The sequence below is a fragment of the Salvelinus sp. IW2-2015 genome, linkage group LG17 (assembly GCF_002910315.2).
Source record: "Salvelinus sp. IW2-2015 linkage group LG17, ASM291031v2, whole genome shotgun sequence".
NCBI lineage: Eukaryota > Metazoa > Chordata > Actinopteri > Salmoniformes > Salmonidae > Salvelinus > Salvelinus sp. IW2-2015.
In genome coordinates, this window is record NC_036857.1 from 32,612,110 (window position 1) to 32,713,958 (window position 101,849).

The 101,849-nt window shown below is 42.6% G+C and overlaps 1 protein-coding gene across 3 annotated transcripts; it reads right to left on the minus strand.

Moving 5' to 3' along the window:
• Nucleotides 1-1,930: 1,930 nt before the first annotated feature.
• On the minus strand, nucleotides 1,931-90,379 carry LOC111976803 (forkhead box protein J3). 3 transcript variants are annotated; one of them, XM_024005945.2, is made up of 13 exons: nucleotides 90,097-90,378; nucleotides 58,998-59,101; nucleotides 55,319-55,758; nucleotides 38,225-38,299; nucleotides 25,991-26,074; nucleotides 20,466-20,558; nucleotides 20,201-20,320; nucleotides 14,390-14,585; nucleotides 10,754-11,056; nucleotides 8,546-8,647; nucleotides 5,497-5,685; nucleotides 5,132-5,233; nucleotides 1,931-5,062 (listed from the first exon to the last, which is right to left on the minus strand). In XM_024005945.2, the coding sequence occupies exons 3-13, from the start codon at nucleotides 55,652-55,654 to the stop codon at nucleotides 4,953-4,955; spliced, it is 1,710 nt and encodes a 569-aa protein (XP_023861713.1). In that variant the 5' UTR covers nucleotides 55,655-55,758; nucleotides 58,998-59,101; nucleotides 90,097-90,378; the 3' UTR covers nucleotides 1,931-4,952. The 3 variants fall into 3 exon arrangements, with proteins under 3 accessions (XP_023861713.1, XP_070304205.1, XP_070304207.1); XM_070448104.1 differs by having other exon boundaries at nucleotides 1,931-5,233; nucleotides 90,097-90,379; XM_070448106.1 differs by lacking the exon at nucleotides 90,097-90,378 and adding an exon at nucleotides 59,202-59,348 and having other exon boundaries at nucleotides 1,931-5,233.
• Between the last annotated feature and the right edge of the window lie 11,470 nt (nucleotides 90,380-101,849).

Genomic DNA, 101,849 nt, shown 5'->3' on the forward strand with positions numbered 1-101,849 from the left:
CTGGCCTCCACAATCACCCGACCTCAACTAAATTGAGATGTTTGGGATTAGTCGGACCGCAGAATGAAAAAAAGCAGCGAACAAGTGCTCAGCATGTGGGAAATCCTTCAAGACTTTTTAAAAATAATTCCAGGTGAAGCTGGTTGAGAGAATGCCAAGAGTGTGCAAAGCTGTCACCAAGGCAAAGGGTGGGTATTTGAAGAATCTCAAATATGAAATATATTTTGATTTGTTTAACACTTCACACAGTTGTCCAGAACAGCTGGCGCTCTCATGCATGCGTCAGTGTTGCTTGCCTCGAAGCGCGCATAGAAGTGGTTTAGCTCATCTGGTAGGCTTGTGACACTGGGCAGCTCGGCTTCCCTTTGTAGTCTGTAATAGTTTGCAAGCCCTGCCACATCCAACGAGCGTCAGAGCTGGTGTAGTAGGATTCAATCTTAGCCCTGTATTTATGATTTGCCTGTTTGATGGTTTGTCCGAGGGCATAGTGCGATTTCTTATAAGCGTCCGGGTTAGAGTCCTGCTCCTTGAAAGCAGCAGCTCTACCCTTTAGCTCAGTGCAGATGTTTTCTCTAATCCATTGCTTTTGGTTGGGGTACGTACGGTCACTGTGTGGACAACGTCATCGATGCACTTATTGATGAAGCCGGTGACTGATGTGATATACTCAATGCCATTGGATGCGTCCCAGAACATATTCCAGTCTGTGCTAAGACATACAGTACCAGTCAAAAGTTGACACACCTACTCATTCCAGAGTTTCTTTATTTTTATTATATTCTACATTGTAGAATAATGGTGAAGATATCACAACTATGAAATAACACATATGGAATCATGTAGTAACCAAAAAAGTGTTAAATCAAAATATATTTTATATTTGAGGTTCTTCAACATAGCCACCCTTTGCCTTGATGACAGCTTTGCACATTCAGGCCAAAGAGTAAATCTTGGTTTCATCAGACCAGAGAATCTTGTTTTTATGAGAGTTTTTATGTGCCTTTCGGCAAACTCCAAGCGGGCGGTCATGTGCCTTTTTTACTGAGGAGTGGCTTCCGTCTGGCCACTAACATAAAGGCCTGATTGGTGGAGTGCTGCAGAGATGGTTGTCCTTCTGGAAGGTTCTCCCATGGAGCTCTGTCAGAGTGACCATCAGGATCTTGGTCACCTTCCTGACCAAGGCCTTTCTCCCCCGATTGCTCAGTTTGGCCAGGCGGCCAGCTGTAGGAAGAGTCTTGGTGGTTCCAAACTTCTTCCATTTAAGAATGATGGACACCACTGTGTTCTTGGGGACCTTCAATCCTGCAGGTACCCTTCTCCAGATCTGTGCCTCGACACAATCCTGTCTCTGAGCTCTACGGGGAATTCCTTCGACCTCATTATGGGGTATTGTGTGTAGATTGATTAAATACAAATTGTAGAATAAGGCTGTAATGTGGAAAAAGTCAAAAGGGTCTGAATACTTTACGAATGGACTGTATTGGAGAATTTCTTGTGAGCAAGAATCATTCCTATGCCTCCTGAGTGGCGCAGTGGTGTAAGGCACTGCATCACAGTGCTGGCTGTGCCACTAGAGATCCTGGTTCAAATCCAGGCTCTGTCGCAGCCGGCCGTGACCGGGAGACCCATGGGGCGGCGCACAATTGGCCCAGCGTTGTCCAGGTTAGGGGAGGGTTTGGCCGGGCGCAGTTCACGCTGACACGGTCGCCAGGTGTACGGTGTTTCCTCCTCCGCTTCCGGGTTAAGCAGCGTTGTATCAAGGAGTAGTGCGGCTTGGCTGGGTTTCGGAGGACGCACAGCTCTCGATCTTCGCCTCTCGCGAGTCCATACGGGGGTTGCAGCGATGGGACAAGACTAACTACCAACTGGATACCACGGAATTGGGGAGAAAAAGGGGTGGGAATTGACCCAAAAAGACAACAAAATGAAGTAAAATTGATCAATACCATTTTAATAAACATTGAAACATTTAACTATAAGACTGCAGTACAAGGAAGAGTGTCACACAAAAAGCCAATGCATTTGATCACATTTATATATACACACATACGGTTTCTCTCTTGAAAGAGGAAGAACAAAATACTACCCCTCCCTCCATTTGTTTAATTCATGAGTCCCTTCACTGATGATTGCAATGACATACAGTTAGCACAATAACACACTGACATACAATATATTGTTTCTGGTCGTCATCAAAAACCAGCACGACAGAAATCAGGAATCTTGACCATAGATGCGGTAAAGAGGTCAATGGAAATGCCATGGAAACATATGGGGAACGTTCCCGAATCTCATCATTACCCCCCCAGCAAAATGATCCTACACTTAGTGTGAAGTACACATGTAAACAATAGCCTATGTTGAGGTAAAAATTGGAGTACAATGCTTGTATGGATGTCACATGTTCATTCATCGTCACCAATCAACTGCATTATGCATTACAGTTAAAAACAACTAACACCACCGATTTCGCTCATAAACGTGAGCTAGCATTTAGCAGTCACTTCTTCTAAACCTGAATAGGGACTACTTCTAAATGTTATGTAGCAAAAACATCCAAATATATCTAAATCTGACTTTAGTAACCCCATTGTGGGCCCGTTACAATAAATCCATCATTACGGATTTGACGAATATCCACTTTGTTAGAACAGATTTGTTGAACGTGAGGCCATCCGGCATCTGTTCCATTGACCTCATTACCGCATTTAGAACTCGTTTGAGTTCTTTAAAAGACACGAGCACTTTGGGTCCCGTTTTAATAATCATCCCTGTATATATTCAGTTAAATACTGATTTACATCGTTCAATGGATATGATTTCAATTGTTGAACTGTAGGTATACTAAAGGGATACAGAGAGAACAAGACACTGAACAATGTAAGTATCACAGTTCAAATGCAGCTCATTTGATCATTTTGTCTGTTTATTTATTGTTTCTACTGCATTGTCCACCACGCTCTTTCCCTCACTGAGCTCTTTTTATGATTTTTCCCCCAGAAGATAGGGGACAGGTTAGGGCCATCAGTCCAACCATTTTCTCTACTTGATGCTACCGTACCCAGCATTGTGCAAAAACGGCTTACCCTCTCCCATCCTATGACTAGGCACCTTGGAATCATCGGTGTCCCCGTCCATTCCGATTCTTTACCCTCCGCATTTCAAATAACCGGATTGGTGCAAGTTAATTCCTTTTAAATCTATGAGGGGCAATTCAAGGATACGATTACACACTTCGGGAGAATCGGAATGTAGCCAATCTGTAACCATGTGATCATTTTGAACAGGAGGATTACATGTTATTTAGTGTCAGTCCAAATTAATATAATCCTTGACTAAAGTCACGTTATAGTAGTCTCGTTCACCAGTTCACCTGGCACGCGAGTCTACTATATACTAAGTCCTAAATCCACATTTCACTTAATTTAGCTTATAACGTAGTACATTGGGTGTACCTTTCCACCACAGTGGTCGAAACACCTGCCAACAGGTACATTAAACTACACACATACCCATTTGACCTTTGACGTTTTGGTAATGCTAAAAAAGGAAGTGGGGGTTATGCATTATTCTGAAATAACAGGAAACAGGGACCCTGAGGGCTTCGTACCATGGAGTTACTAACAGGACATTCCTTATGAACGCTAACACATACTTGCACACTCTCACACAGGCACAGGCGCATGCACTCACACGCACACAGACACCGAGATAGATACAACTGTAGACACCATAACACCACCAGTAAGGGATTGACAGGTGATACATACATAGCATTGGCCCAGCGTCACAATTTTTTCCCATGAGCACAGAGTTAAGTGGTGACATACAAAGCACAAAATAACTGCTACAGTGGAAGATTTTTGTTCATCAAACCATTGAAAGTTAAAGCAAGTTACATAGACATTAAGGATTTTAAATAAAAAAATGTAAGGGTGCAATTCAGACCTGGGTTCAAATTCTATATAAAACTTCAGCTGTGCTTGATTGAGCATGCCTTTTGCGATGGAACCAATAGAACCGTCCTTAAAGTGCAAGCCTCACCCATCTGACACTCAAGGCGGGCTGAAACAAATGCTAAAAGAATTTGAATGATTTCAAAAAGTATTTGAACCGAGGTCTGGTGATTGTGATTTCTCCTCTGACCAAATACGGTCAATTTCCTCTGCAATATAAGCCTGCAACCACAAGATGGTGCTCAATTCCATACAATTGGCATTGTTTGAGTCAGTCAAAGACATCAGACACTTGTTAGAACGAGCATCCTTATCTGGTCTTCCCTTATCAAATGTTGAACTAACTTTATTTCTTGGAAGTGGCGAAAGTATCATTCCATGGATCACTCCTGTCAGATAGGTGAGGGCTGCTACATTGAGGTACAAGGAGTTGCCAGTTAGTCCGGACAGTATTGCAAGATGCCAGATGTTTGTGTAGCGATGGAACAAAAATTAATCACTTTGAGGCAAGTCTTGTTCATATGTATAACGGCATATGTATAATTTTCATCCACGCCCATTCCTTTCAGTTCAGTGGCAGGCGGACGTTCCTTAAAAAAAAGTTATTGTGAATCACAAACCCTAGCTTCCACTTTCAGTCTCCAGTGGAAAGAAACGAGAATAGAAGCATGAATAAAAAAATATATACTTCACCGACACTTGTAAAACTGTTTGCACTCGGAACATTGAGACGAGACAATGCAAACCATTCCAAAAGTGTTTTTTTCTCTCAAATGTGACCATCCAACTTGTCTACTGGCAAACGTTGACTAGTCTCCCTCTGTGTATGATTGTCTTCAAAGTCACTCTCTATACTCTCGTATAAAAAGACCAAGATCATGGGATTGATATTCCTCTTCTGGAATGTCTTTTTTTTTTTTTCAGGGCAGGTGGTCGTTTCCACTCTCCTCACGCCCTCTCCCTATCCCTCCTTTTCTTCCTCGCTTCAGGGTGATTCTAAACGATGGCGTCCCAGTCAAAGTCGTCCTGGATGTCGTTGGTGGGCAGCCTCATCTGGTAGTGCCCGGGTGGCATCATGTGCTGCTGGTTCATCTGGCCATGGTGCCCTGAGGAGGTAGACATGTAAGGCAGCTGCAAACACACTATAAGAGGGTCTGAGTAGTTAGCAGTAGTACCTGTCACCGTGGAGCCTGCATTGCTCATGGGGGGCATGTGGGGGTAACCCGGGGGTCCCATCATTGAAGACATGTTCTGTCTGGAGTCCATGTACAGATTACCTACAGGAGATGAAGACATCCAACAGGAAGCAACAGTCATTCAGTTCTTACCTCACAACTCCACTGATCTATAGACTGTGATGAGACTTCGTTTTAAGTAATCCAACCCTTTCAGATCTACGGGACGCACGTTAGAGGTTGCCCTTAGGCATAGACCTAGGATCAGCTACCGTCCTCAACCCTAACAGTTACTATAGGGGAAAACGCAAAACTGAACTTAGATCAGTGTCTAGTGAGGCAACGCCATCCTAATGGCCACTGACCCGTGTTGATGTGCTGGCTGGGCTTGCTGGTGTGCATGGGGCTGTGGCAGGCGGGCAGGGGTGGCCCCTGTGGTGGGATGATACCGGTGCGTGTGAAGAACTGGTTGATGGAGGAGCATAGGTCTGCTATCTGGGCCAGGTCCAGGGACCAGTTGTTCAGCTCCGCCTGCCTCATGTTCTCCTTCAGTCCTGTCATAGACACACACAGTCGTTCTCATTTCACTAGTCCTTAGTGGTTTCCTCTTCTCCTAGTCTCCTTTCCCTCACCTGCACATGACAATCATACCCATAGCATGATGCTGCCACCACAATACTTGAAAATACAAGTGTTTCACTCTGTGTTGTATTTGATCCAAACCTGTAGTTTTTAATTTAGCCCATTCACATCCTTGTACTTTATTTAGTACAATAGCAAAATGCATTTAGACAATTCACATTGGAGTTAAGACTGTCATTATCTATCATACTTTCAGTGTCAAAGTTGCGATTGAGAAAATTGAAAAAAAAATGTTACCTGAACAAAAACGTAAAGTCTCATGAGCTGAAATAAAATATCCCAGACATTTTTTTTGTATGCACAAAAAGCTTATTCCTCAACTTTTGTACACACATTTGTTTACATCCATGTTAGTGAGCATTTCTCATTTGCCAAGATAATCCACCTGACAGGTGTGGCATGTCAAAAAGCATGATCATTACACAGCTGCACCTTGTGATGGGGACAATAAAAGGGCACTCTAAAATGTGCAGTTTTGTCACAAGATGATGCCACAGATGATCAAGTTGAGGGAGCATGCAATTGGCATGCTGACTACAGGAATCTCCAGCTCCACCAGAGCTGTTGCCAGATAATTTAATGTTAATTTCTCTATTATAAGCCACCTCCAACGTAGTTTTAGAGAATTTGAATGTACGTCCAACCGGCCTCACAACCGCAGACCATGTGTAACCATGCCAGCCCAGGACCTCCACATCCGACTTGAGACCAGCCACCCGGACAGCTGATGAAACGGTTGGTTCGCACAAGTGAAGAATTTCTGCACAAACCATCAGAAACCATCTAAGGGAAGCTCATCTGAGTGCTTGTCATCCTCACCAGGGTCTTGACCTCACTGCAGTTCGGCATCGTAATAGACTTCAGTGGGCAAACGCTCACCTTTGATGGCCACTGGCACGCTTGTGAAGTGTGCTCTTCACGGATGAATCCCGGTTTCAACTGTACCGGGCAGATGGCAGACAGCGTGTATGGTGTTGTGTGGGCGAGCGGTTAGCTGATGTCAACATTGTGAACCTCTCCAAGGTGTTGGAAAAAGTGGTTGCCGTACAGCTCCAGGATCATCCCAATCGAAACAACCTGTTTGAGAAAGTCCAGTCTGAGTGCAGCGTTCAATACCGCTATCCTCCTCGAACGCCTCCGGACACCATCGGACCAGCCCTGAGTTGGTTCTGCTCATACCTCTCCGTCAGAACGGAATATGCCTCGCTAGGTGGGTCCAGGTCCCAGACCCACCCTGTCAACTGCGGTGTCCCACAAGGATCCATTTTTGGACCCATCCTGTTCATTCTGTATTAGCTACCCCTTGGCCGTGTCATAAGCCGGCATGGAATTTCATTCCACTGCTATGCTGATGACACTCAGCTGAATGTAAAAACTGCCCCAAGTCCCTCTGCTGCGTGTGCCTGTCTGAACACCTGCCTTGAGTAGATGGCAATTTGAAATATTTCACTATTCAAATATAATACAACATTTTCGGATACCCGGTTACTCAAATCGATGTAAAGAAGCTAGCTAAGATAGCTCGCCAGCTACATAGCTAGGCTAGTTGAGGCTATTTGGCTGCACTCCCCATCCTTGTCTACAGCGACTCCATTCAGATTAAACAGCCTACCTTTCGGTTGCTCATTGTAGCGTACTCCTTCCATTTAGCTAACTTCATGCCATAATTTTAACTATGTTGCATTGATTAGAGATCTCCCACTTCACGTTGCTACACAAGGAGCCTCTGACTAGTGCCACCAATAAGCTACTGTACATGCGGTCCAGCACTCACCCATAACCCACCGCACCATTCTAGGCCAGAACATTGATCTCCTCAGTCTAAAATCTGGGTGTTAAGCTCGACTCCTCTCTGACCTTCGACGAGCACATAAAACATCTGTGCAAAGCATCATTCTTTCACCTTAACATTGCCAAACTCCGTCGCACCCTCACTCCGTCTGATGCTGAGAAGATCATCCATGTCTTTAGATGCCAGGATGGGGGCGAAGTGTTAGTGTTCATGCACTCATCAGGATCCTGGCAGCACTGTTCTGAATATACTGGAGCTTTTGGAGACTCCTGCCAGTGTTCCCGATGAAGAGTGTGTTACAGTAGTTCAGCCTTGAGGAGACAAAGCATCTCTGGACTGGCTCCCCGTCTCAATCAGAATCAAATTCAAAACCCTCCTGCTGACATTGCATCAAATTCTTTTTTTAACCTTTATTTAACTGGGCAAGTCAGTTAAGAACAAATTCTTATTTACAATGACGTCCTACCCATGGCAATGCCCCTCCATTGCTCAAAGAATTGCTCGTATCCCATAACCCCACCTGTATTCTCAGAGAGCGATAGCCCGCTCCTCTACCTTCAAGCTTTGCTCCACGGGGGGGAAATCGGCTTTCTGCTCGACCGCCCCCCGCCTCTGGAATGCACTCTCGGACCACCTGAAGGCATCAGACTCCGTTTAAAAACCCTCCTCGTTATGAAGGCCTTCCATTAGATATTGCTGTGTTCCTTGTTGTCCTTGCCCCTTGTACCGTCAGCTATGTTCTTTGTGTAAGATGCCCTGCCTAGTTGTGTCCTTTGTCTACGTCTTGTTTTTATTTATTGTAATGCATTCACTGTATGACTTTGAAAAACTACCAATGAAAAGTGAGTTATAAATTCAATGCATTATTATTAGTATTACTATGAGTGTGACAGAAGACGTTATAAGAGCATTATACACATGGTGGTCCAAAGAAAGTGTTACCACAGTTTCTTCACTTTAGGATAATGCAAGTCTGTTACCTTGGAATGGAGAGAGGTCCACGTCAGCCCAATTGTAGCTGCTGGCAATGCGACAGCTCTCCTTCAGCCACTCCAGGTTGGGGTACCAGTTGGCGGACAGACCTGCGCAGGCAGGCAGACACACAGACACACACACCCTGCAGTGATTCCTGACGATTTTATGAAATTATTTCAGGTAGGGGGAGTGGGTAATAGAGCTAAACAGGCTAGGCAGGAAGAAGCAACTAAGTAACGGTAGGAGAAATGTTAGTCTTGTCCACCAGCCAGCTCTCTATAACATTGTAGCAATTACCCTGGAAACGAGGTTAGGGAAATGTTGACAAGAGCACGGTGCTGTAATCAACAGAGTGACAGTCAAGGACCAACAGAAGTAATGTCATGTTTGAGTCCGATGCAGTGATGCTTTTGACCACAAGATGTTGTTTTTTCACGTCACAGACATTAGTGAAGAGGAATGATTTTCTGCCTTTCATCACAAACCCAAATGGCAACACATTTGAAGCTGTGGATCAAAGACGGGGATTGCTTTTATTCATCCCAGCCACTGTGGAGGGAGAACTAACCCAGATAATGGAGCGTATATTTGTATAGGGCTTCTCTCTGAGCCGAAAGCACAGTGCAGAGACACAGGAAAAACAAAGTCTAGGCAAATGAAAGACGTCGGCGAGTTTCAGAAACGCCTGTCTCTGAGTTTGTCAGCTTCAAACAGCGTTTGAGGAGTAGCAGAAAAACAAACGACACAGCTACAGTGCCTTGCAAAAGTATTCATCCCCCTTGGTGTTTTTCCAATTTTTTTGCAGGACAATGGCCCTAGGCTTTCTGCTAAAGCAACACTAGAGCGGTTTAAGGGGAAACATTTAACTGTCTTGGAAAGGCATAGTCAAAGCACAGACCTCAATCCAATTGATAATCTGTGGTATGACTTAAAATTGCTGTACACCAGCGGAACCCATCCAATGTGAAGGAGCTGGAGCAGTTTTGCCTTGAAGAATGAGCAAAAATCCCAGTGGCTAGATGTGCCAAGCTTATAGAGACATACCCCAAGAGACTTGCAGCTGTACTTGCTGCAAAAGGTGGCTCTACAAAGTATTAACTTTGGGGAGGTGAATAGTTATGCACGCTCAAGTTTCCTGTTTTGTCTTATTTCTTGTCTGTTTCACAAAAAAATTGTAGTCATGTTGTGTAAATCAAATGATACAAACCACCCCAAAAAAGTCATTTTAATTCCAGGTTGTAAGGCAACAAAATAGGAAAAATGCCAAGCGGGGTGAATACTTTCACATGCCACTGTAATATAATCAGTGTTGGAGAGTATGGAACTACATTTCGTTCAACTTGTAATTAAACTACATTGTGCAGTAGCTTGATGGTAGTTCAACTAAATTCAAATCTAGGTCCTGTTTTCAGTAGTGACTTTTTTTCTTTTTTTTACCATGTAGCGGTGTAGCTAACTACTGGAACTACACAGTACTGTTTTACCATGTAGCAGTGTAGATAACTACTAGAACTACACAGTACTGTTTTTGCACAAAAAAATGAAAATCTGGGCAATGTAGAATTTCCTTTTTCTGTATCAGACCGGCTTAATTCTCACTTTAAACAGTTTTTGTGTTTAATAGGCTAAATTACACATTCTGTTAACATATGATCCCAAAGTGATCTGTTCTTGCAATTTATAGTCTGACATTTCAGATTTTGATATGACCATTTTTCACAAAGTAGTTTGGATGTAGTGAATTACTTTTGAAAAGTAAACTATATTTTTCTTAGGGGTAGCTTTAGTGTAGTTTAACTTCTTCCAGTGTGAAGTAATTGGTAGCTTAATAAACTATTTTCAGAGTAGCTTCCCCAACACTGAATATAATGGAATCCATGCAGAGCATGTAGATATCAATGCTATATATAGTAAGGGACTAGCATTTAAGGATAGTCACTGTTCCTGAGGCCTGCCTGTAATTCCAGACACACGCAACGATGAACAGCTAAAAGCTGAGTGTGACCGTCCTATCGATTGCTGTCGCCACGGTATGTTATAGCGACAAGTGGTGGTTGTTTGCGCTGATGATTCAACATATAGAATCGGCGGGAAATTAACAGAAAACTATGGCCAATAGTCTAGTCAGAGGCACTCTGCTGTCCATCGTTTGGGCGTGTTTGCTCTCTGACAGTACAGTAGTGTGTAGTGTGCACTGTACTCTCGTGTCTTACAAGTGTTAGTGCAGGTCATCTGTGGTGGCTGGCCAGTATGGTGCTGGGACTGCTGCCCACTGTTGGGGTGCTGGCTGTGTTGAGGGTGCTGCCCATGTTGAGTGTTCGGATGAGGTTGATGTTGGTTGTGCGCCACGTGGGGAGAGAGGTGCTGCGAGAGAGGCGGGTGGTGGTGGTTATGAACGTGACCGTGGTTGTGTTGGTGGCTGTGGGCACTGCCGCTGCTGCCCACACAGGGGGAGTGCTGATAGGAGCACGACGTCCGCGGTTGCTGGCTCAATTCACTGGGCATACCCGTGATACCTGCAGGGCCAACCACACACAAGGACAGACAGACAATTAACTAACCATTCTGCCTACCTGTAAATCATTTTGCTTATGCATTTTCCTTGACTGTCGTTTTTTTCTCTCTCTTCAGTGTTTGTTGTTTGCAGTAACGTCTTTGTTGTAAAATCGCAAACAAACATGGCAGTTTCACCATTAGGGATTCCAGCTTTAAAACTATGTTCATATTTATATATATTTTCTTGTTTGCCACAACAAAATAAATGCTACTATGCTACTACAGTGCAGTATGTGACTGACAGCTGCAGAGATGTCGTCTCTAATATATAATACTGAAACAAACCAGAGGGATTTCATTCGGATGGTTTAAGGGAATTTACTCTTAAAATAGAATGGAACAGAGCGACCTTTTCTTCACACAAAAGTGCACAGATCGGTGCAAAAAAATACCATAAACCTAATTTTAATCTGGCAGCGTGATTTAATTTGTAACATTTAAATATATCTAACATTAATGAGGCGATATATTTAACCCGACTAAAGTTCACCAAACCCGGCATAAATAGTTGCCTCCTTAAATGAATGCACTTTAACGCTAGGGGTATAACGGTACACATTTGTACCGTACCGGGGACCTCGGTTTGGTCAGCACTGTGAAACCGAATAAGCACATAAAAAATGTATTTACAAAATTAAAACACTAGGCCTATAGGCTATGCTTGCGTTGTGTTGTAGATCTATGCCGCTTGAGTAAATCTGAGCTGAAAAAAAACAAAAACATTTCAGGCGCACTTCAAACTGTCCTTTTTTGAGGCGCAGCCGGGAACTAGTTCTGTACGATGACGAGTGGTGGGGTCAATAAACCAAAATTGGAGGATGCTCCATCATCCTTTTAATCCCCACATTTTGGTTTCCCATTAGATTACAACGTTGTGGATAAAACGTTAACAGTATGTCGGCACGCTCAATGAGAAATAGCCAATGCAGCTGTTAACACATTTACACCGACATTACGCCGGAGCAAGACGGAAACGTAAAGCAACACAACAGTCTCCCATCTTCATTCAAGCAGCCCTTGGCAGCTGATTCTGACCGAGCCAAATAAATCACAAGAGCGGTAGGTAGGCTATGTTTACATCTTATGGCCTTTGGTTTGTAGCTGCGGATATGCGCCCATTCCCGGTGGTTGAGAATAGGGTGTTTCAGCATCTCGTGAAAGTGCTCAAGACACGTTACGAACTTCCTTCGTGCACTCACTTCAGAAAACAGGTAGTATCGCTCTATATAAGCAAGCCAAAGCTGAAGTTTTCAATGAATTGGCCAATGCACCCTGTGAAACACAATCAAAACAAACTGCAAATGCATCCAACAAGTGTGTAGTCACCAGCTTGATGTACAGTAGTCATTGCGTGCTAGGAATATTGGACCAAATACTAAAAACGTTGACTACTTTAATACACATAAGTGGATTTGTCCAAATACTTTGTTCCCTAAAAATGGGGGGACTATGTACAAAAAAAGTGCTGTAATTTATAAACGAGTCACCTGATATGGATAAAAAATACCCTCAAATAAAGGCTGAAAGTCTGCACTTTAAAAGTTCCAATGCAGACGTTTCTATCTCAATATCAAATCATTTCTGGGTAACTATTAAGTACCTTACTGTGATTTGTTTTAAATCAAAATGGTCAACCAAAAAATTATTGCTTCTTAGCGACGATCAATTTCTCAAGCTAAATTTTTGCTAGTACTCTCGGAGTGGGTTTGAGTGGGGATGGAAAACTAGCTGTTATTGGCAGAGAGGTTTGGAACTCTCTTATTGGTTTTTTAACTAATTTACCACCTGGTTATGTCACCAGGCAGGCCAAAACTCCATCCCACCACAACAGGCTTAAATTGCAGGTGGTCTTTTCAAACAGCTCTTACACTAAAAGGGCATTTTCAAAATTTCACAGTATTATTCCAACCTCAGTGTGGAAGTATATAAAACACAGAATAATAGTTTTTTACTGAACTGGGCCTTTAACCTCAGTCATTGTATCATCTAAAATCCAAAGTGCTGGAGTACTTACCTGACAACTCAAACTGAATTTATCCTCTGCTCTATCATTCGCTACATACTTCAGTCTGAGACTGCCATAATTGAAGTTGTTTGGTTGTCAAAATGAGGGGTGTTGTACAAAAAAAATAAGTAATCAGCGATTGGATGATCTCTAACCAATCAGAGTATCAAAGCCAATGATGAACGTTCAAAATGCTGCTTCAGCCACGTGTGTTATGGCCCTGGCCCAACCCATCAGTTTCTGGGACCAATCAGATCTAGAAAGGATTACCATTCTAGAAATCGCCTGGGAGGCAGACTCATTGCGGAGGAGAAACTAATATCCATGGGCGTAGTGTAGCGTTTGGCCCGAGCAAGGAGTTTGGGCACCCAAGCAACTGGAGTACAGAGCCAAAACAACCACAAAATGTGTCAACTACTTTTGGACCTCACTGTATGTGTTCTTTGCATGATAAATTTGCCCATATTGTATGGTGGGAGTACAGCAAACTGCCAATTTATAAAAAAGGGGCTTGGACCTTATACACTGCAGGATGGAGCGCTGCCATTCCAGCCATTGGGTTTCAATGCTCCCTAGAATGTGTCAGTGTTATTTATTCTCGCAGTGATGTATATTTGTTAAGTTTTGATTTTCATAATTGTATTGCTGTACACAATTCAGCTCGTTGCTGCGACTTAAAATATTTTTAAAAGGTTGATTTCAGGCAACAGTGAGACGATCGACAGAGCGTGTTCATGTCTGGGGTTAAAAAGGTGGATCGTAATAGAAGCAGGAGGAAGGCTGTTGACCAAATAGGAAGCAATTACAGAGAAGCTTCACAATCTAATTAGCAAGTTTCAAAGCTACTCCCACAGCACTTTTCTCCACTCAAGTGTCAATACAATGTTTTGTTTTTCTCCAAATTCGCCTCGCTCGTTTGACTGAGCAACGCAACGATTGTAGATATGTGGCACAATTTATTATTTGTATATGCAAGTACAAAAGAGGAATACACACAAATGCTTTTATTACTGTTTAACATAAGTGTCCAATCTGTGGTGTAGGAGATTATTTTATAGGTTAGCTAAAAGCACAAGGTAATCATCCCCACTAGTGTTAGCCATACTGTTTTCTCATCAACCGGGTAAGACGTTAGCTGTGAACGTGCTCGTTTTCTTTCAAATACTTTGAAGACGTTTGATAGAGCTTGCTTGGTTGCAAAATGCACCCATCTGTCACACCAAGCAGGCTCATCTAAAACACTATTTCAAACCCGGTCTGCTTCAGAGTACTGTTTCCCATGACCCACCTTGCTGGCTGAAGGACTGCTGAAAGACAGACTTATAGAGGTTTTGGAACGAGACACTGAGGTCCTCGAAATCAGAGAAGAGGAGCTGCTTGTCCTGCTCGGCCACACTGTACTGGGGTTGGGAAGGAGGAGAGGGAGGGGGGGGAAGAGGCTGCTGTAGACTCAGAGACTGGGAGGGCTCCAAGTTACTACTGACCTACAGAGAGATAGAAAGAGAGACAGTCACTTATTTTCATTACTTTAAGTCCAATCACTAAAAAGGCTGAATTCTAACTTGAGATATCCACACTGTCTGTTTTGGGCATGGCAATGGTAAACGCGTGTTCAGTATCCCTGTCTCCTGCTGGTCATTCACCCTTCTAACCCGAGGGCCCAGGCCGATTGTACCTACTGTATAGTCATGGGCGCCTGACTTTGTCTTAAAGTGGTGGTACAAATATATATACACACACACACACACACACATATATATATATATATATACACACACATACACACAGTGGGGAGAACAAGTATTTGATACACTGTATTTGAAGACACCGGTCCACACACTCAATCAAACAGACTCCAACCTCTCCACAATGGCCAAGACCAGAGAGCTGTGTAAGGACATCAGGGAAAAATTGTAGACCTGCACAAGGCTGGGATGGGCTACAGGACAATAGGCAAGCAGCTTGGTGAGAAGGCAACAACTGTTGGCGCAATTATTAGAAAATAGAAGAAGTTCAAGATGACGGTCTATCACCCTCGGTCATCAATGATTATGAGGAAGGTGAGGGATCAGCCCAGAACTACACGGCAGGACCTGGTCAATGACTTGAAGAGAGCTGGGACCACAGTCTCAAAGAAAACCATTAGTAACACACACTATACACATGCCCCATGAGGTGAGATCTTGCATGGAGCCCCAGACCGAGGGTGATTGACCGTCATCTTGAACTTCTTCCATTTTCTAATAATTGCGCCAAGAGTTGTTGCCTTCTCACCAAGCTGTCTTGGCCATTGTGGAGAGGTTGGAGTCTGTTTGAGTGTGTGGACAGGTGTCTTTTATACAGGTAACGAGTTCAAACAGGTGCAGTTAATACAGGTAATGAGTGGAGAACAGGAGGGCTTCTTAAAGAAAAACGAACAGGTCTGTGGGAGCCGGAATTCTTACTGGTTGGTAGGTGATCAAATACTTATGTCATGCAATAAAATGAAAATTAATTACTTAAAAATCATACAATGTGATTTTCTGGATTTTTTTTTTTACAGACCTCTACATGCTTTGTAAGTAGGAAAACCTGCAAAATCGGCAGTGTATCAAATACTTGTTCTCCCCACTGTATATGTATATATAATGTGTGTGTGTGTATGTATGTATATATATATATACACATATACATATATACATATATATACACACACACATATAATCATACACAATAAAAACACCACACATAATATATATATATAATTTATATATATATATATTATATATATATATATATAGAATATATATATATATTTAAAAACCCCCATTTTTACAATAAAACCCATTATTTAAAAAAAATTGTTAATTGGGTTTTGTTGGTATATTATATATATATAATATGTGTGTGTGTGTGTTATATATATATATATATATACACAAGAAATGTAAGAAGAAATGTAAGATAATGTCTAGATCAGGGCTGCCCAACCCTCTTCCTGGATATCTACTTTCCTGTAGGTTTTACCCTGATCTAGACATTCTTACATTTCTTTTAGCCAGAGATTTGTATAAACCTTTCTGTCTGTCTCTCCAACGTTTGCAAGATTGTTTAAATATTCAAATTCTATCTCCAGCTGTCCAATAGTAATGAATATGCCGGGAGTCAGGATGAGACAGGCAGGCAGCTATCCTCAGCCCTTTCGAAATCATGAATCAGCTGGCATCATTTTTAATGGGTATACACAAAAAAATATATATTCAAAAAAGGTAAAGCGAAACGCAGCTAATTTGCAGTCTTTCCAGCGTCGGTTTGAAGTTATTGTGTTACTGTAGCTGTGTTGTTGGCTAGCTCCTCTCAACAACAGTGACCTGACAAGCGAGCACATTTTCTATGCCAGGTTAAATTGCACCTCATTAGCTAGAAAACAGCTTAAACAAATGCAAATGCAGCTACTTTGCTGTTATTCTGGCTGCACCTTTTGACGTGACTGCGTTAACCCTTTTTTGCTAGCTAGCCAACTATGGCTAAGAATGTTAACAGCCAGTATGGCAATGGAACATTTAGAATGAACGACTGGGTTGCTTCCATACATACAGAACAAAAAGACTGAATGACTGGGTCGTGTCTCTAGCTGGATACCGCCCAACCGTAGCTGGCAACTCCAATGGCCTCTCTTTTCCATCGTCTCCCCATTCCTCTTATAACTCTTGAATCAGTAGCCTAGCACAAAGCACGTCCCAGTAGTAGCAATATAGTTTGGACACTTATTTTGAACAATTCAAAATATATATATATTCAAGGAAAGAAACACCTTGCTCTTGCTTGCTGGATATAAAATAGGCTACAGTGTTCACAATGAACTGACGGGGAAGTTTGAATGGCGAGAGCTTCTCTGGTGTGCTGTGATCACATTGCCTTGTGGTAAAAATGCAATAAACAGGAATACTCTGTTCTCCCCACAACCAATGTTAAAATGTTTCCAATCAAATGTATGAATTAAGTTAGCACGTATTCTTATCAGTCTAATTTGCATAAACATTGATTGGATGATGTGAGGGTTATCGAATCAGGATCAAATCCTTTGATCTCCRCGAGCTCATCAATGATAGAATGTTCAGACTTTAACATTGCCGAAAGGCAAATGGCAAGGAGCGGAATATAATAGCTGAACAGAAACGGCAACCAGGCTAAGGAGGGTGGGGGGGGGGGGGGGCAGTGATTGGTAAACAAAAAGGTGCGCAGCTACCTCGCCCACTCAAAAAATGTCAATTTCAACAGTTTCTTCCAATGATCCTAAGCAAAGAATTCCGTCACGTCCACATTGTCTACTCAGTCACACATACCAAATGACCTTTTCTGAAAAAAGAAGAAGATTGGTTTCCACACTGGCAAAATTAGTCCCTTAGTCTATTATGTACTAAGTCTTTGGGGTTATTTTCTTTGGCTGACACTACAGGCAACGAGACAGTCACAGTAGACAAACACCACAATGCCACAGGAGTGCCTTAGTATAAACTGCCTGTGGCAATCCTGAGGGCACCGCAAGAGTAGAGGTGTTGGAAGGTATCTGTAGAGTGGGAGGGGAAAGAGGAGACGAGCAACGGCATAAAGTAGTGTCTTAAACACGTTCAAGAATACAAAATACTGGGGCAGGTATTAGGGGATGGTTTCGGGGAAACCGGCCCTACTGTAAGTGCTCCGTGCCAGTAAAGCAGAAGAAGAACATTAGGCCTACTGGGGATTCAAGTTTCCACCGGGAACACACCAGGTGCCCGGTGTAGAATAAAACACAGGCTCTCAAGAGCATTTTTTCTACCCCTTAATTCCCCAAATAAATGGTATTTGCCTCAGTAGGTATTACCACACGGTGTGTGCGACCTGGAATAGATCAGGGGTTGTGTGTAGTGACTGTGTCACAATGCCGTGGCCTCAGACACAAACAATAACACAGCCTCAGACAAGCAGCATTGCCGCAATTACCACTGAGGTAGTTAGTCAGCAAACACTGATCCAAGACGAAGGTCAAGTACAGCAGTAAAGGTCCACAAATATAGTACCACATTATGAATCATAATACCCATAAAACCTAGCATTCAAACAAGGAAATGGTTCCAATCGTTTTTCCATCATTCTTTTGTCCCATAGGGGATTTAAGAAACACTTAAAATAAGGGCTGTGTTTCGTGACGTTTTGATAAGTGCAAATCTATCTAGGACAAGGTGACTTCAATATATTATCCTGTATTTACCTCCCAAAAATGAAATGCTAATTAGCTGCTAATGTGGCATCATAAAGAACTAAAAATGCCATGATGATCTGGACGAGATTGCCGAATCAAGGCAAAGGTAAGAATCTCTGGATTAACTAACTAATATTAGCTACATTTTGTAATGAATAAACTGGCAACATTTATTTAAATAACCAATTGTGTGAACTGTCTTGTGCAAGCTAGAGATGACGTGCAGGAGCTTGTAGGGAATTGTAGTCTTGCTTTGATACTAATTAGCATTTTTGAATCAGAGAGTAAATAGAGCCGACTATATTGATTAAAGTCTCCTTGTCCGAGAGAGATTTACATAACTTCATGCCATGGTAAGCCTACATGAAACACAGCCCATATTTTAAGTGTTTCTAAAACTCCCTATGGGAAAAATGAATGGTGAAAAAACGATTGGAACCATTTCCCTGTTTGACCGCTAGATTTTATGGGACACAACCACTGTTGGGCTCTATAGCAACAATGGATAAATAAAATAAAATGAGCAGGGGGCTCTCAAAGCTACAATGAACAAAAATATAAACGCAACATGTAAAGTGTTGCTCATGTTTCATGAGCTGAAATAAAAGACCACTAAATGTTCCATACGCACAAAAAGCTTAATTTAAAAAAAGGTACACAAATTAGTTTACTTCCATGCTAGTGAGCATTTCTCCTTGGCCAAGATAATCCATCCACCTGAGAGTTGTGGCATATCAAGATGCTAATCGAACAGCATGATCATTGTGCTGGGGAAAATAAAAGGCCACTCTGAAATGTGCAGTTTTGTCACACAACACAATGCCACATATGTCTCAAGTTTTGAGGGAACGTGTAATTGGCATGCTGACTGCAGGAATGTCCACCAGAGCTGTTTCCAGAGAATTGAATGTTCATTTGGCAGTGCGTCCAACCGGCCTCAACCACAGACCACGTGCATGGCGTAGTGTGGTTGAGCTGTTTGCGGATGTGAATGTTGTGAACAGAGTGCCCCATGGTGGCGGTGGGATTATGGTATGGGCAGGCATAAGCTACGGACAATGAACACAATTACATTTTATTGATGGCAATTTTAATGCACAGATAGCGTGACGAAATCCTGAGGCCCATTATCGTACAATTCATCTGCCGCGATCACCTAATTTTTCAGCCCCATGTCGCAAGGACCTGTACACAATTCCTGGAAGTGGAAAATGTCCCAGTTCTTCCATGGCCTGCACTCACCAGACGTGTCAACCATTGAGCATGTTTGGGATGCTCTGGACCGACGTGTACGACAGTGTGTTCCAGTTCCCGACAATATCCAGCACCTTCCCACAGCCATTGAAAAGGAGTGGGGAAACATTCCATAAGCCACAATCCACAGCCTGATCAACTCTATGCGAAGGAGATGTGTCGCGCTGCATGAGGCAAATGGTGGTCACACCAGATACTGACTGGTTTTCTGATACACACGCCTACTTTTTTTTAAAGGTATCTGTGACCAACAGATGCATATCTGTATTCCCAGTCATGTGAAATGAATAGATTAGGGCCTAATGAATTTAATTCAATTGACTGATTTCCTTATATGATCTGTAACTCCTTCAAATCTTTGAAATTGCTGCATTTTGCATTTATATTTTTGTTCAGTTTATATAGGCAGTTTGGGTTACATGTTCCCTACCTCTACAAGTTGACACAACACTTAATGTGTGTCCCAAATGGTACTCTATTCCTTAGATGGGCCCTGGTCAAAAGTAGTGCACTATGAAGGGAATATAGTGCCATCTTAGTATATCTACCTCCTCCTCAAAACGTTGTACATGAAACATCCTGTTGTGGCAGTGTTAGTGGTGACTGAATGGAGGCGTGACGTACCGGTGTGTAGCGGTGCACGCTGTTGAGGTTGACGGCGGCAAGGCTCTGGTCTGAGAGGCTGTTGTTGAGGCTGCGCCGGGGGCTATCGCTGCCCTTATTCTCTGTTTTATACAACGCTACCTGGAACAAAGATGGTCGACGTTAATACATCACTTGCTGGAACACAGATGGACAATGTGTTAAGTCACTTGCTGGTACAATGGCCAGCGTTAACATATTGACAAAGAGGGCAAAGGGTTTGCATGTCATTATGACAGACGATTACCTTGTTAGTTACTGTGTTGACTGCCAGAGTGGGCGAGGCATCTCCGTACATTATACAGTCCATTCGCAGGGTCTCCGATTCTAGGCTGGAAGCCTGGAGAGAAGAGGAGAGAGAGATATGAGAGAGCGCGGGAGAGAGAGAGCTCTGCAGAACATTGATGGAATGGGATAGCAAGTAATCTGGAGCAGGTACCACCCTCTGAGGCTGTGTTACACAGTAAACCATCACATATTAATATACAGTACATTTAGATACATTTGTGCCTAAGGGAAAACATCTGACGGACCGACAGTCAGTTGGTCTCCCAAAACTGCTAACTGAAAGAAGATTGCATTGTTGCAAACCAATCTTTATGATAAACTCTAAAAGAGAGGAGCGTGTTGCAGGTTCCCTGACAGGTGCGTATATAGAATTAAGGGAACGGCTTGATTCAAGAGTTGTATGAACATAAGAGCAATGCAGGAGGAAAGGAGGAAGGAGACGGTGAGAATTAGTGCTACTGTACATTTACAAGAGAGGATGGCAGTTGGTTTTAACTCAAAATGACAACGACAAGGTTCCAGTTTAACAACGTTTACTCCACCGTATTAGCACAATACATGGTTGCCATTGCACTCATCTACAACGAGACTCCTGCGCAGGCGCACTAATAACAGAGTGATAGCCCCGTAATAACAGAAATATAGGGATACGTGAACTTAAATCTCCCACTTTTCTTTAAAGACAAATAAAACAATTAAAATGTCCCAAGAATTATTTAAGTTACCCATTACAAATGGGTTGTGCGACAAAGTTTGTGTTACTCAAGCTGCTACTTTCCATTACTGAATGCCTTTAGGAGCACAAGCCCAGGTGCTCCGTTTTTAGTCAGACAGTCAGCAAACTGTTCCCTTGTGGCCGACCACTGAATCCGCTGGTTTCTCTGTGCTTGAATAAATTCCTTGATGCTGCTAATCTCAAGACAAAGTCTTTTCTCTGTGACAGACTTGGTTGACTTCACAGCATCAACTAAGGAGTAGTTGTCAGTGACACAAACTACAGGTAGAACGTGCCGTTTTGTCTCACCAGTGGTAAGCTCAGAACAGAGTTGCAAGAAAGATAGCAATGTCAATTCCATCCGCAAGAGCAAGGGTTTCTCCAGCAAGTGTGCTTCGGACAACCCTTCTGATCCTTTTGACTGCCAACTGATAGGTGAGAATCTATTAACACGATTAGATGTCCACCTTGTGTGCCTCCATCTGTAAGGTTCCCTAGGGAAGCATCACTGAAGGCAACTAATTTCAGAGAGTCACCTTTCCCAACATGCTGAAACTTTAGTCACTTGTTGTGATTTCAGTTGACGAACAACTTTGTTTTCCTCATGAATGGTTTGTACAGTGGCGTGTTTTGTGTTGGATGCCAAGTTGCAGACATCAAACATTCTTATTTAATTTTGTTACTTATACCCCTTTTTCTCCACAATTTCGTGGTATCCAATTGGTAGTTACAGTCTTGTCTCGTTGCTGCAACTCCCGTACGGACTCGGGAGAGGTTGAGAGCCATGCGTCCTCCGAAACACAACCCAACTGCACTGCTTCTTGACACAATGCCCACTTAACCCGGAAGCCAGCCGCACGAACAAGTCAGAGGAAACACCGTGCACCTGGCGATCATGTCAGCATGCACTGTGCCCGGCCCACCACAGGAGTCGCTAGTGCGCGATGGGACAAGGACATCCCTGCTGGCCAAAACCTCGCCTAACCCGGACGACGCTGGACCAATTGTGCGCCGCTCCATGGGTCTCCCGGTCGCGGCCGGGTGCGACAGAGCCTGGACTCGAACCCAGAATCTCTAGTGGCACAACTAGCACTGCTCCACTTGTGAGAGCCATCAAACATTACATCAGGTCTACTCTGTCTAACAACCCATAGAATTTGACCTCAATTGATCAGCTTAAATTCCAGAGAGGGGAATTCCTTTGTACGGGTCTTGAAGAATCCATATGGATAGGTTGAAGATTCTTTATATAGCTCTCCTGTTGCATCAGTATTGTTCCATCAACTGTAATAAATTCTATGCCAACATTACAAAAGTCATCATGCTCCTCACGGCCGACCTGGAAAACAGCTTTTCACAGTTGTAGCAAAGGTCTGTGAGCTACCCCAGATAAAGTCATCAATATGACAGGCAAGTACTCCAGTCCCATTGCAGTCTTGATCAAGCCAATAGAAGACTACAGGATCCACTTGAGACATTTTTCCAACTGTACTCAGCATTGTTGCCTTGGCTTTGTTGTACCAGTAGAGTGATGCATCTCCCAGGCCATACACACACTTTTTTAGTTTCCACAGTGTTCCTTCGCTCTTCGCTTCAGGCGAAAATCTGATGTGAATGTCACTTGACAGCTCTGTTCCCTGCAAAAATGCAGATTTGATGTCTATGGAATGAAGGTTCCATTTTTTCTGGTAGATCACTGTCAGCGGCAATCTGAGTGACTGAGGCGCATGTCGGTGAATCTTTTGGGAGTTCTTTAGCAGCCAGCTCCTCAAAACCTCTAGATGTGCTTTTGGCACCATTCCAGTTAAGGATTCTTTAAGGGTGCAAACCCATTGAGACAGAGTTTTGGCCAATGTCTTTGACTTCCTCAAACACTCAAATTTTCCTCCAATTACTGAGCTCATCTAGCTTAGCTGAGTCAAATGACACATCCTTTATTTCAAGTACATCATAATTTTGAATGTCATTCTGTTTTTCTCAATTTTCCATTGGTTCAATTCTGAGATGATCTACAGGTCAGCTGAACCTGTTGTACCAGAAAGTGTAGCTTGTTCAGAGTACCAGTTCTGGTGTTTTCCTTTGGCTTTTCCAGCTCGTCCAATGACGGTTGCTGTACAGTCCTGGCCAAAAGTTTTGAGAATGACACAAATATAAATTTTACATTTACATTTAAGTCATTTAGCAGACGCTCTTATCCAGAGCGACTTACAAATTGGTGCATTCACCTTATGATATCCAGTGGAACAACCACTTTACAATAGTGCATCTAACTCTTTTAAGGGGGGGGGGGGTTAGAAGGATTACTTTATCCTATCCTAGGTATTCCTTAAAGAGGTGGGGTTTCAGGTGTCTCCGGAAGGTGGTGATTGACTCCGCTGACCTGGCGTCGTGAGGGAGTTTGTTCCACCATTGGGGTGCCAGAGCAGCGAACAGTTTTGACTGGGCTGAGCGGGAACTGTACTTCCTCAGAGGTAGGGAGGCGAGCAGGCCAGAGGTGGATGAACGCAGTGCCCTTGTTTGGGTGTAGGGCCTGATCAGAGCCTGAAGGTACGGAGGTGCCGTTCCCCTCACCAGAGGGTGGTGGCACCAGAGTGTTTCTGCTGAAAGGCTGCAGGCTTCTCCTGCTCGGTATGGGCACTGGCTGCTCTGCAGCCGCTCTGGCACTCTGCTTCCATTTTCACAAAGTTTGCTGCTTAAGTGTCTTTAGATATTTTTGTCAGATGTTACTATGGAATACTGAAGTATAATTACAAGCATTTCATAAGTGTCAAAAAGGCTTTTATTGACAATTACATGAAGTTGATTACAAAGAGTCAATATTTGCAGTGTTGCCCGATCTTTTTCAAGACCTCTGCAATCCACCCTGGCATGCTGTCAATTAACTTCTGGGCCACATCCTGACTGATGGCAGCCCATTCTTGCATAATCAATGCTTGGAGTTTGTCAGAATTTGTGGGGTTTTGTTTGACCACCTGCCTTTTGAGGAATGACCACAAGTTCTCAATGGGATTAAGATCTGGGGAGTTTCCTGGCCATAGACCCAAAATATCGAGGTTTTGTTCCGAGTCACTTAGTTGCCTTATGGCAAGGTGCTCCATCCTGCTGGAAAAGGCATCGCTCATCACCAAACTGTTCCTGGATGGTTGGGAGAAGTTGCTCTCGGAGGATGTGTTGGTACCATTCTTTATTCATGGCTGTGTTCTTAGGAAAAATTGTGAGTGAGCCCACTCCCTTGGCTGAGAAGCAACCCCACACATGAATGGTAATACGGTGGAGTCTGTTCTTTTGCCCATCTTAATCTTTTCTTTTTATTGGCCAGTCTGACATATGTATTTTTCTTTGCAACTCTGCCTATAAGGTCAGCATCCCGGAGTCGCCTCTTCACTGTTGACATTGAGACTGGTGTTTTGCGGGTACCATTTAATGAAGCTGCGAGTTGAGGACTTGTGAGGCGTCGGTTTCTCAAACTAAACACTAATGTACTTGTACTCTTGCTCAGTTGTGCACCAGCGCCTCCCACTCCTCTTTCTATTCTGGTTAGATCCAGTTTGTGCTGTTCTGTGAAGGGAGTAGTACACAGCTTTGTACGAGATCTTCAGTTTCTTGGCAATTTCTCGCATTGGAATAGCCTTCATTTCTCAGAACAAGAATAGACTGACGAGTTTCAGAAGAAAGGTCTTTGTTTCTGGCTATTTTGAACCTGTAATTGTACCCACAAATGCTGACGCTCCAGATACTCAACTAGTCTAAAGAAGGCCAGTTTTATTGCTTATTTAAATAAGCAGAACAGTTTATCTGTGCTAACGTAATTGCAAAAGGGTTTTCTAATGATCAATTAACCTTTTAAAATTCTAAACTTGGATTAGCTAACACAACGTGCCATTGGAACACAGGGGTGAGTAAAGCAAAGTACTCTTCCTGTGAGACAATGTAACAAGCAAGTCTGCCCAGAATTGCAACCGAAGCGTAATAAAAGCGTTGAAGGGCTTGCATGTAAAAAAAAAAATGACAAGGCTCTGAATTAATTAATGTTTGTGATAAAAAAAAAAAATCCAGAAGAAAATACTGTGTGTCTAAATGGCAGCCTAGGGGCTTTTGTAGGGTAATTAACTAGAACAGAAGCCTAGAATACTCTCCCCCCCTTTCCTTTTCTCTTGCCCTCTTCTGCTAGCTCTCCCTTCCCTTCTCTCTTCCTCCCTTCCCTATACCTGCCCACCCCTCTTCCTCTTTTCGTTGGACTGCGATGATTGTGCACTTTGCCGCTCCATGCATCCTTTGTTTCCATGGTGATGGGTAGGGCAGAGGCAGTGGTAGATGCGTAGGGGGAGAATGGGTCTGCTGCTACTCGGTGCTCAGTGAGCTGCAGAACGGTGTTCAGTCAGGCGCTCAGATCACTGAACACCAGTGGTGTAGTGCTAATTCTTTAGGGGCAGGAGAGACGTGATTTTTCATGGCATGACGTCACCATCTCAAAGAAGATAGGGGATGACTGTAGGCCGAAATGAGACAGCATCACGAGTCGTTCAAAATTAAGCCAATAATGCAATGCCCAATGACATAGTTCAGAGCAGTCTGGCTGTGATGTGATGCTTTATTTTAGCTGACTCCCCGGTCAATCTGGGATATTTTGTTGCCCAACCTGCTATCCCGCTACATTTGTGCACGCCGTGGGTGACCATTAAATCGGAACAGTGTAAATTGTATGTCGGCCCATGCTGGGAAAGGTCGGCGGTGTCGAAAGCAAGGTTTGACACCAGTCCAGTACTCACCCTTTCTCCAGAGTGTGGCCTCTTCTTTGGCCTGGTGGGAAGTGTGTCCTCTTTACGGTTGGTGTCTATAGCCCAGTAGGAACCCTGGAGACGACGACAACAAACCAGATATTAACACTAGGGCCAAACAAATGCTATTAGTGGTTTAACAGATTCCCTGCTTGACAATCCACCCACTTGATGTTAAATATTAAGCACTAATAAAAATAATGTTGAAATGAAGTCATCCCACACAAAAAATCACTCTGCTACATATAGCAATAATACATCACTGATTTTCTACACTAACCCAACACAGCAGCATCCCACAGCAACAAGCAACAAGACATAAGTGGAGTAAATCAATTACCGGCTGCATCCCAAATGGCACTTTATTCCCCATATAGTGCACTACTTTTGACCATCGTCCATAGGGCCCAAAAGTAATGCACTATATAGAGCATAGCGTGCCCCGATATCTTTCCCTCTGTTCTCCCTTGTTCTCTCCCTAGGAGGCCCACTGCGCCTGACAGAATGAAGTTCATATAGGAACACAAACATGGATCATCTGCTCTCATCTCTTTGCGAATCTCCTAACTCTTTTTCCCCCCTCGGTATCACAACCCAGGGAGGTGGGCTACAGAACACGTTGATAACGTGAGTACATGATGTAGCTATCGTTATATCTCGGAGGTTCTCCACAGTGTATAAAAAGGATAAATGTATGGCTACCCTCATGTTGCGCATTGGGTCTCCCCTGCAGTTTTATTGATTGGTTCGACCTGTTGTGCGAGTTAAGGCTCTGGTCAGGTCCACGTAGAGCTAATCAGGTGAGAACCTCCGTGTCAAACTACAGGCCTCGGCTGCGGATTCCAGCTGAATTATTGAGTTGATTTCCTCTCAATTCATTTTTCAACGGTTCACATCCCTATGGCCATGAGAAACACTCTTTGGTGAAAACAAAATTGGTAAAACCTATAAAGAATGCTAGCCTGGAATTCAGACTCAAAGCGCAGCACTCGGCAGATCACAGTAAGGACTAGAGAAAACTCTTCTACCAAACACACTTTTCCTGGCACAGCAATTTCACTTTACCTTTCCAACCACTTCATAATTCATGGTGAAAGGAAGTGCCGGTTTAAACTAGAGACAATGACGCAGCAGAAGACATACTCAAGTCACTAATTTATTGCCACAAACACACACAACATTCATAGAAGTACTAGTGGTAGTAGTTTAAGTACTTTTTTTTGCATTGACTAGCACCATACCATGTTAGGAAAAGTTTGCAGTCCAGTATGCACTACTCAGTTAAAATTGGAATACACGTCTCTGTTGGAAGAACTCTGCACTAAAGACCGTCTCTGTTGGTAGAACTCTGCACTAAAGACAGGTTAGGGTGGAACCTCCCTGCCCATTGGCCTGGGGCCAGGTCAAAGGTGGTGATGGACAGGTCAAGAGGTCCAATGAAAGATCACTGGGGAGACATGCCCTAACATGTTATTAGACCAGAGGGCAGCTTATCCCCACTCTAGCAGGCCTTGCACCTCAAAAGAATAAACAAGTCCTGAATAGAAGGACGATTTTCTACAGCCAGGTGGTAGTTCCTGTGGAAGAGGCTCTGTTGCCCCATAGTACATGGTGGCACCAGAGTGTTTCTGCTGAAAGGCTGCAGGCTTCTCCTGCTCGGTATGGGCACTGGCTGCTCTGCAGCCGCTCTGGCACTCTGCTTCCATCTTCAGCCATTGTGCTAGGTACAGAAGGGTGTGGGGGAGCTTGTGGTTATGTGGTGTAAATATGGCTTTTGAATTTGGCATTGTTCTCTGAGGGGAGCCGAGACCCTCAACGTGGGAGCCGCAGAAAAGCTTGGTTACGGGGGGGAACACTGGCTGTTGAAGTGAGTATGTGTAGGCGGCGGCACTGGATAAAGCTGCTGGCCTCGGGTGCTGCCAGTCTCTGCCGGGGCTGCTGCTGGCAGCTTATGGGGAGAAGTGAAGGCCACAGCGGCTGCATCCGGATGGTAAGAGTACACCCATGGGTCCGGGGAGAAGCTTCCCCTGGAAGGGGAACCGTGTCCAGGTGTGGGCATAGAGGTCTGTGGCATCTGGAGGGGTTGCTCGTACCAGGTAGCTAGGCAGAGCTTTCCGTCCTGTATGCTGGGCCCTTGTGAGCTGCAAGCAATTGCCTATTGTCCATAATGCTCAGCATATCTAGAAGATCTGGATGTTCGACTGAAGCCTGAGACTTGGGCTGTGAGCCTTCTGAGGATTGGGGGCTGAACACCTTCCATCCTCCTCTTCTCGCCGGTGTGTGCTTGCCTAACTCTGATCAGGACTACCCTGGTCCAAGACCAGGAGTTGATTTAGTTGACTTTATTAGGATCCCATTAGCTACTGCACATGCAGCAGCTACTCTCCCTGGGGTCTACATAAAATGTACAAATACAAGACAAAGTACAGAACAGTTATAGACAAGAACATTAGACATACATAAAAAAAAAAAAGAGTTATACATTGGAAAGATAACTAAAATATTAGTCATATACCATTCCTACAGTATATACATATTCTTATATACAGGACAGTTAAAACAAATCTTTAGAAAGAGGTGAGGTCCTGAGATAAAATATGATTTATCCGTTTTTGCTTTTTGCCTGAATAACCTCTGTTGGCAGAGCATTCACGATGACATGGAAAGGGAATACCTAGCCAGTTACYCAACTGAATGCATTCAACCAAAATGTTCTCTCCCACATTTAACCCAACCCCTTTGAATCAGAGAGGTGCGGGGGCTGCCTTAATCGACGTCCACGTAGTCGGCGCCTGGAGCCCAGAGAGCAGTTGTTGGGGGGTTAACTGCCTTGCTCAAGGGCAGAACGGCAGATTTTTCTACCATGAAGGCTCGGGGTTTCGAACGAGCGACCTTTTGGTTACTGGCCAACGTTTTTCTACACATAACTGATAGCGACGCAATAAATCTGTTTTTGGTTTGGGTACTGTGAAGAAACTCATAGTGGCATGTCTGTTGGGGTATGGACAGTGCCTTCAGAAAGTATTCATACACTGACTTATTTCATATTTTGTTGTGTTACAGCCTGAATTCAAAATTGATTAAATTAATGACAAAGTGAAAACATATTTTTTGAAATCTTTGCAAATGAAATACAGAAATACACTACATATACAAAAGTATGTGGACACCCCTTCAATTTAGTGGATTTGGCTAGTTCAACCACACCGTTGCATAACATCGAGCACACAGCCATGAAATCTCCATAGATAAACATTGGCAGTAGAATGGACTTACTGAAGAGCTCAGTGACTTTCAACGTGGCACCGTCATAGGATGCCACCTTTCCAAAACAAGTCAGTGTCAAATTTCTGCAACGCTAGGTCAACTGTAAGTGCTGTTATTGTGAAGTGGAAACGTCTAGGAGCAACAACAGCTCAGCAGTGAAGTAGTAGGCCACACTAGCTCACAGAACAGGAGCACGTAGTGTCCTCGGTTGCAACACTCACTACCGAGTTCCAAACTACCTTTGGAAGCAATGTCAGCACAAAAACTGTTCATCGGGAGCTTCATGAAATAGATTTCCATGGCCGAACAGCCGCACACAAGCCTAAGATCACCATGCGCAGTGCCAGGCGTCGGCTGGAGTGGTGTAATTCTCGCCACCATTGGACTCTGGAGCAGTGGAAACACGTTCTCTGGAGTGATGAATCGTACTTCACCATCTGGCAGATGGACGAATCTGAGTCTGGGGCTGTTTTTCATGGTTCAGGCTAGGCCCCTTAGTTCCATTGAAGGGATATCTTAACGCTACAGCATACAAAATGACATTATAGACAATTCTGTGCTTCCAACTTTGTGGCGACAGTTTGGGGATGGCCCTTCCCTGTTTCAGCATGACAATGGCCCAGTGCACAAAGCATGGTCCATACCGAAATGGTTTCTCAAGATTGGTGTGGAAGAACTTAACTGACCCCTCAACCCCATAGAACGCCTTTGGGATGAAATGGGACGCGACTGCGTGCCAGGCCTCACTAATGCTCGTGGCTGAAAGGAAGCAAGTCCCCGCAGCAATGTTCCAACATCTAGTGGAAAGCCTTCCCAGAAGAGTGGAGGCTGTTATAGCAGCAAAGGTGGTACCAACTCCATATTAATGCCCATGATTTTGGAATGAGACGTTAGACAAGTAGGTGTTCACATACTTTTTGTCATGTAGTGTATCGCATTTACATAAGTATTCACAGCCCTGAGTCAATACATGTTAAAAATCACCTTTGGCACCGAATACAGCTGTGAGTCTTTCTGGGTAAGTCTCTAAGAGCTTTGCCCACCTGGATTGTACAATAATCTTGATCATTGCTAGACAGCCGATTTAAGTCAAAACTGAAACGAGGCAACTCAGGAACATTCAATGTCGTGTTGGTATGCAACTCCACTGTACACCGACTGTATAAAACATTAGGAACACCTGCTCTTTCCATGACATACACTGACCAGGTGAATGCTATGATCCCTTATTGATGTCACTTGTTAAATCCACTTCAAATCAGTGTATCTGAAGGGGAGGAGACAGGTTATAGAATGATTTTTAAGCCTTGAGACATGGATTGCGTATGTGTGCCATTCAGAGGGTGAGACAAAAGATTGAAGTGCCTTTGAACGGGGTATGGTAGTAGGGGCCAGGCGCACTGGTGTGAGTTTGTCAATAACTGCAATGCTGATGGGGTTTTCACACTCACATTTCACACTCACTCGCTCTTCTTTTCAGTTCGCTGCAGCTAGCGACTGGAACGAGCACTCAAACACTCAAATTGGACAGTTTTATGGGGTGTTGTGTTGTCTCTTGTTGTGATGTGTGTTTTGTCCTATTTATATTGTATTTATTTTAATCCTAGGCCCCCCGTCCCCACAGGCCTTTTGCCTTTTGATAGACCGTCATTGTAAATAAGAATTTGTTATTAACTGACTTGCCTAGTGTGGAAGGACCACCAGAGGGCAGGCTGGGCTCACGGATAGTAGCCCAACAAGGCATGTGAGACAAGGTAACCAACCAGAGGCAATTAAGCACAGCTGATGGTACTAATGACATATTCTCTTTCCCCTATAAGAGAGAGGAGGGAACCAGCAGGAAGGAAGAAGAAACTATCTCTGTAGAATGGCTACCAAGAGAGGGGAGCTATCCAAGAAGATCCATTAAGACAAATCTGTGATTGTTGTTATAGTTTAACTTCATTGGGATAGGGGGCAGCATTGGGAAGTTTGGATGAAAAGCGTGCCCAGAGTAAACTGCCTGTTTCTCAGGCCCCGAAGCTAGAATATGCATATAATTAGTAGATTTGGATAGAACACACTCTAAAGTTCCCAAAACTGTTAAAATAATGTCTGTGAGTATAACAGAACTCATATGGCAGGCAAAAACATGTGGGAAATCTGAGGTTTGTAGTTTAACTTCTCTAGGATAGGGGGCAGCATTTTCACGTTTGGATGAAAAGCATACCAATATTCAACTGCCAGCTACTCATCCCCAGAAGATAAGATATGCATATTATCAGTAGATTTGGATAGAAAACACTCTAAAGTTTCTATAACTGTTTAAATCATGTCTGTGAGTACCCCGATGACAAACCACTCAGATTTTTCAATGGGATTTCATTGGGAATCCAGATTTCTAAGGGGCCTTCTTGCAGTTCCTACCGCTTCCACTGGATGTCAACAGTCTTTAGAAATTGGTTGATGTTTTTCCTTTGAGAAATGAAGAAGTACGGACATCCAGAACGAGGGTAACTTGAAGTGTACTGTTAGATAGAGGCGCTTGACCAGAAAGCATGCTACACATTGTTTTCCTCCGGTATTGAACACAGATCATCCCGTCTTCAATTTTATCGATTATTTACTTGAAAAAATACCTAACGTTGTATTACAAAAGTAGTTTGAAAAGTTTGGACAAAGCTTACAGGTAACTTTTGAGATATTTTGTAGTCACGTTGTGCAAGTTGGAATCGGTGTTTTTCTGGATCACACGCGCCAAATAAATGGACATTTTGGATATATATCGACGGAATTAATCGAACAAAAGGACCATTTGTGATGTTTATGGGACATATTGGAGTGCCAACAAAAGAAGCTCGTCAAAGGCATGAATTATATTTTTATTTCTGCGTTTTGTGTCGCACCTGCAGGGTTGAAATATGCTTTTCTCTCTTTGTTTACTGGGCTGCTATCCTCAGATAATAGCATTGTTTGCTTTTGCCGAAAAGCCTTTTTGAAATCTGACATGTTGGCTGGATTCACAACAAGTGTAGCTTTAATTTGGTATTTTGCATGTGTGATTTCATGAAAGTTAGATTTTTATAGTAATTTATTTGAACTTGGCGCTCTGCATTTTCACTGGCTTTTGGCCAGGTGGGACGGTAGCGTCCCACCTATCCCAGAGAGGTTAAGTGATTGCCTATCCAATATACTGTGTCTATGGGGTCAGATTGCACTTCCTAAGGCTTCCACTAGATGTCAACAGTCTTTAGAAAGTTGTTTCAGGCTTCTATTGTGAAAGGGGAGCGAATAAGACCACTCACAGTAGGTGGCTCAGCTGAAAGCCTTTAGTCGTTTATCTTGCACGAGCTCCGTTCCCTTTCTAATGACAAAGGAATTGTCCGGTTGGAATATTATTGAAGATTTATGATAGAAACATCCTAAAGATTGATTATATACATCGTTTGACATGTTTCTACGAACTGTAATGGAACTTTGACTTTGTCTGGACTTTGTGCTCGCACTTTGTGCATTTAGATTACTGGACTAAACGCACAAATAAAAAAGGGGGTATTTGGACATAGATAAACTTTATCGAACAAAACAAACACTTGTCTAACATGGAGACCTGGGAGTGCCATTAGATGAAGATCAAAGGTAAGTGATTAATTTTAACACTATTTCTGACTTTTGTGACACCTCTCCTTGGTTGGAAAATGGCTGTATGGTTTTCTGTGGCTAGGCGCTGACCTAACAATCGCATGGTGTGCTTTCGCCGTAAAGCTTTTTTGAAAATCGGACACAGCGGCTGGATTAACAAGAAGTCTATCTTTAATCGTATGTATAACACTTGTATCTTTCATCAATGTTTATGATGAGTATTTCTGTAATTTGATGTGGCTCTCTACATTTTCACCGGATGTTTTGTTTGAGACAATGCATTTCTGAACATAAAGCGCCAATTTCAAATGAGGTTTTTGGACATAAAGATTAACTTTATCGAACTAAACAGACATTTATTGTCTAACATGGAGTCCTGGGAGTGCCATCCGGTGAAGATCAAAGGTTAGTGATTAACTTTAACGTTATTTCTCACTTTTGTGACACCTCTCCTTTGGAAAATGGCTGTATGGTTTTCTGTGGCTAGGCGCTGACCTAGCATAAATCGCATGGTGTGCTTTCGCCGTAAAGCCTTTTTGAAATCAGACACTGTGGCTGGATTAACAAGAATTCTATCWTTAAAATGGTGTATAATACTTGTATGTTTTAGGAATTTCAATTGAGATTTCTGTTATTTGAATTTGGCGCCCTGCAAGTTCACTGGCTGTTGGTGAGGTGGGACGCTAGCGTCCCGAACGATCCCAGAGAGGATACCCAGAGAGGATAAAGATAATCGTCTTGTCGGTTTTGAGCCAGCTTACAGCTTTGCTAGGTCTTTCTTTGCTGCACCTGACCATATCACCGGTCAGTAATCAAGATGGGATAAGATCAGAGACTGAACAAGTAGTACAGCTGATCTGTATGTCAAAAACGCTTAACATATTTTTTATAACATCTCTCTCCCAATCTTCACAACAACTTTGTCAATATGACTTGACCATCCAATGTTACTCCTAAGAGTTGTTCAACTTGTTCAATTGTACACCCTTTATGCACAACTCCAGTTGAGGTTTAGGTCGCAGAGAATGCTTTGAACCAAATACAATGCTTTTGGTTTTAGATATATTTAAGACTAGTTTATTGTTAATTATCCATTCTGACACCGACTGTAACTCCTTGCTAAAGCCTATGATACACAAAGCATTCTGAATGCAATTTATGTTGCATGCATCAAAGTTCCATCTGGGTTCCTCTGTGTGTCACCCCCCAAAAATTGTGCATAAACGATGTCGTCCCCACATTGACTACAAGAACGTATTCCAACCAAAAACCATGGGTTACAGGCAACATTCTGAGCTGGGCTGAAGGCTAGAGCTTACAATGGGACCCGGACGCTTACAAGAAATTCCCCTACGACCTACGAGACATCAAACATGCAAAAAGACAATATAGGAGGAAGGTGGTATCCTATTACACAGGCTACGATGCTCGTCGTATGTGTCAGGGCTTACAGCCAATAACGAATTACAAAGGGAAAGCCAGCCATGAGCTTTTAAAGAGGTTAACAATCACAGATGAAATAACAGGGCGCGTTCTCAAAGCATGCGCAGACCAGCTGGCAGGTTTCTTCACAGATATTTTCAATCTCTCCTTGTCCCAGTCTGTAATCCCAACATGTTTTAAGCGGACCACCATTGTCCCTGTTCCCAAGAGCTCTAAGGTAACCTGCCTAAATGGCTATCACCCTGTAGAACTCACATCTGTAATTATGGAGTGCTTTGAAAGGCTGGTCATGACACATCAACACCATCCTCCTAGACACCCTAGACCCACTCCAATTCGCATACCGCCCCAACAGTTCCACAGATGACGTGATCTCAATTGCACTTCACACTGTACTCTCCCACTTGGACAAAAGGGGAAATAACTATGTGAGAATACTGTTCATAGACTACAGCTCAGCGTTCAACACCATTGTCCCCTCCAAGCTCAGGTTTGGCCCCAGGTGGTGAGGAAAGGCAACAACTCCGCCACACTGACCCTCAACACGGGGCCCCCTCAGGGGTGTGTGCTTAGTCCCCTCCTGTATTCCCTGTTGACCCACGACTGCGTGGCCGCGGACAACTCTGTCATGACTCTCTCTCTCTTGGGTGAGGACCACAAGCGTCAGATCAGCTCGGCAAAGGGCTGACAGATAACCAGACCCCCCCCCCCTCGCCAAAGTTTTATGACTTAACCAGATCGTAAATACCTGTCAGAAACTCTCCCTTCTGCTATGCATTATTGAGTTTAAAAAGTTAAAAACAAAAAGATTGGACATTGGAACATTCGTTTTGGAATCCAAACGTTGGGAAATGGTTGGTGGGGATCCAAACAATAATCATGTCATTTGTTGTTTTGTGATGTCATTAAGAATGGTATAACAAGATAACTAACTCTGTAAGTGTACACGTCCTAGTTATCGGATTTACATCTAAATGTTGGAAAGCTTATGATTAAATATGAAACAATTTGTGAAAAGATAGCAATGTGATTTTAGCCTTCAGTAACCATGCTCACGTGAGCATTGACATTATGCCGGCGTGATGGAACAACTCCTTTGACCAGAGTGCTTAAAAAGGACTTGTGACGATATTTAGATTAGACCAAGCAGGCAGACGATGTAAGCCAGACGTTGAGACTGTTTTAAGACTCTACCAGACCAGTGTGACAGATAGCGTGAGCTGAACGTGACAAATGGTTTAAAACTACAATACCAGAAAATGGTAAGACCCTCAAACTCTCGACAAGCGAAGGTGAAGACCAGACATTCACAATCTGCAGCTGTATATGTAAAATAGTCTAGGAAACTCGACCAAAGACGGACGGCAAAGTATGGTTTCCTCTCACCACCATAGGTACCTTTGAGGTATCAATTCTAACGAACAGGAGGAAGAACAGACCCCTCAGCAACGTGTGTTACGTCTGAAGGATCCAGTCTAAGGAACAAAGAAGCCTACTACCACTACAAAGGACATTGTGCCCTCTGGTGGACAAACCAAAATTACATCGAACCACTTCTCATAGATGTATCTGTTTCAACAGAGAAACGACAAAGACATACAAACGTAAATACGCATTGCATTTCTCATCTGAATGAGCGGTCGTTCATGTGCAAAGTATTCATGTCTCCATGAGCATAGCTTCCACATGTATGTAGATATGGGTCCACCCTCTGTCTCACCCGCTCTTTACCCATCTCCACCCCATTTCCATTGTGTAACAAGCCGTCATTTCGGGTTAGTCCACTAGGGACTTTTCATTGCATTATGTTAGTAATCAATTAAACCTATAATGTGTGTGTGTTTACGTATTTCTGTGTGATTATTTAGTTAGTAAATAAATAATTAAGCCAATTTGTGTGTTCATCATTTAGGTTAGGGTTCGTGCAGATTCACAAAGTCAACGATGTTCAGAATGAGACTGATGAGGTAATAATTGATGTAAGAGATGTTTATATCTTTAGACTTTAAGTCGGGAGATAGTTTTTCCGTGGTGCCCCAAGATTGCTAATGAGTTAATTGTTACATGATTAGTTTAATCGCGTAATACTTAAACATGATTGATTTAATAAAATAACAGTCATCACATTGATAGTCATGTCACGACAACTCCAACATCAAGTTTGCTGACAACACGATGGTGGTAGGCCTGATCACCAACGGTGATGAGTCAACAACCTACAGGGAGGAGGTAAGAGACTTAGCAGTGTGGTGCCAGGACAACCACCTCTCCCTCAACGTCAGTAAGACTAAGGAGCTGATCGTGGACTATAGGAGAAAGAGGGGAGAGCACGCCCCCATCCACATCAACATGGCTGATGTGGAGCGAGTCGAGAGCTTTCAGTTCCTTGACATCCACATCACTAAGGACGTAATATGGTCCACATTAACTCGCACAGTCGTGAAGAGGGCACGGCTCAAAAAGTTCTACAGCTGCACCATCGAGAGCATATTGACAGACTGCAACGCCACTTAGTATTGCAATTGCACTGCCCTTGACCGCAAAGCACTACAAAAGGGTGGTGCGGACAGCCAAGTACATCACTGGGGCTGAGCTCCCTGCCATCCAGGACCTTTATACCAGGCGGTGTCAGAGGAAGGCCCGAAAACAAGCCATAGACTGTTCACTCTGCTACTGTCTGGCAAATGATAATTATTGGTCCCCAAAATATATTGCACTGAGCCTACACCCACACACATATATATACACTGCTCAAAAAAATAAAGGGAACACTTAAACAACACAATGTAACTCCAAGTCAATCACACTTCTGTGAAATCAAACTGTCCACTTAGGAAGCAACACTGATTGACAATACATTTCACATGCTGTTGTGCAAATGGAATAGACAACAGGTGGAAACCCCAATAAAGGAGTGGTTCTGCAGGTGGTGACCACAGACCACTTCTCAGTTCCTATGCTTCCTGGCTGATGTTTTGGTCACTTTTGAATTCTGGCGGTGCTTTCACTCTAGTGGTAGCATGAGACGGAGTCTACAACCCACACAAGTGGCTCAGGTAGTGCAGCTCATCCAGGATGGCACATCAATGCGAGCTGTGGCAAGCAGGTTTGCTGTGTCTGTCAGCGTAGTGTCCAGAGCATGGAGGCGCTACCATGGAGGCGCTAGGGTTTCATCAAATAACAAGATCTGTCGACCATTAGTGATTCCTCCCTTTCTGGCATGGCCAAAGTGCCTACATGCGGCAGAATACCAAGAAGCAGAATGCATTGTATAGAAAAGCAGGTCAGAGATTGTATTCTTGTCTCCAATTAGGGTATAATCAGCAATTGTCTCTGGGTTTTCCCTTAGCATCAAAAACAAACGCTGCTGTTCAGAATGTTCAGAGTTCTTTTCAGCTGGTAAATCAAATGGAATGGTCCAAGCTCCTGCTACTGTTGACAATATTATTTTTAGAATTTGTTTTCATTAGAGTTGATTGATTATCATTAATGCATGCACTTATTCAAATAATGCACCAACTGTGTACACCGATTTTAAACAATGCACTTTTTAGCTATTAAATGTGTATTTTAGTGTAATTAACACTGTCCACATTAGTTACAATGTCCCGAATGATTCTACCTCACCTTTGTGCTTTTGTTTCTTCTTTTTTTTTCTTCTTATCAAGGCCTGTACTGTCTTTCCTCCAGAAATCCTCCAAAACAATTCCTCTTTCTATTGGTTTATTCTCAGTGTTTCCTCATTCTTCTCGTTGTGCAGGGAGGAGTCTGAGCATGTCGAAATGACGCATCATATTCAACCTCATTTGTGGGCGATTTGATAGAAAACACACTTGACTCTGTTTTCTCCTGGTGAAATATGTACTCAGACTATAGTGGTCAGGGAATACTTACTTTTCCAGGGTCATCTTTAGAGCGAGGCACTTTGAGAAAACACTTGTTCAGGGACAGATTATGCCGTATGGAGTTCTGGGAGGGATGAGAGAGAAGAGAACAGACATGTCAGACATGTCTTCACAGCAACATTGTTATTTTAATTTTATTTCACCTTTAATTAACCAGGGAAGCTAGTTGACAACAAGTTCTCATTTACAACTGCGACCTGGCCAAGATAAAGCAAAGCAGTGCGACACAAACACAGAGTTACACATGGCATAAAGTACAGTCAATAACACGTTAGAAAAAAAAGAAAGTCTATATACAGTTTGTGCAAATGGCTTGAGGAGGTAAGGCAATAAATAGGCCATAGTAGCGAAGTAATTACAGTTTAGCAAATTTACACTGGAGTGATAGATGAGCAGATGATGTGCAAGTAGAAATACTGGTGTGCAAAAGAGCAGAAAAGTTTTAAAAAAACAATACGGGGATGAGGTAGGTAGATTGGATGGGCTATTTACAGATGGGCTATGTACAGCTGCAGCGATCGGTTAGCTGCTCAGATAGCTGATGTTTAAAGTTAGTGAGGGAAATATAAGTCTCCAGCTTCAGCGATTTTTGCAATTCGTTCCAGTCATTGGCAGCAGAGAACTGGAAGAAAAGGCGGCCAAAGGAGGTGTTGGCTTTGGGGATGACCAGCGAGATATACCTGCTGGAGCGCGTGCTACGGGTGGGTGTTGTTATCGTGACTAGTGAGCTGAGATAAGGCAGAGCTTTACCTAGCATAGACTTATAGATGACCTGGAGCGAGGGCCAGCCGACTAGAGCATACAGGTCGCAGTGGTGGGTGGTATAAGGGGCTTTGGTGACAAAACGGATGGCACTGTGATAGACTGCATCCAATTTGTTAAGTAGAGTGTTGGAGGCTATTTTGTAAATGACATCGCCGAAGTCGAGGATCGGTAGGATAGTCAGTTTTACGAGGGTATGTTTGGCGGCGTGAGTGAACGAGTCTTTGTTGCGAAATAGGACAGTCTATCATTTCTCACTCTGTTCGTATGACTAAAACAAGTAAATATTTTACTTCAGGGCACATTAACTGCCACACACCCTCCCAGGCACCTGTTAGGCCAACTAGATCTATTTCGCTGTGCTCTATTGTTTTCCAGGTCAAGAAAAGTCTAACAGTATTAGATGGTTGATTATGCAATGGAGACAGTGCATTTGTGATGCAGAATGTGATTAAGCAGTACTAAACATAAAGCATGCCATGGCTAGCATCACTGAATTTAATTGGATTTTGGGTTAAAAAAATATATATACACTGAGTGTACAAAACATTAGGTACTGCTCTTTCCATGACAGTGACCTGGTGAAATCCACTTCACCTGTTAAATCCACTTCAATTAGTTTAGATGGAGAGGAGACAGGTGTGCCATTCAGAGGTTAAATGGGCAAGACAATGATTTAAGTGCCTTTGAATGGGGTATGGTACTAGTTGCTAGGCGCACCGGTTTGAGTGTGTCAAGAACTGAATCACTGCTGGGTTTTTGAAGCTCAACAGTATCCCGTGTGCATCAAGAATGGTCCACCACCCAAAGGACATTCAGCCAACTTGAGACAACTTTGGGAAGCATTGGAGTCAACATGGGTAACGCTTGACACCTTCCAGAGCCCATGCCCCAACGAATTGAGACTGTTCTAGGGGCAAAAGGGGGCGCAACTCAATGCTAGGAAGGTGTTCCTAACGTTTTGTACACTCAGTTTATATCAAACAAGATGTGCATTTGATCCCAAAGGATAAGTGGTTCTCAATGGTAAAACATTCCCACTTATGGTAGTGGAAACCTATGGAGCTACCAGCCTCTCCCAGCCTGTGGTGTGTAGCTCCTGTACCTACATTATAACACAGTAAAGCTCCAGTGCGGCTGGCCTGCCATGAACGGTCTTCTCCCTCAGGGCTCCTAATAATACCACTGGGGAGAGAAGACGACGGAGTACTGCGCTCTCGCTCTAATTTCCCCTTTCTTCTTCTTAATATCCCTTTCTCCCTCCCGCTCTATCAACAGTTGGGTCTTCATTCGCTCCTCACCGTCTCAATCCTCTCTCCACCTCTTATGTGAGCTGAACGCCTATGGTACGAATAGAGGAAAAGGAGTCTGAGTAGGGCCGAGTTTGAGAAAGAGTGAAGTAAGTATCTGTACTTTACTTGAGAATGCAGCATGTTAAAACAGAGTGACTACCTGAAATACAAATTGATTTATGTCCATGGCATCCTAAGAGATTAAACCATGATCCAAAACACACACGCAAATATCCCTGTATTAAAAACCACCAGGGCTCTCACAAGACGACAGCTTTGTCTACTACTCCGTGCGGTGACATCATTGGTCCCCCAGAAGACAGATATAGAAAGCTGAAGACTGAGCACATCTCTCCACAATGAGGCCTCTTCACCAGTTACTTTACTGTAACAAGCCAGCCCCCCCCCCCCCAGCTGTACCAGGGCATAAACCGTTACCACGACGAGAGGCAGTGCCGCTCTCACTGAATGGGCTGATTTTGTCATAACCCGACACGATGCCATTGACAATAATGCACTGAGCGGCTACGACGGGAATAGAGCTAATGTGATTCGCTGCCGCATCCGCCCATTCATGACGGAGTGAATAAGTAGCTTATTGGGCACACCTGGGGCGTTTGCTACTGCCCAGCTTCTAAATGAATCTTGGTGAAAGGCGGCATAAGGTGGAAAAGCAGATTGTCAAATTTACATCATAGGCTACTTCCTTGTTCTCTGGATACATTTGGGGATGTGGGGATTCGAGATTGTAATCATTGTGACTATTGTTAGTTAGAACTCTGCTTTAGTAATATCTATGATGAGTAAAGGGTTGCAGGCTGTTACGTAAGGCTTATGCTGAAGCATGACAAGAGCCAGTTTGAAAAATGTGGGGTTTTCAGATGCACAGAAAGAGAGGCTGGAGCTTTTCTGCAGATGGCTAGAGGATATAGGCCAGAAGATGACATAAGCGTGCTGGAGCTATTAGCTAAGAGTGCAATGTGTGACAGTGCTTTTGGGGATTGACAGTAATAGGGCCCTATAAAATGTATATATTTTTTTCCTCCCAAATTCCATTTCCCCAAGTTTCCATTGTCCCCTGTTTTTTCAGGTTCACTCAAAATCACACTTTTTAAAATAGAAAAACAACTAAATTCGATGTTTAAGTCCACAGCAATTGGATTGATGCAAATAATCATGATACTGTATCATTCTGCCAGGTATGTATAGACTACTTTGTAGTTAACATTTCATTGACAAGGTTTATGGGGAAGCCTTTCCATCTATTAGAATATTTTTAGCATCATCGCTAAAGGCTACACAAAGTGGTAGCTGTGTGCACTGCACATACAGACGGAATTCTCATTGCCTCATCAGAAAGTTGCAAGAAATACAAATCACTGACGCATTCGGTTCATGTCTTGTGATCAACTGGGCAAATTAATACATTTAGTTGATTCCCTACTTAAGTTCAATACATTTTTGAATATTGTTGATTTCCGTTTTATTGTCTGGATTCTGTGATTCCGTCCGCATATCGCAGATTTTATAGGGCCCTAACACTAGACAAAGTGAATCGGAGTGCTGGAGATTTATAGGTCTAAGAGGGTGATGTGTGGGCTATGGTGAAGATAAAGGGTCTCCACTGAGTGTACAAAACAATAGGAACACCTGCTCTTTCCATGACATAGATTGACCTGGTTAATCAAGGTGTTGGATTCTAACTAAATATATACTTATTCATGTTACTATACTAGAACTACTTTACATGTATAATGTAATTGTTAAATCTCATGGATCTTATGGAGAGGACAAAAGGGCAACAGTCTGGTTTCAGTCGCTGATAAGGTTGGATAGCCGTGGATTAGGGAGGAGTGAGCAATGTGGGCCGAAGTCAGGTCAGATGAAGTGACAAGGAACAGTTCTATTACACACACACACACCACGTAAGTTCCTGCCTTGCAACAGAGATGTATTGGCTGCCTATATGTGCAAGGAGGAGACTAATAGGAGGGTATAAATACTTGTGCTGGTGAAACCATATCTTTGTCTTTTCAGCTGTTTGACCCAGTGGGTGAATAAACCTGGTTTGAGCTTTGACTAGTTGTCAGTTTTTCACTCGGTCTGAACCAAATAGTTGGCATTGTCAGCAGGATTTTCCACGATTAACAGTCAAACTGGAGAGCCCGAATCAGTGGAGCAGGAGCGGGCACAAAAAAAACTAAGGTAGGCACAGTTCCTACACCCATTCTGACATCTTGGGGAGGTGAGTCATAGGATACAAATCTAAAAGCTTGAATTTATTCAGAAGTCCCATTGTGTTACGACCGGTCGTGGATAAAGGGTAAGTCCCGGACAGGGTGGTCCCTGGGGAGGGTAAGTCGTCCCGGACAAGGTGGTCCCTGTGGAGGGTAAGTCGTCCCGGACAAGGTGGTCCCTGTGGAGGGTAAGTCTTCCCGGACAAGTTGGTCCCTGGGGAGGGTAAGTCGTCCCGGACAAGGTGGTCCCTGTGGAGGGTAAGTCGTCCCGGACAAGGTGGTCCCTGTGGAGGGTAAATTCCGAACAGGGTGGTCCCTGTTGGTTGTAGAGAAGTAGTCCATGGAGAAAGTCAACAGGAGGGAACGTGGATGGTGATAAAAGGTTTCCTATAAGTTCTGGAGGAGAGCCACATTCATGGTTAGAAAAGCAAAACGATAACAATAAGGAGTGAGGTTGGTTTATGCAGATTGTGGAAATAGGGAGACAACTGTGAATAATTTTGGTTGTGTGTGTTGACCACAGTGATATTTGAGGCATAACACTGGTGTAAGACATTAGGTCATCCGTATTCACCAGTAGTAAATTAGCAGACGCTTCAGTATTGGTTCAAATACAAGGTATCAGGTGACGTGACTAATTAATTAGGCACAAATACCATAACTCCTCCCCGGGGAAGTGGGTATTACTATCTTCGAAAATAGTTATTAGAGAGGGTGTGTATTAGAGCCGTGAATGAGGAAATCCAAACACCATAAACAACGTCAAGGGAGGCGCAGAAATAGCCACCATTGAAATGGCATCCGTGGTTTCTGACACTCCCGAAAAGGGGGAATATAAGAGGAAAACTATAGTAAAGCCATGGATGCACTAAAAGAAGTGCACAATCAAACTAGCAATTCGGCTCAAGTAATGGTTAAATTGAGCAAAGTGGATCAAATTGGTCAGCACTTCCATGCTGAAGAAAAATTCCAATCTAATAATGAATTCAGAGATGCTGTTGTGAGTTGGCACAATGACAAAGGAAAAATCAAAAGCGCAATAGACCAGCGTTTTGATGGCAGGTATGAAACCTGTTATCAAAACGGCTATTGCGGGGGTAGTGGATCAACATTTTCGCTGGGATGAAATAGTACAGCCGGCCTTAAGAGTGGAATCTAATTCTGCTCACTTCGCAACCGTGCGTGTGGTTAATACAGCCACAGTGAAAGTCACTAACAGTGGTTTCAATGACCAAGGTAAGACAAAGAAACAAGGAAGAAAGGCCAGTGAATCAGTCCCAAGGCGCTAGGCGTCAGAGCCCTGTTTTAGGTGAGTGTAGGGCAGCAGGGGAAGAGAGAGACATATACGTCATATACGGGAGTAAATTGTTAAGACTCGGTGGTGAGAGGAATGTCGCCATGTCTAAGGGTAGTACAAGCTACATAAACGTTGGGATGGATTAAAACAAATGATAAATGAATGGAGGGAGGACAGTGGACTCCTGGTGAACAGAATTGCTTATGTTTTGTTTGGAATTAAAACCTGTGTGTTGCTGATTAAGATGTAGCATATTGAATACCAATGAAATGTGGGCCGAGGTCAGGTCAGAGGGAGAGAGAGAGAGAGAGAGAGAGATATGGGGACCGAGACAAGAGCCAGATACAGAGAGAAAGACAGAGATTGAAAGGGAAAGAGAAACACAGTAAGATGGCAAACAAACTTGTTATGAGAGAGGATGAGGATACAGGTAGAGAGAGATAAAGACAGTGTGTGGTGGAGGGGTTGGAAGAGAGTGGGGAGTGTGGGGACGTGAGAGGCATTGTAACATCTAAATATCTCCTGGGATCTAGAGACATCACTGGGACACCTTAACTACAGGTGACAGACACATCCTGTATGGATAGGGGGTTGAATACGAGTCACTGCTTCAAACGCAGCCAAATAGATTAACATTCCATTTGATGGAGCACCACCCCACCCGCTCAGTGGAGAATGGTAAGTCTGCCATTGGTGGAGCCCATTGTGTGAGTGATGGGCACAAGGAGACAGAGCTTCCACTCTCCCTGGGGACCTAGCGAGGATCCGTGTGTGTGTGAGAGATTTTTATAGGCCGACAAAAAAATACACTATAGTGCAGCAAAGCATGTGGTTGGATTTGAACGAATCTGCTGCCAGACTGGGAATGAAAGAAAACTTGGTAATCTTCAAGATGGCAGAAACTGGAGAAAGGTTGGCCATGGTGACCGGCTCCGTCCTTAGTGGATTTGTCGACCCAGTGATCATTAACATATCAGTGGTTATACATGGAATTTGTATTTTATTGAATCAGATCTACCTAAGATCCCCTTCACTGCATCAAGCATCCTTGACGTCATCTCCCTAACGTCACATCCAGATAAACATATTCTTCCTCATAAAAAAAAAACGAAAACCAAACCGTCATCAGAATAATATAAACGAATACAATGTTATATCATTTCAGTTTGTGTGACAAAACAAGCAATGTAGTGTAGAGAATCACTGTACAATCTAAAACGCTGTGAAATATATTTTCAATAACCAAAAATAGTCTTTTCAGCTGGTGTACAAAACCAAAAGTAAACAAAATGTAAACTTCAGAACGGGAAGCATAGAAGCAGCACACATAGAACAGATCTACCTCTTCTTAGACTTTTGTTACGTTCTAAATTTCTGGTACAAACTCCAGGCGGAAACCAAGAAAGATCAAACTAGATTTATTACACCCAACTGGATGCTTCAACTGAGAACATAAAGATAGTCTTATAACATCAACACAGTACATGAGGTAACATCACAGTGGGATGACCCAGGCTGGGCCAGAAGGTGGTCTGGCTCGGTCTTCCCTTCTTGAGATACAATTCAGCTATCTGCATCCTGTTATCCTCACTCCACTCCCCAGCTATGACGTTGAAAGTCATCTCCTCACTTCCCACAGAAACTAGACGGCAAGTAACTCAACCTCGAATGTATCATAACCCAGACAGGTGGTTTCTATTCATTTCTGCAAAACATTCTAACTCCTGACAGATTACTAATTTCCAACCCTTATGAAAATCATTCTTACCCTCAGAGACAGGCCCTTTTTGTATTTTCCCTATGCCTAAATACAATACTCAAAGATTATTGAACCTAACCCGTACCAAAAAATGTACTACTGATACACTAATTATATAAGAAAAGGTGCTCTGGTCATAACACTCCAACACTGTCACGTCTCCCGCTCCTCCCCTCCAGCGTTTGACGTTGCCGGTTTACTAACCACCGGTCCTGGGAACCATCATTACGCACACCTGGCTTTCATCATTACGAACACCTGGACTCCATTACCTCCCCTTTATCTGGCACTCCCTTAGGTTCCTTACCCAGGCAGAATTGTTTCTGTTGCTCATGTCTAGATGCTACTCCTACGTTGTATTGTTATATTAAACTTACCACCTGCATCTCGACTCCCAGTGTCTACGTTACAGAATACTGCCACAAAGGAAAAGCAGCAGGAAATCAGAACAATCTCCCAGACGGTCGACGAGCAGGGACACCTACTTCGTCAACACCCCGACCAGCTGGCACAACTAGGGATGGCTATGGAAGTAGCCAATACGGAACGGTTCCGTATTTCACTGAAAGAATAAACGTTTTGTTTTTGAGATGATAGTTTCCGGATTCGACCATATTAATGACCTAAGGCTCGTATTTCTGTGTGTTATTGTGTTATAATTAAGTCTATGATATGATAGAGCAGTCTGACTGAGCGATGGTAGGCACCAGCAGGCTCCTAAGCATTCATTCAAACAGCACTTTCGTGCGTTTGAATGTGCATGTGTCAGCATATGGTCTCACAAGGGGTCACAAGGGGTCTGAGGATCTCATCTCGGTATCTAATGGCAGTCAGGCTACCTCTGGCGAGCACATGGAGGGCTGTGCGGCCCCACAAAAAAATACCACCCCACACCATGACTGACCCACCGCCAAACCGGTCATGCTGGAGGATGTTGCAGGCAGTAGAACGTTCTCCACGGCGTCTCCAGACTCTGTCACGTCTGTCACATGTGCTCAGTGTGAACCTGCTTTCATCTGTGAAGAGCACAGGGCGCCAGTGGCGAATTTGCCAATCTTGGTGTTCTCTGGCAAATGCCAAACGTCCTGCACGGTGTTGGGCTGTAAGCACAACCCCCACCTGTGGACGTCGGGCCCTCATACCACCCTCATGGAGTCTGTTTCTGACCGTTTGAGCAGACACATGCACATTTGTGGCCTGCTGGAGGTCATTTTGCAGGGCTCTGGCAGTGCTCCTCCTTGCACAAAGGCGGAGGTAGCGGTCCTGCTGCTGGGTTGTTGCCCTCCTACGGCCTCCTCCACGTCTCCTGATGTACTGGCCTGTCTCCTGGTAGCGCCTCCATGCTCTGGACACTACGCTGACAGACACAGCAAACCTTCTTGCCACAGCTCGCATTGATGTGCCATCCTGGATGAGCTGCACTACCTGAGCCACTTGTGTGGGTTGTAGACTCCGTCTCATGCTACCACTAGTGTGAAAGCACCGCCAGCATTCAAAAGTGACCAAAACATCAGCCAGGAAGCATAGGAACTGAGAAGTGGTCTGTGGTCACCACCTGCAGAACCACTCCTTTATTGGGGGTGTCTTGCTAATTGCCTATAATTTCCACCTTTTGTCTATTCCATTTGCACAACAGCATGTGAAATTTATTGTCAATCAGTGTTGCTTCCTAAGTGGACAGTTTGATTTCACAGAAGTGTGATTGACTTGGAGTTACATTGTGTTGTTTAAGTGTTCCCTTTATTTTTTTGAGCAGTGTATATTTCTGTGTATTGATTTTAAGAAAGGCATTGATGTTTATGGTTAGGTACAGTCGTGCAACGATTGTGCTTTTTTCACAAATGCGCTTTTGTTAAATCATCCCCCGTTTGGCGAAGTTGGCTGTCTTTGTTTGGAAGAAAGTCTTCACACAGTTCGCAACGAGCCAGAAGGCCAAACTGCTGCATATACCCTGACTCTGTTGCAAGAGAAGTGACACAATTTTCCTATTTAAAATAAATTCATGTTAGCAGGCAATATTAACTAAATATGCAGGTTTAAATATATATACTTGTTTACTGATTTTAAGAAAGGCATTGATGTTTATGGTTAAGTACATGGAGCAACGACAGTTCTTTTTCGCGAATGCGCACTGCATCGATTATATGCAACGCAGGACACGCTAGATAAACTATTAATATCATCAAACATGTGTAGTTAACTAGTGATTATGATTGATTGATTGATTGTTTTTTATAAGATAAGTTTAATGCTAGCTAGCAACTTACCTTGGCTTCTTACTGCATTCGCGTAACAGGCAGGCTCCTCGTGGAGTGCAATGTAAAGTAGGTGGTTAGAGCGTTGGACTAGTTAACCGTAAGGTTGCAAGATTGAACCCCCGAGCTGACAAGGTAAAAATCTGTCGTTCTGCCCCTGAACAAGGCAGTTAACCCACCGTTCCTAGGCCGTCATTGAAAATAAGAATGTGTTCTTAACTGACTTGCCTAGTTAAATAAAGGTGTATGATTTTATTTTATTTTTTTTTATCGGCCAAATCGGTGTCCAAAAATACCGATTGTTATGAAAACTTGAAATCGGCCCTAATTAAAAATCGGCCATTCCGATTAATCGGTCGACCTCTACCCGAGAGGCGTTGCCTTCAACTAGCAGAGAATACTCTACCACCAGTTGACCCAGCACACCAGCCCATTCAGCATCATGCCCAGGTCACCGTTTGTCCCTCCCAGATAAAGATGACGGCACCCCATTTAAAACCTTGCGCTCCAGATAGGAGCTTGTACAACGAGAGATCCAAGGTAGCCACAGTTATTTCTCTGCTGACTGGGCAGGCGTTGGAATGGGCTACGGCCGTCTGGGAGAGAGGAGAGGATAACCTCCTTTGGGTGTGTCGGCATTCCCATCCCTTCTCTCCCTCCTTCAGTGAACACTTTGGATCAGAGCCTGAACCATGGAGGTAAGGGGTCACACGCCTCCCCTCGGCGGAGCGACGCAGACAGAGCTGGTACTCGGTCTCTATTGTGGTCAAGGAGGACGCGGTGTCCAGTACGTCCCAAATTGGGATCCACGAGAGCTTTCCCCAGTTGGGACCCCAGGAGGTCAGGGGGCAGGTGTGAGTATCCCCTCTTTATCAGTTTCTGCCAAAACCTTTTTGGTGTCGATCACACAAGTTGACTGTTCCTCATGTACTGTGTCTACAGCATTAGTCGATTCCGGTGCCACAAGGAACTTTATTGACCAGACCCTTGCCTCCGCTCTCAACATCACCTCATACCCGCTCTCCTCTCCATTCTTGGTTCAATCCTCGATAAAATCAGCCATTAGGTTCCGGGACTATCACACACACAACCAAACCACTGACCGTGTAGTCTAGTCATCAGGAGAACATCCCCTTCATCACTAGCTTACAAGATCATCCTCAGACTCCCTTGGCTTCAATCTCATGGTCGAGGATGATAATCACAGACTGGGCACCTAAGTGCCGGAGGACCTGCTTCCTCGTCGGTTGTGAGTCCTGTGGTTGCCCTTCAGCCCAACATCCTGGAGGTATACCAGAACCTGCAGGAGGTATTTAACAAAACCCGTGCTGCGGCTTCGCGCAGACATCTGTTGGTGGCTGAAACCCCGGCCATGAGGCGCTCCAAGGTTTCATTCGCCCGTAGGTTTCTTCGTGGCCAAGGACGGAGGGTTACACCCATGTATTGTTTTTGGTGTTTGAAAACTTCTGCCGTTTCATCAGGAACTTCCGCTACATTGCTGCTCCTCACACCTCAAGGGTGGTCCCTGTAGGTTGGTGTAGAGTCCAGCAGCTGACGAAGCCTTTAAGCCTAAAGGCTTAAAGGAACATGTCACTCCGCCCCATTGCTCAAACCCCCACATCCCATGATATCCTTTGTGGTGGAGGTGGACGCTTCAGAGGTGGGCGTGGGGGCAGTTATGTCGCAACAAGGTAATCCACAGAAATTGTATCTGTGTGTATTACTCTAAGAAACTGTCCCCTGCAGAGAGGAATTACGACGCCGGTGATCGAGAGCTCCTAGTGGTGAAGTTGGCATTAGAGGAGTGGAGACACTGGCTAGGGGCAAGCAGGCTGACCTGGGCGCACACAGCTGTCATTGCTGGACATCCAGGTATTTCTTGCACTACCCAATCTGAGAAGTATTGGTGGCCTACTTTGGCGCAGGATGTTAGTCGCTACGTCAACCCGTTCCGTATGTGCTCAAACCAAGTCCCCCCGGCACGTTCCAGCAGGGAAACTCCTTCCCCTTCCCGTGCCTCAGCGTCCCTGGTCTCATCTATCCATTGACTTTGTCACTGATCTCCCCTCTGACAGTTTCACCACCATTTTGGTGTCTGTGGAAAGTTAATAAATCCTGTCATTTCATTCCTCTCTCTGGTCGCTGAGGCACTATTCCAGCAGATCTTCCAGGATTATGGCCTTCCAGAGGACATAGTCTCTCACCGTGGGCCCCAGTTCACTTCACGGGTATGGAGAGCCTTCATGGGGAAGCTGGGGGTCACGGTCAGCCATACAACCGGGTGCCGGCCTCAGTCCAACAGGCAAGTGGAGAGGATGAACCAGGAGCTAGGGAGGTTCCTGAGGAGTCACTGCCAGGACCGGCAGGGAGAGTGGGCATGATTCCTTCCATGGGTGGATTACGCCCAGAATTCGTTATGTCACTGTGTTTTGGGTTTTCAGCCGGCTCTGGTTCCGTGGACCCTGGACCAGACCGAAGCTCCTGCGGTTGATGCGTGGTTCAGGCGCGCAGAGGAAGTGTGGAGTGAGGCTCACGTGAGACTCCAGCACACCGTCAGAATGAGCAGGCAGACCGCCACCGCAGTAAGCGGACTGTTTTTCATAGACATGAACTCTCCTTTCATCTCAAATTAATCCTAACAAGTTCAGGAAGCCAAGCTAGAGCTCTGGGAGACGTTCACAGCGATTGGGGCAGACGTTTTGATCAAGAGAGACCTTTAGAAAATATGCACATTTCCTCCAACACTAAACATACAAATATGTCTTTTACAGTTATAACAAAGGTTAAATCTTAGTAATTTTATAATTTGTTTATACTATATTTAGAAAGCATATAATCAAGACTTATTAGTACAGTTTTGTTGAATAGGAAATACATCAGAAAATATTAAATTTTCTTAACATTTTCTTTTTTTATTATCTTTCTCAATAAATGTTTGTATATTGTCCAATAAAATAATCTGTACTCTTCATTTTTGGTCCCCCCCAAAATATAATAAARGTATTGTTTTATTTGGAGACCCCCACTGCAATTCCCGACCCTTACTTTGAATACCACTGATATAAAGTATTCCATACAAAATATGTATTTTAGTAAAAGGGGATATGCATCTTTAATTATTTGCGACGGACAAAGCACTCCGCATGTCTTTGTTGTTAACAGTTGGAAAAGAAAGCACTGATTACAGAAATTATTGCAGTTAATATGCAGCCATTGCCAATGACCAACTTGAGTTATGAGGTCATTTGCTAAATGAAGTGCTGCAAGCGGCATTTGAGACGCGACTTTCTCATCAATATCGCTGTTAATTTGGGTGCACAGCACTTGTGTGTGTGTGTGTGTGTGTGTCTAGAGGGAGTGGTCGGATCAAAATCAAGTGAGAGACACGTAACAGAGGGAAATGAGAATGTAGGGAAAATAACTGATCACTTGGCTAGATTTATTTTTTTGTTCTGAGCTGCTAATGTACTAAACAAAGGGAAGGAACACTAGAGTCAAGGTGAATTAACAGTTGTCTTTGGGACAACATTTCACTGCCCGTTCAGGCAGCCACAATGCAGATTCCAGATCCTGAGCCTACTGTATGTATGTTCTACTGCACTAGAACTTCACTGCCGCCTAGCTGTCATGCCATGCAATAGGATTTCACGTGGAATTTTATAAAATGTTCGTATCGTTTTAACGGAAAAAAACWAAAATAATTGCAGTTTAAACGTTAAGAAAAACTGTCCATTTGTCACATGCCTAATTGAAACACACTCACGCACACAAAAATGTAGTTCCGTGACCCCAAAATCACTGATGCAGGAATCCCCACTATTATAAGCCCAACCGATGAATGAAGTCAGAAAAAAAATCCATGACACTTGCTCATATGATATCATTGAGTGTGACACGCGGCATCTGTTGAAAGGCCATCACAGAGCAGATTCTTTCACCGTCACGAGGGGCGCTAATTCATAGTCAATTAGCTGGCTATAAGGGAAGGACCACAGAGGCAGGCACAGGTCATAGCAGACATAGTATAACATTACATCTAGATTTACAAAAATGGATACCATTATCAAGTCAGCCTATAGGTAACTTGTGTTACATTTTCAAGTRAAACTAAAAGTACAAATTTTATGCTTATTCTTTTCAGCCTCAGTAGGGTTCCCTGTCCGCTGTTAATAATAATGGTATAAGAAACTTATCAACCAATGAGAAGAGGGGAAATCCCTGTAGTTCGGCTGGCAGCAGAATACTGAATACGGGTTCTGGTGAAGAGGGCCTAGGGGCAGTGTGGGGTGGAAGGACACATGGATGTGAAAGGGCTGCTAGGGCAAAGTAGAGGGCATAGGAAAGTAGAGCCAGGGACAGTAGAACCTAAAAGGAGGATATGTTATCTAGGAAGAACACCAGGGGCAAATAAGAAATAAGGCATGCTGCGTGTGAGCTAGGAGTTCAGTTCATAAAATGCCACCTAATGACAACTGAATAGCAAAAACACAAAAAAGTTGTATTGCATGTAGGCTAAGACTCACTGAAACGTTTCAGATTTCTCGGTTTTATTCTAACGTAATAAAACACTGATCATATTGTAACTGTTTTGACTTGGGGTTATTGTTAGGGGTGCCAGGTAGGTTATGCCTACCAGAGAACATATTTATCTTTCGTTTGAGAGGGAATGAGTCTCGTCCGGTCCGTCAACTCTACACCGATACAAAAGATTCATGTAAAAGTCAGTATGGAAATACACTTCTCATAAAGCGCAATAGACGCAATAGACGCATAAAGCGCATTTAAATCAAAACCACTGTTCTTTTGCGTTTGTTGCATTATCACACAGGTAGCCTAGTGGTTAGAGCTTTGGGCCAGTAACCGAAAGGTTGCTGGATCAAATCCCAGAGCTGACAAGSTAAAAATCCTGTCATTCTGCCCCTGAACAAGGCAGTTAACCCACTGATCCCCAGCCGTCATTGTAAATAAGAATTTGTTCTTAACCGACTTGCATAGTTAAATACATTTTTGGGCCTAAAAAGTGTCCAGCCCGGTAAATTAGTGCAGTGACCTTAGTCACGCAATGTTTGTCTGTTCATAATGTATAGCYTAAACCCAGTCTCAATCATACAATCAAAATATGAAACTTTACCACACAACCATAAAGAGTATCAAATCTCAGTAGTCTTCAACTACTGTACAACTGACCACAAATCAACACGGTATAAATCCCACTAAAACAAATTAAAAACTGTAGGCAAAAAAGTTGTAGTCAGTCAAACTATCCAATCCGCCAACAGATCCAGCGGAGACCAAATGCGATGTGTAGTCCAAAAGGAAGAAATTGGTGGATCCGATCCGGTTCAAACTTGAGACCAGACTCTGTTTCTCAAACTAGACATTAATGTACTTGTCCTCTTGCTCAGTTGTGCACCGGGGCCTCCCACTCCTCTTTCTATTCTGGTTGGAAACAGTTTGCGCTGTTCTGTGAAGGGAGTAGTACACAGTGTTGTAGGAGATCTTCAGTTGCTTGGCAATTTCTTGCAAGGAATAGCCTTCATTTCTCAGAAGAAAGGACTTTGTTTCTAGCCATTTTGAGCCTGTAATCAAACCCACAAATGCTGATGCTCCAGATACTCAACTAGTCTAAGGCCAGTTTTATTGCTTCTTTAAATCAGGACAACAGTTTTCAGTTGRGCTAACAATTGCAAAATGGTTTTCTAATGATCAATTATCCTTTTAAAATTATAAACTTGGATTAGCTAACAATGTGCCATTGGAACACAGGAGTGATAGTTGCTGATGGGGCTCTGTACGCCTTTGTAGATATTCCAATAAAAACAAACTACCGTTTCCAGCTACAATAGTTAATTACAACATTAATGTCTACACTGTATTTCTGATCAATTTGATGTTATTTTAATGGACAAAATGTGCTTTTATTTAAAAAACAAGGACAAGGACATTTCTAAGTGACCACAAACTTTTGAACAGTAGTGTATGTATGTATGTATGTATGTATGTTTTTATTATTAATATACATATATATTTTTAAGTACATATTAGATCTGGGAATTTCCAGGTCCCTCACGATATGATATCATGACAGCTAGGTGCCGATACAATATGTTTTGCGATTGTATATGCATTTGATACTCCGAATCTCAATAAAAATCAGTGTTTCGAAAATATTTCTCACCATATGTCAGTGGCAGAGGGAAAGGAGAGCCATGAGAAAACAAGATTAGATCAGTCATAGAAATAGAAGTGCTGAAAACAAATTGTCTCCCTGTTTAAAAAGAAGAAGATGCAGACCAAGCTAGGAAGGAAAAATACTGGAGTTTTGGTGCAGGTACAGCCAACTAGCACAAAAATAATATTGTGATTTTGTCAAAAATAATATCCTGATTTGTAACGGTCTTTTTCCTCCCCCCCTTTCACAGGTACATATGCAGGTACGCATGTAGAAACACGTCATCATAGCTCATAGTAACATGAAACTAAACATGTTTATTACGGCTTATAAAACCACAGCAGAGTACCTCTTTCCAAACGAGCTGTTGTGATCCCAAATGGCACCCTACTCCCTTAGTGCACTACTTTTCAAAAGCTTTAACATTGTTAAGAGAATAGGGGACCATTTGGGACACACATCCCATGTCCTGCTCCCTCATACCATGTGGACGTGTTATGACCTTGACGAGTTATCTTATTACACTCAGTGTATCCTGTGGCTAAAGCGCTTCGGTTCAAAATGGGAGAGGAGTTAGCATTGGTTTCCAGCCTCTCCTGCCTGCGTATCCACATTATCATACTAAGCAAACGCGTGCTTGGGCTGGGTAGTAAACTCCCCGATACCCATCTTCTCTAGCTGAGCTGGCCCACTAATCTGTAGACTGCACACGTATGCCAACCCGAGTGGGAGTCTCTCTTACTCACTGTGCGTGAGTGAGTGTGTGTGACTGTGCAACTGTGTGTGCGTGCATGCTTTTTTTGTGTGTGTGTGCAGTACAAGCTCTTTTAGTTGTACATTAACAGTATATTCTCCAAATCAAAGAACCCAGAGACTGCTTGGGCTTCATGTCGGTCTCCCACTGTGCAGCTGATAGTAATCACCTTGACTGTAATGAATTTGCTCACGTTCCCTTTGATGCAGATCACCGTTTCAACCACAGCATCACTGCACTGGGCCAGGTACATCTGGGAGTAAATGTTTACAGCTTGAGGCTGAGAAGTGGGCCTATTAGTTCATGTGCCACATTATACTATATATTTCATCATCTGGTCGTCTGGAGTCAACAAAATTTACATGCACAATACAGTGTGCCTGTATTCCCAGGATGTTTAGTAAGTTAGTTCCTTAAAGGGATAGTCCAATGTTAATCACACCTTTCATGAGTTCACAAAAAACTGCAGARGTCAATCCCAAACAAACTGATTCTTAAGTGAACCATCCCTTTAATGCACCCTCGCACTTCTATTCCTCCGTTTCCACCCCTTACCTTCCAGCCGCTGCCTGCCTCCCAGTAGTAGGGGAAGTTGTGACAGATCCATTGGTAGATCTCGCTGAGGGTCATCCTCTTGTGTGGCGAGCCGTTAATGGCAAAGGTGATGAGGCTGGCGTAGCTGTAGGGTGGCTTGCCGTCCCGGTGCTGGGCCGCCTCCTCCTGGTCCAGTGTTGTGCCAGGGTCCAGCGGGGTGCTCTTCTTGCCCGGCCCGTGGCCATGATGCCCGTGGGGGTGGTGGTGCCCTGAGTCGGACTTCTGGATGGCTGCCCGCATGGTGAGCTGGGGAAGCCAGTCCATGGAAGTCAGGCTGCTCCCTAGTTCAGTGGTCATGGTGGTGAAGGGATATGGGAGTTGGGAGGGGAGGGACTCAGGGGCAGGGGGATGCTCTCCTTTGGCTCACTGGATTGCTGTTGCACGGCGGTCCCGGCTGAATTCTGGAAGAAAAGGAGGATGTTTGCTAAACAACTGTTCATTTTGATAACATTTCTGTTATGCAGTTTGTTCTGTTTTTTAATCATAGCCAAAAAACAACAGTATTGGGTGGATAAAGGAGAACACTAGAATAAACATACAGATATATGGCTTGAAGCTGACTGGGCTACAGATGAATAGATGTGTCAGGATATAGTTCATTATGTTATTCTTTTCATGGAATGGTCCAGATTTCAGCACAGCAAATACTGTGTCTGGCATAGCTTCCTTCTATTTAAAGACGCACTATGCTAAATCGCCCTGCCATTTCCTGGTTGATACAATTCTAATAGTTCGCCTAATTTCCGTTTGTGACAATACAAGCAAGTATACTGTAGAGCAGTGGTTCCCAAACTTTGTACCCKTTCAAACATTCAACCTCCAGCTGCGTACCCCCTCTAGCAACAGGGGAAGCACACTCTCAAATATTGTTTTTTGCCATCATTGCAAGCCTTCAAAACACACACACACACACAATACATTTATTAGACATAAGAATGAGTGAGTTCACAACCTGGCTCGTGGGAAGTGACAAAGAGCTCTTATAGGACAAGTCGCTCTGGATAAGAGCGTCTGCTAAATGACTTAAATGTAAATGTAAATGTATAATAATCAATAATTTTGCTCTTTATTTAGCCATCTTACATATTAAACCTTATTTGTCCAATAAATTGTGAAACACTTAGTACAGGTTAATGAGAAGGGTGTGCTGGATAGGATGCACATAACTCTGCAATGTTGTACTGGAGAGTCTCAGTCTTAAATCATTTTCCACACACAGTCTGTGCCTGTAATTAGATTTCATGCTAGTGACGGACGAGAATTTACTCACATCGGTACGTGGTTGCAAATGGCATCAGTGTCTTAACATGATTTTCCAATGCAGGATTACAATCCAGAAATCTGGCAGTAGCTTCTGATTAAATTACATTTTCACAGAACTGCTTGACGCAATTTTGAAGAAGCTCTCCAATTCAGATATCGGAAATGTGGACTGGAGGCAGGGCATGAAAGGGATAACGAATCCAGTTGTTGGTGTCAACAGTTTCGGGAAAGTACCCGCGTGATTGCGCACCCAACTCACTCAGGTGCTTCGCTATATATCACATTTGACATTGTCCGTAAGCTTGAGTTCATTTGCACACAAAAAACCATGCAATGATGGAAAGACCCGTGTGTTGTCCTTGTTAATGCAGACAGAGAAGAGCTCCAACTTCGTAATCAGAGTCCCTGTAATCCTAGATTCAGATCATTCAGGCGAGGAAAAAACATCACCCAGATAGGCCAACTTTAGGCTTGTTTCTCAATTTAAAAAAAATGTGTCAATACTTTGCTCCTTGATAAGCAGCGCACTTCTGTATGTTGTAAAAGCGTTACATGGTCCCTGCCCATATCATTGCATAATACAGAAAATACAAAGTTCAAGGGCCTTGCTTTAAAGTTAACCATTTTCACTGTAGTGTCCAAAACATCTTCCAAGCTGTCAGGCATTGCTTTGACAGCAAGAGCTTCTCAGTGGATGCTGCAGTGTACCCAAGTAGCGTCAGGAGCAACTGCTTGCACGCGCTTTACCACTCCACTATGTCTCCTTGTCATGGTATCTGTACGGATGGCACAAAAGCCAACACATCTTGACCACCAAAGTACATTTGAGGTCACAAAGCTGTCCAGTACTTAAACAAATATCCTCTCCTGTTGTCCTGGTTTCCAGTGGTTTGCAGAAGAGGATGTCTTCCTTTATTGACCCCTATAAACGTAACGGACATATACCAGGAGCTGTGCCAGGCCCGCCACGTCTGTTGACTCATCCAGCTGTAACGCATAGAATTCACTGGCTTGTATGCAAAGCAGTAATTGTTTCAAAACATCTCCTGCCATGTCACTGATGCATCATGAAACGGMGTTGTTTGATGAAGGCATTGTTTGTATAGTTTTTTTGGCCTTTCCCCCCAGCATTGTCCCAACCATATCCGCGGCAGCAGGAAGAATTGTCCTCCACAATAGTATGAGGCTTGCCTGTCCTAGCCACTCGGTAGCTCACCATATAAGACGCTTCCAGACCTTTCTTATTAATGGTATCTGTTGCTCTTATAAATGTCTTACTACTCGAAAGTCATCTTAATTCTTGCTCAAAAAACTCCTGTGGCTTATTTTTCAAATTGGCATGTTTTGTTTCTAAATGTCTGCGCAAGAGTGAAGGTTTCATTGAGTTGTGAGAGAGTACTTTTGTACATATAACACGCTGTGGTTGAGGAAAGGCACTACTCCCAATATAAGTGAACCCCAAATCAATGAGGTTCTCATCATCTTTGCGCCTCTTCGATGGTCCAACATCCCTGTCTGTTGTTCGGTGCTTTCCCAGGTAAGGGGGCAGCAGCTCTTCGGCTGCATCAGATTCACAACTGTCAGTGTCCATGCTAGTTGGGCTAACAACAAATGTAGAATTACTGATGCTAGCATTGGATATGCTCATGGAAGCAGAACAACTTGTGTGTCGTCAACAGGTGCAGGTGTAGTACTGCTGGTAGTAGCAGTACTACCAGTAGAGCTGGTATGTGTCTCTATGGACTTTGGCTTTACTTTTTTTTTTTTTATCATTAATCAATTTTCGAGCAAACGGAATGAGCAGCAGCTACATTTGGCTACATACGGACCGTTCGTGGAATTCTCGCGAGTGTAACGGTTAATGTGATTGGATGTTTTTGGCAGTGAAATGAGGCTAGTCAGGCGAGAAAGAAACCTCACCCAAATATATAGCCCCATTGAAAAATCTAAATGMAGTGTTTGAAAATGTGAAGACATTTTTTTGCCTTACACCCAGCGGCATTGTGCGTACCCCAGTTTGGTAATACCTGGTGTAGAGAATCATTGTACCATCTAAAACACTGAAATGTATTTTCAGCTGTTTGAAGCTGGTGTAGAAAACTGAAAGTATACGAAACTTAACGTGAAGCATAGAAATAGCACAGATCTACCTTTCTTCTTAGACTTGCTTTCAATTAGAATGACAGATCTATAAGTTACAATTATATGTATATTTGGTTGGGTTGCTCAAAAAGTTACATATTGCAGCTTTAAAAAATATATTTTATATAGCCTAGCAACTGTTTCCTCTAAGTCTAAACTTCACTCAAACCTATACAATTGACCATAAAAAACAAAGACGGCAGCAAACATGAACATATTTACATAAAATTCTTACTCTTTTCGTTTCTTTCCATCTCTCCTCTGGCTCACGCATCTGTGGAATGTACTGTACCCAAAGGTAGTGTAGTCCTAAGGTGCATGTTCATTCAGGATCCAATGCTGTAAAACAGAAAGCAAGAAGGTGAGTTTGTTGTCAGCCAGGACTTGACACTCAGAGATCCATAAATACATGCTTTCGCAATATCACAAAGCCACCCACCAAAACAGCAAAACTATTCCTCAGAGTTCTGTCTATCCAGCTTCCCTCTGTCATTCTCCATCCAACAAAGTAGAAATGGCAACTCGATCTGGAGTGACTAAAAGCTTGGGAATTGTTTTCACAACTGCCTGCCAAAATGAGAGAACAGCTCGGGAGGAATTCCAATTCTTCAGCGGAACCCGGAAGGACAGAATAGGTTTGAATATTTTCCCGGTATTTTAGAAATGTTCCATCCCGAGAATAAATTACTTTTCTCCCGGGTAACCCCGTATTTCCTGACAAAACCGGAAATGTCTGCATTTGATAAGAGCTTTGATCAGCATGAAAATTAAAACCTGATGCTACCGGAGCCTGATGAGCCATTTATTAAATACATTTTATGAGCCCATGCCCAAATGATTGTGCCCTTATCCAATACATATGATGGGCTACTGCCCATTACGTACGACAGAAAAACATGAAAAGCCCATTGATGTTGATGGCTATATGGTATCTTGGGCAAATAAATTAAACTAGCTCCAGTAGGTTCATCTTTTTGAGAGTAGCCTATTGAATTATATGGACTGGAATTACACACATCATTCAAACCATGATAAAGCAGAAGAGAAATTGTGATTCTGGTGCAGCAGATGCGGCCTACAAAGTCACAAGTATAGGCTAGTGATTTGGATTTTAAAATATAATAGGGCCTAATTGTATAATTAGTAGGCTGACATTTTTCCACTAATCTTATTAGCCTATCCTTCCTCGCTTTCAACAATTAAATAAATACGTTACGTTGTCCCTAATGACATCCTTGAATAACATAGGACTGGAATTATATGCAAAAGGATTTCTTTTCTTCACAAAGATTGATTGAATGGTTATGGGTCTGAATAAATAACTGCTACAGCCTACCCCCAAGAGCTTGCGTCCCTCTTCAAGTAGTCCATTGGTGTAGGAAATGCAACAAAGAAATGTCCAGCAAGCTATTCTAGTCAAGCTTTTACTGCATGGGACCCCAAGAGCTAAGGAGCATTTAAGGAGGCCAGCGGAGCACAGGTGCTTACTTACTGCGCGACAGACAGAGGATAAGTTGAGCTTATGCATAACCAAAAATGAGCAAAAAACAAGGCTTGAATGTATTACCTGAAAAAAGTAGGCTAGGACATCTACAGTTGAAGTCGGAAGTTTACATACACCTTAGCCAAATACATTTAAACTCAGTTTTTCACAATTGCTGACATTTTATCCTAGTAAGAATTCTATGTCTTAAGTCAGTTAGGATCACCACTTTAATTTTAAGAATATGAAATGTCAGAATAAGAGAGAGAATGATTAATTTCAGCTTTTTTTCTTTCATCACATTCCCAGTGGGTCAGACATTTACATACACTCAATTAGTATTTGGTAGCATTGCCTTTAAATTGTTTAACTTGGGTCAAACATTTCAGGTAGCCTTCCAAAAGCTTCACACAATAAGTTGGGTGAATTTTGGCCCATTCCTCCTGACAGAGCTGGTGTAACTGAGTCAGGTTTGTAGGCCTCTTTGCTCGCAAAGACTTTCAGTTCTGCCCACACATTTCCTATAGGATTGAGGTCAGGGCTTTGTGATGGCCAAGCCAATAGCTTGAGTGTTGTCCTTAAGCCATTTTGCCACAGCTTCGGAAGTATGCTCGGGGTCATTGTCCATTCGGAAGACCAAGCTTTAACTTCCAGACTGATGTTTTGAGATGTTGCTTCAATATATCCACATAAATGTCCTCCCTCATGATGCCATCTATTTTGTGAAGTGCACCAGTCCCTCCTGCAGCAAAGCACCCCCGCAACATGATGCTGCCACCCCCGTGCTTCACAGTTGGGATGGTGTTCTTCGGCTTGCAAGCGTCCCCCTTTTTCCTCCAAACATAACGATGGTCATTATGGCCAAACAGTTCTATGTCATCAGACCAGAGGACATTTCTCTAAAAAGTATGATCTTTGTCCCCATGTGCAGTTGCAAAACGTAGTCTGGCTTTCTATTAGTGGTTTTGGAGCAGTTGCTTCTTCCTTGCTGAGCGGCCTTTCAGGTTATGTCGATATAGGACTCGTTTTACTGTGGATAAAGATACTTTTGTACCCGTTTCCTCCAGCATCTTCACAAGGTCCTTTGCTGTTGTTCTGGGATTGATTTGCACTTTTCGCACCAAAGTACGTTCATCTCTAGGAGACAGAACGTGTCTCCTTCCTGAGCTGTATGACAGCTGCATTGTCCCATGGTGTTTATATTTGCGTACTATTGTTTGTACAGATGAACGTGATACCTTCAGGCATTTGGAAATTGCTCCGAAGGATGAACCAGACTTGTGGAGGTCTACCATTTTTTTTCCTGAGGTCTTGGCTGATTTCTTTAGATTTTCCCCATGATGTCAAGCAAAGAGGCACTCAAGGTAGACCTTGAAATACATCCACAGGTACACCTCCAATTGACTCAAATTATGTCAACTAGCCTATCATTTTCTGGAATTTTCCAAGCTGTTTGAAGGTAAAGTCAACTTAGTGTATGTAAACTTCTGACCCACTGGAATTGTGATAGATTATTTCACTTATAAATCACTGTCTGAACAATTGTTGGAAAAATGACTTGTCATACAAAGTAGATGTCCTAACCGACTTGCCAAAACTATAGTTTGTTAACAAGAAATTTGTGGAGTGGTTGAAAAACATGTTAATGACTCCAACCCAAGTGTATGTAAACTTCCGACTTCAACTGTATATACAGTTTCAATCTAGAACAAAATTATCTATTTTGGATGCAATTTGAATGGAGTTGAGAGAGAGAAAGACTGCGAGAGAGTGCTTGCGCGTGCACTGATTTAAAGCAACAATACTCGTGTGACAGGCTGTTTTTAAACACTGCAGCTGCAATTTAAAAAAAAACAAGGTGACCCCCGATAGCCAGATAGAGATTAGACACGCATTCGTTCTTTATATTACTGTAGCATAGGTTATGGTGCAGCAAATGAGGCCTACCTGTCACAAGAAAAAAAGTTGCCATGAGTTAATAGGTCTACATGTGTTGTGAACTGCGCTGCATACTGAGATGGGCTGTCTGTCCCCCCCTGAGTGTTGATTCATCATGCAGAGAACGTAAAGAAGCCAGATTAAGACATTGCATATAATTTAGCGGTTCCATTTCATGACATGCTGTTCATATAAATCATTTATGATGATTTACTGGTTTCTCGCAGTCATTTATCCCGAGAAAAGGGAGTGGTTTTGATTGGTAAATCCCGGTAAACGGGTTCCCGCCATTCGAGCCTAGCTCAGAACCCCCGCTGTTTTCTGTCAACGTGCCTCACTCTGCTGTCACAAGTCAAGGCCCGCCTCTCCATTTTGGACTTGAACACAGCACAGCTTCTGCTACAAAACAACCAGAGTGCTTCAGAAGAGAAGGCTTTACTGTTAATTTGTTAACTGAAAATAGGAGTTTCAGGAAGGTTTTGACAAAATTATTTGAGTAAGCCTTAGAAATATTGAGGGGCTGTTTTCAATCATACCTCCATCAACAGTGTAAAGATTTTTTTTTAAATGTTAATGCTATTAGAGATTAATAGTGAATACCTGTGAATCATTATAGTGATTAGGGTTGAGCAGAATCCAGATTTTCATACAGTTTCTGTTCCATACCGGGGTATACGGTATTACCAGAAGTGCACACAAGGGGCGCTATTAGTAAAAAAAATGAATAAAATAAACACCAAACAATTTAGGCAACATGGGTCTTCATCCAGGATGGGATTGATGGTCTCTGCTTTAACCAAGAAGATTAATATTGCCATCTAGCCACATAGCTGTCAAGTTAGCAAACCAAATGCATAGCTGGAGCCCTCAGCTGGATATCATTGATTTGGAACAGCTTCGATAGTTAACTTAAGCATGGTGGGGGGTGGGGGGGGGGGGGCAACCCCCCAGAAGTAATAAATAAAACAAAATATATATATACTGAGTATACAAAACATTAAGAACACCTGCTCTTTCCAATACTTTTGAATCTAATCAAGATATATAATAATGGAAAATAAAATTCAAATATAATTTTTTATATTTTTTCTTCCACTTTGGCATTAAAGTATTGTGTGTAGATCGTTAACAAAAAAAGACAACTAAATCCATTTTAATCCCACTTAAGACAACAAAATCTTGAAAACGTTCTGAAGGCACTGTATACACTGAGTGTACGAAACATTAGGAACACCCGCTCTTTCCATGACAGACTGACCAGGTGAAAGCTATGTTCTCTTTTTGAAGTCACCTGTTAAATTCACTTCAAATCAGTGTAGATGAAGGGGAGGAGACAGGRTAGTCTTTTTAAGCCTTGAGATAAGAGACATGGATTGTGTATGTGCGCCATTCAGAGGGTGAATGGAAAGACAAAATATTTAAGTGCCTTTGAACGTGGTATGGTAGTAGGTGCCAGGCGCACTGGTTTAGGTGTGTCAAGAACTGCAACGCTGCTGGGTTTTTCACACTCAACAGTTTCCCGTGTGCATCAAGAACAGTCCACCACCCAAAAGACATCGAGACAACTGTGGGAAGCATTGGAGTCAACATGGGCCAGCATCCTTGTAGAACACTTTTGACCCATGCCCCGACGCTGTTCTGAGGTCAAATGGGGGTGCAACTCAAAATTTGGAAGGTGTTCCTAATGCTTTGTCCACTCAGTGTATATAACATTCACTGTCAGAACACAAGCAAGGCTAAATGATGCTGTACACAATTAAGATCCTAAAATCGCAGTTTATATATAAATAAAATCTCAAATATTTATTTCAGAGTATAGGATCATTTCAGTGTGGACCAACGTCCTGCTTGAACCCTGTAAAGACAATTTCCTGACTAAACCTGGTCAGGAGTAGAGCCAAGTCTCCAAAGGAAACCTGCACATCTTTGAGTAGTTAAAACAACCTTCAAATGTCCTTCAACAGAACACACCAGCCCACGCAATCACACGCACTATCGTCTCCTGAAACTTCAACCAGCCGATCTACCAGGAATACAAAACTCTCGGTCTCTGCGGATCCCCCTGGAGAGCAACATACAAGAGGAGAAAACAGATAATACTCCGCCCGCAAACCAGTTTATTTTTCAGTTGAAAAAACCCCAAATGTTTAACACATATTCATCTAGTCAAACATGCATGGCAAAAGAAAAAGGGAAAATGCCAGGTGAGCTTTTGCACAACTTATTTTTTCCCTCATTAAGAGTAGGCTTTAGCTGCAAATCAAGCTGCCACAAGCCCCGATCTGCTGTGCTGCTGCGGTTGTTGTTGCAGTTGAGAGCGTGGGCTTGAATGTTGTGGCGGCATAGCGTTAAGAGTAGTGGAGGTGCTAGGATGAGTAATACGTTACAACAGAGAGGGGTCATAGCACTGCTGCTGGGGAAAGGGGGGTGAGCACCCAAAGACGGTGATTACCCAGTCAACCAGTTCCACAGTGACTGGCCTAACCCATATATCTGGGAGCGCTCCCCTATTGTATCTGAAGCAAGTGTGCCATTACAAATCATGCTAATTTGTTTTCTTTCAAGTCTGCAGAGGCAAGCCTTACTGTGCTTTGCTGCGTAAAACAGTGAAATAGGCTAGCTATTGAGAAGCACTGAGGTCCTTACCACAGGTTTGATTGGTACACAGGGTTCAGAGCATGTCTGTGATTTGTGGTTACGTGTGAAAACCATCAGAGGTATTTAGCTTCTGTAACCACGGCTCAGCCATGATGAAGCAAGCTCCAAAATCAAATCTCTGAACGCAACCACACCTTGAACCACAGCCATCCATAGAATAATTGCCTGTCAAGCGTGTGACTTGACACAGGAATTACAGACAAGTGCAAGACTAGTAGAAACCCTGCGACCTTGGATAGAAAGGGCTTGTGCCAAGTCTGCAAATGCATTCATTAAGGGTGGTAAATTAAAGCGTGATGAGAAAGCAGTTGGTGCTGTTAGCACAACACGTCACCGAGGGCACACTGCCTGCCCTCCAGGACATCTACAGCACTCTGTCACAAGAAGGCCAAGAATAATATCAAGGATCTCAGCCACCCGAGCCACAGCCTGATCACCCCGCTACAATCCAGAAGGGAAGGTCAGTACAGGTGCATCAAAGCTGGGACCGAGAGACTGAAAAACAGCTTCTACCTCAAGGCCATCAGTATGTTAAATAGTCACCACTAGCCAGCCTCTACCCAGTACCCTGCCCTGAACATTAGTCACTGTCACTAGCCGCCTACCACCCAGTTACTCTACCATGCACCTTAGAGGCTGCTGCCCTACATAGTCAGGGAACACTGGTCACATACACTATTCTTCAGATATACTAGATATTCTATATTGTCTATACATTCAATTATATACACACAGTGCATTCGGAAAGTTCAGACCCTTGACTTTTTCCACATTGTTACGTTACAGCCTTATTCTAAAATTGATTAAATCGTTTTTTCCCCCCCTTCATCAATCTAAACACAATATCAATTACAAAGCAAAAACAGGTTAAGAAATTTTGGCTAATTCATTAAAAAATAATTGAAATATCACATAAGTATTCAGACCCTTTCCTCAGTACTTTGTTGAAGCACCTTTGGCAGTGATTACAGACCAGTCTTCTTGGGTATAATGCTACAAGCTTGGCACACCTGTATTTGGGGAGTTTTTCCCCATTCTTCACCTGCAGATCCACTAAAGCTCTGTAAGGTTGGATGGGGAGCATCGCTGCYKAGCTATTTTCAYGTCTCTCCAGAGATTGGTTCAAGTCCGGGCTCTGGCTGGGCCACTCAAGGACATTGAGACTTGTCCCGAAGTCACTCCTGCTTTGTCTTGGTCGTTTGATTAGGGTTGTTGTTCTGTTGGAAGCTGAACCTTTCCCCAGTCTGAGGTCCAGAGCGCTCTGGAGCAGGTTTTCAAAAAGGATCTCTGTACGTCGCTCCGTTCATCTTTCTCTCGATCATGACTGACACCACCAAGCTTCACTGTAGGAATAGGTGCCAAGTTGTCCAGACGTGACGCTTGGCACTCAGGCCAAAGAGTTCAATCTTGATTTCATCAGACTAAAGAATCTTGTTTCACATGGTCAGAGTCCTTTAGGTGCCTTTTGGCAAACAGCAGGCTGTCATGTGCCTTTTACTGAAGAGTGGCTTCCATCTGGCCACTCTACCATAAAGGCGTGATTGGTGGAGCGCTGCAGAAATGGTTGTCCTTGTCGGAGGGTTCTCCCATATTCACAGAGGAACTCGGGAGCTCTGTCACAGTGACCAACAGGTTCTTGGTCACCTCCCTGACCAAGACCCTTCTCCCCCGATTGCTCAGTATGGCCGGGCGGACAACTCTTCCTAGTCTTGGTTGTTACAAACTTCTTCCATTTAAGAATGATGGAGGCCACTGTGTTCTTGGGGACCTTCAATGCTGTAGAAATTAGTGATGCACCGATATGACATTTTTGGCCGATACCGATATTTTCCTTGCCCCCCCCCCCAAAAAAAACGATACCGATAACTGATATTTAGAATTTTAGCGGCCTTTTAAGCATTCTAGTACAGTTAAATAGTTAACACGCACACATGGACGCAGTGGTCTAAGGCACTGCATCTCAGTGCAAGAGGCGCCACTACAGTCCCTGGTTCGAATCCAGGTTGTATCACACATCCGGCCGTGATTGGTAGTCCCATAGGGCGGCGCACAATTGGCCCAGCAACGTCCGGGGTAGGCCATCATTGTAAATAAGAATTTGTTCTTAACTGACTTGCCTAGTTAAATAAAAAGGTTACACACACACCACACTGACCAAAAAGTTATTTTGTTGTCATTTACGRATGTCCCCACTACCAGTAAAACATAATCAAAACCTATTAATTTCACTTACTTGCTGTGCTGTTTTGTTGTTCAGTCGTTTATTCTCAACCAGGATTTCTATGGAACGCCATTTYGGTCTTTGCGTGTCAAAAAATATACAATTTGAAGTGCCAAGCTTGTTGACCAATCAGCAGCTGAATATGATTGCACGTCACATAATTTAATGCGTTCATAATTTGTTTTCCTTAGTTATTACACAATCACTCGTATTTCATATGTCACAACGATTCATAGATACATATGCTAATGATGCTGGTAAAGTTGTCTCGCGCACTTACAGTGCTGGTCATAAAAAAAGCTAGCTAGCTTATGGATGCAAACAATGTCCTTCCCCAAAAACGAGACTCTGTTTCAGTAGCTATAGTTAGTTAGCTAACTATATAGCTAGGTGTCATCATCTAAAATAAAACCTCATTTATAAGACAGTTCTTATTTGATTAATTGTGGTCGGACCCATCTATGTAAAGCTAGCCACCATAAAGATTAGCCACAATAGTAGACTTTGCAGTTAGCCTTCAAAATAAAAAGGCATAATTCTACAATTTGTATTCATTTGCATGACTGCCAATGACATACTTTTACTTTGAAGGATAACCGCGAAGTCCACTATTGTACCTAATCCTTATTGTGGCTAGCTTAACAACTCATAATCCGGTCCAGTCGAGCCTCACTAACCAGATGACTGCTTATAACGTTAGCTACTTATAAGTAGCTGGCTAGCTATTTATTTTCATGAACTGAAGTTCAATTTCAATAGGCGAACAAATTGCAACCTAGCTAATACGTACAAGGATTCCTAAATAATTTGCTAAGAATAATGAAAATGACTGCAGTTTCAACTGGTCATCATTGTTTTCAGGCTGGTTGTATTGGTGATAGCTACCCCAGAAGTTGCAGTCAAACAACTTATGCTTTATTAGCAACGCGGTATTGAAAACACAACGTTCGTGGATTTTTTTTGTACAGCTTTGACAGTGCTACTGCATCTTTTTTGACACGCAAAGACCCAAACGGCGTTCCATAGTATGTATGTCTTGAACCTAACAGCAGTGACGTTATTACTGTGTAACTCCGGTAAGGCAACGTCTGAAAAATAGCTCACTTGGTAATGTGTACCGGTGCTTGACCAGTCAGAGAAAGCCAACATCACCCACAACAGAGAACGGTTGATTGTCAAGGGCAATGAATTCCATTATCTTGGCTTTAACGGATTTCGCCTTTTGAGTTGTCTCCCTGACATGTTCTTACTCTTTCAAATGACTGTTTGATCCACACAGCAGACATTGTGTGCTCAGTTAGGAATGCTGTGGCATCATTACGTCATGTTATATACAGTTGAAGTCGGAAGTTTACATACACCTTAGCCAAATACATTTAAAAACTCAATTTCTCACAATTCCTGACATTTAATCCTAGTAAAAACTCCCTGTCTTTGGTCAGTTAAGATCACCACTTTATTTTAAGAAAGTGAAATGTCAGAATAATAGTAGTCATTTATTTCAGCATTTATTTCTTTCATCACATTCCCAGTGGGTCAGAAGTTAACATACACTGAATTAGTATTTGGTAGCATTGTCTTTAAATTGTTTAACTTGGGTCAAACATTTCAGGTAGCCTTCCACAAGCTTCCCACAATAAGTTGGGTGAATTTTGGCCCATTCCTCCTGACAGAGCTGGTTTGTAGGCGTCCTTGCTCGCACACGCCTTGTTTAGTTCTACCCACACATTTTCTATGGGATTGAGATCAAGGCTTTGTGATGGCCACTCCAATACCTCGACTTTGTTGTCCTTAAGCCATTTTGCCACAACTTTGGAAGTATGCTTGGGGTCATTGACCATTTGGAAGACCCATCTGAGACCAAGCTTTAACTTCCAGACCGATGTCTTGAGATGTTGCTTCAATATATCCACAATTTTCCATCCTCATGAAGCCATCTATTTTGTGAAGTACACCAGTTCCTCCTGAAGCAAAGCACCCCCACAACATGATGCTGCCACCCCCGTGCTTCACGGTTGGGATGGTGTTCTTCGGCTTGCAAGCGACCCCTTTTTCCTCCAAACATAATGATGGTCATTATGGCCAAACAGTTCTATTTTTGTTTCATCAGACCAGAGGACATTTCTCCAAAAAGAACAATCTTTGTCCCCATGTGCAGTTGCAAACCATAGTCTGGCTTTTTTTTAATGGTGGTTTTGGAGCAGTGGCATCTTCCTTGCTGAGCGGCCTTTCAGGTTATGTCGATATAGGACTCGTTTTACTGTGGATATAGATATACTTTGTACCTGTTTCCTCCAGCATCTTCACAAGGTCCTCTGCTGTTATTCTGGGATTGATTTGCACTTTTCGCACCAAAGTACGTTCATTTCTAGGAGACAGAACACGTCTCCTTCCTGAGCTGTATGACGGCTGCATGGTCCCATGGTGTTTATACTTGGGTACTATTGTTTGTACAGATGAACATGGTACCTTCAGACGTTTGGAAAATGCTCCCAAGGATGAACCAGACTTGTGGAGGTCTACAATTTTTTTTCTGATGTCTTGGCTGATTTCTTTAGATTTTCACCTGATGTCAAGCAAAGAAGCACTGAGTTTGAAGGCAGACCTTGAAATACATCCACAGGTACACCTACAATTAACTCAAATTATGTCAATTAGCCTATCAGAAGCTTCTAAAGCCATGACAATTTTCTGGAATTTTCCAAGCTGTTTAAAAGGCACAGTCAACTTAGTGTATGGAAACTTCTGACCTGCTGGAATTGTGATAGTGAATTATAAGTGAAATAATCTGTCTGTAAACAATTGTTGGAAAAATTACTTGTCATGTACAAAGTAGATGTCCTAACGAACTTGGCAAAACGATAGTTTAACAAGACATTTGTGGAGTGGTTGAAAAACGAGTTAATGACTCCAACCTAAGTATGTAAACTTCTGACTTCAACTGTAGGTGTGCACGTCAGCTTTGATATCGGTTTTGCAGATTGGCATTAAACTAGACATCGGGCCGATACCAATGTTCATTTTTAGCTAATACCAGCCGATTCCGATATGTTCACCGATATATTGTGCATTCCTAGAATAAATGTTTTGGTACACTGCCCCAGATCTGGGCCTTGACACAATCCTGTCTCGGAGCTCTATGGACAATTCCTTCGACCTTGTGGCTTTGTTTTTGCTCTGACATGCACTGTCAACTGTGGGACCTTATATAGACAGGTGTGTGTCTTTACAAATCATGTCCAATCAATTGAATATACCACAGGTTGACACCAATCAAGTGTAGCAACTTCTCAATGATGATCAATGTAAACAGGATGCACCGGAGCTCAATTTCGAGTCTCATAGCAAAGGCGCTGTATAATTATTTATATTGTGTTTCTTTCCCCCCACTATATCATTATGGGGTATTGTGTGTAGATGGATTAAATAAAATGTTTTCCCTCTATTTTAGAATAAGGCTGTAACGTAACAAAAAAGACAAGGAGTCTGAATACTCTCCAAATGCACTGAATATACACTATATATGTGCAAAAGTATGTGGACACATGAGTGGATTTGGCCATTTTCAGCCTCACTCATTACTGACAGGTGTATAAAATCGAGCACACAGCCATGCAATCTCCATAGACGAAGATTGGCAGTAGAATGGCCTTACTGAAGAGCTGTTACTTTCAATGTGGCACCGTCATAGGATGCTACCTTTCTAACAAGTCTGTTCGTCAAAAATATGCCCTGCTAGAGCTGCCCTGGCGGATGCCAGAAGAACCATACTTGCCCAAATGCATAGTGCCAACTGTAAAGTTTGGTGGATTAGGAATAACGGTCTGGGGCTTTTTTTCCCACGGTTAATGACTCCAACCTAAGTGTATGTAAACTTCAATTGTGTGTGTGTGTGTGTATATACATAGGTACACTTCAACTGTGAGAGACGGAATCTAAAACAAAAATCCAGAAAATCACATTGTATGATTTAAGTAATTAATTTTACATTTTCAAATACTTGTTCTCCCCACTGTGTGTCTGTGTGTATATATATATATTTTTTTTTTTTACACCCCTCCACCAAGCACCATCAGAAGACAAGTATCTTACCTGTTACTTTTTTGCTACATACAAAACACTTTTATATAAAGCAATCACATAACAATAATACATTAGCAAACCAACTKTATAATCTCAACCCTCAGCCACTCTCAGCCCATCCCACCTATACCATAGACCAGCTTTGTTTAGTTTCCATGTGCCATATATTTTTCAATTGAGCTGAGACAAAATGTTTGAACCTTTCTAAATCGTATATTATCCACAGATTGTGAGCTAAAGATGAAAACCTTTCCTATGAGTATTATATTATTTATTGACTGACTATCTTTCCAAATCACCCAACACTGCTATTTGTAAGGTTCATTTTAATTGCATGTTGTAATTTTTTTACCATTCCTGAACCTGTGACCAGAAACAAGATACATAGATCATTTATTCTGGTATTGTCCCTATTGATTCGGTCTCTTCGCAGCAAAATCTACAGAGCTGAGATTGTTGTGTGGCCCATACATATACAGTGGGGAGAACAAGTATTTGATAACCTGCAAAATCGGCAGTGTTTCCTACTTACAAAGCATGTAGAGGTCTGTAATTTGTAATCATATGTACACTTCAACTGTGAGAGACAGAATCTAAAACAAAAATCCAGAAAATCACATTGTATGATTTTTAAGTAATTAATTTTACATTTTCAAATACTTGTTCTCCCAACTCTGTATGTGTGTATGTGTATGTATATATATATATATATATATATCTATCTATCATTCTGTTGGTGGCAAGAACTGTATATAATAACTTAAATGGAAAAACTCTAAGTGTTGAATCAAGTGTAGTTTTTTGTACCAGTTCATAAACCATGTGCCATGGAATTGGTACATCGAAAAGCTCCTCCCATTTATTTTGCAACCTGTATGGCGCAGCTGTCAATTTTTGTCCTCAGATGAAACTGGTATATTTTTCTATTTATGCCAGTTCCTTTCAGCCAATTTTTATCTTTAATATATGGCAGGCGAACAAGTTCCCTACCTTCTCCCTTTTCCACTTGCCTCCATTTTTGTGGTAGTGCTGCAATCAGTTGGTTGTAAATTTGGATAGAGCAGATATTCCCATATATTTTCGATAACTGCATGTGACATAACTCCTCAGTTTCTATTAATAATATCATTAACAAATATAATCCAATTTGTAAAAAACAAAAATCCATAAAATGTTTGTTTATTAATCAGTATATTTGAATTTAACCATAATATTTGTTCTCTCTTTTCTGGAGGATAAAACTGAAATTGTAACCAGCTTTGTTTGGCTTGTTTAAGAAAGGGTGATACTTTATTAGTCGGAAATGAGCAGTTGTAATCTGTATAAAGGCAAAAAGGCAATTTTTTAACAAAGGATTAGCCTTTCTTAATAATCTACTGGAGAACCATTTGGGGTTTAAGTATAATTTATGTATGAGTGAAGCTTTTAGTGAGAGGTTTAAAGCTTTAATATTTAATTTTAGCACCGCAAACTCATATTCATTCTATAAATAGGCACGTTTAATTTTGTCTGGCTTAGCATTACAAATGAAATGAAATATTTTTTGCTCATATGATATAAAAAAAAAACGAGTCATCTGGAGTAGGCAGTGCCATTAGTAAGTAAGTAAACGGTGATAGAACCAAAGAGTTAATCAGTTATTTTCCATAAATATACAGGTATTTACCTCTCCATGGTTGCAGAATCTTATCTATTTTTGCTAACTTTCTATAGAAATTAATTGTGGTAAATTCATTTATATTTTTTGAAATGTGAATACCAAGTATGTCTACTTCACCAGCCGCCCATATTATTGGAAAATTACACGGTAGTGTAAACACTAACGATCCAATACGTAATATGGTACACTTGTCATAATTAGGTTAATCCAGAGAGGCTAGAAAAGCGATCAAGATATTCAATGAGACTGTGCAAGAATCCAGAAAAAAAAGTGTGAAGAATCTCAAATATATATTTTGGTTTGTTTAAAAGTAGCCTTGACAGCTTTGCACACTCTTGGTATTCTCTCAACCAGCTTCATGAGGTAGTCACCTGGAATACAATTCCATTGCCTTCTTAAAAGTTCATTTGTGGAATTTCTTTCCTTCTTAATGCAGTGCAGTCAGTTAAGTGCAGTCACAAAAAGCATGAAGCGCTATGATGAAACTGGCTCTCACGAGGACCGCCACAGGAATGGAAGGCCCAGAGTTACCTCTGCTGCAGAGGATAAGTTAATTTGAGTTAACTGCACCTCAGAAATTGTAGCCCAAATAAATGCTTCAGAGTTCAAGTAACAGAAACATCTCAACATCAGCTGTTCAGATGAGACTGTGTGAATCAGGCCTTCATGGTCAAATTCCTGCAAAGAAACTACTACTAAAGGACACCAATAAGAAGAAGGGACTGGCTTGGGCCAAGAAACACTAGCTATGGACATTAGACAGATGGAAATCTGTCCTTTGTTCTGATGCGTCCAAAATGTGAGATTTCTGGTTCCAACCGCCGTGTCTTTGTGAGATGCTGAGTAGGTCAACGGATGATCTCCAAATGTGTGGTTCCCACTGAAGACTGGAGGAGGGGTTGTGATGGTGTGGGGGTGCTTTGCAGGTGACACTGTCAGTGATTTATTTAAAATTCAAGGCACACTTAACAGAATGGCTACCACAGCATTCTGCAGCGATACGCCATCCCGTCTGGTTGTCGCTTAGTGGGACTATCATTTGCTTTTCAACAGGACAATAACCCAACACACCTCCAGGCTGTTTAACCTCTCTAGGGTACGTGAGACGGTAGCGTCCCACTTCAACAGCCAGTGAAACTGCAGGGCGCCAAATTCAAAACAACAGAAATCCCATAATTAAAATTCCTCAAACATACATGTATTTTACACCATTTTAAAGAAACACTTGTTGTAAATCCAGCCACAGTGTCCGATTTCAAAAAGGCTTTACGACGAAAGCAAACCAAACGATTATGTTAGGTAAGTGCCTATTCACAGAATAACAGCCATTTTTCCAGCCAAAGAGAGGATTCACAAAAAGCAGAAATATAGATAAAATTAAATCACAAACCTTTGATGATCTTCATCAGATGACACTCATAGGACTTCATGTTACACAATACATGTATGTTTTGTTCGGTAAAGTTAATATTTATATCCAAATATCTGAGTTTACATTGGCGCGTTACGTTCAGAAGATCCAAAACATCCTTTGATTTTGCTGAGAGCCACATCAATTTACAGGAATACTCATAATAAACATTGCTAAAAGATACAACTGTTATGCATGTCCACTGTCCAAATTCCTCGTTGTTCTAGCGTTCAGTACACTTTCTAAACTCACGACACGCGGGCAAGTCCAGCGGAAAGTACGGACGAAAAGTGAGTTATATTACAGTCCGTAGAAACATGACAAATGAAGTATTGAATCAATCTTTAGGATGTTTTTAACATAATTCTTCAATAATGTTCCAACCGGAGAATTCCATTGTCTTCAGAAGTGCGATGGAACCGAGCTCTCTCTCACATGAACGCGCAWGGTCAGCGCATTTTATTTATTTGATTGGTTCCCATTTAGGTTTGGCAATTTTTTTTATTTTTTTTCACCTCCTTTTCTCCCCAATTTCGTAGTATCCAATTGTTAGTAATTACTATCTTGTCTCATCGCTACATCTCCCGTACGGGCTCGGGAGAGACGAAGGTCGAAAGCCATGCGTCCTCCGAAACAGAACCCAACCAAGCCGCACTGCTTCTTAACACAGCGCGCCTCCAACCCGGAAGCCAGCCGCACCAATGTGTCAGAGGAAACACCGTGCACCTGGCTACCTTGGTTAGCGCGCACTGCGCCCGGCCCGTCACAGAAGTCGCTGGTGCGCGATGAGACAAGGATATCCCTACCGGCCAAACCCTCCCTAACCCGGACGACGCTAGGCCAATTGTGCGTCGCCCCACGGACCTCCCGGTCGCGGCCGGCTGCGACAGAGCCTGGGCGCGAACACAGAGTCTCTGGTGGCACAGCTAGCGCTGCGATGCAGTGCCCTAGACCACTGCACCACCCGGGAGGCCCTTTAGGCTATTTGATCAGAAAAACCTTCATGATGACAAACTTTTTACATCTCCAGTCTGTAGGCTACAAAGAAGGCTGCATACACTTTCTACTATATGCAATAATTTTGGGGATGGAACGTGGAGCGCCGCGTCTCTTCAACAGCACCCTAGAGAGACGTGCTGGGAATGGACAAGATAAATATTGAGTCCTGCCTTTGACAAAGTGGGCACTGCTTATCATAGGGTGCCATCAGAGCTCACCTAAAAAGCCAATATGCCACAGGTTGACAGAAATGGTAATTGTTTTTGGGCAGAATTATGTTAGGTTTTATGTGTTGTTGGAGGTGCGTCTTGGTCAGTCTAGCTCAGAAAATGCCGCCCTCGTCAATCTGCCGCCATAGGGGGCCTCCTAATCCTGCCTAATGAGCAGGCCGGCCGTGATTTCACGTTTAGCCAACTTGGATCTATTTGCTAGCGAACAACGTTGAAGAGTTGAATTGTTACGAACACACACTTCTGTCTCCAACTGTTTGAAAAGCATGTTAGCCAGTCCACTTGTTCAGATATTGAAATCAAGTGGCTTACCTTACTTCTCAGAATGACAATTCCTTATATAAAATTGTGTTTATGCTTATTGCACATTTATAAAACAGACTAGACAGCTAGTATAACAGTGTTTGGCTAAAATGCTGCTAAAATCTGTCCAAAATAAGGCCATTACGTTTCTATGGGCTTATTATGGACCTAAGCTTATCGCCTGCCTGCCTTCCTTTTGTACAACATCTCATTGTTAGGGCGGAGAAGTGCATCTCGTCATTATATACAGATTGCGGGTGTAAAATGGGAAGCTGCACACAGCACAGAGGAGTGAAGGAGACGAGACCAAAAATGCAACATGAAAACAAGGGGACAAAACGCTCATAAAAATGAAAAATAACAAAAAGCTTGATTTCTTGCGATACATGCATTTCGAATACCGCGCAAAAACATTCATTCTAATTTGATATATTGCCCAGCCCTAGTCACACAGCAACGAAACCAATATAATCACAGGACTTACATCTTAAGACCATGCTTTAACTTATGTTCCTTGAAAAAAAAAATATATATATTGCCAGTCTAGCAGCCACTGCCTATGCATGACACTAAAGTATAATTATAACACTCAGGGCAGAGAGAAAGGGGGTGATCCCAAAGAGGATTAGATTAGCAGGAGTTTGGTAATTGCATGGTTTCCTATAAATCCTTATTATCCTGATGCTCATTATTTCATAATTTGCCTGAAACTGAATACAAGTTGTGCATATATTGGTGAACGAGTTTAGATAAATCCTGAAATATGCTATTCTTTACCCCACATTTTTTTGTTGCTAAAATCACACCTGCCATACGGGAGGGAAGAGGGAGTACCTTCAAGAGAGAATAGTGAGCAATAGAGCAGTTTTACATTTATTAGCAACTATTAGCCTACATTTAAAAAACATGACCAATAAAATATAATGAGCAAACATTTTGATTGAAACTGAAAACATATTTAAAGTTGCACACCCATGTGAAAAGGGTATGAGGCTTTCATAAGTGGGCACATAGTCCCTTAAAAAGAGTTTGGGTCTCTGTGTGATTGAATGTATTCACCGATTAGACTTGTGTGGCTGGTATGCACTCCCTCTGCTGAATGGATTGCTAACAGCCACCCACTGATCGCCAGGCTTTGACAGAGCAGCTTTACACTTCAGCATTTTAATGGAGTGGAGGGCAAGAGTAAATATTTTCAGAAGAAAACAAAGTATTGGAAGTTATGACAAAATACACCCTCCTCCCAGAGTTTGATGAGCTGAGGGGGTTTCCCGGGGAGGACTGCGTTGTGTTGGTAACCTAATGTCTCTAAAGGAGCCTGTCGGCGTGTCCAGAACTGTCATGTCTGGGAGTAATGGGCATTGAAAAGAGGGAGCAAAGGGTCCAAAAAGCCAAAAACAACATTGTAATTACTTTCCACCTCGATGCCAAAGCCGATGTCGTCATTTGAAGGTTCTTGCTCATCTTTCAATAAAATTGAGTTAAGCCCCTTGACTGTAATTACTGTTTGATACTTCACTAGTTACGAAAAAAAATTCAAATGTATGCATTCTACTGTAAGTCGCTCTGGATAAGAGCGTCTACTTAAATGACTAAAATTTAAATGTAGGTGTCCTCTTTGGGTCGAATCCTGACTTGAGATGCATGCGCCCTAACTCGATTTGAATCATACATTGATCAATGGACAATTTGTGCATGGTTTGGAATAAATAAACATCCCATGGAAGGATGGGGCCATAAGTAGGCTACTGAGTTCAGCAGGGCTGACTGTAAATTCATCCTAAGAAAAGGGCCTGTGGTCAATTTGATGTTTGACCACGCCCTTTATTTCAGGCCAAGTGTATTCAGATTTTAAACACTCGCACACAGTTAAATTAAGTAGACAGCTAGCTAGTGCAAGATTTGGTTTTGGGTTCTGAGATTATGGTTGAATCCACACTGATTTAATAATTTCAAATTGATTAACTTCTTTGGGGTAGGGGGCAGTATTTTCACATCCGGATGAAAAGCGTGCCCAGAGTAAACTGCCTGCTCAGCCATGAAAGCTAGAATATGCATATTATTAGTAGGTTTGGATAGAAAACACTGAATGATGTCTGTGTATAACAGAACTCATATGGCAGGCAAAAACCTGAGAAAGAAATCCAACCAGGAAGTGGGAAATCTGAGGTTGGTCATTTTTCAACTCATTCCCTATTGAAGATACAGTGGGATATTGGTCATGTTGCACTTCCTAAGGCTTCCACTAGATGTCAACAGTCTTTAGAGCCTTGTCTGATGCTTCTACTGTGAAGTGGGGCCGAATGAGAGGGGATTGAGTAAGGTCTACCATGAGCTGAACATGCGCTGACCATGCGCGTTCATGTGATAGAGAGCTCTGTTCCATCGCACTTCTGAAGACAAAATAATTCTCAGGTTGGAACATTATTGAAGAATTATGTTAAAAACATCCTAAAGATTGATTCAATACTTCGTTTGTCATGTTTCTACGGACTGTAATATAACTAACTATTCATCCGTACTTTCCGCTGAACTTGCACGCGCGCCGTGAGTTTGGAAAGTGTACTGAACGCTAGAACAACAAGGAGGAATTTGGACATAAATGGACATTATCGAACAAAACAAACATTTATTGTGGAACTGGGATTCCTGGGAGTGCATTCTGATGAATATCAAAGGTAAGTGAATGTTTATAATGTTATTTCTGACTTCTGTTGACCGCACAACATGGCGGATATCCTTTTGTGTCTTGATTGGGCTCTGAGCGCAGACCTCAGATTATTGCATGGTTTGATTTTTCCGTAAAGCTTTTTTGAAAATCTGACACAGCGTGTGGCTCTCTGCAAAATCACCAGATGTTTTGGAACTACTGAACCTAACGCGCCAATGTAAACTCAGATTTTTGGATATAAATATGAACTTTACCGAACAAAACATACATGTATTGTGTAACATGAAGTCCTATGAGTGTCATCTGATGAAGATCAAAGGTTAGTGATTAATTTTATCTATATTTCTGCTTTTTGTGACTCCTCTCTTTGGCTGGAAAAATGGCTGTGTTATTCTGTGAATAGGCACTCACCTAACATAATCGTTTGGTTTGCTTTCATCATAAAGCCTTTTTGAAATCGGACACTGTGGCTGGATTTACAAGAAGTGTATCTTTAAAATGGTGTAAAATACATGTATGTTTGAGGAATTTTAATTATGGGATTTCTGTTGTTTTGAATTTGGCGCCCTGCAGTGTCACTGGCTGTTGACAAGGTGGGACGCTACCGTCCCACGTACCCTAGAGAGGTTAAATAAGTGAAATACATTTTTATTTCAGGGAAAATAAAATACAAATTATTCATGAAATGTTATCAATTCACATCCCAGATCAACAGGAGAAAATGGAAATGATTCACCCCAGCACTGCTTTTCAGATCTCAACCAATAGCTAATGAACTGCCAACACACTGTGGCCCTCGAGAACTTAGAATCAAATATCTAGCCTACACAGATACACAGTAACACCTAAAAACGGCTTACAGGAGAGAAGAGGTTGCAACCCATCGACAAGCAGAAAAAATCCTGAGAACAGCAAAGTTAAAAAGGTGTATTTTTCCATAAATAAAATATGGGAGTGCAGCATTTGGGCACACTCCCCCTACGAGAGGTCCCAGGAGAGGGAAGGATGCTGTTTGTGAACTCGGGCTCAGCACAGTAAAGGTTACAGCACTGCATCACCGAGAAATCAACTGCATTCCCACATCCACCCATGTTCAGTTGTCCTCTTTAAAAATGCATTGATTTACAGCAAAAATAGATTAAAGCGCCCAACTGCGCCAACCTAAAAGTTTGGCTTCTGCATAGCATTAATAATGGAACAACCCCCAAAACCTAGAGGCATTCACTTGAAGGAACGGCTTTGGTTTTGTTGCACTTTAAAATGGGGAGAAATTTACATGTTTTAGAAGTATCACAGCTTTTTTATGGTTATTTATAATAACATTGTTTCACATGCAAATAGGCTGACAATTGTTACTCATTAAAAACATAACCAGTACAATGCAATACACTACTGTGTCAACCCAAGGTTTTACACAATGTTCAGAAGTGGAGCTTTGTGTTCTTCTCACTAAGATAGTTGGCAGGAATAAGAAGTTTGCAAATGCCAGTTCAGTTCTGCCAAACCAGTTCTATACGAGACACTTAAAAGGGTAGGTAGCATAAACGTAAATCACATGTAGCATATGGATTTGCATTAGTACACACATCAAAAGTCCCAATGCAAAGTTACACCTCAATTAAAAACTGTTACAAGTTATTAAATAAAACTGATCAGAATTTCAAAGAATGCTGAAGTCAACTTGGAAAGAAAAATAAATCCGGGGCGTGATGCAATTTGGAGGACCCGGCAAGCCAGCCTATTCCCTATAATGTAAACTCCAAATGTTTAACTTTAAATTAAACCAAATTGTTTGCACTGGTTTCTTTTTAATTTAATTTACATTTTTCAGCCAAATTACAAGAAAATATTTTAACGTTAGACGGCTACTAGGGATAACATTAGCAGGCTAGTTGGCTAGAAACCTTGCAAGTTGATTTATTGAGTCAGCCAGTTGCTATCAACAGTAAACCAATGTTTTCCAAATACATTACGCCATCTCACCAGTTACGAAATAATGTTATCTTAACCAGCAAGCTAGCCAGCCAGCTAACGTTAGCTATTTAGCCAACTAGCTATTAGCCTAGCCAGCCAAGCTCCACGGTTACTCTCAGAAAGCTGGAGCCCAACTACTGAAGACCAGCTAGAACACAACCGAAACATAACCGCAGATTATAAGCAAAGGAGAGAGCAGACACTTTAGAGATTGATGGTTGGGGCCCATCGATGGTAAAACCTTTAAAAGAGTCGCGGCCGAGTTAGCTACCAAAGCAAGGGGGAGGCGGGCGCTTCACCAGGTCAAAATCCAAAATAGATAGATTCCAGATGTCAGTCAGCTTGCACTAAGCCAAGGCAAAATAAAATTACCAGACTACTTCACAGAGAACATGCCGAAATGTTAACAAAACAAAAATAAGAACCAAAGAGGTACTACACAATTAGCAAGCAGGTATGATTTTCGATTTCATTTTTAACCCACGGCAAGAAAGCACTAGAGCCTGCTCTTTGTTTACATCACACTTCCTCGTGATTGGTGGATTGTAATTCACCACCACTTGGATCTGGAATGTAATTACATGCTAGCATGGCTAATGGCTAACTTTAGCCAGCTACCGTGCTAGCATACAAACTCGGTAGCACAGAGTAGGTCCTCCATATGACCTTGAGAAATTGTGCATAGTGGGTAGTTTAGAAGATATCTGGAAATAATAAAAATAAGTTAATAAATATTTAATAACCCAAAAACGTAACTATGTGTACTTATAGGTAATGTAACCAGATCGTGACTACAACTACGCTACTAAGTCTTTGACCACACTGTGTTACATTGGCGAGTAAAAACTCATGCGTGTCTAATGTTAACTACTGCCACCCTTTCAATGTAATGAGTCCCACTCTGACGTCTTTCCCTAGCTTTGAAATGACAGAACACACTATTCAACGGAAATTAGAAAGGTCTGAAAATCTCATCAATTCGGGTGATGTGCAACAGTTTGAGGGCCCGGACCACAATCAGAGTACACAGCCCAGGTTCACAGAATGGATGTTCAGATTAATCTAGAAGTACCTGGGCAATAACACAAGGTACACGCTGTCAGTAATATAATTTCCTCTTCATCGTGAAGCACAAGAGGTAGAATGCATTTAAAAGGTGCAGCACACTAGTGGCCTGGGGTGGTGTAACGGTTACTGCCACTGCCTTCAGGAACACACATACAGTGGGGAGAACAAGTATTTGATACACTGACGATTTTGCAGGTTTTCCTACTTACAAAGCATGTAGAGGTCTGTAATTTTTATCATAGGTACACTTCAACTGTGAGAGAATGAATCAAAAACAAAAATCCAGAAAATCACATTGTATGATTTTTAAGTAATTAATTTGCATTTTATTGCATGACATAAGTATTTGATACATCAGAAAAGCAGAACTTAATATTTGGTACAGAAACCTTAGTTTGCAATTACAGAGATCATACGTTTCCTGTAGTTCTTGACCAGGTTTGCACACACTGCAGCAGGGATTTTGGCCCACTCCTCCATACAGACCTTCTCCAGATCCTTCAGGTTTCGGGGCTGTCGCTGGGCAATACGGACTTTCGGCTCCCTCCAAAGATTTTCTATTGGGTTCAGGTCTGGAGACTGGCTAGGCCACTCCAGGACCTTGAGATGCTTCTTACGGAGCCACTCCTTAGTTGCCCTGGCTGTGTGTTTCGGGTCGTTGTCATGCTGGAAGACCCAGCCACGACCCATCTTCAATGCTCTTACTGAGGGAAGGAGGTTGTTGGTCAAGATCTCGCGATACATGGCCCCATCCATCCTCCCCTCAATACGGTGCAGTCGTCCTGTCCCCTTTGCAGAAAAGAATCCCCAAAGAATGATGTTTCCACCTCCATGCTTCACGGTTGGGATGGTGTTCTTGGGGTTGTACTCATCCTTCTTCTTCCTCCAAACACGGCGAGTGGAGTTTAGACCAAAAAGCTCTATTTTTGTCTCATCAGACCACATGACCTTCTCCCATTCCTCCTCTGGATCATCCAGATGGTCATTGGCAAACTTCAGACGGGCCTGGACATGCGCTGGCTTGAGCAGGGGGACCTTGCGTGCGCTGCAGGATTTTAATCCATGACGGCGTAGTGTGTTACTAATGGTTTTCTTTGAGACTGTGGTCCCAGCTCTCTTCAGGTCATTGACCAGGTCCTGCCGTGTAGTTCTGGGCTGATCCCTCACATTCCTCATGATCATTGATGCCCCACGAGGTGAGATCTTGCATGGAGCCCCAGACCGAGGGTGATTGACCGTCATCTTGAACTTCTTCCATTTTCTAATAATTGTGCCAACAGTTGTTGCCTTCTCACCAAGCTGTTTTGGCCATTGTGGAGAGGTTGGAGTCTGTATGATTGAGTGTGTGGACAGGTGTCTTTTATACAGGTAACGAGTTCAAACAGGTGCAGTTAATACAGGTAATGAGTGGAGAACAGGAGGGCTTCTTAAAGAAAAACTAACAGGTCTGTGAGAGCCGGAATTCTTACTGGTTGGTAGGTGATCAAATACTTATGTCATGCAATAAAATGCAAATTAATTACTTAAAAATCATACAATGTGATTTTCTAGATTCCGTCTCTCACAGTTTAAGTGTACCTATGATAAAAAATGACAGACCTCTACATGCTTTGTAAGTAGGAAAACCTGCAAAATCGGCAGTGTATAAAATACTTGTTCTCCCCACTGTATATGCCAGTGCTGGTGTGGGTTCAAATCCAGCCTATGCCCTTCTAGCACACCATCTCTCCTCCTCCCTTTCCTGTCTCTCTTCGCAGTCTGTCCAACAAAATAGGCTATATTCTGAAAAAGAAAATACAGCACAGTAGGTATACATTTACTGTGAAAACATCCAATATAAAAGTTAGTTACATGTTGGGAATAGCCCAAGCAGAATGGAGACTTAAATGCACATTACTCCACCTAATGGCAGATCATTTGAATAATCACTTTAACAAGGGGGCATTAATAATGCTTTCGGGGCAAAGGACTGGATTTCCAAATGATCAAATTGGTATGCAAAGGTGGGAATATTCCCTTGGATGAATGTCACTGGAGAGACTATTGCACAATTTCAGAGACATGTCGTCTGATTTGGAGCTGTAATTTAAATGCACAATTTACAGACATCTACACTCCTATGAAAATAATAGTCAGTAATGTTACAGCATTACTCTTTGACCAAAGAGGTTATCAAATTATGTTATATGTTATGCAACGGGTGGTTCTAATCCTGGATGCTGATTGGTTAAAACCACATTCCAGCTGGTGTCTATTCCACAAGTTACCACCGGCTAAAGCTATGTTGTTGAAATGCCTATTTACTCTGTTCCATCTCACTGCGCAATCCACGGTCTCATCAGCCAGGTCAAAAAACAGGTCAAACTAAACAAAATGCAGCTAGTCTTTCCAGCTTCAGTTTGAAGTTATTGCGTTAGCTGTGTTGTTGGCTAGATCTTCTGAACAACAGTGTCCTGACAAGAGAGGACATTTTTTTATGACAGGCAAAATCGCAGATCATTAGCTCATTGTTATGGATGTATCCAAATAAATGTCTGTCAACCGAACCGATAGAACGAACAACCAGCCGGTGTGGGTAGCAACCTTAGATGTGTCATGACTATATCTTGTGGAAGGATTAAATAGAATGAATGAAATCAAAATACAATGTTTAATGAAAATATGTCAATCATTATTTGAGTATGTTGGCAACCCGTTGTATAAAGTAAAGTCGGAAGTTTAATTACACCTTAGCAAAATACATTTACTCAGTTTTTCATTATACCTGACATTTAATCCTAGTAAAAATTCCCTGTCTTAGGTCAGTTAGGATCACCATTTTATTTTAAGAATGTGAAATTTCAGAATAATAGCAAAGATCATTATTTCAGCTTTTACTTCTTTCATCACATTCCCAGTAGGTCAGAAGTTTACAAACACATACACTCAATTAGTATTTGGTAGCATTGCCTTTAAATTGTTTAACTTGAGTCAAACATTTCAGGTAGCCTTCCAAAAGCTTCCCACAATAAGTTGTGTGAATTTTGGCCCATTCCTCCTGACAGAGCTGGTGTAACCAAGTCAGGTTTGTAGGACTCCTTGCTCACACACGCTTTTTAAGTTCTGGCCACAAATTTTCTATGGGATTGAGGTCAGGGCTTTGTGATGGCCACTCCCAATACCTTGAGTTTGTTGTCCTTAAGCCATTTTGCAACAACTTTGGAAGTATGCTTGGGGTCATTGTCCATTTGGAAGACCCATTTACAACCAAACTTAAACTTCCTGACTGATGTCTTGAGATGTTGCCTCAATATATCCACAATTTTCCTCCCTCAAGATGCCATCTATTTTGTGAAGTGCACCAGTCCCTCCTGCAGCAAAGCACCCCCATAACACAATGCTGCCACCCCGGTGCTTCACGGTTGGGATGGTGTTTTTCGGCTTGCAAGCCTCTCCTTTTCCCTCCAAACATAACGATGGTCATTATGGCCAAACAGTTCTATTTCATCAGACCAGAGGACATTTCTCCAAAAAGTACAATCTTTGTCCCCATGTGCAGTTGCAAACCGTAGTCTGGCTTTTTTATGGCGGTTTCGGAGCAGTGGCTTCTTCCTTGCTGAGCGGCATTTCAGGTTATGTCAATATAGGAATCATTTTACTGTGGATATAGATACTTTTGTACCTGTTTCCTCCAGCATCTTCACAAGGTCCTTCGCTGTTGTTCTGGGATTGATTTGCACTTTTCGCACCGAAGTATGTTCGTCTCTAGGAGACAGAACATGTCTCCATCCTGAGCGGTATGACGGCTGCATGGTCCCATGGTGTTTATACTTGCTTACTATTGTTTGTACAGATGAATATGGTACCTACAGGCGTTTGGAAATTGCTCCCAAGGATGAACCAGACTTGTGGAGGTCTACAATGTTTTGTGTGAGGTCTTGGTGGATTTCTTTTGATTTTCCCATGATGTCAAGCAAAGAGGCACTGAAGGTAGGCCTTGAAATACATCCACAGGTACACCTCCAATTGACTCAAATTGTCAATTAGCCTAGCAGAAGCTTCTAAAGCCATGACATCATTTTCTGGAATTTTCCAAGCTGTTTAAAAGGCACAGTCAACTTAGTGTATGTAAACTTCTGACCCACTGGAATTGTGATACTGTGAATTAAGTGAAATAATCAGTCTGTAAACAATTGTTGGAAAAAATACTTGTGTCATGCATAAAGTAGATGTCCTAGCCGACTTGCCAAAACAATAGTTTGTTAACAAGAAATTTGTGGAGTGATTGAAAAAAAACGAGTTAATGACTCCTACCTAAGTGTATGTAAACTTGACATATATATACACATTTATTTATTACACACACTCAGCAAAAAAATAATACATCCCTTTTTCAGGACCCTGTCTTTCAAAGATAATTAGTAAAAAGCCAAATAACTTCACAGATCTTCATAGTAAAGGGTTTAAACACTGTTTCCCATGCTTGTTCAATGAACCATAAACAATTAATGAACATGCACCTGTGGAACGGTCGTTAACACACTAACAGCTTACAGACGGTAGGCAATTAAGGTCACAGTTGTGAAAACTTAGGACACTAAAGAGGCCTTTCTACCTACTCTGAAAAACACCAAAAGAAAGATGCCCAGGGTCCCTGCTCATCTGCGTGAATGTGCCTTAGGCATGCTGCAAGGAGGCATGAGGACTGCAGATGTGGCCAGAGCAATAAATTGCAATGTCCGTACTGTGTGACGCCTAAGAGAGCGCTACAGGGAGACAGGAAGGACAGCTGATCGTCCTCGCAGTGGCAGACCACGTGTAACAACACCTGCACAGGATCGGTACATCCGAACATCACACCTGTGGGACAGGTACAGGATGGCAACAACAACTGCCGAGTTACACCAGGAACGCACAATCCCTCCATCAGTGCTCAGTCCACAATAGGCTGAGAGAGACTGGACTGAGGTCCTCACCAGACATCACCAGCAACAATGTCGCCTTTGGGCACAATCCCACCGTCGCTGGACCAGACAAGACTGGCAAAAAGTGCTCTTCACTGACGGGTCGCGGTTGTGTCTCACCAGGGGTGATGGTCGGATACGCATTTACCGTTGAAGGAATGAGCGTTACAACTAGGCCTGTTCTCTGGACTAGAGGTCGACCGATTATGATTTTACAACGCTGATACCGATACTGATTATTAGAGGACCCAAAAAAGCTGATACCGATTAAATCGGCTGTTTTTTTGTAATAATGACAATTACAACAATACTGAATGAACACTTATTTTAACTTAATGTAAGACATCAATAAAGTAAATTTAGAATCAAATAAAAAATGAAACATGTTCAATTTGATTTAAATAATGCAAAAACAAAGTGTTGGAGAAGAAAGTAAAAGTGCAATATGTGCCATGTAAGAAAGCTAACGTTTAATTAAGTTCCTTGCTCAGAACATGAGAACATATGAAAGCTGGTGGTTCCTTTTAACATGAGTCTTCAATATTCCCAGGTAAGAAGTTTTAGGTTGTAGTTATTATAGGAATTATAGGACTATTTCTCTCTATACGATTTGTATTTCATATACCTTTGACTATTGGATGTTCTTATAGGAACTTTAGTATTGCCAGTGTAACAGTATAGCTTCCATCCCTCTCCTCGCCGCTACCTGGGCTCGAACCAGGAACACATCGACAACAGCCACCCTCGAAGCAGCGTTACCCATGCAGAGCAAGGGGAACAACTACTCCAAGTCTCAGAGCGAGTGACATTTGACTATTAGCGCGCACCCCGCTAACTAGCTAGCCATTTCACACCGGTTACACCAGCCTAAGCTCGGGAGTTGATAGGCTTGAAGACATAAACAGCGCAATGCTTGAAGCATTGCGAAGAGCTGCTGGCAAAACGCACGAAAGTGCTGTTTGAATTAATGCTTACGAGCCTGCTGGTGCCTACCATCGCTCAGTCAGACTGCTCTATCAAATCATAGACTTAATTATAACGTTTATTCTTTCAGTGAAATACAGAACCGTTCCGTATTTTATCTAACGGGTGGCATCCATAAGTCTAAATAATCCTGTTACATTGCACAACCTTCAATGTTATGTCATAATTACGTAAAACTCTGGCAAATTAGTTCGCAATGAGCCAGGCGTCCCAAACTGTTGTTTGGAAGGAACACGCAACACTATGTGTGGAGAAAAAATGGCACAGCACACCAACATCAAAACCTCATCCCAACTGTAAAGTATGGTGAAGGGAGCATCATGGTTTGGGGCTGCCTCAGGGCCTGGACAGCTTGCTATCATAGACAGGGAAATGATTTACCAAGTTTATCAAGACATTTTGCAGGAGAATGTAAAGAGGAATGGTCCAAAATTCCTCCTGACCGTTGTGCAGGTCTGATCCGCAACTACAGAAAACATTTTGTTTGATGTTATTGCTGCCAAAGGAGGGTCAACCAGTTATTAAATCCAAGGGTTCACATACTTTTTCCAACCTACACTGAATGTTTAAATGATGTATTCAATATAGACAAGAAAGATACAATAATGTGTGTTATTAGTTTAAGCACACTATGTTTGTCTATTGTTGTGACTTAGATGAAGATCAGATCACATTTGATGACCAATTTATGCAGAAATCTAGGTAATTCCAAAGGGTTCACATACCTTTTCTTGCCACTGTAGATTAAAGCATCAATACATGAGGGAAGGGGGAGTGAATTATGAGTGAATTATTGTGTGTGGTCATAGGTATTGTCTGTGCTATGTTGTGTTCATAGGTACAAGGAGAAGCAACACTCCCCCCCCCCCCAAAATCCCTACAATAGTGTTGGAATGAGGATGACCTGGTTTGGCTATCGGAGATGCATGTACACATGAGGGACAAGCTCTCCAGTGGGTGGCTGTTAATAAGACCAAACCTCTCACCCAATGGAACTAGCTTTCTTGGAGCAGTGGTAACAGTCGCTGCCTTTGGTCATGGCTACCTGAGTTCGAGCCTCGTGAATCTCTACAGCATCGATGGCATTATGGAGAGTAAATAATAAACAATATTCATGAAAATATGGCACAATTTCCCAACACCTAGCAACCAAACGGAACCTCCAATTTCAATTCCTAAGTGAGTTGATGCTGAATCCCTAATTTATTAGTGATGCATTTGCTGACAATGACCGTAATTATATTGACCTCAGAGATTAAAATACAAATCAAAAAACATTAGGAGGGTTCCTTTTTATCACGTTTAATGGGAATCTGCATAATATATCTTAATGAGGCACTTAATGGTCTATGAGTGATCTATTGAGAATGTCTACATGGCAATTAGCCGAGAGTGTGTGGCAGCTGTTCTACAATTAAAATGCCAAATTACCTTCAATCAACACCATTTAAGACTGCACGTAAAACTCAACACAAAATGTGGAGAAAAATATGTTCAGACAACTCTGATCTTGATAGGAGTAAGGGACTTGTCCAAATAAGGAACCAGTGTTCTCTCTTTATAAAAATTCTCTTTCACCCTCTCACTTAATGGTCTGGTAAGATTAAACATTCAATTTTTCCAGTACACCTAAACTGCAGTATTGTGAAAGGAGTCATTCCCAACTCCTCTATGGCAAACCTGATTTTATGAGACTTGAATACAGGCGTTAACACCAAAAATTGATAAAAGATACAAGGCCCATAGAACAAATGGACGTCTGAAGATATAGCATAATGCAAAAAATCTTAATGTAGTAGGTTCTGTCTGTATTCATAGGCAGACATAAAAGCCATGGTCATTATTCAAACAAAAACATGCCAATATACTGTAGGCTACAGATGTTATTTGTCATGGACATGAGTAGGCTGCCAGTGAATAGCCATCATTCTTGTACTTCCGGTACCTTCCTTTTGACATGCACTTAGTTTGACGCTTTCAATAAAAATGACTAAATAATATATTAGTTCGTACACGGCTAAATTGTAGCAAGAAAATTACCTGTCTTCGACAAGATAAAATCAGTGGAAACTTTGCAACGGACCATTTCGAAATATAAATATTGTAACTATTTGCTGAATTTTAGTGTTTTAGCAAACAACATTACATCCATTAAACTGACACATAGGTGGGAAGTGACAACATCGTAATACAATAATGCTACTTACGTCACTAAAATTGCACTAGATTTTTGTTCTGTAATTTACCAGTTACTGAGAGGCAGCCCCAGTAGTCTACTTTGACATTTCACAACTGTCATCGCTTCAAAAGTTCACGCGGGTCTAAAAAGTAMAACTTATAACGCATGTATGGATGCATAACGTTACATGTCAGAATGTTTGAGCATCCGTTTCAATTTCGACCAATCGAAATTCAATGTAAAAGTCATTTTACTACTTGCAAGGCAATTAAACAGCAGAATCAATCTGAGCATCACGACCGAGGATCACCCTGAAAAAAAGGTATAGGATATTGCAAACTTGAAGTTAATATCCTCAAATAACATGGGCTGTCTATCTGCATTGTATGATGACAGGGAGAGAGAACCTGTCAGGGCCTGTKCACAGCGCAAACCCGGAGCTCAAGTACATTTCTTTGCCTATGTGAGATATTTTCTCCAGGCCTTATTAGGCCTAACGTTACGACATTACCAAATTCGCTTTACTTACCCCGGTGGATGGTTATTAACCGGTTCAAATTTGAGAGGTTCAGCTGTTCCAGTGCTGCACTTGAACATTTCCTCCGAGGACGGAGCTACTTCACCTTCTAGGGCTGTCACTTAAGTTGCATGCCCCATGCGATACTCGTGTCATATTGACCGGTTCTGTGGTCAGTTGCGTCCCTTGATTTGAAGACTTCTTCACCCGGCTATTCGCATTTGCTTCTCCAACAACAGAATCCCGCCGGGTCTCCCGGCTCCGACTCAGTTCTCTTGCAAAACCACCGGAACTACTTCCAATGCCAGACGGAGCACGTTGAAGGCAAATCCATGCACCACGGTCAGACAACAGAACATCCCATAACTAGTCCCCATATTCAATACTTCATTAACTTTTCATAGCGAATTCATTGTCGCCAACAACAATAACGTGACAATAATAATAATAATAACCATAATCATCATAATATGTTCATCATTATTCATGTGTTTATATATTTATTCATTTAAACGTAACTAGGAAGCTATTTCACATCCATAGTCACTGGGGAGGTTTAAAACAGACCATCAAAACATAAATACAAAAACATAGCATAATAACAAACAAGTAATATATATATATATTTTTTTTAATGCATGCATCAAACTAGTCATGATTACAGCAGCTAATGGGGATCCATAAAAAACACAAATACAATGTAGATTCCTTTTCAGGCACTTCTTCGGTTTGTGTTTACAAAAGCCATAGTTAGAAAAGCCTTTATTTCTGTAGTGTGTCCCAGTAGTCTGTGGTACAATGAATGTATAAAGGAAGGAAGGAGGAAAGGAAGGAAGGAAGGACGCAAGAAAAATGTTGTCCCATAGGGAATCTGGCASACACATCACTTCAACATATCACAGGATATCACAAGACATAATCAGACAGACATACAGTACATTTGCTGTGTAGCTGCTGGGTTATAGTTTATAGTCCTTATAGTTCAGGAAACTGATGCTGGTTGGTGTGAACAACTTGTGTGCTAGGTTTCTCTTGTTGTCCTGCTATTGCTCTCCCTTTGGTAAAGAAGCTGGCTCAGGGCCGGCCCCAGGCATAAGCGACATAGGCGGTTGCCTAGGGTACCTGGCCGCTAGGGGGCCGCCGACCAAAAATAAATAAATAAGGAACTCAGTCAGGGTCTCAACTTACTGTTGAATAGTAGATTACACTAGGTGCAATATTGAAATGTGGTTGTGCGTCAGGAGTTTTTCTCTTCTTATGTCAGTCACTGAGAGTCACTCAATTAGCCATGTCAGCTAACAATTTTTCGATTGGTAAATTAGTCTAGCCAGCAATCTAAACTTGTAGTAATCATGGCAGAATACCGACCTTGCTTACAGGTCACGTGCCCAGGGGCTATTCTCTCTAGACATCTGCATTGCCTCTTACTTTTTTCAAATGCTCCGGTTGCCTAAGGTCTGGTTTTCGAGAATACCCAGGGGCCCTGACCTCTAGGGGGGCCCCATTGATTTTSTAAGTCACTCTCACTCAGATATCATTAACATGGCATAAGTCATGGCAGCATGTGTAGAATTATTGAAAATTAGATGTAAAACTAAAACATTTCTCTCTACCCCATGGCAAAATTGMTAGAATTACAGGAAATTACCTGTACAACTAAAAATGTTCTCTCCGCTGTCCAGAGGGGGTCCAAACCCAGCCTGGAGGCCCCTTTGGCAAGACTGAGAGCAGATATGAACTTGGCTTCAGCCTGACGAAGACCTTCAGGTCGAAACGCAGCATACTGGTTCCACCATTTCACCACCTGGATTCACCTCTTCATGCCCACCTTTGGTTATAGAGAGCAGGTCCACTCCTCCTGGCAGCTTCACTCCTCCTCCATCCTCCTGGCTCTGATGCCTCCTCTTTCCCTGTTTCATTCTCTGTGGCCCATTAGAGACCAAACCTCAAGTCCCCGTAAACCACATTGGGCCTACTCTGGAAACCGACAGATATGTGCAGACATACAGTTGAAGTCGGAAGTTTACATACACTTAGGTTGGAGTCATTAAAACTTGTTTTTCAATCACTCCTCAAATTTCTTGTTAACAAACTATAGTTTTGGCAAGTCGGTTAGGACATCTACTTTGTGCATGACACAATAAATTTTTCCAACAATTGTTTACAGACAGATTTTTCACTTATAATTCACTGTATCACAATTCCAGTGGGTCAGAAGTTTACATACACTAAGTTGACTGTGCCTTTAAACAGCTTGGAAAATTCCAGAAAATGATGTCATGGCTTTAGAAGCTTCTGATTGACATCATTGAGGCAACTGGAGGTGTACCTGTGGATGTATTTCAAGGCCTACCTTCAAACCCAGTGCCTCTTTGCTTGACATCATGGGAAAATCAAAAGAAATCAGCCAAGACCTCAGAAAAAAAATTGTAGACCTCCACAAGTCTGATTACAGAATCTATATGTATATACTGTACTCTATACCATCTACTGCATCTTGCCTATGCCGTTCTGTACCATCACTCATTCATATATCTTTATGTACATATTCTTTATCCCTTTACACTTGTGTGTATAAGGTAGTAGTGTGGAATTGTTAGGTTAGATTACTTGTTGGTTATTACTGCATTGTCGGAACTAGAAGCACAAGCATTTCGCTACACTCGCATTAAAATCTGCTAACCATGTGTATGTGACAAATAAAATATTTTATTTTATTTGATTTGATTCATCCTTGGGAGCATTTTCCAAACGCCTGAAGGTACCACATTCATCTGTACAAACAATAGTATGCAAGTATAAACACCATGGGACCACGCAGCTGTCATACCGCTCAGGAGATGCTTTCTGTCTCCTAGAGATTAACGTACTTTGGTGTGAAAAGTGCAAATCAATCCCAGAACAACAGCAAAGTACCTTGTGCAGTGCTGGAGGAACAGGTACAAAAGTATCTATATCCACAGTAAAACGAGTCCTATATTGACATAACCTGAAAGGCCGTTCAGCAAGGAAGAAGCCACTGCTCTAAAATTGCCATCAAAAAGCCAGACTACAGTTTGCAACTGCACATGGGACAAAGATCGTACTTTTTGGAGAAATGTCCTCTGGTCTGATGAAACAAAAATAGAAACTGTTTGGACATAGTGACGATCGTTATGTTGGGGAGGAAAAGGGAGCTTGCAAGCCGAAGAAACCATACCAGCCGTGAAGCACGGGTGTGGCAGCATTTTGTTGTGAGGGTGCTTTGCTGCAGGAGGGACTGGTGCACTTCAACAAAATAGATGGCATCATGAGGAAAGGACATTATGTGGATATATTGAAGCAACATCTCAAGAATCAGTCTGGAAGTTAAAGCTTGGTCGCAAATGGGTCTCCAAATGGACAATGACCCCAAGCATACTTCCAAAGTTGTGGCAAAATGGCTGAAGGACAACAAGTCAAGGTATTGGAGTGGCCATCACAAAGCCCTGACCTCAATCCTATAGAAAATGGTGGGCAGAACTGAAACAGGCATGTGCGAGCAAGGCGGCCTACAAACCTGACTCAGATTTGTTTATCTTTGAAATATAAAAAGATGGTTCCGGCGCAGACAAGAGATGGCCGCCTCGTTTCGCGTTCCTAGGAAACGATGCAAATATTTTTGTTTTATGTGTTATCTATTACATTGGTACCCAGGTAATCTTAGGTTTTATTACATACAGTCGGGAGGAACTACTGGATATAAGAGCAACGTCAACTCACCATCATTATGACCAGGAATACGACTTTCCCGAAGCGGATCCTGTGTTTTGCCCCACCACCCGGGACAATGGATCGGATCCCAGCCGGCGAACCAATACAACGACCGCGTAAAGGGGGCAGACGAAGCGGTCTTCTGGTCAGGCTCCGGAGACGGGCACATCGCGCACCGCTCCCGAGCATACTACTCGCCATGCCCAAATGTCTCTTGACAACAAGGTTGATGAAATCCGAGCAAGGGTAGCATTCCAGAGAGACATCAGAGACTGTAACGTTATTTGCTTCACGGAAACATGGCATAACATCTAAACTCAGCAAAAAAAACGTCATCTCACTGTCAACTGCGTTTATTTTCAGCAAACTTAACATGTGTAAATATTTGTATGAACATAACAAGATTCAACAACTGAGACATAAACTGAGCAAGTTCCACAGACATGTGACTAACAGAAATGGAATAATATGTCCCTGAACAAAGGGGGGGGGGTCAAACTCGTTAGTGAGACCAAACGGCATGACCAAATACTCAAAGTATCCAAGAGGTGTGTTGAACGCCGTTTTCCCCCTCTCTGATGCGGATAAGGTGGTAGGCATTCTGGAGGTCGAGTTTAGTGAACACCGTGGCACCATTGAGGGGGGCTAAAGCAGAACTGATGAGTGGCAAGGGATACTTGTTCCTGACAGTGATACTATTCAACCCACGGAAGTCTATGCACGGCCTCAATGACCCATCCTTTTTCTTGACAAAGAAAGCCCCAGCTCCCACCGGAGAGGAAGAAGGCCTGACATGTCCGACAGCCAGGGAATCATGGATGTATTCCTCCATAGCCTCTTGCTCAGGGCGAGAGAGGTTATACAACCTGCTACTGGGGAGAGGAGCTCCAGGCTGAAGCTCGATAGCGCAGTCGTACGGCCGATGAGGCGGCAGAGATGGGGTGTGGTGCTTACTAAACACATGAGCTAGACCGGGATACTCTGGAGGAACAGAAGACAGGTCCGGGGGATCTGGAATGGACTGGGGTACAGACAAGGCAGGTGGAAGGGCAGAATGTAGACAATTGGAATGACAAAATGTACTCCAAGTAGTTACCCTTCCGGTGGCCCAGTCAATCTGTGGGTTGTGTCGTTTTAACCATGGATGGCCCTGGGTTTAGTAACCACTTTCCTAGCTTCATCTTTTTGCATTTTTACTGTTCTTCTTTTTATTTTAGATTGAGAGGTCATTGTTGTAGACTTTGACTTACCAGGTACCAACTCCAATGTTTTATTCAGTCCACCTTTGTCCTTGGGGGCCGAGGAATTATCCTCTTCAACCTCAGTCTCACTTTATGTCATTTCAATTGAGATATGTGGTACATCTGCGATACTCATGGGTACAGGATTGTTGTCCTGTACATAGTGTGAAAAAGTTTCCACTATATGCACCTAATGTTTTCCTGTGTAGTAGGACTGTACTCTAGCATCTCCTGACTCCCTTTGGAGCCGGGTTATGTCTGCCAGTCCTGTCTATGAGCAGGGCCTTGTCCATCATAAAATACTTTGACCCAGTGAGGGCCAATCTTTACAGAACGTGTTATGGGAGTGATGGGTGCTGCTTCAACATGTACAAATCTCCATTTGAGCAGTTTGTGAGTTGACCCTTGTATCGTTTCATGTGCCTCATCACCCTCCCCACCACCTTGCATCCAGCTTTATCCAGAAACTCAGTCACAACACTATCATCTGCTGATTCAAGTAGTTCTTTAATTGCAACTTTAATTGATTTCTGGTCAGCCATGCGTGACTTCAAACTGAAAGGATTGTTCTCTTTGAACACTATGTTTTGCTCTGACTGTTATTCTTCTGATCAGAAACTTTGCCCTTGCTTCCTTACTTAGAATATATATATATTCACGTACTGTCTGTACTGACCTCATGTGGTTTGAATGAATTTCATATATTAGACTGAAGTAGAGCTCTTCCTCCTTAATGGGGTTGGCTAAGGCCTTCTCCTTTGTCAGGATTTCACTCTCTAAGATGAACATGGGTAAAGCGTTCTCCTTTGAGGCATTTCGTCCCACAACCTTCCTCCAGATCTCATTTTCCTTGACATCATCAGCTTTTGCATCGCTGGTGATAGTCACAGTTGCTGCAGCCATTTTGATTTGATCAAGATGTATTGTGTTAATGTGTAAAGTAATTTGTTTATCTTTGAAATATATAAAAGATGGTTCCGGCGCAGACAGAGATGGCCGCCTCGCTTCGCGTTCCTAGGAAACGATGCAATATTTTGTTTTTTTARGTGTTATCTATTACATTGGTACCCCAGGTAATCTTAGGTTTTATTACATACAGTCGGGAGGAACTACTGGATATAAGAGCAACGTCAACTCACCATCATTATGACCAGGAATACGACTTTCCCGAAGCGGATCCTGTGTTTTGCCCACCACCCGGGACAATGGATCGGATCCCAGCCGGCGAACCAATACAACGACGTCGTAGGGTGGGAAGGTGACAACCTTCGTAATACAATAATGCTTACTTTACGTCACTTAGAAATTGCACTAAGAATTTTTGTTCTGGTAATTTACAACAGTTCTGAGCAGGCAGCCGCCCACGTGTCTACTTTTGGAACATTTCCACAACTGTCAAATCCGCTTTCAAAAAGTTTCCACAGCGGGTCCCTAAAAAAGTTAATAACTTATAACGATGTTTATGGAATGCCATAAGTTACTATGTCCCACGAATGTTTTTGAGCATCCGTTTTTCAATTTCGGACGCAATCGAAATTCAATGTTAAAAGTCATTTTTAAACTTACTTGCAAGGCAACAATTTAAACAGCAGAATCCAAATCTGAGCAAATCACGACCCGATGGATCACCCTGAAAAAAAAGGTATAGGATATTGGCAAACTTTGAAGTTTATATCCTCAAATAACATGGGGCTTTGTCCTATTCTTGCCATTCGTATGATGACCAGGGAGAGAGAAGCCTGTTCAAGGGCCTTGTCCAACAAGCGCCAAACCCCGGAGCTCAAGGTAAACTTTCCTGTTGCCTATGTGAGGATATTTTCTTCAGGCCCTTATTAGGCCCCTAACGTTAAACGACCATTAACCCAAATTTCGTCTTTTACCTTCCCCGGTGGATGGTTATTACGCCGGTTCAAAAATTTGAGACACGGTTTTCAGCTGTCCAGTTTGTGGCACTTTGAACATTTCCTCCGAGGGACGGAGCTTACTTTCAACCTTTCTAGGGCTGTCACTTTAAGTTGCAATGCCCCATGCGATTACTCCGTGGGTCATCATTGGGACCGGTTTCTGTGGTCAGTTGCGTCCCCTTGATTTTTTGAAAAGGACTTTCCTTTCACCGGCCCTAATTTCGCAATTTTGCTTTCTCCAAATACCAGGAATCCCCCGGGTTCTCCCCGCTCCGACTCAGTTCTCCTTGCAAAACCCCACCGGAACTAACCTTCCAATGCCAGACGGAGCACGGGTTGAAATGGCAAATCCATGCGCACCACGGTTCCAGACACAGACCATCCCAATTAACTAGTGCCCCATATTCAATAATACTTCATTTAACTTTTCATAGCGAATTCATGTCCGCCACAACAATAACGTGAAATAATAATAATAATAAACCATAATCATCATAATAATGTTCATCATTATTCATTGTGTTTTTATATAATTTTAAATTTCTTTTAAACGTAAACTAAGGAAGCTATTTTCCACATCCCATAAGTCACTGGGGGAGGTTAACAAACAGACCATCAAAAACATAAATAACAAAAAACATAGCTCATAATTAAACAGCTCAATATATTCAATCATATTTTTTTTTTAATGCCATGCAATCAAACTTAGTCCATGATTACGCAGCTAAATGGGGCATCCTAAAAACACAAATAACAATGTAAAGATTTCCCTTTTCAAGGCCACTTTCTTCGGTTTGTGTTTACCAAAAGCCATAGTTGAAAAGCCTTTAATTTCTGTAAGTGGGTTGGGTCCAGTTAAGTCCCTGTGGTAACAAATGAATGTATAAAGGAAGGAGGAGGAAAGGAAGGGAAGGGGGACGGCAAGAAAAATGTTGTCCCAATGAGGGGAAATCTTGGCGACCACATCACTTCAACATATCACAAAGGGATATCACAAGACATAATCAGAAACCAGACATCAAGTACATTTGCTTGGTGTAGCTGGCTGGCGGTTATAGTTTTATAGTCCCTTATAGTTTAGGAAAACCCTGATGCGCTGGTGGTGGGTGGAAAACAACTTTGTGTGGCTTGAGGTTTTCTCTTTGTTGTCCCCCTGCTATTGCCTCTCGCTTTGGTAAAGAACTGGCCTCAGGGGCCCGGCCCAGGGGCATCAAGCGACATAGGCGGTTGTTGCCTAGGGTTAACTGGCCCGCTAGGGGGCCGCCCCGACCCAAAAATAATAAAATAAGGAACTCTTCAAGTCCAGGGTCCTCAAACTTAACTTGTTGAAATAGTAGAATTTACACTTAAGGTGCAATATTGAAATGTTTTGGTTTGTGCGTCAGGAATGTTTTCTCTTCTATGTCCAGTCACTTGAGAAGTACTCAATTAAGCCATGTCAAAGCCCTTTTAACCATTTTTTTCGCGAATCTGGTAATAGTCTCAGCCAGCCATCCTAAACTTTGTAGTAATCACATGGCAGAAATACGACCTTGGGACCTTACAAGGTCCGGCTAATGTGCCCAGGGGCCTTTATTCTCTCTCAGACATTCTGCAAATTGCCCTCTTTACTTACTTTTTTCAAATGCTCGGTGCCTAAGGGTCCTGGCTTTGCGAAGAATCCCAGGGCCCTGACCTCTAGGGGGGCTCCCCATTGTGATTTTCTAAGTCTCCCTCTCACTCCAAGATATTCATTTAACATAGGCATAAAGTCATGGCATAGCATGTGTAGAATTCAGAAAATTTAGATGGTAAAAACTAAAACATTTCCTCTCTACCATGGGCAAAATTGGTAAGAATTACAGGAAATTACCTGTACAAACTAAAAATGTTCTCCTCTCCGCTGGTCCCAGAAGGGGGTCCAAACCCAGCTGGAGGCCCCCCTTTGGCAAGAACCTGAAGGAGCAAGAATATGAAACTTGGCTTTCAGCCTGACGAAGACCTTCAAGGTCCGAAACGCAGTTATTACTGGTTCCACCCATTTTCAACCACCCTGGAAATTTCCACCTCTTTCATGGCCCACTCTTTGGTTTATGAAGAAAGCAAGGGTCCCACTCTCCTGGCAGCTTTCCTCCTTCCATCCTCCCCTGGCTCTGATGCCTCCTCTTTCCTCCCTGTTTCATTCTCTGTGGCCCATTAAGAGACCCAAACCGCTCAAGTCCCTGTAAAACCACATTGGGGGCCCTACTTTCTGGATAAACCGACAGATTATGTGCAGACCATACAGTTGAAAGTCCGGAAGTTTACATACACCTTAGGTGGGAAGTCATTAAAACTTGGTTTTTTTTTCATCACTTCCTAAAATTCTTGTTTTAACAAACTATAGTTTTGGCAAGTTCCCCCGGTTTAGGACCAATCTACTTTGTGGCAATGACAACAATAAATTTTTCCAACATTGTTTACAGACAGATTTTTCACTTATTAATTCAACTGTAATCACAATTCCAGTTTTGGGTCAGAGTTTACATACACTAAGTGACTGGTGGTCCTTACACGCTTGGGAAAATTCCAGAAAATATGAATGTCCATGGCTTTAGAAGCTTCTGATAATTGACATCAATTGAGGCAAAACTGGGAAGGTGGTACCTGTTGGGATGTATTCAAGGCTAACCTTTCAAACCAGTGCCCTCTTTGCCCTTTTGAACAATCCAAATGGGAAAATCAAAAGATAATCAGCCCAAGACCTCCAGAAAAAAAATTGTTAAGAACCCTTCCACCAAGTCTGATTAGCAAGGAATCTAATATGTTATATACTGTACCTATACCATCCTACTGCATCTTGCCTAATGGGCCGTTCTGGTACCAATCCACTCATTCATATATCTTTATTTATGGTTACATATTCTTTTATCCCTTTTACACACTTGGTGTTGGTATAAGGTAGTAGTGGTGGAATTTGTTTAAGGTAGATTACTTGGTTGGTTATTACTGCATTGTCCGGTAACTAGAAGCCACAAGCATTTCGCTACACTCGGCATTAAAAAATCTGCTTAACCCATGTGTAATTGGACAAATAAAATAAAAATTTTATTTTAATTTGAATTTGATTCATCCTTGGGAGCCATTTTCCAAACGCCCTTGAAGGTACCACATTCTCTGTACAAACATAGTATGGGCAAGTATACACCATGGGACACGCAGCTGTCATAACCCGCTCAGGAAGAATTGCTTCTGTCCTCCCTAAGATTAACAGTACTTTGGGGTGGTGAACCAAGTTGCCAAATCAATCCCGCAGAACAACCAAGCAAAGTACCTTGTGCAGCTGCCTTTGGAGGAACAGGTACAAAAGTATCTATATCAAGTAAAAACGAGTCCCTATATTGAACATAAACCTGAAAGGCCGTGTCAGCAAGGGAAGAAGCCACCTTGTCCTAAATCTGCCATCAAAAAGCCAGAACCTACCAGTTTGCAAGACTGCCCCACATGGGGACAAAAGATCCGTACTTTTTGGGGAGAAATTGTCCTCTGGTCCTGATGAAACAAAGAATAGAAACTTTTGGAATAGTGTACGGATCGTTTGATGTTGGGAGGAAAAGAGGGGACGCATTGCCAAAGCCGAAGAAACAGGATAGGCCAGCCGTGAAAGCAACGGGTGGTGGGCAACGCAGTTTTGTTGTGAGGGTGCCTTTGCTGAGGAGGGGACTGGTTGCCACTTCACAAAATAAGAGATTGGCATCTAATGAGCGGAAAGACCAATTATATGGGTTGGATAGTTTGAAGCAAATCTCCAAGAACATCAGTGCCTGGGAGTTAAGCTGGTCGCCTAAATGGGTCTGCGCAAATGGACAATGACCCCAAGCATAACTTTCCAAAGTTTGTGGCAAAATGGCCTTGAAGACCAAACAACGTCAAAGGTATGGGTGGCCATCAGCAAAAGCCGCTGAACCTCATCCTAATAGAAAATGGTGTGGCCTCAGATAACTGCAACAGGCTGTGGGCGCGCGAAGGCGGGCCCTACAAACCCTGACTCAGATGTTGTTTATCTTTGAAATATATAAAGAATGGTTCGGCGGCAGACAAGAGATGGCCGCCTCGCTTCGCGTTCCTAGGAAACGATGCAAATATTTTTGTTTTTTTGTGTTATCTATTACATTGGTAACCCAGGTAATCTTAGGTTTTATTACATACAGTCGGGAGGAACTACTGGATATAAGAGCAACGTCAACTCACATCATTATGACCAGGAATACGACTTTCCCGAAGCGGATCCTGTGTTTTTTGCCCACCACCGGGACAATGGGATCGGATCCCCAGCCGGCGAACCAATAAACAACGACCGTCGTAAAGGGGGGCAGAACGAACGGTCTTCTGGTCAGGCTCCGGAGACGGGCACATCGCGCACCAGTCCCGAGCATACTACTTCGCCAATGCCCAGTCTCTTGACAACAAGGTTGATGAAATCCGAGCAAGGGTAGCATTCCAGAGAGACATCAGAGACTGTAAACGTTATTTGCTTCACCGGAAAACATGGCATAACATCTAAACTCAGCAAAAAAAAAACGTCATCTCACTGTCAACTGCGTTTATTTTCAGCAAACTTAACATGTGTAAATATTTGTTGATGAACATAACAGATTCAACAACTGAGACATAAACTGAGCAAGTTCCACAGACATGTGACTACACGAAATTGAATAATATGTCCCTGAACAAGGGGGGGCGGGAGAATCAAAGTAACAGTCAGTATCTGGTGTGGCCACCAACTACATTAAGTACTGCAGTGCATCTACTCCTCATGGACTGCACCAGATTTGGCATTTCTTGCTGTTAGATGTTCCCCACCTCTTCCACCAAGGCACCTGCAAGTTCCCGGACATTTCTGGGGGGGAAATGGCCCTAGCCCTCACCC

What these genes read in the sequence shown, in the direction of transcription:
- LOC111976803 (XM_070448104.1), bottom strand. Translation starts at nt 55,654, where the DNA reads ATGACCACTGAACTAGGGAGCAGCCTGACTTCCATGGACTGGCTTCCC. An exon ending in GGCCACACTCTGGAGAAAGG is followed by an intron (nt 20,559 to 25,990) that starts GTGAGTACTGGA and finishes TCTTCTCTCCAG; the next exon opens with GCTTCCAGCCTAGAATCGGA. An exon ending in TCAACACAGTAACTAACAAG is followed by an intron (nt 20,321 to 20,465) that starts GTAATCGTCTGT and finishes TCTTTGTTCCAG; the next exon opens with GTAGCGTTGTATAAAACAGA.